At 46.7% G+C, this 121,896-nt stretch overlaps 6 protein-coding genes across 11 annotated transcripts; 3 read left to right on the top strand and 3 right to left on the bottom strand.

Annotated features, from left to right (window-relative positions):
• The first annotated feature begins 245 nt into the window (after positions 1 to 245).
• On the top strand, positions 246 to 22,406 carry SCTR (secretin receptor). The gene is given in 15 exon segments (XM_064718732.1): positions 246 to 311; positions 313 to 366; positions 369 to 470; positions 3,959 to 4,085; positions 8,285 to 8,395; positions 12,285 to 12,388; positions 12,683 to 12,780; positions 13,756 to 13,888; positions 14,714 to 14,867; positions 14,956 to 15,016; positions 15,550 to 15,619; positions 18,273 to 18,364; positions 18,452 to 18,590; positions 18,768 to 18,809; positions 19,822 to 22,406. Coding segments are annotated over 15 exon segments (1,530 nt in total). The 3' UTR covers positions 19,999 to 22,406.
• Positions 22,407 to 24,382: 1,976 nt separating this feature from the next.
• Positions 24,383 to 28,628, bottom strand: TMEM37 (transmembrane protein 37). The gene is made up of 2 exons (XM_064718733.1): positions 28,565 to 28,628; positions 24,383 to 27,729 (listed from the first exon to the last, which is right to left on the bottom strand). Exons 1-2 carry the CDS (start codon positions 28,583 to 28,585, stop codon positions 27,157 to 27,159), a joined length of 594 nt encoding a protein of 197 aa, XP_064574803.1. The 5' UTR covers positions 28,586 to 28,628; the 3' UTR covers positions 24,383 to 27,156.
• Positions 28,629 to 37,170: 8,542 nt separating this feature from the next.
• Positions 37,171 to 40,036, bottom strand: DBI (diazepam binding inhibitor, acyl-CoA binding protein). Its single transcript, XM_064718731.1, has 3 exons — positions 39,925 to 40,036; positions 38,187 to 38,249; positions 37,171 to 37,463 (listed from the first exon to the last, which is right to left on the bottom strand). The coding sequence occupies exons 1-3, from the start codon at positions 39,977 to 39,979 to the stop codon at positions 37,390 to 37,392; spliced, it is 192 nt and encodes a 63-aa protein (XP_064574801.1). The 5' UTR covers positions 39,980 to 40,036; the 3' UTR covers positions 37,171 to 37,389.
• On the top strand, positions 39,825 to 54,556 carry C7H2orf76 (chromosome 7 C2orf76 homolog). 5 transcript variants are annotated; one of them, XM_064718725.1, is made up of 7 exons: positions 39,825 to 40,063; positions 40,724 to 40,749; positions 43,075 to 43,227; positions 45,942 to 45,992; positions 49,497 to 49,534; positions 49,658 to 49,739; positions 52,748 to 54,556. In XM_064718725.1, the coding sequence occupies exons 1-7, from the start codon at positions 39,969 to 39,971 to the stop codon at positions 52,822 to 52,824; spliced, it is 522 nt and encodes a 173-aa protein (XP_064574795.1). In that variant the 5' UTR covers positions 39,825 to 39,968; the 3' UTR covers positions 52,825 to 54,556. The 5 variants fall into 5 exon arrangements, with proteins under 5 accessions (XP_064574795.1, XP_064574798.1, XP_064574797.1 ...); XM_064718728.1 differs by having other exon boundaries at positions 40,724 to 40,860; XM_064718727.1 differs by lacking the exon at positions 39,825 to 40,063 and adding an exon at positions 40,443 to 40,472.
• A 6,264-nt stretch (positions 54,557 to 60,820) lies between these two features.
• On the bottom strand, positions 60,821 to 84,321 carry STEAP3 (STEAP3 metalloreductase). The gene is made up of 5 exons (XM_064718724.1): positions 84,285 to 84,321; positions 71,840 to 72,326; positions 70,849 to 71,376; positions 69,144 to 69,308; positions 60,821 to 64,140 (listed from the first exon to the last, which is right to left on the bottom strand). Exons 2-5 carry the CDS (start codon positions 72,323 to 72,325, stop codon positions 63,850 to 63,852), a joined length of 1,470 nt encoding a protein of 489 aa, XP_064574794.1. The 5' UTR covers position 72,326; positions 84,285 to 84,321; the 3' UTR covers positions 60,821 to 63,849.
• Positions 84,322 to 114,900: 30,579 nt separating this feature from the next.
• Positions 114,901 to 117,494, top strand: C1QL2 (complement C1q like 2). Of its 2 annotated transcripts, none has more exons than XM_064718853.1 (3): positions 114,901 to 114,968; positions 115,539 to 116,298; positions 116,705 to 117,494. In XM_064718853.1, exons 1-3 carry the CDS (start codon positions 114,916 to 114,918, stop codon positions 116,882 to 116,884), a joined length of 993 nt encoding a protein of 330 aa, XP_064574923.1. In that variant the 5' UTR covers positions 114,901 to 114,915; the 3' UTR covers positions 116,885 to 117,494. The 2 variants fall into 2 exon arrangements, with proteins under 2 accessions (XP_064574923.1, XP_064574924.1); XM_064718854.1 differs by lacking the exon at positions 114,901 to 114,968 and adding an exon at positions 115,158 to 115,286.
• The last annotated feature ends 4,402 nt before the right edge of the window (positions 117,495 to 121,896 follow it).

Raw genomic sequence — 121,896 nt, 5'->3', positions numbered from 1 at the left:
CCCCTGCCACTGTGGGGCTGACATCCTACAGGGGAGTGCTGCTTGGTCCCTCATTGTGGGAGCATGAGGAACGATCATTGCCCAGCGACACCCATCGATAACAGTGAATAATAGCCAGGAAGGGAGGCAGACAGCAGTAGGAACATGTGCTCAAGAGAAGTGCTGCAATTCTTGGGACAGGGCGCTTCTGCAGAGGAGGAGGAGAGTTGCAGGGTGGACGGGAGGGGGGGGTCCTGTCACTGCTGATGCTCTCTAGAGCTCAGCAGCTGGAGAGAAACATTGGCTAAGGATGGTCAAAGCTGGGAAGGGAAAAAGGCAAGGAGGGAAAAGGATGAAGTGAAAAGAGCTAGGAGCCACACTGGAGAGCGTACAAACAGCCTGCTGACCTCTGATGCATGAGGCATGAAGAAAACAGACTGTGATTGACTATGTGGACCATCTGGGTGATCATCTGGATTTCAACTGTCCCGGTAGGTGCTCAGATCTATTTATTCCCGTTTGCATGGAATCACAAGTTATCTGAGTAATGCTGAGCACCTCTATTTCATGAAGTTGTGGTGTCTCTGTTTAAAAAGATCTGTGTAGAACCTGGGATTTTTTAATTTTCTTCTTGCTTCTGCTGCTTCCTGCACTAACTGACAGTGGCCAGATGACTAGATGCTGGATGCCTCAGTTTCCTCACCTTTATAAAGACAGAAGTGTTACTAGCACACTTTGACAAACACAGCAGGTACTGTGTTGAAGGAGAAAAGATTTAACTCCATTCAGAGAAGCTTTACTGATTTACACCAGCAATCAACCGCTTAAGGGGCAATGCCCACATCTAGCAGTGCCTCCCTGTACTCAGATTGAAGGAATGTGAAGTGATGTTCATACCACAAAGTTTGTCTTCTTTTTTTTTAGCTTTATCATTTTACTGAGATTTATGTGGCAGATTGTCACTGCTGAGCTCCAGGTACTTGGACCAGTCAGAAAGGAGAGTGGAACCTGGCTGTGATCTCCAGGTGCTGCTCAGGTTATTCAGATTTTGAATGCACATAAAACAAGGGGTGAAATATGTCTAGCTTGGGTGTGAGAAGTTAGGACAGGATCAAATCACAGTTTCATTGCAACAAATGGAAAAATCAACTTATTTGTCCCAGTAGGGAATTTGGCTGCAACTGTGAGAAAACCTGAGCTCTGCCTAGACATTTTAATTGCAGAGTGGATGCAATCTTCAAACCTTTTGCCTTTTGATCATCTTCTGCAATAAAAATTGTGACTGTGATGGTTTTCTTGTAATTTTGGTTTCTTGTTCTTAGTGCTACCTAAAGGACTTTGTAAATAGATGTCATTGCTCGGAGTGTCCCCAAGAGCACCGGTTTCTATTGGTTCTTCTAGTGATTGAAAATACCTGTTTGGTTTTGCCAGGCATCTTTTGCTCCTTAAATCCTTTTATTGTACTAAATCCACTTATTTTAAAATGAAATGGCTGTGAATTCTGGATAATGTTTAGATTCACTCATTTCACACTTTAAAAACTGTGTTAGCCATTGCTGTCAATGTTGCAGAATTTTGCCTGTTCTAGAGATCTATTAATCACAGTTATCTCTGTTTGGAATGGGATTGGTATCTTGTCTTTTAACAAAATATGAAGAGGGTTTTCTCTCTGTCCTGGTTTCAGTTGGGATAGAGTTAATTTAGTAGCTGGTGAAGTGTCAAGGAGATCACAACTGTTTAAGGGAACTGTTTAGGAAGAGACATAGAAACAGCACGTAGAGGAGCCCCTTTTCCTCCTCGCTCTCCAGCAGCGGGGGCAGGCTGTTTGCTCCCACTTGTGGAGGGTAAACACGAGTGAGACTGAGCACAGCTGCTGGCAGAGTGGGGTTATCCGGCCGCGCCATGGGAAGCGGCTTTCGCATCGCTCCGCAAACATCCGAGCGCGCACCGCCTGCTCCCTCGGATGCCTGCGTTGGCACAGAGTGGCTCAGGGACAGGCCTGGTGGAAAACAAGGGCTTTAAACCCACAACTGCAAGCTCTCTGCTTTCCCTGGGTTAAAATCCTGTTAGTTGCACATCTATTCCCAGGAAGGGGTATCCAGCTGATTAAAGAATGGGGTGGACATCACTTTGTGCAGGCACTACCTATTGTAATTGTAAGGCACTACCTATGCTGTACTCCTGCTTGAACAACACATTTAGTGTAAGAAAGTAATGCTGTATTGTATCATCAGAGTGTTCTTCACAACTGTGTGTGCTAAGTGTGCGGCCTCACTCTAGTCATAAAGAAATAACACAGAATTTAAATTTTTGTAAAACAAAAACTTTCTTAGGACCCATATTTCTTAAAGGAAAACAGTGCCCACACAATGTAAAGGCTTTTTTAAGATGGAGTGTTCCCCTGTTTCTGAGATCATTGTTAATATGATTCCTAGCATTTAGTTTTACATATGTTCAGTATCATCTCAACAACCCAGACTGGTTCTGTTGGCCACTTCAAATGTTCAGCATTCAAATCCTGGCATCAGAAGATAGTTTGTTTCATATAAAGTCTTTGCATGTGTGATTCCAGAAAATTTATTACATTGTGCAAAACCGGGTGATTTCTAGTTCATTTATTTCATGACACACAAAGACAAGGGAGGAGGATACTGAAGTTAAACAAGTTTACACACCAGACCAATTAGGTGAGGTATGACAACACTGCTGAAAAGATCAATGTTGTTCAGAAATACAATACTCAAAAAATTTCCAGCCAATATAGTGGGAATATTGTCTCTAATGTCTGGTAGCTAAAATTTAATTGTAGAAAAGTAATAGTTCTCATTACAAGGTTTTCAGGGATTGTTCTTTCTCCAAAATCTAATCTGAAAGTGATCAGCAATACTACAAGATTTATTAGGTTGAGCAGTAATGTGATCCTGCAGGGCTGACTTTCTTGAACAAAGAACATAAACAAAGTCTATCTGATAATTTTCAAGTAATAGAGCCTGATGACTGGCTTCTAATTTCTTCATGGTGCATGTACATACATATGCATTTATGTATATGTACATAAAAGTTCCATAGTGAGAATTTATAGAGATTTTGGGCTTATCCATTAGAGAGAATTTATCTAATTCGTTATAATGGGCATCCACTTATATTCAGGTTTCTTGTGTCAAAAAGAACAGACACCGGTAAAAATAACTCTTACCCTGAAAAGGGTAAAAATACTTTTTTTTCTGAACAACATAACTGTTAAGACCTTGTCCTGCAAATAATTTTGTAATGATTTTCAATATTTGTCATTTTAATGGTCTGTAGCTGTTTGGTTTTTTCACTGATTTTGGTCCAGCTGCATAAAACATAAACACACAAAAATTGCTACATCAAGACTGAGTGAATATTAACATTCCCACATGGTTTTATGAGAAAGGAGCCTGGGAAGATATGAAAATGACCTTAGGACAAATTGCCATCTAGGTTCTCATGAAAATCTGGGTGAGATTCTGCTTTCAGGTGGGCTCCTGCAGCTACCAGATGGTAGCAGGGAAACCGGCTTGGGTGGTCTGCCACCAGTGGGCATATTTGGATCACTTGTGCCCAGGAAAATGACCTGCCAGGTGTATGGTTTAACACAGCCATGGGTGAGTGATTAATTCTCTGTTACTCTAGGAGACTCCAGCAGTGTCCTGGATGTTTCAGCAGTCTTTTGGAAGAGCATCCTGTTCATGTACTTAATTTAGCAGAATAACACATTTTTCTCAATGTCAGTAATGTCAGCAAAAGGGAGAAGACACAAACTCAGTCTGTGTTCGCCTGCTGCTACTACCAAAATGCAGACTGAACTGGGAAAATTGTCTGTATTTCAAGGAAATATTGCTCACAATCAAGTGATAAATTTGCATGGGGAATATGAGAATAAAAAGGATAGATTCTGTCGAGATTTTATAAGTTTTAAGAGGAAAAGTGATTCCACTGCTTTTAAAATTTGTAGATCAAAGCTATTCCACCTGTCTGTGACCTTCTGAGCGTCCTGAAAAGGGAGGAAGAAAAGTGTGTGGAGACTCTTTCTCTGGAGGCAAGGAACAGAACAACTGAGAATGATCTGCTCCTGAGCTCAGGTAAAGGTTGAAAAAATGCACATGAAAAAACCTGCTATCACATGAACTGGGTGCCTCAAACTCAGATACCCTGGCATCCCTTCCCATAGGTAATACATCTCTCCTTTAAGAGCAGAAAAACAGGTAAGATCTGTTACAAGGCTTGAGATTGGGATTTTGACCTTATTGTGACAGGAAGAATTGTGGGAACTTTCTAACCCAGTTGCTTGACTGCAATCCTCACAACTAGGGAACACACCAGCAACAAAATCTTGCAAATTGCAATCATGTCTTCTTGGAAAAGGATAATTTAAAAAGTCACCCTGGCAACTGCAAATTTACTTAACTATATTTACCTTAAAAATCAATGAAGACCAGCAGCAAACATTTCAATCACGTGGCTTGAAGGTCCTCATTGCTTCCTCCTTGTTCCAAGTTACTGTCGCCTAACAGAGTTCTTGAATTTCAGCGAGTATTTATCATCATACAAAGGAGATTTTTGGCTTGGGAAAGTTGTGGTACTGAGTCCTCATCATGTGGAGCTTTGCTTTCACAGCTGAGCAACAGGGGTCATGTGCAAGGGATTATTAAACCTTGCCTGTGAACTGCGTGTTATTTCCCCCAGGCAGCTGCTGGGTCAGCATCTCAGAGAGAACACTGAGTGTAGGCAACACATGTGACTATTTTTAGTGTGTGACCAGCCATCATCACTGAGGATGGGGGTGTGTCACTCACAGAATCCTGCACACTGAACTGATTCTGGGTGACTTTTGTGCACTGTAACATGGGCAAGGTTCTTACCAGCATGAGAAGGGAAGGAGCACCCATAGATGTGCTGTGTGCAGGCTGTCCTGCCCACAGATAGACTGCCACGTGGAGCTAGAGTTAGTTAAGGTGTTTTCTTTGTTTCAAAGCCACACTCTCTAACAGAGAGTGTTGGAGACACAGAACAGCCTCACTATGATGTGGCCCAAGGACAGAACCCAGAGGGAAGGTCCATTGCCTGGTTTCTTAGGATGCCTTGCATTTTTCTCTGTTACTGTTTGATGCCTGTCCCTTGCAGACTGATGGGTGTGAGCACAGCTTCAGGGCAGTACAGCCACATGGCAGTGACAGGATAACTTATGGCAGACTTCCAGGTACTCCATAAGGCAGATCTGTCCCATTGCATGTAAGAAGTTTGATGATATTAATAAATCAGTATAGTTTGTTTCCTTCAGTGAAGAGCAGGTTGGTTTGTCAGCCTATTTCTTTTTCTGCTTTGATCCTGTGATATGGCTCTAATGTTCAGCTCTGTGTTTCCTTGGCACCAAAGCTCCACAGCAGATGCAGACAAGTAAAACTCCACAGGACCTTGCCAGTGTGGACCTGCACTAGCATTAGCAGGCAGTAGCATTTTACAGATGGTCTTGTTTTATCTCAGGCAAATAGTAGCTTCTCAGCAGAGATTTAATCCAATTTTAAACTGGATCCACACCTTAAAATTCACCCAAGGCCTTTCATTATTGGAATTTTAAAATGTGGTAATTCTACCTAAAATTCTACCAAACTCTAAGAGAGGTTTGTTACCTTGGTAAATTAGGGAGTAATGCTTCTATTCTGGGAAAAAAACACACCTGAAAACACCTCCAGCCTTTAAGGTATCTGCATGCTTGAAGCCTATGAGGAGAAAACCCCATACAAGGATTTCAGTTTGAAGAAGAGAGAAACAAAGCTGAGGAATTCAGTGCATACCCTGCCTCTGTATGGTGGGTCATACAGAGGGGAATAAAGGTGGCTTTGCAGGATGTGGGGCACCTTCCACACCTCGCCCTTCCTGCAGCTGCCCCAGAAGCTTTGACTGGCACAGGCAGGAAAATGGACAAAGCAATGGACAAGCTCCCACCATGCCATCTCTGCTGCAGGGCTCACATCTCTGTGAAGATGGCACAAACAAAGGAATTCTTTGCTGAGGAATCAGGCACCAAGTACCTGAGCAGTGAGTGTTTCTTATCCTCCTGCAGTAAAAGGGAAAAGGGACTCTGCCCTTGTGATAACATTAGCTTGGGAAAGGAAGCAGTGTAATATTAACATAACTCAAGTCACAGTTATGCTCTTTTTAGTGCATGAGTGAGGACAAGGAAGTTCTCTTGGGAGCAAGGAGCAGGGCAGGGAAGCTGCTGGAGGCCTGGCACCCGTGATCATGGTGACACCGTGTATTGCTGCCGGGAGAAAGCTCCGAGTGCTGCTGGAGGCACATCCTAAAGAGCACAGGGCTCTGTGAGGGAGATGTTGCTGTGCTTTGTCTCCACCCTGAGGCTCTTTATCTAGCTGGGGGTGGGAGACTCCAGCGATTAGCTATGAGGAGTGGCAAGAAGCCCACCTGCCGAAGAAATAGCTTGGCTGGTTTTTGTTTTCTCTTCCTGAATGGAAACCACCAGCATCATAATTTTGCCAGGTTTTTCTGGAAATTTGGTCTGATTTTGGGGTTTTGTGCCTCCAGTGTTGGCATGAAGGTTGGATAAACCAAACAATGCAGCACGTTAAGTCATATATATCACCCAAAGTGAAGCTTTGCTTGCCTTTAAGCTTTTGCTTTGAAGTAAATCCTTTCCAAGACTTATAAACATTGGCACAGGGAGGACACCAGGGCTGAGGTGCTGCCCTGGCTGTGAACAGCTCTGTATTTTCAGGCACTAGGACTGTCGCACAAAAGCAAATCAATGCATTTCTAGAAATGTAAATATTTTTGTCAGGCTAATGGAGGCTGGCCTTATAAAGCATGAAGTGTTTGAGGAGAGTGCTTGGTCAGCACTTCCTCCCCTTGGCTTTCAGGGAGCACGCAGGGCAGACGGCACACGCCCGGATACAGCAGGCACAGCGTAGTCCTGACATGCCCCAGTGGCCTTTTTTCCCCTGTTTTGTTGCAGAAACCTCAAAAAAGGCTGCGCTAAAACCATTGACAGGGAGTGGAGGCAAAAGGGAATGAATTTGAATGAGTTCAGCCTGTACCTGGAGACGAGCAAAATAAGAAATGGTAGGATTGCAGTTTCCCTTTGGTACAAAGAGATCAAACGTAAGTCTTCTCCACTAACATTCTGCACCTCAGGCCAAAATTAATCCATGCCAGCATCCAGCACTTAAGCAAGATGTCTAAGTAGAGATCACCATCATACTCTGCTCCATTGGCCACCAGATGAGCTCCCTGCTGCATCTCTACCAGCCCTGCCAGAAGGCATTGCAGTCAAGCTGAGGGTGCAGCTGGAAAAGTCTCCCTCCCTCCCTCCCTCCCCGACTGTGAGAGAGGACCATGACAAGCCCATCCTTAAAACAAGCACCTAACTGAAATGGGGTGAGTCTGGGCAGCCAAGCTCAGTGAGTAGTCTGATGGGATTGCTCACTTCACTGCAGCCTGAGCACAGTGAAAGAGATGAGTGTTTCTGGCAACAAAAGGAAGACATTGATGCTGCTCCTCTCTATCCTTTCCCCAGTATGATGAGATTAGCTCAGCTGGTTAGGGCATAGTGCTAAAACATCTACATGGGTGTGATCCCCAAATGGGCATTCACTTAAGAGTTGTACTCTCTTTGTGGGTCCCTTGCAACTCAGAATAGTCTGTGATTTAAGTGATCTGTGGTTTAAGTATCAACCTGGATCTTTTTAGTCACAGAATCACTGAATGGGTGAGGCCGGAAGGCAGCAAATGGATCATGTGCTCCAACTTCCCTGCTCAAGCAGATCATCTAGTTGCATTTTTTCATATTTACAAAAATATTATGTAAGGAAAACATTAGGATGACTCAAAGTGAAAGCGTTAGAAAGAGTGAAAATAAGTTTAAAAATTCCCATCTGATTTCCTTCATCTTTCCAGGGCCATTCAGTAGTTACCAGCAAACAGTTAGGTAGCAAAAGGCCTGATGTGAAGTTCAGAAAGACTCTAATTGCTATTTGTGTGTCTAGTAGAGACCAGTGGGATCAATGACAAGACTGGAACAAGTCTGGGAGCTTGCTGGGGCTGGTTTGAAGCAATCAGGACCTGCTCTGTCCTATCCAGGTCTCGGCAAGACTTGCTCTGTCTCACCCAGCTTGCTTTTCAGAGCACTGAGCATCTTTGTTCCTGTAGCTGCCTTGGTCCGTGGGAGATGCTTGGAGATGTGTCCCAGTGTCTCATTGCTGGAAGAAGTTTCATGGTGTTGTGTCCCTGGGAGATGCTCTATGGTATTCCCTTGTTGTCCCCCCAGGCAGATGTGCTGGAATGTGGGACAACATGAGCTGCTGGCCTTCATCCTCTGTGGGACAGATTGTCAATGCTCACTGCCCTGAATTCTTTCAGATGCTGACTGGGAAAAAAGGTAATGCTAAAATGATGTTTTCTCACCCAGATATTTTTTATTAAACACTTATTTATTAAACACTTTATTTTTTATTTCTTTACAAAGATGCCCCACTCAGGTCTGAACTTGAAATGAATATTTTCCCCTCCTTCTTTTGAAGAACCATAGATACTTAGCAGATCTGTTTCCCCCTCTAAGGTGAACATGAAAAAGCCTGAATTAAAGTAACAAGATCTTTTTAAGTGTTTGTGTTTTCTAGCCAGATGGGAAAAAAGTGCAGGAATTAAATGATATCCTGAAAATCAGATTTTTAGCATGGTTTCTCAAGGAAAAGGGTTTTCTCCACTCAGGCTCTGTGTTTATTTCTGTCCTTCCCTTTTAATAACTCCTAGAGCCAGTGGCTGGTCCCAGAGGAGCTTGATGGGGACAAAACTTTACACAGCATTAGGTTCACATGAGTTTTGGCAAAACATCCAGCTAGGCAGGCAGAAAAGATCCCCTTTTTTTGCTTTCATTAAAAGGAAATCTGCTCTGGGGATTTCTCTCTTGCCTGTGACAGGATCCATACAAGTCACATAATCTCATGGAAATTCAGGTTTCATGGCTCACCAAACAGTTCACTCAAACAGAGGTGAGCTCTAGCAATGTTTTTTGTCCTTTTTTTTCTGGGATATCTAAGCTAGAAATAAAGTGAAATTTACTCCCTGTTGACTACACTAATCATGAGCTATTAAGTAAGCCTGCTTTCTGTTCATTTCTGCTTTTCAGTAATGCCTCAGAAATGTGTTTATGTTTCTCTTTCGGGAGTTAATGATTCAAATGAGAAGAGGGTTTTGCATTCTTCAGTTATAGGGCACAGATTAATGATGTCCAGTACTCACAGAAAAGCAGACAGATTCATTTTACGAAGGGAGGAACAGGAGACAAAGTATTAGATTGTCTAATAAAGATTATGTAACTCAAAGGAGAAGCACTTAGTGCTCTTTAAATGAAATCAGACATGAGCCACTCAGATTAAAATAAAAACCTTGCTACTTTCTGTACACACGAACATTATCTGCCCTTTGAGCCCTTTAAGCTGCTTTAAAGCCAAAGGATAAACTACACAAAGGCTTAGATCGCTGAGGAAACCATCCGTCTGGCATCCACATCAGCACAGCGGTCCCGGCCCTGAAATGCAGGAACTGAAATCCCCGCTGGTCCAGCCACTAGAGGGAACTGCTCCCTGCCTCTGGCTTCTCACGGCGGAAGAGAGCAGGAATTTGTACATCCAAAGGTCATAATTACATCTCAGATGTTCGCTCCCTTATCTTGGGGATAGTCAGCTTAAACTTGCCCTCTTTATCGAGGAGCTGATAAACAGTAGTCAGAATGACAGTGCTCAAAACAGAGCCCCAAGACCTGGTCCATCATCATTAGCATCTTATTTCAGTCTCTGCATCTGGCATTTTGGGTCAAAGTCAGCAATAGTTTAGCCTCATTCTCATGGCCACCTTCTTCTTTGGTTTTATACTGTGGTTGGCTTGTGACTCCAGAGTTTATTTACTGCTACAGTCATTGCCCTGTTTGGAGCAATTTTGAAAAAGAAAAACAAAGATCTGCTTGCTTCAAAAGAAAAGCAAAGGTTTCCTCTCCTCACCACTCACAAAGCAGATGGGCAGCCACAAATGCCAAAGGCCCATATGTTAAGCCATGTGGATGGCTCTGAGCTCTGCTCAAACCCTGGTCTCTGTGCTCACTTCTAGACTTGGATTTGCAGCCCAGACTGTCTGGTCCCTTTCTACATAGCAGACCAAAGAAACAAAATTGTCTGGAACAGAGTAACAGAACTGAGCATGGTGTCTTAGGCAAGGAATGAAGGAAGGTGTGACAATCGTGAGGATTCAGGGGCAAAGGCCACATCAGATAGCCCCAGTTCCACAGCCATCCCTTTAGCCAGAGTTCCTTCTTGCCTAGGCAATTCCAAAGTACCAGTAAACATCAAGCCAAATCCTTAGACAGACTGCAGATACCCAGTCTGCTCTGAGTGGGGCATGCTGCAGTTTCCCCAGTGTGTGTGTATAATCACATATAACTCAGGAGTATTGTAAAAATTTTCCTTGTCCCCATCCATATGATGTGCCTGGCACAATCTCTTGTGCAATAGCATGAGCACACCCACACAGAACTTCACCTTCTCTTGTCTGATCTGCTCTGACAGCCTCAAGCACCAAACAGTCACAGGCACGTTTACAAGCACAGTGCTTTGCTCCAAGTTAAGTAAGTGTGTCTTAATAGCTGATGCTGAAGTAGAGAATCTCCCACCACACCACCCTCTTGCTGGGTGCCAAGACAGGCTGGGGCGAACCTTTTGGGAGAACTGCTTCTTTTCCTGTTGTTGCTGCACTGCAGCAAAACATAGAAAACCTGGCTTATAAAGCAAGCCTGGCCCTTTCAAAGATGCAAAGTTGGAACAAGATGTTCAAAACAGCATCAGAATAATAGTCTGATAAGGACACACCCAGAGCTCTTTCCACTCAGGGTTCTAAGCCTGTTTGCTGTGCCTTGCAGGTTTACAGAGGTGAGTTCAAATCAAGTGCAGACATTCTGCCAGGTCACCAGCATTAGCCCAGAGGTAGCAGGAGCCCTGACTCTGTCCTGACAATTCCAGCAGGGCTCCAAAGAGGATTAACCGTGGCCAAACACTGCTGGATACGCATCTCCCTCAGTTTCCTCAGCACTGCAGGGGTGTTTTGCTAGAGCCAGACACCCTAAAGTCCTCATGGCTAAATGTGTGGGAAAAAAATGGACTTTTATGGTGCCCTCTGGCAAGGGTTGTACTAAGAACAACTGCTGGTTTCATGTCCCCTTTAAATACCTGCTAGCATTGCCATCACTGCAACAAAGCCAAGATTTCACTCCATGTTTCTGAAGTCTGATTCTTACCAGGCAGATCAATGTGATTAGGACAGTGGGAAGTTGTTTTACTTCTTTGTGAAAATTTCTCTTCAGCATGTAACAAACATGCCTGCTAGGGCCACTTGCTTCCAGGGACATTATAAGTGGTGTTGGGCAGGACTTCCCACTTCCACTTTAGAGCCAAACATTAATGTGAACAAGTTCAAAAGTATCCTGTTCAGCCATATGCAGCTTGCAGGGCGTTTGTCTCACTCAGCATTAGGAGTCTAAAAGTCAGACTTTTTTTAAAAGTCAGTTTGTCTGACTCAGCAGAAAAGGGTCAGACAAACTGCCTTTGTGGATACCAGTATGAAAAATTAGTTGAATTCTGCAAATGTCTATTTTTCTCTGAAGACAGCCCCAAGGGACACAGTTGGACTTGAGCACTCAGCTTTCCAGAAGCTGAGCTTAAGAGGGGAATTTCTTCCCAACCTTTAATTTGCAAGTAAGCAAGGAAATCAACTGTGTAAAATAATGCCCAGTGTGGGAAAAGACTTTTAGTATTCATTTAAATCTTACTGAAAATCTGTGACCATCTACAGTTTTGTGTTCTATTTGGAGCATGACAAACCACAGTAAGGAGGTGGGAGCATTCAGCAGAGTATCAGGTTTGCATGGAGCTCGAATCTGTGACTGAACAAGTCATGTGTTTGCTGATCTTGGAATAGTGGCCAAGAAACACCAGATGTACTGAGCAGTATTATTTATGTTGCAATTAATAAAAACACATCCATCACAGTCATCCCTGAGTGGGCAAACAATATTATGACCCACACAAGCACACTGGGCAAGCATCAACAGAATCAGCTCAGCTGCATTTTGCCTCCAGCTATGCAGAGAGCCCTGCCTGGGGCAACACACTCTCCTGGCTCTTGGAGCAACCCTACAAGGTGACTGAACCCTGAGGACAGCAAAGACAAAACCGGAAATGGTCATAACCCATTCTGTGTTTTTTATTGTTGCCACACAGGTTTTGTGTACCGAAACTGTACAAGTGAGGGCTGGTCAGAGCCGTACCCAAGACCTGACATTGCTTGTGGCTACAATGTCAACGACACCACCAACGAGGCCAGAGTGAGTTTGAGTGCCCATCAGCACGGATCTGCTGCTCTGGGGCCCTGGGGAGAAACACTTTTAGGAGAGACTGATTGATGTTGTGATTTAACCCAGGTGGGGTTATTACTACTGGTGGTTTTCAGCATGAATACTTCCTGCAAATGATTGGAAGTGGCTGCTCAGAGTGACATTTCAGTAGCTGATTTTACAAGAAAATTAATTCATTGAAAAGGAGGAAGGATCCTTCATTTGGTATGGGCTGATCTCTACCAGGCAAACAAAGTAAAGGTGTGATTACATGTTCCCCTGCAGCGTTCCTATTTCATGACCCTGAAGACCATGTACACCATTGGATACTGCACCTCCCTTGTGACATTGATGATAGCCTTGGCGGTCCTGGCCTCCTTTAGGTGAGGAGAAGCATCTCTGGTTTGTGTTTGGTTGGGGCTTCTGATCATCACAGCTGACAAAATCCTTCTATTGACTTTCTGGACAAGCTAAAAATTGAAGTATATCTGAAAACCTTTACAGAAATCAGTACAAAATTTATCTCTGAACCTGGTCTCCCAGAAAATGTCAGGACTGCTTATTATATTGTGCTTTCCTTTTCTTTCCAAATAATAGCTGGATGCATGTTGCAAATGGCATTTGCACCAACTCCCTGATGAGGTCTTCCCATGATTTCAGTGTCCTTTGGGCAGAGTTTCTTTCTCCCTGCTGCTCTTTTCCCCACTTGAGGCTGTGGCTAAAACTTTGTTCTAAGTGCCACTGCACGGACTTGTGGTAAAGTGTTTCAGGTTTCTATTAGCAATCTGACATGCAGCTTATCTTCACTCATCCCTGTAACCTGGAATTTGTACTGTGCTGCTTATTCAGTGAAATAATTTCCCTTACAGTAAATGTCAGGGCGGCACCTCTGGGCAAAGGAAACCCAACTACTTTGCAAATTTATGTTCAGGCTGCACAGCCTCTGGACACAGACTATGTGAAGATTTAATACAGAAAACACTGCAGGCACCAGTGCACTGTGCTGGCAGAATAAATAAATTCATCCAGGTGTGAATAAACACCTTGGGTTCATGTTGCTACAGAAAGGAGGGAGGGATGCTAGAACAAGCATATTGGCATGAAATCCCAATTTTCCTGGCAACATTCAGCTTGCTTTAGTACCTGAGTGGAGCAGATATGACTGTAGCTTTTTAAGGTCTTCTCTAGGATATCCCTCTTGGGAAATGCATTAGTCTTCCTTTCACAGACAGAACACCACTGTTCTTCATTTGTCAGTTTATCACTACTAAGGGTTGAAACCTGTTGTTTACAGCCACAGGTTCCTTACATTGGTGAGGAATGTCACTTCACTGGATCTCTCTCTCTTGTTTTTGCAGAAGGCTTCGCTGCACAAGGAACTACATCCACATGCATCTCTTCACCTCGTTCATTCTGAGAGCCTCATCCAACTTCATCAAGGATGCAGTCTTGTTTTCCTCTGAGGACACAAATTACTGTGGGGCATACACGGTAACCCTCTGCTCACCAGCTTGCTCCACCCCTCAATTTCCCAGCAGGATCCTAGCAGGGTTTAGTGTACAGGGAAGGAAATCTTCATCCCAACTTTATGTTCATCATGAGGGGTTAAGGGGGAAGAGAGCTATGCTCTGCCCCTTCTCTGAGAATACATTAAATATTGCTGACTTACACTGCAGTGTGAGGCCTGATAGTAAGATATGGCTTGCACTCAGACAGTCTGTGACCTCCCAAATTTTGAAATGTTTTTGCCTTTTTCTTTTTATTGGCAGCAAACTATTTCAAAAATTTGGGTGTGAGGAGGGGTGAGCAACACTGAAGGTGATGGTCAATGGTTTAAATGAAAAGATAAGCATAAGGGAGAGGAACAAAAATAGGTTTGTTCTGTTTTGTTTTATCCCACTGGTTTTTCTGGATATTTGTTGCAGAAAAACTACATTTTGAGAACATTTTAATTTGTCTTTATCAACTGCTTTTCTTGGGGGTAAAAAAAGGATTGACAATACATTCATACCCTTCTCGAAGGTGATGTTTGTGTTGCTGGTACTAGGAAGATAGTAATAGTGAAATTCCCCTGAGACAGTAACCTGAATCCAAGTGTCCATGACACGTTCAGTTCTTCTAGTGAGGCAGTTGATTAATGCATTTAGGAGTGCCAGCTCTGCTTTCTTGTCATGTGAACCCCTGTCTCGAGGACACCCATTTAGTCCCCTAATTGCTATAAAATCTCTGTTTGCCAAGACTAATTTACAGCTCTCTGTCTCTGCTAGAAGGTAGGAACAAACCCAGGCAGGAGCTAATTATGCTCTCTTTCCTCAGGCTGGCTGCAAGCTCACCATGGTCTTCTTTCAGTATTGCATCATGTCTAACTACAGCTGGCTCCTGGTGGAAGGACTGTACCTCCACACTCTCCTGGTGATCTCCTTCTTCTCGGAAAGGAAGTTCCTCTTGTGGTTCATCGCCCTTGGATGGGGTACTGGTTCTCCCTCAGTGAGGACAACTGGGTTTTTTCTGCCTTTGGCATGGACTTGTGAAGCAGTAACTGCTTTTTGCAATTGCAGGTGCCCCAGCAGTGTTTGTGGCTGCATGGGCGGCTGCTCGGCAGCTCCATGAAAATATTGGGTAAGTGGTGTGGAGTGGGGGAAGCTGGCATGCCAGGGGAGCATGCAGGCCATGTGCAGCCTGTTCCATGGGGTCCTGCTCATTTCTGATTGCTGGGAGCAAGTAAATCAATCAACACCCTGCTGTGGTGGGAGCCTGCATCCTAGTGTGGGTGTGAGTAGAGAGGTACAGCTGAGCAACATGAGGAAAATCTTCCAATTCCATTTGAGCATTTTCAAGGGTAGGAGGTAGCCTTCAGGTATGAATTGAGACCACATGTTTTCAGTATCTATATTTAACTTTCTGAACAGTGAAACTTTGTTTCTTTCTCTTCTCCCTTTCAAAATTTTGAACAGTGTTTGTGCTTTAAGGGAAGGACTTGTTTCTGTCCCGTGCAGGTGGGCAGTTTTCTGTCAGACACGTTGTACCACTCAGTGAGAACAAGAAATTTTGTAGAAAAGAGAATAGGGGCCTATCTAAGGTGCAAAACAGACTAAACCTGTTCGAAAAGATACCAATATTTTGATATCTGACTGCACCTTCTATTTTTACAGGTGTTGGGACATTAACACTGATGCCAATACCTGGTGGATCATTAGAGGCCCCATAGTTGTGTCTATATTTGTAAGTCTTTTCTGAGACATGCAGATTCAAACTGTGTTTTCAAATACTGTGAAGTCACAGCTCATCTACTCAACATGCTTTAGAAGTGTGTTAATGAACTGATCTTAGGCATGTGTCTGAACTGATGTGACCCATGAGTTACTGCTTAAGCAACTTCTGCTCAGCAGGACTTAGTCAGTAACTAATGCCCGAAAGCTAAATTCACAAAAAAAGCTAGATTGTCCTCCCAAGAAGCAAGTGCCTGAAGAAGATCAGGTTTCCACATCCTGTTGATTTCACATGAACTTGGCTGTTTTGTGGAAGCTTGTTTTGGACTGTTTCAAGGAAAACTCCGAAGGAGAAATGAGTGGCTGTACATTTCAGTTTCAATTACTTTTCTGTCTTCTGGTCAATGCCTCTCTCAGCAAAGCCAAAACCAACTTGCCTTACATGACCACTGGCTTTTGTTTTCAGGAATGAAAACAGTTCACAGGCTGCAAGCATCACATATTAGTGGACAGCACTGAGGCACTGCTCAGTGGATTAAGGCACAGGCATTGGAACTCGGAGTGAGCCTGCCCAGTGCTCAGACAAGAGCAGTTTGGTGTATATAATACTCAGCACCTGTGTTTTGAGCATTTGCTGGTACTCTCCTTTAGAGCCTTAGGTACCAGGGGGCTGGAGCTGCTGCGTGGGATAGTTCTGCCTGATGAAGATGCTGTGGGTCAGACCATGCTGCAATGACCTGTCTGAAACCCTAGCCCAGAAATTGGGTTTTCTCAAGTAACCTACTGACACCCCAAGCGAAATCCCAAGGGCTGGTTGAGGTTTTCATGTTTCCAGTAAGAAGCATTTTGTTTGCAAAACACAAACTGCAACACTTGCACACTTCTCAGAAACCCAGGCAGCAGAGATGGTGGGTTAAAGTTCTGCTCCTATTGACCAGTGAGCAGCCCTGCATCCCCACAAGACAAGCAGCAGACCACACAAGTAATTTGGGGTCATCGCATTTATTTTTCTTTATGAAACAACCCTCATGCTAGGAGCCACTGAGTTGTATATAAAAGCCAAGGAGACCCAGGCAAGACAAAAAGCACAGTCTTAGTTTATCTTTTGGCAGCCCCCACCCGCTATCACCTCCCAAGAGTCCTCAGGATGCTGATCCTGCCTTGTTTAGCTACTGAGGGCAGAAGCCGCCTGCATGACTCTGCAGGTTTTCCTCAAAAGAGGCTTTACTCAAGCCCATAAGCAAACAAACAGCCAGATCTCAAAAACCCAGATCTAATCTCTGTATTCCTCACAGCCTTCAGCAGTTGAAAGGGCAGAAAACCAGCACCGATAAACACCTTTGTGCTCCCAGACTTTTGCTCATTCCTGTGCTGCCCGCTGCCCGCGGACAATTCCTCCGGGCAGGGATCCCAACGCTCCCCCTTCCCCTGTGGTTTTATCAGTGAACAGCCCTGTTCAACCAACAGCTCTTCCCTGGCCTAATGGATTAAAAATCCCAGCATACCCTGACCTGAACCCCCTTTGCTCCCCACCACCGCTGAAGTATTTCCTTCCTTCATGCTCCCCACCTCTAGCTCTCCCCAGCTCTACTCCTTTCCTCCTCCCTCCCCAGCTTCCCCAAATTTCCATCCCTCTCCAGACACCCTCAGCGGCCACAGCTGCTCCCCTTCCATCCGGTAACTTTAAAGAACTCATGGACTTTCTGTGTCTGTCCCACCTCCAGCAGACCCGGTTTTTTAGGGAGACCCACGCCCCCGCGCGCTTCTGCCATGCCCCGAGCACGCTGGACCCGCCATGAAGAGGATGCACCTCTGCCATGGTGTTTGCCGGCCCAGGGAAGGGCTAAGGGCCAGCCACCAAGCAGGGTGCTGCAGAAAGGGTACAGCTCTACAAGGCGCTGCAGAAGGGCTACAGCTCTGCAGGCTGGGCAAGCCAAGGGCAGATCAGCCCCAGGTCGCTCCCCACCACGGGACAGACAGACAGACAGACACGCTCAGGCGGCTCTACCTCCCCTGCAACTCCCACTCTTTGCCTGAGGGTCCAACGAGCAGCAACAGCTATTGCCTCATCTGCACCCAAACTGAGCAGATCAGCATTTTTATCTGATATCCACCCTTCGAGAGGGGGAGAATGCAAAAGGAAGAGCTCCAGCGTCGACTCTCTCCTCTCCCCACTTTGAACTACTCTGCCTCGTGATCCCAAACCACACGGAATGTTTTGAGCAGGGAACAAAGAGCACTCACTCGTAGTCCCAGTTAGCAAGTGATAGTGACAGCTCCAGGGCTGCCCCTTTGCTGGCATCCAAGTGGGGCCAGATTGTGCAGAGGCTGTCAGAACCCCACAGTCAGAGGGGACCAAACCCATGCTCCTGGTTTTCCTGCCTTTTAGTGATTTGCCTGGATAACAAGCCCTGACCATCCCCATTACTAAAGCTGCAGCAAACCAGCAGGGAAAGCAGCCAGCATCCAAGCCCAGGGTGGAGAAGCAGGAACAGAGACTGGGATGGGAACATGGACTGAGGCAGGCCAGACCCAATCCTTCTATTCTTTGTCCCCAAAGTGGCTCTGCTGATACCTGCCAGTTACCTAGGTGGATAATGGGTTTGTTGTTTGGTGGGTTGCTTTTGTATTCTTACTTTGGTTTTGGTTTGTTTGGTTTTTTTCAGATTAATTTCATCCTCTTTGTCAACATTTTAAGAATCCTGATGAGGAAGCTCAGCTCCCCTGAAAAACGGAGCAGTGATTTCAACCAATACAAGTATGTCCCTTACATCCCTTATAAGATATTCAAGGCCACCTGAGCATTTCTTGCTCCTTCTACACCAGCTTTTCCCTCTGTTTTCAGGAGACTTGCAAAGTCAACACTTCTCCTCATCCCCCTCTTTGGGGTCCACTATATCATCTTTGCTTTTTTCCCTGAGGATGCAAGCAGTGGCACAATGGAAATTCAGCTGTTTTTTGAATTGGCTCTTGGATCATTCCAGGTAATATTTGACAAGCTATTATTTCTTTAAAATAAGAAAAAGAGGTAGAACATATAACTCTGTAACAGAGCTGAGTTTCCAATGGCAAAGCCAAGCTGTCTGATTTCCCTTGAGATGCCTCATCCCCATTCAAAAGCTGAAACTGCAATCTGTGACCACGGTTCTTTTATCTTTTAGGGCTTTGTTGTGGCTGTACTTTATTGTTTTCTTAATGGTGAGGTGAGTTTCATGTGTATAACATTCTTTTTTATTGCTGAAGCATGCCTCGTTAATCAGTGGGATACATCCCCCAATGAATTACATGTTTTTTCTGAGGGTTTTCTTCCCAGCTACCTAACATCACTCTTGAAATTCCTCCTAGACCAGGCAAGCCTAGGTAATTGTATGCCAGATGCAAACTTCACCTCTCAACTACTGCAACCCTTTCATAAATCAGATAACATTATTAGTGTCTGGGAACTGAGGGTGGGAGCCCCATCCCTCACACAGTCACACTGACAGCCGATGGTTCTGACGGATGACACCATTATCTGCCACCCCATCCATGGCTGCTTTATTTACTCAGTCCTTAGGAGGGAATTTATCAAAAGCTATGCCCAGTCCAAGTTTATTAGGAATCTTTAAAGGTAAAGCTTTCAGTAGAGGGATTGTTTCCATTGTAGTTGCATGACAACTCCCAGGCTTCTGGGCTAGAACTTGCACTCTGAAATGCTGCTGCTGGTAGAGGTGGGGGAAAACATACAAACATACAAACCTGAAAGATGTAGAGCTAATTGGAAGGGGAAAAAAAAGGAAGCCAGTGCCTAAGAAAAGGTCACTTTGAAATAAAGGAGGGTTTTGAAATACTCTGACTGATCTGTCAACAGGGTACAGAAAAAAGTGGTTTTGAAAAAAAAAATCGATGTGTTTTTTTTTTACTTTGGAGTGCCAAAATGTCCTGATTTTATATCTAAAATTAAAATTCTGGAAAAATCTAAACCAAACCCTTCCTAAGGCCAGCTAGATTCTGTGAACAGTTTCACCTGCAATTAAATAGAAAGTTGTATGGCTGCAACAACAGTATCACTAGAAGTGTCAAGAAACAGCCCTGCCTTAACCCTGGGGTTTAAATAACTAAGCCCAAACCTTGCCAAAGGTAACCCACTCTCATTTTCCTGTTCCACTGCTCTCTGCACTGCAGGGCTCCAACGTAAACTAGCTGAACTAAGTATTTTGTGGCCTTCCTGCCTAGGTTCAGCTGGAAGTTCAGAGAAAGTGGAGGCAGTGGCATTTAAGCAAGCACTGGCGGCAGCACCTCAGCACCTCGGCGAGTAACGGAGGCAGCGGCTTGACCCAGGAGATGCAGATGGTGAGGTCCAGCCCAGCAGAGCACAGGAGAGGAACCCTCCAAAGGTCAAGTGTGCTGTAACTCTGTGCACCTGAGGGTGCCCCCACGCTCAGATACACACGGCTGAGTCCCACGGGCCGAGCTGGGAGCCCTGTGTCCATGTCCAAAGCGGGACTTGGCTGTGGATCAGCGGTTCTTGGAGCACATCTCTTGTGTATATCCTGTGCAGCACCATGGTTATTCTGCAAAGCAAAATGGGCCCAAATATTCTGCTCTTCCTTGAGTTTCTGCCCACAGTAATTTGTGTTTCTTTCCACACCTGCTGCTAGTTCTACCTTAAATGTGACCTTCCATTTTTCGTGTGGCTCTCCAGCATGTTCCAGGCTAACTCAGGCTGGGTTTTTTTTTGATGTTCTTTATTTTTACTGCTGCAGAAGCTGGGAGGACATTGAATTTTGTATGATGAAAGTTACATGCCAGCTTCCATGGGTTTGAAATGCACAATTAATTAATCCCTAGCATTTATCAAGGTTCAAAGCCTCTCTGTTGTGGTGGTGGATGAATGGATGATGGACACTGAGAACATAAGGCACAGCTGAGCTCCAGTTTCCTCTCTGCATAACCATTGCTCCAGTGACAGGCTCAGACAGGTTTTTGCCTTTGCCTCTTTTAGCAGTGGAGACCTTGGGAACAACGGTGGTCCAGCTGGATGTTTGTATCATTTTGAAATGGTAACAAAGCTATTACAACATATTCCAAGGGTGACCAAAACTCTTCAGTAGAACAGCTCATCCCTATTGTGTCTGTACCTCTGAGACTTGACCAGCTTGTATTGGAAGGGAAGAAATGAAAGCTCTGAGACATCTAAAGGTCAATTGAACTGGACAGTAGAAGCTATCTGGCAAAAAACAACATCATAGTGGCTACCAAAAATCTCTTTAGAGTCTACAGTTCCTCTGTGTACTGAAATCTGCAAGGCTGTGCACTGTAATATGCTGTCAAAAAGTATCTGAGCTATCACAGCTTTATGCTCTTAAGGACATAATCAAGCAGATTTCCCTGTTTTGAGTGGGAAAAGGATAAAATAATTAATCTGACAAATGAAATCAAATCTCCTACTTGATTTTGTATCCACATTTCCCTAGTTGGGGTGATTCTTGGCTGGGTTTCTTCAAGGGCAAAGATGCTTGAACTGAAAGCAAATGGCGTTTATCACTTCTCCTTCCTTCTGATCACCTCCAAGACATTGGCAAAACATGCATGGCATGTCAAATGCTGCCTGGCAGCATTCCCCAACCCCCTCTGCCAAAACTGCTCCAACGAGCTTTTAATCACACCAAATGCCTACATGGCAGGCTTCTGCCATTTTGTCAGAAGACAAACATGCAGAGAAGTTCAAAGGATACATTCAAGCTTAAATTACCTGCACTGAAGCAGGTTTTTGAGCGATGTTAGTTCTCTTTGAAACTCTGAGAGTCAGGAAAAAAGTGGGTTTTTTTCATTGGCAGCACTGACAGCTATCCCACGGCCTCCATGGTGCAGCAGAGAGGGCAGCCAGGGGAGGAAGGGCACTCAGCAGCAGGGAGAGCTTGGCGGGTGCTCCTGCCTGCTTGGCTTTCTTGGCTCATGCAGGTCACCCAGCAGCAGCAGAGCTGAGCCTCTTTACAACCAGGTAAAACACAACGAGATGTAAAGCTGTAAACTGGCAAGGAATCACTTTAAACTTATATTTTTGGAAATAGCAGGGTTTCAAGTTGGCTTTGTCCTCTAAAAATCAGCCAGAACAAGTGGAAGGAAGAAACGGGAGCAGGATCAGTCCCATGACCAAAGGAGAAGTGAAAGCCCCTCCCTGAAGGTTGGAATTAAAGATCTCACTCTTTGCTGACTCACCAAGCCAAGCAGAGCCTCCAAACTTGTCAGGGGTTCACTCTGTCCCAGTGCATTTAGCAAGTCAGATACTTCCGAAAAAATGTAACCTTAAATTTTCTCTCTGGCCTAAGAATGAGACCGACGAGGGTGAAACAACTTGTATGTTCCCTCTCTGAGAATTAAACATTCATCCTTCAAGCCAAAGCAGCTGTTTGCTTTAAATGCAAGTGCCTCCATCCAGCATAAATGAAGAAATACAGATTCAGAGATACAATAACATGTAATTAATTAGATCTGATGCAATTATTGGCTCTCACACGAGCCAGTGTAGGAGCTCAGCCCTGCAGTGCATAGTTAGGACCAGCACAAGATTGGGAGGAGGCCAGGCTGAGCATGACACCTATTTGTACAGGGGCATGCCACATGCCACCTGCCCCAGAAAAAAATACTGCTGGTTTTTATATTTAAAACCCCCCAGTTCTAGTATAAATTATTGTTTTACATGGCCATTTTGGTTTCACATGGCCATTTTGGTTTTATTAATCTTGCCTGAAATTACCAAGAAAAGTGAATTATTCCCAGATTCTGTATAACATGTTCATTTTAGGCATCAAGCACAAGTTTGTTTGCATACAGAGCTAAACAACTCCATAAAAACTCCTGGATGTCAGCTGGATTTGGAGTCCTCAGCTCTTGGGGAAGAGCACCTCCACTTGGGAAGATCCCAGGAGCAGGCAGCCCCTGGAGTTAGGATGCTGTGACCTTGTCCTGGTTTCTGCTGGGAAGAAAACTTCTGTCCTGGAAGAAACGCTGCTGCCAACCAGCACCCCAGGGGAATGGGCTCCTACCTTCCCCATCCCCTGGGCAGGCACCACAAAGGCTCCCTGCCCTGCTGGGGATCTTGCTTGTTTAGCTGTGCTGAGGGATGCTGGAGGAAAGAGCTGCTTCCCTCTGGGGACACTGACATGTTTGTAAGCAGATGAAGAGGAACAGGAAAGCAGATCTCAGGGAGCAATGCAAAAGCAGATGAAGGCACAGAGGGCGAACACAAACTGCATATTCATAGAGGCCACCCACTTTCCTTTTATTGCACTTGCTCCTGGGTATTCAATGTAATAAGGTGGCTTTACCCGTAAACAGGGCCTGAGCACCACCTTTCACACAGGCAGTTGTCATTGTTCAGGGACACTGGTGACAGCCTCTGGCTATTCAGCCCAGATGCCCCGAGGAGCCAGTTGTCCTTCTGCCAGCCAGCAGGAGCATCAGCAGCCTAAGTGCTGATGAATTTAAGAGGAAGTCATTAATGGATTTTCTTTCCAACACTGGCAACAAGGAAGTTCCTAGCAAAACTGTCAGAAGCAAAAACCAATAGTTGTTCAGTGAATAATTACATTGTATAGTGCCAGGGGAGCTGAAATGGGCTGTTCCAGAAGGGTTGGTACTGGTTTTGTGGGGTTGCTCCAGTGAAGGTGAGAGGCTTCAGGAATTCGGGCAACACCCCTTCCAGGACACTGCCTGGGGCAGACCTTGTTTTACCCAGAAATGAGGCCCTTCTTGCATGTGCCAGCTGTCTCAGAAGGTTGAGAAGAAGGGCTATTATCAGCTTACCATAGGCCCCAGGAGAGGGAAAGAGAAAGCAGGTGAGGACAGTCATGTAATATATCTTTGTAATCCCCTTCCTGTGCCTTGCAAAACAAGCAAGGCTCAACCCCGTTCCTGGTGTCCCTACAAGCACTGATGATGAAGGTATTGGAGACTTACAATCAAAATAACATGATCTAGGTGACCTCCAGTGCACCCTTCCAACCTCAACCATTCTGTGATTCTGGAAAATCACAGTCCAGGCAGGAAATTTCCCTAGCTGGCATGCCCTGTATCAACATTTCCTTATTCCTGTCCACAGGCAATGGCTTGTGTACAAGAGTCCAATTAAAGTTAGTAGCTAAGTCTAAACGGCTCATTAACAAGAAGTGATGTTCATTACCCTGCTTTTAAGAGATGTTAAACTGAGACAGGCCAACGACCTCTCCTGTTGGAAAGAGAACACCAGGTGCTAATTAACTCGAGATTACATAAACTAATTCAGTGGTGTAGCTGGGAAGCTCTTTTCCTGACACTTAACCAAACCTGCTAATGCAGTGAGCTCTGAGAAAAACAAATACATTTGTACTCAGATACCACTCCTTGCAGGCCAAACAATCAGAGCTGAGGAAAAGAGCAAGGATGCTTCAGACACGGGGTGCAGTGTGGGAACAGGAAGGTGAAGGACACAGGAAAGAGCTCTTTAGCTGGTAAACAGAGCACATGCAACAGCAGGAAGTCATTAAAGCGCCTACAAGGTTATCTCAAATTCCCACGAAGAAACACAGCTGACTGCCCTTCTTGTTTTGCAAGACAAGAAAGCACTGCTGGCTTCTTGGGCTGGTGCAGACACTGGAGGGAAAAGGAGAGGGGAGTGTGCAGTGGCCTCAGTTCCCTTGGTCAGAGCTTGGCAGAGCACCAAGCACTCATTTCTTCATCAGTTTAGCTGGGTAAACACACGGAATGGTGCCTGGGAGATTATGTTAAACCTCCCTCATCCCCTTAAATCTGCACCCCAATATCAAAAGATAAGAAGAGTGAATTACAGCTCTTATTTCAAATCAATTTATTTAACAAACTTCAGGAATATTGCTTGACACCTCTAAACGTTTCAGAAAATGAACAGTGACCCACTGCTGCACAGGTTGCTCTATATAAGAATCTCCAAGACAATCAACTCTGTTTTCTAATATTCAGCTGTCAAAATGCATCTTTTCCCAGCATAATTGAGCAGTACTATACAAAAAAACAGTTGGAAAAAAAAGTTACTCTATTTTCCCCAGAGGATTCCCTACCCCCAACAAAAGGCCTCTTCTTCAGCTGGCAGAGGGCATCCTAAAAATCCTTCACAATTGCACCACGTCTAGGGTGAACTCAATGGCCAATTGTCCAGTGTCCCTCTAACCCGAGCAGGAGGCACCAGCCTGGAACCCAGTCTGGCTGTGGCTGCCTTCCAAGGAAAGGGATGGAGGCACAGCCTCCTGCTAGCATGAGGGAATGCACACTCAGAAGTGATTTCCAAGTCTGGATGTCACCATAGTGTCACTGTGAAGTTACACTCGTGTTTCTAGACAAGCCAAAAACACCCTTACATGCAGGGGAACTGCCCTGCCTGACACGGGCACCCCCAGGCACCACAGCTGAATCATTGCTCAGTTAAGGTACTCGTGGTACACCTGGGAACACCAAAGTGCAACAGTTTGGGACAAGAACTTGCAGGGAATCTTTGGCCTAAGTGGCTCTGCTGAAGCCAACAGCACCAGCTCACACAAGCAAGGTGCAAGTTCAGCCCAGCAGAATGTCTTCAACAGTGCCATGCAGCAAATCAAAGGCACCTTCACGCACAGACACAGTCACAGTGATGTTTTCCAGAGACACAGGCACAAGTCCTTGTCCATGAGAATGGGCCAAGGAACCCCATCAAAGCCCCAAACCTCACAAGAGCTTCAGAGCTGTCTGGGTGGCACAGCTCTGCATCATGCTGACAGAAAGATGGGCAGATTGGTGTGCAAAAGTACAATTGGCACTGGCCAGAGCAGGCCAAGTCTGAACCTGCATTGCAAAACGGGCTTAGGAGTGTTGTCTTAAGAAGTTACAGAAGTCCAAGGAGGAATGGAGACTGTCCTGAACACAAGCACAGAAGCACATTTATCAGTGTGATACATTCCAGCTCAGGCACAGCTTGAGAGTCTTACCTCTCAAAGACAAAGCTGTTTACTCATGGCTGACATACACAGGCTTTTTGACCTCTGTGCTATGATGCATTTGTTTCAGGTGAAAAACTGTGTCAAACTTGTTGCACAGGAAACTAAAGCCTTGCTCAACAGACAAGGTACAGGGATGAAACATGTAGAAACATTTGTTCTAAAACAAGGATATGAGCAGCTTTACCAGCGGATACAAAGCAAACAGTAAACCAGAAACCCTGAAATGCTCTGAAGACTTTTTTAACTGTGAGCAACTGAGTGCTGTGTGTTGGACAGGGAAAACACATATATGGCAATCTACTCTACAAATGAGGTCTTCTCTCCTTTTATGTAAGACACCATGGAGAACTTCAAAGCTGTAGCAATTTTAAGGATCTTGACTCAGACATTGGCAGGAGGAAGGCCAGCCTTAGTAAAATCATTTTGGCCATGTCTCTCAACGTTTCTACCAGTGGTGACAGATTAGAGCTGCACCCATCAGCCCCTCCTTAGGCAATCACGGCTGCTTCTCCTCCCAGGCTCACTGCTAGTCAGAGGAAGAAAGGGACCTGATCTGGTCAGGAGGATCTAGGGCTTTCTCCTCCCACAAGAAATGCTACAGGAGACAGCTACAGGATAAGCACTGGAAACCGTGATAACCAAAACACATCCCAGTAGCTGTGGTGGTCTCTGCATGGTGTGCCCAGCCACAACAGCACATGAAACCTCTGCAGAGCTTGTCCCTGTTGCCCCAAAAACCCAATAGCAATGCCCTGTTACCACAAACTGTGCAAGGGTTGCGAGACAGCCAGTTTGGTTGACCAGTTGACACATGTCCTTCAGGGGTGGCAAGAGAGAGGTGACACCGTGTTTGTGGAGAGAGGCCACAAACACAGGGACATGCACTGCTGCCTGAGGAAAGCAGCACATCCCTTCCCTCTACACCTGCATCACCCAACACCTACCCCGGCTCCAGGTCAGCAACTCTGCCTGAAGTGTCCCCAAAAAACTGACCAAGAACAGAACAGATAAAGGGAACGTGCCTGAAGGAAACAAAACGTGTGACCAGATCAAGTTCTGTGTGCCTTCTCTTTTGAAAAAAAAAATGAAGAAGTAAGATCCAGTGAAGAGTTTCAGTGCTCCACACCAGTGAGCACGGCCAGGCAGAAATCATCTGTCTCTGAGGCAAAACAAACCCATGAGACACACCAAAGCTGCATCACACTCTTCACAGGCTCCAGAGTATGAGGAAAAGCACAGCAACACCAAATCCACAGCAGTTGTGGGGTTGTGCAAGCCTCAGGTCAACATGTGGGATAGATTGCAGTCTTCCAGATCTCTGCATGTTTAGCAGGACACCCTCTGCTTTGATGCACTTCTCCAGAAAGCCATACTGCAGGAGCAGCCAGTCCCAGTCCCTGCTCAGCTCTCCAAGCTGACCAGTGGGTGGGTACAACTTCTACAGGCACCAAGACTGACTCACGCTTCCCCTCCTTGCACACAAATTAAGACAGGGCATCCGTTTCAAACTTCATTAGACTCTCTTTCTTCCAGTCTAATTGGCAAAGCTGATTACACAAAGGCAGAGGTACATCCTTTGTGCCTAGATTTTGCCTACCCCACTCCTGAGGAGCGTGAGGCTGTTGATGTGAAGTCCGCTGATTCCGTTAAGGAAGAAGAGGAAGGCAGCAATGAACTCACACCAGTATGTCAGCGTGAAGCCTGTGAAGGTGAGGTGATCCTTCACCAGGATGGAGAAGCTCAGAACACCGGTGGCTGACAGCAAAAAAGAGACGAGGATGAGAACGGAACCCATCGCCCATTTCCGCCTTGCGTTGGCATCATCGCACACTTGGGACACCATCAGCAGCTCCAGCCCAAATATGGCAACCACAACAGCGAAGGACACCATGCTCCTGATGGGAATCACCCCCACGCTCAGCCCCTCCACCTGGGCCAGCCTGAGGTCTGTGACACACCTCAGGACGCTGTCGTTGCCAAGGGTGCAGAAGTGCCACAGTCCGAAGAGCTGCCCCCTTGCAAAGAGCCAGCGGCCGTCGCAGATGGAGATGGACGACAAGACCACGGCTATGGCCACGCACAGGATGATCAGGCTCCTGATGAGCGTCTCAAAGAAGGATTTCTGTGGTCTCCGGTGTGCCAGCAGCTGCTGCACCTGAAAGGAGAGCGTGAAGAAAAAATGTAACAGAGTTAACAGTGCTACTTCGGGGTGAAATGAAGCCAGCGAGACAAAGCTGTGGGATTCAGTATTTGAAAATATCTACTTGTGCACATCAAACTCCTTCTCGCAGGGGAAGGCTGTACACAGGAGAAAGGAAGGGTGGGTGAAGCTCTCCCAGTTCCCTGGCTGCACAAACAATGCTCCCACGTCAAGGCTTGGGACCGGGATCACAAAAGCTCTTGGCTGAACCAGGTCCCTGCCCCAGGTCTTGCGGCACAGCCTCCTGCTGTGGCAGGGCTGGAGGAAGCCACCGGCCCCTGGGAGGATGGAGCCCGGTGGCTGGGACGGGGGAGGCGGCAGCAGCGGGCTGGGGGGGCTCCTGGATCGCAGCACTGCCCTCCTGAGCTGCAGCCAGCCGATCTCTCCTCCTCCCGCCGGCAGCAGCAGCGGCCCGGACCTCGGTCCTCACCCGGGGTCTCACGGCCCAGCTACCCCGGGGGGTGGGAGGGGAGAGCGGGGGGAAATCTTCGATTGCAGCCCCCGCGGAGCCGCCTGGGCAGCGCACTTGCCCTCCTCACCGACACCCTCCGAGTGACCCGAGATGCAATAGAAAGTCGCGCCAAGAGCCCCCAGCCCCCTCGGCGAGCCACGTGCGGCGGGGAGGGGGAGCCGCGGCCCCGCGGAGCTGCCGCCGGCCGGAGAAGGCGGGAAAGGGAACGGGGCCGGCTGCGCCCCGCTGCCCCGGGCAGGGAGGGAGCGACCCCGGCGCGCAGGGCCGGGCTGGGGCGGCTGGGGCAGCGGCCCCGCGGCGGGAGAGCGGCGGACGTACCTGCGCCCCGATGGCCGTCATGCTGCCGGCGGCGCCGAGAGGCGCGGGCGGGCTGCGGCCGCCGCTCTTTATCTCCCGGAGGGCGGAGGGAGGGCAGCCCCCCCGCCCGCCACGCCCGCGGGGCCGGGGCGCCCTCGGGGCCCCCCCGCGGCTGAGTCAGCAGCGCGGCCCCGACGGGCGGAGCTGGGCCGGGCCGGGCCGAACCGAGCCGGGTGAAGCGCAGCGGAGTGAGGGTGCTCCCCACAGCCGGCACGGCGGGGCCAGCGCTGCTCTGGCCGGGCACGGAGCTGCCCCAGCCCGCTGCAGAGCGCGGCTCCGGGCGGGCGGGAGGTGCGCCGGGGGTACCGGTGCCGCGCTGCAGCCTCGCCCCGGCCCGTGTCCCCCCGTGTCACCGGCGGCTCGCGGTGTGTGTGCCCTGCCGCCGGGAGCAGCCTGGGCTGCGGTGCCGGTGCTGAGCGCTGGGGCACGGGGAGGCTGCCCCGGCCCGGCCCGCTCGGCAGCGGCTCTGCAGCGATGGGCTGAGCGACACCGGCCCCGGAGTCCCCTGCGGGTACGGGAGCAGCCCGTGCTGCCCTCGCTGCCGGGCCCTGCCGGGGTTTGTTCCTGGAGCCATTCGGCGATGGCCTCGCACCTTGGGCAGTGTGCGGCTCTTATCGCTACCAGCCTGCTCTGCCTTACCTATCTCTACCTGTACTGTCAGCAAAAACTTCGCTGCTCATAAAGTTTTACGCCTTAGCTCTTTTTCTCACTCATGTTGTGCCATCCTCTAATGAATTACTGACTACTCTACTTTTTTTTTTTTTTTTTTTTTTTTTTTTTTCTGTCTGAAGCAGCTTTTAAGAAGCCCAAGAAAGCTGGGTGTTGCTGTGTCATCAGAAACTCGTGTTTTACTGCCAAAATCTGATTCTGACTCCAGCAGAGAGTCTGAGGTCCAGTGGACAGTCCCACGGGTCGTTGTTCTCCCTTATATTCACAGAGGTCAGAATTTGGCCATTCCCTTTCTAGCCAAAAGGCATTGGAAGGATCTCCTTCTCCAATACGGAGTGGTAGAAGTTATTGTTACTTTACCCTTCTTGCACTTCAATTTCTGAACTAATCATCTGTCTATATAGATTGTCTCATTATTTTAATGTCTATGCAATTTCATCAGGGCTTGCTGTGCTTCCTTTAAAACACCATTTATGTCGGCTGTGATCTGTTCTGGGGTGTTTTCTGTAACACTTTCTAGCAAGAGTGAGAGTTCTGAACAACATTTACTTTAGTTTTCATAATTTAAATTTTAAGGATAAATGCTGACCTTTTTATTTCTCTCCTCCTGCAGAATCTTTTGTTTGAATGTTTCTCTACAAAGTTGTATACAATGTTAGATTATATTTCTATCCGACACAGAATTCAGATTTTCTCCTTTTGCAACTCATGGCAAATCTTTACAAGGTCTGTTGTCAAAACATATTTTGTGGGTTTGTGGTCAACAACATATTTTGTTTTCTGAATGTGTTATCCAAGCTAGAAAACTTGATGTTTGCCACATCCCTTTCATCTTAGGTTCACCAGTTGATAGAAGATCTTTATGAACATCCTGAACTCTTTATTCCACATGTTAAACAGCATTTCTGCATTGCATGTGCAGACTGATTACATGCATTTGCTGTTATACCCTTCCACTTCAAAGTTCAAAATTCAACAATATATATGTATTTTTGGCACAAAAAGCACAAACAGGTCTTGTTGTCTCATTTGTTGCACGAGCTGAATAAAAGCTGCTTGCATGTAATCATGCTGAGCAAATGCAGACTTGGACCTGACAAAATATACCACCTCTTACCTGGCAAAAACCTCACTAACTTATGCTTTCTGTAACATTGGCTCGATGCTGCAAAGCATTACACAACTTGGCCCACAATTAGCAAAATCATTAAGCATAGATCTGCATTTAAAACATCTGAGTCATTCTAATGACTTCAGCAGTTAAAAATCTTAACTTTTAACGGTGAGGGGTATTCTGCTGGGCAAGATCTTTTTTTTTCCTGTAAAAGCCCATGGTAAGGCTCACATGACTAAACACGTGCATAAAAAGCTTAGATAAATGAGGAAATTAAACTGGTCGCTTTTGGAACCAAAATTGCTCCCCTGTCATATTTGGATTCTTCAGTAAATATAGAGTTATGTGGCAAGCCTGTTCTTCGAGGAAAAAGGGTGGTAGGGGATGGAACCTTTTCTACAAAAGAGAAATTGCTTTAATGTTTTGTATTTAATTTAATTTCCCCAAATATAAATGAGAATGAAACTGGATCTGGAATTTTAATGAGCATTGAACAGGCACTTTCAGAGTCACTTTCCTGAAGTCACCCGGGGAGGATGGTTGTAAGAGTGAGTGCTTCATTTCTGCACTTGCCTGGCTGGAGATACCTTCTGGTAAAGCTGTCTGGGTTTAGAAAGCCCAGGAGAACTCTGCACCTTTTTGAAATGTAATGAGTTTATCTTCATTTCTCATTACAAAACAAGCCAAGCATACTATGGCACTTTAAAAGACCAAAAAAAAAAAAAAAAAAGTGGGAAAATGTCTCTATGCTATTTTCGAAAATCATATGTGAAAATGGTATTTTGCAATAAAAAAGGCTCAGTGCTGTAAAAGAAAAACACATTTTTTTGTCTGAAAAATACATCACCTGTGTAATAACAACAGAAAAAATGACCTTTAAAGCACTTTAGAAGTATTTTTGGTTGTGTTAATGTAGAGTTCTTGGTATCTTGCCAGTTTCATTATTTTGTTTAGAAAGTCCCTTTTCTCTATTGTTTAAATAGGCATTTCACATCCTATCCCTGGAGAGAAAGTGTTCAGGGAAATGTGTTCATAAATAATGGAAATTACCAGAGACTGTTGTACCACGCAGAAATAGGTTCATCTGGCTCATTTAAAACTATGCCAAGTTTAACACTGAAGAATCTGTTCCAGCTTTACTCCTGCAGAAGGTTCAGGACCGAAATCTGAGTGTCACCAGGGGCTTAGGGAACAATTGCCCAATTAAGTGAAATCACTTAAAAGTGAAGCAGAACACAAGTGACCAGTCCAGCTTCATCTGACCTTGAAGCCAGTTACTTCTGTAAATGCATTTAACTATTTAATAAAATTCTTTCTGATCACATCTTTAATTCTTGGCATAGCAACTCACCTGATGAGGTATTTAAACCCTCATTTTTATCAGATCCCTAGTTCAAGGTATCTCTGCAGAGAGATGTGGACCTGATCTTTGAAACAAATAGATCTTGAGTATCTTGCAGAGTGAGACTTTGGGAGGTGTCCAAGGTCTGTATGGGGGGAAAATGTTACTTATTTTTTTGTATCTTCCCAAAGCAGTGAGCATGTAGAAAGTGTTACAAGAAGGAAGGAAGAGGCTAATTTTCTCCTGTCGCTGTTCTCTTGCCTTCTCTTTTTCCTGGTAGACTGAAAATCCAGGTTGAAGAAACTGCATTCAGCTCAGGCTGGGTTCAGCCTAGCTGGATGATCAGAGCTTCTGGAATAGGGCAAAAACTCAGCAAGTTGCTGGCAAGCTGCTCAAGCCCAGCAGCCTCTGGGAACTCAGGCAGTCATCCTAGGTGAATCGTGCCCCAGGCAGCAGCACATCTACCAAAAGGGGGTTTGGCTTGTGCCAAGGCCCATGGAGCTCAGACCAGCCCCTTATCACAACTACTTTACCTCAGGATTTCCCTCCCATCCCTGCAAGTTATTGCACCCAAGCGGACAAACTCATCCTGGCATGTAAAAGCACTAAAGAGGAGCAAGCTCCTGGGCCAGATGGTTTCACTTTGCCTCCTGCCTGGACACCTCTGCTGTGCCTCAGGAAGGCAGACTGGCCACCAGACAGGGGCTACCAGGTGTCCCTGCAGCCCCACTCACTGCTGGCTGTGCATGAGAGCCCATGGTGAAATACCCAGTTATACCCAGCAGCCAGCCCTAGATCCTGCTGCCCATGGTGAAATACCCAGTTATACCCAGCAGCCAGCCCTAGATCCTGCTGCCCATGGTGAAATACCCAGTTATACCCAGCAGCCAGCCCTAGGTCCTACTGCCCATGGTGAAATACCCAGTTATACCCAGCCTAGGTCCTGCTGCCCATGGTGATCACACCCAGTTGGACCCAGCAGCCAGCTCTGGGTCCTACTGACCACCCACATCAAACAGTGATTGCTGAAGGACTCAGAGCTGGTTTAGAAACATGCTGATAATATGGGACTCCATATATTATTACAGAGATTTTATCCCCCACCTCAGTTCAGTCTAAGAAGAAGAGAGACTTTAAGTGGAACAGGCTTGAAGGAATAGATGTATCCCAGCAAGAATTGTGTTTTCACCTCCGATCAGTTTTTGGACCTACCTCAGATCACATTGCTGAGATCCAGCACTGGGTGCTCACTCATTCTGCTTCAGAATCAGCCTTTTTCAGGGATGTCTGTTAATGTTACACTGGCTTAGGAAATACCACAAAATATTTGCATCTGACCATTCTGACAAATTTCCTTTGAAATATACAGTCAATACAAAACAAAAAACAAACAAACAAAAAAACCCCAAAAACCACCCAAAAAAACCACCAAAACAAAAAAAAACCCCAAAAAATCCAAAACTGAAAAAAAAGGCAACCCAATTTTAAGTCTTTAGCACTACTAGAAAAATTTGGGTCCATACTTCAATACTACATAAGTTGGGGGAAATAATTTAGTTTCTCAGCTGTCACAAACTTATTTTTTCTATCAGTAAAAAGTCATATCAGGAGATTTAAAAGTAGCGAGTACATTGAACTGGTTAGCCTGTCTCCCAAGTTCAGAACTTACTTAAAGGAGCAGTGTTTATTAGGAGGAGAGGACATAGCATTGCCTCAGCCTTTTGGGAAACACAAGTTGGTGCTTTGCACATTTGGTGGGGACAAACAAGGTGTCTGCCTGGCTGCACTGGCCCAGTAATGTAATTGTTTTTCTTTCCAGGGTGTAGAAAGAAAGTGGTGATGCTGCATTTGATGCAGCTCATAAAGGTACGTGTACTGGAGTAGCTGGGAATGAAAGTTAAAAGATCACTGCAGAAAAGCTCCCCGTGAATTCTGTATTCCAAAGATAACACAACTAAGCTGTGTGTAACTTTCACAGATACCCTGATTCTAGAAGAAATACACACTCGTTCTATAAATGATGAAGACCCATCTAAAATGGATTGATGGTATTTGCACTTTAAATGAGCAGCTGATTGGCTAATTCATAGATTGGAGGGTACTTCATAGACTTGTGAGGGGGAGAAAAAAAATTAGATTCTATTTTTGTTCCATTAACTTTTACCCTTCTGAGCTTATTACTGTGAATGGACTCAAATGTCTTCTATCAATGTAATATCAACTTGTTTTACTTCTACACAGCTTTGACAACTTGGAAGACTGTGTAACCTACTTCTAGGGTGACAGCTGTGGTATTTAGAAAACTGTCCCAACCAAAATACACTGTTTCCCTAATTTATAATCAATCTCACAAAATGGCTTAGATGATGGTCAGTCACCCCAAAGTAGTATTGCCCAATATTGTTTGCTCTGAACACTCGGGGGAAGAGCAAATATTTTGAACGGCAGCAAATACAATTGTCATTTATTTTTAGCAGTATCAGCAGGGTCATATAAGTTCAAAGGTTAAAATGCTTCCATAATGAAACAGGATCACTCCAGATGAGTACTGAAGAATTTTGAGTCACTTGCACACTGCAGCCAGCCTTGGAGGGCCTTTTAACCAAAGTGAAAAATTTACCTCACAGGGTTGAAAAGTCTGTTATGGGCCTTAAGCAACACACCAATATTGACTTGTTAAATCTGTGCTATGAGTGTTACACCTCCACGTGTTTGTTAAAAGCAAGCAAAACCCATCAGAAAGAGATTTCCAAGGAAAACATCATCCCCTTTCTTATCTCTACCTGCAGTGGGTGCCATTCAGCTCTGTGGTGCTCTGTGCAAGAGCTAATCATGGAAGCGTGATAGAAGGAACACTGCCTTATCACACACAGAGTTAACATTTATTATTGCCACATCCAAAGTCCAGGTTCTGTCCTGCACACTGCAGACTCAGCAGAGCAGGGCTGAGTGTGTGTGTGCCAGCTGGCCTCTGACCTCCTGCCTGCTGGGCTGCCTTCAGAGCACGTCTCCTTCCCTCCTCCTTCCCCAGCTCTGCAAGCATCAGGATGTAGCTGGCCTTTCTTTGATCTAACCAAGAGGAAACAGCAGCAACTCCCTGAGCGGGTGTCAGAACAATCCCCTGTTTTGCAGCACTGCCCAGCCATCAAAAGCATCTGATCCTCCACAAGTACCTTAAGCAATGGCTCTGGATTATATTTTGTTTTGAGGCTTGCTGCTTCTGTTTCTGATCTCAAGGCTGTATATGATAATGGTTGTCTATTTTTACCACCTTATTAGTTTAATAAAAGCAATCACCTCTACCTACAAATCTGTTTGTAGATGCCCACAAACCACCACTGCTCTGGTGTTATTTATGCAGCCCAGGTGCCTCACACACCTCACCTGCAAGCACTAGGTGGTCACTAGGTCAGCAACATTTTCAGGCAGCCCAGCACCCTTACACATTTACAGACATTCATCCTGCTGCTAGACAACCACAATGAGCCCCTTAGCTCAGCTCAGCCTATTTCAACTCTCAGTCTATTTCAACCATTACTACCTGTCCAGCCAAATTTTGTGTTGCTGCTTCTTGTCACAAACACTGTGCACAGCCACCACCAGGTACCTTTGCTTCTGCCTTCGTGCCTTTTGTAGCCACTTATTGCAGAGCTATTGCCATATCTTGAAGTTTTCAGCTTGCTCCTGAGAGACACAGTTGATTGCCAAAAGGCAAGCTAAATAGTAAGACCACTGATGTTACTTTCTCAAGGATGGTGAAGCTGCGAGCAGAAAGGTGACATTACAGTAAAAAATAAGTTTCCAAATAAAGACAAAATTCTGTCACTTGTATTCCTTGGCAAATAGCATTATTTGTAAGCCTGGCTAAGAGCAAACCCTCTCTGGGATCAGCACTGTGTACAAAGCGAGGCTTTCCTAATGCTAGAGGTATAAGAAAGGAGAGCAGCACTGTAACAATGAATTGTCACAAGGGAAATGAATCCAAATTAGGACTGGGATATAGAATTTGCTACCCCCAGGCCATCCTTTAGACCCAGCTCCACTACTTTAGCAGTCAAAAACTCTGAGTACACCTGTTTTGACAGAAACATGCTGGCAAAGCACAGGGTGCCCACAGTGCTCCCAGCAAACGAGCAATGTGGGAGCATTTGCTGTGTGAGCTCTGTTCTGGTAAAGGCTGGCAGAATCCTTCCAAGGTAACCAGCTTCACAAAATACAGCTGCCAAGATGGAGCTGTAGAAGATGTGGAATTTTGGGCTAGAGAAGAGGTAAGAGCATTTCTCATGGTGAACATCTGCTCTTACCCCTCTCTTGCAAAGTGAATTTAATTAAGACAATCTCAAGTAACAGAGGATACAAGAGCAGGTAAAAAACCTCCAAATGCTTATTTTACTTACCCAGAAGAACAAGGAGGAACAAAAATAAACTGCCTTTTTTTTTTTGCTCATTATCCTAACACATTTTAAAGGACAAAAAGGAGGTCTAAGAGCATTTCCCACTAAAAGTAGTAAAGGGGAAAGTAAAATTTTTGAAAGCATGTGAAGTAATCACTAAATCTACTACTCACCATGCATAACTAGCTACAAAACTGTATTTACCTAGACAGATACATGATAGTTTTCATCCTTATGTAGTTCCACAAATCAATTGCTTATCTGAAGAGTGCTTGAAGTCCTCACCTATTCAGATGCTAACCAAAATTACAATTCCTTATTCCTGCATAAGATTGTGATTTCATTCTTAAATGCTCTATGCTGGAATAGTTCAATGTCACATTTTTAAAGCAAAATCTTCCCTTTCCATCATCAGCAGCTCCAAGAGACTACAGTAGGCAGACCAAAACAATGAGCTACTAGAGACAGTGACAACTCTGTGTTTTGTAATTGAACTTCTGCTGATGATCACTAAGTCTTTCTCTTTGAGCAGTCTTGCCAAAGTCTATAGGGACTCACCCCTCACTGAAGCCAACTGCGTGGCAACATCAAATTGATTCTCTTGCTTTTACAGCACCAAGAGGATCAACTCCACTGCCTCTGGGATCTCTCCTTGCCCAGGGAAGGCTTTGTGCTCAGCATTTGCCTTTACCCTAGAAGCCCAACATCGTTGTTGGGAAATAACATGTCCCAGAAGTGTTTTATGAAAGATGATTTGGCAGTTGTTGACGAAGTCTCCGAAGGCTCCAGGCAATAAGTACCAAGCACCTTGCTCCTAGCACACACAGCATTAGAGATAACCTTTTCCAGATAAGCACTGGGATGCTCCAGCTGCCGTGGGCTGTCACTCAGGGCTGAGAGGAGGGGTTTGGTTCGCCGGGAGCCGGCGGTGCCGAGCGCAGGGGACCGTCCCCCTCTAGCGGCACATGGACGGACGGGACGCGGCTCCGCCCGGCGGCGCTCGGGGCTGAGCTCACCGGGAGCGCCGAAGGACCACCAGAACAACAGCTAAAGTACCAAATGCACTTTAATGAGTTCCAGATTCTGTTCCCAGAAGGAATTTATACCGTGTCAGTACATTAGCCAGGTACATGATTTCTCCTGAACTACAGGCATGAGGAGAACCGACTATGACATACTAGGAATCTAAGGTTACTCTTAGAAACCAGTTTCCCACATTAGAAATAAGGCAGGTTTCAGGCATGCATGCAGCTGACTTATCCAGTCCTCAGATGCCATATTTGCCCTTTAGTTCTTCCACTTTTGCTATGTAAGCTTTCATTGCATCTTCTTTGGACGTTCCTGAAGGACAGAACACAGGAAGCAGTCAGATTCCTTTCACAGATCAAGAATTACCTCAAGAATTTACAAGTTACAATTCCTTGCTCTAGTTTGTGCCACTGGAGAGCAAAGGAGCCAGGAAGGTCACCTGGCTGTGAATCCACTGCTAAAGCTTTAAACAAATGTGTTTTATCAGTCATGAAAACACAGTGCTTCCAAGCAAAGTTGTTTTTGCACAGACAGCAACTTACCAGTGCATTAGTTCTATTAATGCCATTGACAATTACTGCAGGAAAGCTATTCCTTAAAACACCAGAAAAAAAGCCCCCATTGTCACAGATCAGACCACTTGTTTGGATCCTCATTTAGGGCTGGGAGCTCAATTGTGTCTTCCAAAGCTTTTCTAACTGGAAGATGCATAACAGCTGGAGGGAGAGCTCAGTTTTTGGGATACTAGACTGAAACCAGGAACACAACTTTAGATTTCTCCTGCTGTTATTCTTCTTTATTTAACATCTTAGGCCAGCTGGGCATTCTGCACCCTAATTCCCTTTCACACAGGCCATATTCTTCAGGATTACTTCTGCCTTGCAGAGGTAATTAAAATTTATTATCATGGCATTCTGAACTTCTAGAACTCTTGCATTAAAAGGCAACACAATTGTGCTTCCTACTGAACTACACGTGTCTTTCTGACTAATTTGCCAGGCGTAATTTCATTAATTCCTTTAATCAGACACTTACCTTTCAACGCACTCCAGGCATCCCACTTTGCTTTGCCTTTGAAGTCCAGCATACCAGGGCGCTCTGAGAAAGGCAGGATGAGCAGCAGCATTAGTCTGTGTGATCTGGCTGTGGGTAATACCCTCTTGAAGGCTTAGCTGGCTCTTAGCTGTGATTAAATACAATGGCTCATCTCGGCAGCTGCTGCTTGCTAACCTGTAGCCAGGAGATCACCTCAGGGGAATATGTTACAACATCGTTGGTGACGACAGAAATAGGCTCTTCCAAAGTCCCTTGAGACAGCAGCATTTGAGCAGAAGAGCACCAACTGCTGTCATTTGGTTTAGCTGTACTTTCTGAAGAGCTTGCCGTCACACAAGAGCTGTCCAATTAAAGAACACCAGCTCTAAAGTAAAGCAGAAACACCCTGAGGTCCATTACAGGCAGAGACACAGAAACAGGCAGCTGTTTATAGTGACACACATCTTGGAACTCATTATCATCAAGTTAGTGGTGTATTTCTAAGCTATAGTTCTGCGTTTGAAAACCTTAGAAATTTAACTCACTTCATTGCAGGCTGTGGTGTGGCCAAGCAGAAAGTGAATGACGTGTATATGGTTAATCTTGGTGTAAAGTCCCTTTTGTGGCTTTACTTCCTCCCTCTCTCTCTCTCTCTCTCCTTAAAGATAATTCTTAGAACTCACAAATGGCACTGGGCAGCGCTCACAAAGAGCCTTGTGCAGCTCCCATGGCACAGTGACCTGTGGCTCCAGTTGGCAGCTCCCCTTGTCGGCAGCACAAACCCCAGCAGCCACCCTCCCACAGGCTCCTGCTGGCTGCTGCTCCACAGGCGTGCAGACACTCGCAGGAACGGGGGCACGTCCCCAGCACTGCTTCACCCTGGCAAGCACTAACAGTGCAGGTGTCCAGCCACACCGAAATGACCACATCTTAAACCCAAAGAAAATCATTTTCTCCCTCACGCTGCCAGCTTTGGAAAAAGGAGATTAAATTACTTACCATTTCCTGTACACTTTGCTGCCAGATTTTAAATCAATGGACACTCAATAAACTTTGCCAGCTACTGGGTTAGGAGGCCAGCACTCCAAAGAAATGACCTTTTCCCTTTCTAATTCTAGCTACTCCAGCCTTACACAAGGTCGATAGAGACACGCTCCACTTTAAATGTAATTCCAAAAGCTGAGCTGCCATGGACAGCATTGTAGCAAGAGAAGTAGGCAGAAACATTCTGCACTGTGTACCTAAAGACAAAATTTTGGTACAATCTTTCGGAAGTATATTTAATTGCGGCTCGCATAAAAGTTTTCTCCTATTCTTCTGGTTTTGCTTTCCAGTGCTATTTTCAGCAGCCAATCCAGTCTGAATAAACTCAAATGTGTCATCCCTTCCAGTATTGCAATTCCACCCTTGTATCTCTCGCCTTGCTGTTTAAGTCTGTATTACCGAGAAGTGTCTACATTAAAGCAACACCCTCGGCCTGAGCAGCTACACACTGACAGAGCTCTCCAAAAAATCCAATGCCAATATTTGCACAAAGCATCCTCAGGCCCTCACTGCACGGAGCAGGCGGCGGTAGCCGGGTTAATCTAAAAACCCCGAATTGCACAAAGCCTTATCGGGTCAGCCCGTGCCCTCCGCACACAATCCCTGCCAAGGCGGCTCCCAGGCACTTTCGCTGCGCCGCGGGACTGAGGGAAGCGCAGACAGGGAGAGGTTTTGCCTCCCGGTCGGTGCCTACCGGTGTTCACGTCGCCCACCGTGGCCTGTTTGTAGTGGCTGTAGATGTCCAGCATCTCCTGGTCCGTGGGCTGCGACTTCAGCTGCTTCACCTCCTCGGCAGCCTTCTGGAATGCGGCCTGGGGAGAAGGCGGCAGGGGGTGAGTGAGGGGAAGGTTCGCGGAGCCCCCCAGCCGCCCCCGGTTCCCCCCGGCCCCGGCGCCCCCCGCACCTCGCTCATCGCGCCCAACCCGCCCGGCCCCAGTCCCGCGGCGTCTGCCCCGCCACCCCCGCCGCGCGCCCGCCTCACCCCTCGCCAGACCGGCCGCCGGCCAATCGCAGCGCCGCGGGCCCCGCGAGCACCAATCAGCGCGAGCCGGGGACGGGCAAGGAGCCAATGCGGAGGCGGCACGGGTGCCTCCCGTTCAGCAGCGCGTGAGAGGACAACGGCGGCGCGAGGGGCGGGACAGAGCCCTCTCAGCCAATCGCGCGTCCCGAGGGTGCAGCCGAAAGGACGCGATTGGCGGAGCGGGTGGGCGGGGCGGTACCCGGAAGTGGCGGCGGAGAGCGGTAATGGGCCCGCTGGGGCGGGTGGTGCCGGTGCGGCCGGGCCGCGCTGGGACGGGCGGCGGTGCCGGGGTTGCTGCGGGTCCGGGAGGTCCCTCTGTTCCAGAGGAATGCGCCACCAGCGCCTCCCACCTGCCTGCTTGTCCCCTGAGGCGCGGGGTAGTGCACGGTCCCAGCTCTCCGTGCGATCGGTTTGAGTAGAAATGAGAAAATTGACGATTTGTGATCGAGCTCCCCATTCCGTGTTCCCACAGGGTTCCTGCATGCTGCTTAGGAGCAAGTGAGTTGAATGCTGTGCCCTTTACTGCACCCTGCAAATCACCAGCCCATGTGGAGTAGCACTAAGAAAACCTCCATCTTTGCTGTTTAGTATAAATCGAGTTATTTCCAGGTGCAAAGTACACTTTTTTTATAATTTGTGTGGTGTGTGACGCACACTCATTTAAAATGGGTTTGGAACTCGGGGTTATTAGCCAAGGTGATGCAAAAGCAAGTTGCCCTGTGTGGTGGAAGGTCTTTGTCCCCGTTGTGCAGATAGTGATTGATGAAAATATTGCTTTGCCCGGCTACGGCTGGGACATAATAGCCAAGGTTGGGATGCACCTGCAGGATGGTGGAGCACTTAAATAACCCCACAGCAAAAAAAGCGGGAAAAAACCAAAAAGACGCACAAAAAAGATCATTTGGGGATGAATGGGTGAAAGGTTCCCCGTCAGGGCTGGAGGTGGACTGTGAGATCCTGCTCGGGATGGGAGGTGCAAAGGTCGCGCTGATGTTGGAGCGCACGGGCTCAGTCCCTGCTCGTGGCTGTAGCAGCTCTGGCACTGCTGCCCGTGGCCAGGAAGCTGAGGATGCCCAGCGCCAAAAATAGAGAAGCTTGTCAGGGCAGAAAAGAGCTTATCTTCCTGTGGAGGGAAAAAACCCAATGGAACAATACATGGGCTTGTTTGAAGAGGGTTTTGAGTTGCCAAGGCTGCTCTGTTTTAGGCTCTGTTCTCTAGTATAAGCCCACAGAGCCGTTCTAGAGATTGACTATTATAAATTAAATCCCTTAATTATGCTGTAGTACACCAGGAAAATGATTTGCCTGTGTATGTGGGGTGGTTTTTCACTTTCCCTGGGGAGGTGAAAATGAGCATTGTGTAACAGCTTAGACATTTTTCAGAGTATTACACTCTTTCCAACACAAGTATGTTAAAAAAGTCTTTGGGTTTGTTTGTATTAGGACATTGTCCTACAGCCCAGCAGGTGAAGTCTTCAGTCACTTAAAATCCGCACAACACTCTTGCATTTATCTATTGAAACAGGATGACCCGTGTGGCAGGGAGGAATGATGAGGAGGACTCCATCTTATCAGAAAGCTAATTAATTCCTTTATTATACTATATTATTCTATATTATATTACACTGTGTTACGTTACATCTAAACTGAATCTGCCAAGCTTTCAACCGTACACAACTGCAGAGAATTTTGTGACTGTCAGCTGGCAGTCCTGACACAAACACACACACACACACTTGGGCTTGATAGGCTAAGGAAACAAAACACCATCACTTTGGGTAAACAGTCTCCATGTTGCATTCTACTTTTGCACAAACACAGGTACAGCAAATAATAAGAATTGCTTTTCCTTTCTCTGAGGTTCAGAGAATGTGAAACCCAGAAATATTCTCGGGAAGAATTGTGCCTTGCTTTTCTCTGTGAGGAGAAATGTCGCTACATTTATCCACGGCACTTTTGCATGTTCAGTGGGGAGTCTGGTGTGGCATTGCGCAGCACAGGTGCTGGAGTGTGTGGTGTGCAGGATCTGTTTGTTCCCTGTGGGAATCACAGCAGTGAAATCCTGAAGGGCCCAATGCTGTTGGATTTCTCTCATGTTTTATTCTGTACACGAGGCCTGCCTGCACCTCCTTCTCCAGTTGTGCTCATAGACAGAGGAAAGGCAGTAATCTTGGAATCTCTGCTGCTCACAGTGACCCCAAGATATATTAGAAAGTCTCTTTTCCCAGCCTGGCAGTCAAAGAAGAAGTCAGAGCTCTTCATTTCTCATTCTCAATGCTGTTTATTGTATCTTATTTATAAAATTCTTTCTCCTGTCCTGCTGAGGTCTGCTCAGCAAGACAGACAGAGGCACTCTGCCTGCTCCCAGGGCTGTGTTATCTTTTTATACTAAAAAACTACGTGTGCAATATTTGCAATAATTTCCCAATGCCTATCACCTATGTTAGACAGTGAGCTTCTACTGTAAACCAATCTGTAAGTGCCAACATCAGAGCAGAAGATGGAGGCCAGGAAGAAGGAGGAGAAAGGCTGGACATGCCCAGATTCCTCCATCTTTCCCCCTGAATGCCCATTCTAAAACCCCCAAAAATTTATTTTTCACCCTGTGATAAATTCACTATCATTCTACTTAAACTTTTGTGGCTTGTAATTCTTCATATAAGGTTGGTAATTGTTTTTTCCAAGGGCTGAATGAAAGGCACAGGGTCTTGGGCTCTGTGCCAAGGTCTCTGAGCCCCCTGGGCAGGGGCTGGAGCCCTCCAGGGCAGCCAGAGGAATGTCCTGGGTTCCCACACAGTAATTCCTCCCTTTGGTGTTTCCCAGGTCGCTCAGAGCTGGTTCTGATGTCAGCAGAAGGCTGCACCATCACGGTTCGCCTGGTGCGCTCCTTCCAGCACCGCAATTTCCGGCCCCTGGTGTTCCACGGCGTGCCCTTGGAGCAGACGGTGCGGGAGTTCATGGCCTTTGTGCGCCAGGGTGAGCCCTGCCTGCTCCTCTGCCTGCTCCAGCCCCAAGTGCTGCTGTCCCTCCACCTCCTTGTGGAGCAAATGAGTGGGAATGGCTCTGGTGGAGATGCCAAATTTGTGTTTGCGTCCCCCCGTGTGCTTTCCTTCCCTAGATGAAAGGTCTGGAGTTAAGGAGAGCTTCCGTGGTCGGTGTGCCATGTTTGAGTTTGGCTGGACTGCTCCCCCTTGCCCAAATCCCCACTGTAGGAGCCTCAGAGGGTGGGACAGACAGAGATGAGAGATCTCTGCAGCCAGGTGGTGGAACTTGGAGTTTATTGCAAAGGGCCTGGGAGCAGGGCCCTGCTGGGAGCTGCCAGCCACAGCTGGAGCAGGCACGAGAGAAGTGTGACAGTGTTCACAGGGGTCTGAGGATGAGGGAACAGATGAGGATCTGACTCCATGTTTCAGAAGGCTTGATTTATTATTTTATGATATATATTATATTAAAACTATATTAAAAGAATAGAAGAAAGGATTTCACCAGAAGACTAGCTAAGAATAGAAAAGGAAAGAATGATAACAAAGGCTTGTGGCTCGGACTCTCTCTCTGAGCCAGCTGGGCTGTGACTGGCCATTAATTATAAACATTCAACATGGGCCAATCACAGATGCACCTGTTGCATTCCACAGCAGCAGATAATCAATGTTTACATTTTGTTCCTGAGGCCTCTCAGCTTCTCAGGAGGAAAAATCCTAAGGAAAGGATTTTTCATAAAAGATGTCTGTGACAGAGAAGAGAGGGGTAGAGAGGATGAGAGAGAGAAAGGATGAGAGGCTAAGAGGGTAAGAGAGCGAGGTTCCTGTTATAATACAATGAATCTTTTGTGTTGAATATTCTAATTCTCACTAACCAATGTAGTACAACATACAAATCCTATAGCATTTCCATACAGCCTATAAGAATCATTACATCACCATACTGTGCTACATTTTAAACCCTAAAAACTAATCTTTGGACCCCATCTGCCAAGCTGTAGGATCTGCTCTGACCCTTGGACCTGTCTGCAAGCAGAGGGAATTGTTTGATCAAAAGGGAATTACCTTCAGCTGGCCATACCATTGTTTTCCAGTTGTTCAGTAACTAAGGGATCTCAAAGCTTGCTTTCATTTCAATCTCACTTATAGTTTCTATATTCTCAAAATCTTTTGCCAGGCAGTCATATTTATAAGGCTTTCCTGTTTCATCTTCCCCAACACCCACATTTAGTCTAAAAGAAACAAGAGCATTGCTGCATTTGGCTCAGTGCCTCAGGCTCCTTGAGGGGTGCTGTCAGGCAAATATTCATCAATTAATAGGAATAAATTAAAAGAATTTAGAAAGTCTTTGATCCTAACTACGCAAATATGTGGAATGTGAGAATGCAAGTCTGTTTGCTATTTGTGAGAAAAAAGAATCTTGAAAATTTGTTTTTGACACTGTGTGGTCTCAGAGTGCATGTTTGTTTCTGAGTTTCTGTCTCCATCCTGAGCTTTGTGGTGCAGATTTACTCATCTGTGGGCTTTCTCTTTTATAAGCCTGGTTGAAAGTGACAGTGAATCTAAAAGTTAAGTACTGCAGACCAGCCCACACAGTGACTTGATCATTAGGGTGTTACCCTTAATCCTGCAGGTGTATTTCCCCACACCTCAATGGAGACATTCAAAGGGTACAAAATAACATAATTTGTTTGTTTTATTTTGTTGTTTGGTTTTTTTTTTGCATGAAGTCAGCTTAAACAAGTCTTGAACTGTTATATTAGGTAACATTTGAGCAACTCCTAGGACATTGCCCTGGGACAATGGGTGTCTTGTGTTTGGCAATTTCCATACTTCTAGACAGTGATAGGCATGGCAAGGTCTTGGGATGCTGTTGGAACACTGCAAACACTTTCAGAACATATGGCACAGCTGCTGGTATGGACAAGAAAATAAAAAACAATGCTAGGAAACTTGATTTTGATGTGTGCAATATTGCAAGTCACTGTTATTTGAGACAAAGCCAATGTTTGTTTTAAACAAGACTTAGAACCCTGTTTCCACAGGGGTGCAAAAGCCCTGTTCCTTCCTTTACAGTAATCTGTTTTGAAGAGGCAGTTTAAGATAAATGGATAAACTACTGAAGAAATCAAGGCTTCAGCCACCTTGCTGCTGGCACCCCACAGGTGGCTGGGCCTTCTGAGTCCTGGTTGTCACAGGGAGCACTGGCACCAGGGCAGGTGTCAATGTCCCTGCAGTTACCTATGGGCTGTGTCCTGCAAGCAGCTAAAGAGTTCATTTTCTACAGCTTGGCTTCCTTTTGTGGTGTGTTTACCTGAGGATTCAGTTCTGGGTGACAGTTGGCAGCTGTTTGTATAAGGCAAAGAGAGATGCTGGGCAAACCATTGAAAGGATGTTGCTGGCAGATTTCTGAAGGATCAGGCTCCTGTGGTCACACCCTAATTGCACTGACTCACTGTCCTCGTGGGGTGTTTTGTTCAGAGAGACTTCATGCTCAAAGGAACTTGTTCACATATAGAGTCACTATAGAATCTGGGCCAAAGGCTGTGTTTTAGCATTTGATGCTCAAACAAGTCTCCTATGTTGCAGATTTATTTTGACTTAAAGGCTGCCCAGGGGATGCATACATTGCACAATAATGGAGAATGAAGGATTGGAAATAATTAAAAAAGGGAACTTTGTTTTAACTTTGTGCTTTTATTTCAATAGATGTGTCTTCAAGATCAGGACTTCCTCCTCCTTTTAAAAATTACAAGTATGGTAGGTGGTTTTTATTTTTCTTGTTGTAATTGCCATCAAATGACCACATGATATTTTACACCAGCATTTATACAACATAAAAGATAATTGCTGTACAATACTAATGTTGGTGCCAGTGCCTGCCTACATTTGCAACTCTGTCGGCTCTTGTAGCTGGAGTTATGCCACTGGGATCTTGTCTGCAGAACTTGACCATTATTGTGAAAATCTGTTTGAATCTTTGAATCAGGCTGCATGGTTTACATTATTTGCTATTGGGAACTGATGGGTTTTGATTTTAATTTTTTATTACTTTTTTAAAGTGCCTTTTAACTCTGTCTTTACCCTAATGAGCAGCTTGTGGTCTCAAAACACTTTGAAATTGTAGTTCTCTGTCTGCTCATGTACTTCAGTATCTATTTACTGATGGTGAGGCAGAAGCTGAAGGCAAAAAAGTAGAAAATGCTCAAGTCTTATATACTTAAATAGCTTACACAATATGAGAGAAACAGGGGAACTTTGCTCCAAATAGTTATGAAAGCTCTTAAATACAAGCTGGTGGTATGAAATAGCATGATGTGAAATTTAAGCTGACTTTATCAAAGCTATATTTATATTTCCTTTTTGTGCAGATTGTTGTGAACATATCCAATTCATCTGCTTGGGATAGAGAAAACTTTTTAGACAGACTGAGTTACTTCCTTTCTTGGAGTTTGTAAACTTGGGTGTCAGTCACGTATCTTCTCCTAAACTTGGCAATTCTCAAAGTTCCCATGGAGTTTTCCTACAAGTGATCCTCTGTGTGCCATGTTCTTGGAGTTGGCAAACTCCTTCCTCTATGGTCATTCAAAGAACTGAGTGAAAAATCTACTTAATACATGTGAAGGGTAATGAACTCTATTTGCCTATTAAAACAAACAAACAAAGGATTTCATTTTGTGCTCTTGCTGATGGTGAAACACAGAGTGCAAATGGAAACTAGAAAAAGAGTTAGGGATTAAGACTGATGATACATCAGTGGCAGGTATTTGAATGTTTTTATCATTTTTAATGTGTTACTTAAGGTCATAACATCTGGAAGTGTAAGTTTGAATTTGGAGGTGCCCTTCACCCCATTTGTGACTTTGGCTGTTCAAGGGGTTCCTGTCTAGAACTGCTCTCTCAGTTGTATCCCTGGTGCTGCCTATCCCAGCTGCTTCTTTCATCACTTGGAGATCAGTTTAGCTTTTCCCAAGACATTTCTGGTGGCTCAGGGCTGGTTGTGCCCTGTAGGACTGAGCATAACTTTAAAACCTGTTGCACCAGTTAGTGGGAGCCTGCTCTTTCTGTGCTGGTGCTAACTGCAGGAAAATTTTCACACAGGAAAATCAAAGCCAGGTTCCTCACCTTCCCCTCAGGCTGTGAATCATCCAGGTTCCTGTTTTTGGCATTTCTGCTATCTCTACAGTGCTCTGCTGTCTTTCCTGTGTTTTTGTGAGGGAAGGGCAGTGACACTTCTGTAGCAAAACCCAGAGTTTTTCTCCTGTTTTGTTTGGCAGTGCCAGAAATCTCAGTTGGATCTGGTTGTCTCTCACCGTGCCTGTTTCAGCTTCCTTCCCTGCAGAATTCAGCACCACTTTGTTTTAACATCATACATAATGCCATCACATTTCTGCTCTTGGATTAGTGCTCCAACTCACATCTCAAATCTTCTGACTTCCATTTTCTCTTCATTTCTTTGTATGGATTTTTCTGGTTCTTGGTCTAGAACGTTTTCTGAGTCAGTCTTATCTTAGCACCTTGTCACCTTTTTACATCACAGTACCTTTTCACTGATGCTGGCAGTCTGGGTGCCAGCTTGTTCCATAAGCTGCTTCTCAGTTTTATTTCTTTCATCCATGAATGTGGAGCAGTATGGCAGGTAGTTCATAAAATCACTTAGAAAGTGGTATCTTATCAATTGCCATGATAGACCTGTCATCAGAAAAGGCAAGATAAAAACTTGGCAGTTTTCAAGTCCCTGCCACTGATTGCGTGGGGATGAAGTAGCGAAGGCCAGTCAGAGGATTTAGCTTGTGGGAAGGGATTATGGTTTAATCTCTGTAACAGAGTTAAAGAAGCCATTTAATAGCTCAGATGAGCTCGTGGTAAACTGCTGGGTGCCAGTGGTGGAGCTCTGAGCCAGTAGAACTGAGACAATGCTCCAGGGTATGACTGGACAAGGACTAGAGAAAAGGGAAAGTATCAAAGTAGACAGAGGAGCTTAAAACTAAAGCACAGGCTGGGTTTATTTGCTGTAGTAGAAAGGTTTCATGATTGCAATATATTTTTTCTGTGATTGCTTGGTCTTTTTGTAATGTTTCTATGCAAGATGGCTCCTGGTAATTGCAATTTAATGTCTGTCTTGCTTCTAATACCACAGTTATTACAACATGCCAGGGCTGCCTTCTCCGCAGTGAGAATACAGAGTACTTCTCACCTTATGTAATGTTTTAGATAGTGTTCAAACTGGGCCAGAATTGTATGGAAGCAGACTTCTGAGTGGGAATGTGATCTCTGTTATTCTGAGCATTTGAATACTTACTCCTGGTGATTTGAAAGTTGGTTTAGCCAATAGTTCATTTTGCTGCATCCTTCTCTTACCAGACTATTGCAACATGTAGTGTTCACTCAATGCACAAAACTAAATTAGAGCAGAAAATGAGCAGACAAGCAGAACTGGTTTTTCTTCTTTGCTGGGAAGGTATTGATGGGTTACTCCAGATTTGTTCAAACACAGTCTTCAATTATTTTTTTTTATTAGTGTTGCATGGCTTTAAGCTGTTCCCTCTGGATCTTTGCACTCATGCAGTTGCTTTGGTGACTGTGTTATTTTCCCCTGTGTTTCCCTTCTGTTAACAAAGCCCTGCCCTTGTTTGCCAGGAGAAAGTGGTACCTTTTTTTAATTTCTAAAAGCACTACACAGACGTAAAATAAAAATTATTGAAGAGGGTGTAGCATTACAGAGAAGAGGCTGTAGATGTTCATGTAAAATGAACTTGCTTAATGAAATTTCTTCTGTGGATGGTGGGTGTTGTATACATGAGAAGGAAAATTTCAAGGGATGATCTGAAGTGATCAGGTTACCGTGTCTTAATTACTTGCTGCCTATCAACTTAGCTGTAGCAGTTGACAGTGCATAAATGCTGTTGGTCCTGCCCCAATTGCATGTGTAAAACCTATTAAGTTAAAACACCCTAAGTGGCATTTAAATTGATGTGTTTTGACTGGCAATTGAGATGGTCATTAGTTGGTTATTGTAATTCAGCCAGCAGGCAGAAGCCCAGTCGGATGTGGTACCTTAATGTTGCATTGACTGCTTGAGGCTGTGGCCACAGAACTGTGAGATTAAGATGTTTTCTCCTCTTTCAGGTTGAGTACACAAAATTGTAAATAACAAAAGATTTTGAAGCTTCCCCCTTTGTTTGTTTGTCTTTCTCCAGTACAACTTTCAGTGTTGTGTGCTTATTAAGCCTTGTTTTAGGAAAACACTGTTTTTTCTTTCAGATACAATGAAGATTATTCACCAAGCACACAAATCTAAGGTAAGATTATTAGCTGTGTTCCCCTTTTGCATGCTTTGATGCAGGCAGATCTCTGCACTGTCAAACAAGACTGGAGCAGAGGAAATTCTTCTTATTTTTGTATTCTGGTTCTCTGATTTATAGACTGGTGAGCTTGTAGTGAGTTTGGAAGATGATGACAAACTGATTTTGAAGGAAGACAGCACGCTGAAAGCAGCTGGAGTAGGTAGGAGTGCATTTGTATTGACTGAAGATGCTGTTCCTTGTGGTAGCATTAAATTGATAGCTGGCTGATTATGTTTGGACAGGCTGCTGAAAAGTAAATGCTATTTCTGATGCTCTTTACGCGACTTGATAATTATTCAGGGAAGCATTATTCAAATCACTGGTCTGAGGGCAGCAGGTATCTGCACTCCAAATGTTCAGAATGCAAATTGTGATTTTTAGAGGGTATGCTTATAATTCTGCTGAGAGTAATTTTAAATGATTGACAGATAGGTTATTAGTACCGTGCCTGCTTGGTCTTATCAGTAACATTTAAACTGATGTTTTGGTTAGAAATGTAAGTAGTGGAACCAGCATGGAATAATGAAATAAGATTAGATTTGTTTAATGTGCAGCATACAGTGTCTGATAGCCAGATTGCTCAGGCAAGCTGGAGCATTATCACTTAGAGAATGTGCTGAACATAGCAAAGAGTTGAAACTTGACCTGATTTCTCACATTTTGACAAGAGACTACATATAGGGCATGTCTTTTGGTAATAATGTAAAGAAATGTCTGTCATGATAAAACTGATGGTCCCTGGATGTCCTTTGGGCTTCTCATAAAAGTGGCTGAGTGACTTTGTGGCAGCAGGGTGCTTGGGGGATGTGGTTGCATTCCACCTTGATATGGACATTTGCTCATTTGAACCTGATTTGCCTGCCTGGGAAGCTCGAACTGCCTGAGCTCTGAGTGCAGGGGCTTCACAGAGGAGGCTCCCTCCTGCTCCTGCTGCTCACTGATTGCTCCCCAGCTGCTCAATGGGATTTCTTTCTCTAGGTTACTTGGCTCTCCTGTTTCCTGTGATTTATTTTCTGGTTTTAAGTGACTTGGGATGTCTCTTCAGTGTTTTTCTCTGGTTCCAATATACCTTTCCTAAAGGTCTTTGAGTATTGCTGTAATATGAGTCATAGTTTTTACTACACACCAGGTCTTTTTGTCTGCAGGAAGGGAAAAAGAAAAAAAATCAAAAAGAGGATTACTGGCACCCAAGCCTTGCAGATTTGTAATTTAGTTAGCAAAATATTCATTTAATCATGATCTTTATCTGTGTAAGGCATAAGAGACAGTGCAGTTCAGGAGAGGGACTGATGACAGTGCCAAATGTTGAATTAGAAATAACAAAGCTGTCTTCTTTCAAAAAGGTATGGATGAGTATTTGTATATATTATCTGCCTTTGAAACTGGGTTTGTAACTACAGCAGTGAAACAGTTGGGTCTCAAAAAGGTGTCAAAACATCAGACTAAATGTTACACTGAAAGGAAATAGGAATGCAGCAGCCTGTTCTGTGTCTCTGTACAAAGGGAGGGGTGGTTCATCTGGGCAGAAAATTATTTAAAGCTTTTTTTGTTTATTTTTTTCTGAATAACAGCAGTTATTAGTCATTAGAATATAGAGGGTATTTGTGATAGAAGAGGAAAACCCATTCTTTGGAAAATGCAATGTGCCATTATGCCATTTTGAATTTGGATATGTTCCAGTGTATCTTGACATGAAAACTAGCTAAGTTAGGAGTGAAGTTTTTGTAGTAAATTCTTGAAGATTTTACTTTGCTCCTTCAACAATAAGTAGAAAAGACTAAGGAAGTGATATCATGAATCATGTACCAATGGTCCTCATTTTGTACGAAACAATAAATTTTGTACATTTTCTTTAAACCAGTAAGAAGATTTGAAATCTCCTATTGAGATATTTTTTTTCAACATCTAATCTGTTCAAGACTTACTAGAATAAAACAATCAGAATCAGAATCACCATTAGAAATTCTGGGAAATTCTGATACATGCAGAACAGTTTTCCCAGGCTGCAGTTGATTGCCCTTGGCACTTTACAGGGCTGGGCTAGAGAGTTATAAATGATGAGGACATTAGATAAGTATCCTCAGGAAAGCCTCTGTAGTAGTGATTATTATTACAGTTATTATCCAGTCAGCAAAGTTAATGCTTGCAGTTTTTTTTAAAGCAGGGTGTATGTTAATAAAGTGTTCAGTATTCATTACAAATAGTCTTGTCTGTTTTCTAGTTGAGATTCTAAAATCCCTTCTACTCTTTTTTGTTTCTTTTTTTTTTCTTTTTACAAGACAGGCGGACTTCATTAACTTGAGGTTTAATTTAAAAAACGAATGTGGAATTTATTGGCTCAGCACCTTAAAGAATTTCATGTTTAATAATTGTGAAGGCATTCCATCAGATTTGTCTCTGTTCTGAATTAGTAATGTTGCTGACTTACTGTTTTAGAAGAGGAAGTCCTTGACCTACTGGGCTGAAAGAATTGTGACTGTTCTGAACCTTTGTGGGTCCTTTAGCTCTGCCATATCCCCTGTGAATAATTAGAGGTATTTGAAGGTATTGCTGGAGAAGCCAATTTGTGTCTTTCACTTTGCATATTGTCGAAGCCTCATGAATTAATCATCAGCAGGGCAAAAAATTAACTTCTTCAGACACATATTTTGATGGGTCATGAGGGAGAATGTAAAGTGATCTGTAAAATATTCTACTGATCCTCTAAGTATTAAATTATTATACCTACAGGCTAATTTAATGGGAAAAGAAGTTTCTTTCTCCCTTTCCGAACAGAAAAATGCACAAAAAAGAATGTATCACGCTTCATTACTTTCCTAGCATTTGAGGGTGTTAGAAATGCCATCACTTAATTTGCTGAATGTTTTTACAAACAATTCTGAAGACTGTGTTAAACAAATCTTGAGAGGTCTTGTGTACATATTTCCTTCTGTACATTCATGTTCTTGGTGGTTTTGTTTGTTTGGGGTGTTTTATAATGAGATTTAACAATCTCTTTAATACTAGCAACATTTTTCAAAAATATTACAAGGAAGAAAGAAAAGTGGGTGGTGATTTATAATTGTCTTTGACCATAAAGTTGCTAATTGTCTTCTAAAATTCTAAATAGCTGGCTGTTGGTTGTTCATTTACTGGTGTGCTAAATATTTAATTTTTTATTTCTTCTAGAAAATGAGACGGAATTAGCATTCTTCTGTGAGGAAGATTACAGAAACTACAGAGCTAATCCTGTTTCGGCCTGGTGAAGATCCCAAGAGATTGTTTTGTTTTCCCATACCTGTTGTAAATTTTCCTTATTCTGCTTAATGAGATTTTTCTTAAAGATCAATAAATCCTAGAGGATTTCTTTGCAAACAGTGCAATTCCCTTCCTGTAGAAATTAATTTCTGTCAATATGCTAAGGCTGGGAGAGGAAAAACTGGGGGACATAAATGACTTTTTTCTTCCTCCCTTTTCTGTTTGCTGTGCTTGGCTCTTGAGCCTCAGGCAATGCCATCCCTGGATGTGACACAGGTTCTTGGTGTGATCCCACAGCACACAGTAGCTGCATGTGGAGATTATAGAATGCACAGGATGATCCCATCACAGTACTAATGAAAATGAAGTGAAACCTCCTGCAAATGAAATGAAATGTTTTATGACCAGATCACTGGGTATTTTAAAGAACTTGAGAAGAGAATCTCTCTGTTTCAAGTCACAGCTTTACTTCTCTCATTTTATTTGGTCTCTTTTGTTTAAATAGTGCAGACTGGCCGGTGTTTCATGCTTTTCAGCGGTGAATGCTCTCCATTATCCTCTCTTCCAGCCCTCTTTAGCATGCTGAAAGGGACAAATGTCTGCTGGGAGGCTTTTGTGTGCACAGACCAGCTCGCCTGTTTCTAGCTTCACTTCATGGAGCCACCTCCACACGGGGCTAGCAGCTCCAGTTCTGCCAGGACATCACTGTGCCTAAGTAGGGATTGGGCATTTTTCCAAGTGGAGTGAAAGCTCATGGTTCAGTTTTAAGAATAAAACCTGAATGATTGCATTTTTTGCAAGGAGAGGCCCAGCCTGTGAGCCACATGTCTTCAAGACTGGAATTTATTCCTTTGTGCTTTCCATGAGCCAAATACTCTGTTGCAATGTGTTTGTTCTTGGTGATGCTGGCCTTTCCTACTACATGGACCAATTTAAGAATAATAGAAAACAATCCTGCATCCCATAAGGTAGACATCACTTATGAAATGCTTTAAGGGGGTACCTATATGGGACACTGTGCCTTTAAGCCTCCCCTCACTGAAAGAGGAGTGATGCTGGCTCTGTGCCTTAGCAGGATTTTTGGGCTCTGCTGAATTGAACAGGACCTCACATGCAATTGCTTTAGACCCACACATCTATGCTGAGCTCTGGGTGAGGGCTGACAATGCTATAGCCATGAGAACTTCCTGGAGGAGTAACCCTGCCATTTCCTAGAGCTTTGATTATTGTTTTTATTGACATGTGTGGCTTCCAAAGTGTCTAAGTAGAATTTCCCTTTGTTTTAGATGTAGGGCCAAAGAACCCTCTGTGTATTGTTCCCACCTCATTTTCTTCATCCTTACTGACAACTCCCTGGTTTAGGCTGTAAGAAAATTGGGAAATTTAGTGACTACAAGAAAATGGTCTGGGATTATATCAGGTGCAGTGCAAAGGACCAAAACATGCCAAAACTAAGCTCACAGATGTTGCAAAAGCAGGGGAAAAAGTCAAGGAGGAAGACACAACTTGGAGGGGAAGATATGAGGGACATGGCATGGATACTTTAAAAAAAAAAGAAAAAAAATCTTGCCCAAAGTCAAAGCCATTCAAAGGCCGGCCATATGCCATCCAGTGCAGGCACATGCACCAAAGCTTGCCCAAATTGATCCCTGCTGAAGGCCAAAACAGAAAAGACTTAGAAGCACTCTGGAATGGAGATACCATCAAAGGAATTGCTATTGGAGGAGAAAAAAAAGAAAATTTTGCATTATGTATGCCCTGATCAATTTATGCCTTCTCTTGTGTTCTCTTTCTGTCCAGGCAGCTTCTCTGTTTGTGGTTCCTGCTCCCCAAACATGGGCCCACGTTCAACGCTCTTACAGTCTGTCATGTTTGCAGATTTATGTGATTGATACAAGTTTGTACAATTCAGGCTGATGCATTGCACCCCAGACTATCTCATCTTTGTTCAGCCAAATTTACAACAAGGAAGGAAACTTTGTTAGAACAGATAGTGTACCAGAGACATCAGAGTGTCAGGCTGGCCTGCCAAGGCCTCTAAATGGTGTCTGTCAGCACACACAGGCTCTCACACTGAGCATGACTGAATTTGGTCTCCAGCCCTTCCAGACAGACTTGGATTAGTTTTGTGATCCCTTTTCTTTAAAGCATTTGTGTTTGAAAGAATCACTACATTTTAACAATTGTCCTTTCTGGGCTTGTACAGTTCCAAACCTGCAGTGTCACATCAAGTGTGGTGCAGTGGAAGAGCAATTCTACAGCATCAGGGAGGAAAACTGTAAATGTTCTACTGCAAATAGTCAAGAATGGATGTGACTGGAACTCCAGGTTAACTTCTGTCTCCAAGGGAAGAGTTAAACTACTGCTTTGTGAGCTCCGTTCACTCTGGCAATGGCACTTCATTGGCTTCTTTCTCCAGCAGCACAGTGGAGCCTTTTGTAATGCTCTCAATGGCTATACTTGTAAACTTGTTTTTTCCTGAAGTGTTTCTCTACTGTGTTTATTTATTTATTTATTTTAGAGGCTTTTTTGTGACTTTCAGTAATACTTCTTTCTAGTAAATCCCACAAAACCACAGATAATAATTGACAACTTGTTAGGAAAGATGCTGTTCCAACTCTTTTTTTGGTGGGATAGGCTACAGCCTTGTATCAAAGTATGTTTGGTTCCAGGATTGAGTACTGAATGAAATCTCTGAACACTGGCTAATAAATTACTAAAGACTGAGATGTCTTTGCCCATGTTGTTTTAAAATCCTCTTTCTGTTGAAGGAAACCACAGAGCCAGTACTGTGGTTTGTTATCCTGGCAGAAATCATGAGCTGCATTGGTTTTCAGCTGCTTTTAATCAGAGCTGCAGTGGGGTAAGTCATACTGCTTTGCCAGTGGTCTTAGGCATCGTGGGGTTAATGAGGATTCCTGTTACAGTGGGATGTTCTTGGAACCATTCACCACTTTTTTGTTAAACAAAAGAGCAATATCCAGAGAGGAGTCTGAAGTTAGATAAAATTTATCCTGGGTATTTACACTGCAGTAGGGAAAGGCAGTTAAACTGGAACCCTGGGGTGCTGTGTCAGGCTTGGCTGTTTCTTGGAGAAAAAAATCACTTCAGAGCGACTGGAGGTTTGATTAGGAGGTGTGAAAGCTGAAGAAGAACAGAGGAAATTTTGAAAGAAATTGCCATGAATAGGAAGAAGACATAACAGTGTAAGTAAATAAACAGCAAAATTTGCATGTGCAACACTCTTGGTGCAGAGACACGAGAGCAGTGCTGCTTTCTGTAGAACTAAAGGTATAAAAATGTTGCTTTTTCATAATTTTGGAACTGACTTAATGAACTGCTCCAATAGGCATTTGTTTTTTTCTGACTTTGTCACATTAAACTTTCTGCATCCAACAGTTTCAATGATTTTTTCTGCCCAGAGATAGTTCTGTTGCCTTTTGAAGAAGCAAGGGTTAAGAAAAAACTGCTGACGTGGACAGCTGAGTTGACCATAAGGAGAACTCAAAGATCTGATAAGCACCACTTTTACAGTTAGCTGCTTTATCTGATGTAAACCTTGCGGCTTAAAGGTGATCCAGAAATACATTGTAAGCTGTGGTGTTTCTCCTTCTCTCCCTGGCAGTATTTAACATCCCCTGACAGATCACTTACTTAAAAAAGAGCCTGCAAATAGCAGTCCAAGAGTTCCCACAGCCATGATGGGACATCCATGGCCTGTCCTTGGAAAATAACAACCACAGAAATCCAGAGTGTCCAAAGATCAGGAAGATAAAACCAGAGCATAGGATGCTCATTCTCGGTCTCCTGTGACTGATGGGATCCCAGATACACAGTGGGCAGATGACTGGAGGCATCACAAAAGCCTGAGGCAAATGCACACTTTTGTTTATTGAACAGCTTGGACTGAGCTCAGGCTTCCTGGCTGGCAACTGATCCCCCTTCCATTGCTTCCCTTCCATGGGACCGCTTGGCACAGATTTGCAAGTGATTAGTGAGCCAAGGAACGCCCAGCAGACAACTTTTGTTGCTTTTCTTTTTATCAGGATATTGACTTTTCTCTACTCCCCATTTCCTATTGAGTCAGAGACATAGACACAGCTTCGAACGTTTCCCCAACCACTTCCCTTTGCTTATTGCTGCCACTTGTGGTTTGCAGTGCCTTAGTGGTAAAGTTTGCACCTCATCTGAACCTCATCTGATATGCAATAGCAGCGTTTCCTGTGGCAGCGAAGGTACACTTTTTAAAATTTGTTCATGAAAAAATATGCTTTGATATGGAGACTTTTTCCACACTGTAGCTAATAGTGCACAACAAAGGCTCTTTTCTTGCTTTGCAGCAAGGCTTGCACTGCAGGACAGCACTGTCCCCCAGTCAGTGGAAACAAAAATGTTTTTATCATAACGGTTTGAATCTTGTAAGGAAATGAAGGAGTTATATCAGGAAAGAAAAAAAAAAAAAAAAAAAAAAAGGGCAGTGAAAAGCTAAGACCTATTGCCATGAACTCTGCCTGCAGAGAAAGCCACCAGATGTCAGCACAGCCTGTTCTTTGCTTCTCTAAAACCTCTGCAAGCCAAGAGAAGTGTCATGTTTATGAAAAGTGCTTATCTGTGAACTAGTTTAGCCTGTGAAGTCTGTGCTAGGGTTCTGGTGATGAAAGCTGAGTCTTTCCTTGCAGAAAGTATTTCTTTTCATATTAAAATCAAAAAGCGGCAAATTGAACTGGTCTCAGTGCTTAAATTCCTCTTGTTAGAGAGCATCCTTTGCAGAGCCGGTTCCCAGCGTATCTAAATCTTTGCATGCTGTGAAGAGGCATTTGCAGAACATTCATTTGAAGAATTGTCTGGAAAAGATCAGTGTTAATTTGCTGAGGTTTTGTAAAGTAGATTTTAAGTATGCCTATTTCTTTTAAACACAAGGAAAACCATCTGGAACAGGCACACATGCAAAGCAGAGCAAAACATCTTCGGCAACACAGCTTAAACACACAACAAATGTATCCTCCATGCTTCTGACCCTAAGCTCCCACTATTTCCTCCTTGTAGTGCAAGGGCTGAGGAGAAGCTGGTACTGCATTCTCCAGGCTGTGCCTCCTGAGCTGCGATGAGCTGAGGTGGGATGTGAGTTTTGGAGCCTAAATCCCAGCTCTGTGCACAGCTTTATGTGTCAGTGATTAGAGCATGCATAGATGCTGCCTGGTTAAAAGGCTAGATTTGAATTTTTGCAGAGGGACAAGGTGTGACAGAGCTTTCTGCTCAGATTCCCATCACTCTTCTTGCAGGTGCCAGGGAGGTGTCAAAGAGAGGGAAGTTAAAGTGGCAGCTAGAGCCTGGGTGGTGTAAATATTCCTTCCTCCTGTTTTGGGCTGCTTGTTTGCCTCCTTTCCTCTAGCCTCACACACTGGTGTCGTGTTAGGGGTTTGCCACAGCTGCTTCTCAATTCCAAACTAGGTGGTAACTAGGACCCTCAAACACTGCTCACATTCTGGAAGGGATGCAAAAGAAATTGCAGCTGTACAGTCTGGGGCTGTGTGCAGGGGAAGCCTGTGGTGTGCAGCTTGTCTGGGGGGTGTTATTCTTGCTTCTGTCCCTTCTGCACAGCACTGAGTTCTGCTTGGCTGGGGACCAGGACCTGCTGTGGAAGCTTGGCACACGCGGCAGATAGATGAGAGGAGAGCTGGGTGTTTAGGAGTTTTATGTCCCTGTATATGTGGTATTTTTGATCAGATATGGATTGTAACTTCTGTTTGTTATCATTCTCTCAATAGATTAATTCCTTTGTAGTGGGACAGGAGCAGCTGGCCAGAAGAGTGGGACTTCCAGCTGGTAGTGAATACATTAAAGGGCTCAGTGTAGCAGATTAATGTAAGAATTTACCTTTGTCTGTCCATTCCTGCTCTCTGGCAGGTGACTTACAGTGTTGTGTACCAGGAATGTCAGTGAGAACTGTAAGAACTGCTGCTGTCTGCCCTCTAATTAAATCTGAGAAGGTTTAATTCTGCTTTCTAACCAAAAGCCAATGGAACACATTCTTTAAGAACAGTTTGGGAGGCCCCTTTTCTTCAGTGAAGCATGATTTTTAAAATGGAAGGCATGGTGTTGGTCTGATTTCAACACAACTTTGAAGTCACATCTTTGTCTCCCCGCTTGTGTTTGGGTGTTGGTCTGTTCCTTCAAATTACCAGTGACAGGACAAGAGGAAATGTCCTCAAGTTGTGCCAGAGGAGGTTTAGACTGGATATTTGGAAAGATTTATTCACCATAAGGGTTGTGAAGCATTGGAACAGGCTGTCCTGGGAAATGGAGTCACCAGCTCTGGAGGGATTTACAGGACTTGTAGGTGTGGCACTCGGGGACATGAGGAATGGGCTTGGCACTGCTGGGATAACAGTTGGACTCAGTGATGTTAAAGGTGTTTTTCTGTGATTCTGTGATTATGCCCATCCAGTTAGAGGGCATCAGCTGGATTTAGAGTCAAAGAGCAATGTAGCTGTAGCCATGATAGCTTTATATCCCACCAGTTACCATCATGGCCATTTCTTCACAACTATTCCCCTGCCCCATGCCTCCCAAATCAATTACAACTGGTTTTGCAGAACACAGACTTGAATCTTGCACAGCAACTTTGTTTTCTAGAGTGCTGAACAAGACAGCTGCTTGAAGGCAGACATCTGGCTGCAGACAGCTCTTTAAGGCAGCATGCTGGCCTGCAGCAGCTGAAGGTAGCTAATTGCAGATCAGATATGGAAACAGGTAACAAGAGTAACTAACCAGCTGAACGACAGCTGTAGTGCATCCTCCAGTGCTGAGATTTCTAAATCTAAAGCAGATTATCTTTCTAGGAGGATGCACTCGAGCCACTTTAAGTCTTTGAAAGGTTTCAGTAATACTATGGCTCGTGGTATGTGATCCTCCTGACTGGCTCCAGACAATGCTTATTTTTAGTCTTTGATTATGAAGGTCCTGTACATGCTCTGCTAACAAGAGCTGTCCCTGATCATAGGTGGTATCTGTGTATTCTGTGCTCAGCTTTAAAATGTGTGTGGTTCTCACAAACACAAAAAAAACCCCAACTTGTGCAGAAATTCTGCAAAACTGATGCTGCTTATTAAGGCACAATAAATAGATCAAAGGAAACTGTCCTAGTGTAACAAATCTCATTCCTCAAACCCAAGGCACAGTCTACAAATCCTGCTAGCTCAGTGTGGGAAATTTAGAGCTCAAGAACAACACCAGGTTTTGTTGCTGATTGTAGCTGTGTTGGTCATATTGGAGAGACTGAAATATAGGAAATATATTGCACAGAGGTGCTGAAGCACGTGCATCCCCCTGAAGATTCAACTATAGTTTGATATATCACTTTGTGAGTAAATCCCTTAAGAGCAAGAAACCAACTGCACTGTTTAAAACTTTGTATTATAAATCTGAAGGAGTGAGAGAACTGTACCTGCAGAGGTTAATCTTCAGCTCAGGAATTTAAATGAACTCATTAAAATCAACTTACAAATTAGCTCATTAAAATGCAATGCTGCAGATCCAGAAGTTGGTTGATCTGGCATGCCACTTGTATGAAAAAGTGACTTAAGAAGCAGAGAACAAATTTATAGTACCAAAACTCCATCTTTCTTTGGAAATCCTTCTTCCTTGGACTCTGTATCAACAGCACTTTCTATTTAGTGAATTAAGCTTGTTTGATCCTATGCTACAAATGCTGTATAATATCAGTAACCCCCTGTAATGAAATATATGTCTGCACACACTTGTGCCCTCTCACATTCATAGGAACTCTGTAATTGAGCCCTGGCACCATGGGTCACAGTAATGATCATTTTATTACCTTGATAATGAGATTCTACAAGCTGCTGGCTGTAGTAGGTTTTATTTCTTAGTGGTTAAATTCTAGATAATCACACTACTCTACTACTGCCATTAAAGTAATGGTTTTGTTTGGGGAGAGGCAGGAAAAAAGACTCACACGAGCTCTGATATAATTATGTAGATCTGTTCAGAATATCTTTATATAACTACAGAGGCCAGAGATTAAAACTGGCCTCACTCTTACAGCTCTTCATTTGGTTCTTACATATCCCAGAGGCACATAGTAGGCAGTACAGAAAATAAAAATACAAAGATTTTTACATTCAAGCTATATATTCCGCAATAAGATACATATATTTTTATATGTGTGTGTGTGTACATATATACAGAAAGAGAGAAAAACTTCAAGTACAAAACCAGTTAAATGGTAAATTTTAAGCCAATCTCACTGAATGTCCTATGCACATCAAAAATGCTTAGGGAAAAGATAACTCAAAAATCCCTTACTTCATTCATTTTCAGCATTCCAGAACAGGAAGAAATTACTCAAACTGTTGTGTCCCATGTTTTAAGGACCAGATGCATACAGAGGGCATCATGTGAAATGCTATTCAGTGTTTTTAAGGATTGGTTTTGGTTTTCAAAAGGGATGGTGGCTGGCCAGTCTGTTGGCACAGGCATTACCTGGAGACCCTTGACCAGCTTTGTTCTTTAGTGCTGTAGAGCTGCAGTAGCTGTGGGGATTTTGAGCTGGCTTGTCTGTCCCTTTGGGCTTGTGTCCATCTGAAAAGCACCATGCTGACTCACTGGCTGCCCCTCTGCTCATGGGAACTGTCCCTTTGCCATGGGAAAGGGTTTGTAGGCAAGGAAGTCTTGTAAACAAAGCAAGGGTGCAAACCTTCTGCTGGGCAGAAAGGTGAGTCTTTAACCTTGCAGTGACTCAAAATAAACCATTCTTTTCCACTTGAAAACAATGCCTGCCAGCCTGTGTAATGCTCTTTTTCTGCCTCCTGATCTTTTCTGGCTACCAGACAATAGTCTTGCCTGACCTAAAGATGTGGAAAGAAATCTAGATGGGAAAAAAAGGCATTGAAATACACCATAAACTGTGTAAACTGGTGTTTTTATGTTGTCATTGCCTGATGATGAGATGGAAAAGATGACTAAAAAACCAGGCTTGCTCAATCCAGTCTTCCCTCAAGGATGAGTTAAATTAGAGTGGGTTGAATTATATTCAGGTGAAACTGTCTCAATTCCATGTGGAAACTTATCACCTAACCAGAAATAAATATTGCTGGGTCATCAGTCTGCTTGGAGAGTGATTCAGGTGCCAGTGTGGGCTAAGTTCTGGAGGTGGATGGGGAAACCTAACAAACTCAGCTTGCTGAGGGGGACAGTGGTAAAGAATGGTACTTTCACCACGTTGTCCAAACCCCATGAAAACAACAACAAAAAAGTCACCTTATTATGAAATCTAAGCTTTCCCCTCAGAAGCAGCACTTGGAGATTTTACTGTAAGTGTTAGGCAAGAACTAACAGTCAATATCATCACTGGCCACATGAGCAATATCTGGAGAATATTACTCACTGAAGTTGTTGAGGCTAAACAGGGAATTCTTATGAGTCTCTGTCTGTGTAGAACTCTTCAGGGTTATGGGGGCAATGGTGACTTGTAGCAGGGTTTATGTGCCCCAAAGCTGATAATTCCCCTTGCCCTTTTAGGGGGAACAACACTTCCTTGTCCCACAAGCTGTACCTCATTTGGTGCTGACAGCTCTTGTTTCTCAAAGCAACACTGAACACTGAGTGTCTTTTCTTCAACTGTAGGAAAATGAGGCCATTCCAGGCATGTCTTTGTACCTGACCTTACTGAGGTAGTCTTCTTGTGTCATCCCAATTGCTTGCTTCTAAATGAGCTTTAGTGAATGGCTGTCCATTCACTGCTTGGTGATTTGCATGTCCAAAACCTAAAAAATTATTCTGATAAAGAGTAAGAACTTCATAGAAAGCAACAGGTGAAACATGAAATTAGGACAGAAATTTTTGCCCTATGCCCTGTCCACAGTGGGTGTGAAGTCAGAAGAGCATTTCATACCTGCTTTGTATGAAAGGGACTTTTTAAGGTGTAAGGCAATGAAGGACTGTGCCCAAAATGTACAACATGTTTTCATCTTGTGGTCAAGACTTGATGATCCCTTTGCAGGACTGTTCAAAGATCTTATTATTGCTACTGAAACCAGTGGGTTTAGAAGTGCTGTTTTGTTTGCTTAAATGGGAATGTTCAGGTGACAGCCATTTCTAAAAGCTTCACCCTATTATTTGATGTAAGGCCAGCTGGAAGGCCTTGGTTTTCTCCATGTAATTTTGTGAAGCAGCAGGCCTTTCCAATAATTATCCTCGCTCTATTTCAATCAAATACTGCTTGAAACTTTGGCTCAGTGTAACAGAGAGCATGCAGCAGTAGCTGTCCTCTCAGAGCCAGCACTGCAGACCAGATGTCTGGTATTGGGGATGTCTTTCTCTCAAATGCTTTTATACTCCTGGAAAAGGTACTTTATTTCCTCAGCTTATAAACATGCATCAGGCACTGCTTCCAGAAGCAGAAGTGCTGTCTGTATCTGAGAGAACAGGGATACTGGGCTTGCTGTCAGATTTGATGATTTTAGTAAAATCTGCTGTCACAGTAACAGGAATATAGCTGTACTGACTTGTCCACAGAGTTCATTGAAGAGAACAAAACCAGAGGCAATTGATCTTTCTAAACCTCACTGCCTTGATTGATCCATACACTCAAGAAGCATGGTATCTTTGCTGTCATAAACTCCAAAAATCTGTGCAACCTTGTATTAAAAAATAAAGGCATTGAAATTTATGAGAGCAGCTGGAAAGCAACTGAGAAATACTGGTTTGGGGAGCTGCCAGGCAGGACCTCCAGTGACTGATCTGACTAACAGAGTCCATCAGTTCCCCATGTATATTAGTGCTGCTAGCTTGGCTCTCACAGTCACTTTTAAGGCAATAATTGTCCTAGCAAATCAGCAATATAATTCAACTGCAACTGTCTAACCTAAGTTTGATGGCCATCCATTTTCTAAAGTCAACAAATTTTATTATTTTATCAACAATACCATTATACCAAAACATACGTGTATTTAAGAAACACCTTTGAACCTAGAAATGTTGATAATGCTTCAAAATCCTCAAAGCTGGGGCTGTTAGACATTGCTGGAGGTCTCCCCACTTGAGAATTCCCCCGTTGCACTGGGCAGCACAAATTTGACGTATCTGCCCTTCTCCCAGCCCCTCCTGATCCTCAGAAGTCTGTGCTGGATGCAGGGCAAACTGAAGATGACTCTGGCTATGATCACAGTACATGGGACCAGCAGGGTGAGGGTGTAGGTTGGGGGCAGGTAGAATTTGTACTGGCTCTCATCGAAGGCCCTCGACCAGCCGTACGTGAGCGTGTGCAGGGTGCTGATCACCAAGGCAATAAATCCAAGGGAGGACTGAAAGGAAAAGAAACACACACCAGTTAGCAGAGTGTCTTGTGCCTGACTGTCTCCCTGTATTTCTGACATAATTTTCTAAGTGTACATGACAGAGAGGGAGCAACGGGTATTCCTGTGTTTCAATAAAACATGGCTGCAAACCTTTCCTGGGGAGTGTGCCAGACTGGGCTTTTCTTTGTCTAATCAGAGGTTAGGTGTGACATTGGAAGCTCAGCAGGAATTTCCCAGAAGGTGCTGCCAACTCAGCAAAGAGGCAGCACCTTTGAATGCTTGGTCTATCTAAGCTTGAAATAACAAATTTCAAGATGCCTAGAGAGGGAAAATTTTGCTAATTTTAGTTAGTCCCTAACTTAGGGAAGAAAGCCTTTCAAAGCCAAAATGTCTGTCTTGGTGCAGAGATCAGCAAGAAACCCAGTCTTCCTGAAGATATGTCCAGGAAAGAGGACATGGCAGGGAAATGAGGAACCGGGGCAAGATGGGAGGAAGGACTCACTGTCTTTTGAAAAAACAGTTTCATCCAAAGAACTACTCAAATCATAGATTCCCCTTCTATTTTTGATTGCTGTGAAACAATTTAAAAATCCAGACAACTTTATAAAATGTACCATGTTATTACCAAAAAAACAGACCAAGACTCCTCTAAACTTCAGAGCTAATCTTTTAAGCAGCTGAGGGGACTGGGCAAGGGAGGGAAGGAGACCTCTAAAATGTGCTACCAGATCTATGTACTCGACTTTTACAGTATCTATCTGGCAGTCATGTGGGTGTCACTGAGTCCTGCCAAGGCAGGGTAGGACTCCTCTCTGTGTTACAGCTGAGCATTTCTCAAGGTCATGCCAGGAATTGGGAACAGAGCTGGGAACTGAGCCTTAGTCCTGTGTGCAAGCCCACACTCACCCTTTTTTTCATGTCCTTCTTGCCAGAAGCTGTGTCCATGTCCTAAACCAAAGTGGAAACAAGCAGCAAACCCAACAGGGTCAAGACTAATTGCATTTGGAAAATTAAGGAGGAGTTTGCTGAAATATGCTGTGGTCCCAGTTGAACCTAACAGCAGGACCTGACCCATAGATCATCCATCATTTATAGTTCAAGATTCTCTCCAACAGGCAAAAAAACCCCAGGGTGGCAAAAGGTTTGAAGTATCAGATTAGGACTCATCTGGCAAAGCAGGGCAGGGAAAAGGGGACAGAGGGAACCCAAGAGCAGAAGCTTTCTGCCTTGGGCAGGGGGTGCATCCAGTCAGCCCAAGCATCTCTGTGCATGGCAGAGATGCCAGAGCTGGAGATAACTACCCTGTCCCTCTATAGTTTCTCTTTAAGCAGCTGCTGGGTCTGGGGGAGAGCAGGAGAGGAAATTGATAGGACAAAAGGTGACAAACCATCACAGGCACTGTGACTGATGCATCTTTGTGTGTGGATGGTGGGGATGAAACAAAAAGGCCACAAACACACGACAACAAACACATGGCTAAGGTGCTGTGGCTGCAGCAGGGCTGGCAGCTGCTCTGGCAGCAGGAATGGGTAAATCCACATTTACCACACATGAGGAGCTGACTGGGGTGAGCAGAGGGGCTCCCAGTGCTGATGCTGGCTGAAGCCATGGCTGCACCCCCCAGACAGCTGGATGCAGCTGGTCTGTAAGTGCACAGAACCCAAAAGCTTTGCTGATTGCAGCTGGCTCAGTGTTTACAGCTCAATATACACTCTGTAGCACAATGCAGAGCCTGCTGAGCAGCCCAGGGGGCTGATTTGCCAAAGTGCTCAGCCCTGATACCACTCTTGAGCTCTCATTGATCCTTTCTATGCAGTTCCTGGCTATGAAATCTTTCTGGGTTTTGTTTTCAACAGTAGCAGAGGCGATTTTTGTACTGTCACACATGGGGAGTGTGGGGCCAGCAGCCCTGTAGGGTGTTAAAGCTCTCTGAAAGATGCTGCATGAAGACAGTATTTTCCTGATGCAGGTTTTGCATGTATTTTCTATTCTGCATTAACTCTTCCACCTCTGCCACTTCCTCGGTGCCTGCAGGCTCCCTGTAACACCTCAGCAAAGGTGATCCAGTCACCTGTGGCTCCTTTAGAAATGCTTGGGCAGCACTGAAAGCAAAGAGCCCCTTCCTGACCCAGATAGGCTTCACCCTTGTGCAGCCATCAGTACTATGGAATTATCAGCTCAATGGCGCAGTTCTGACCCCTCACACTGCCTCGACAGGAGGGTTAGAAAAGGTCTGATTACAGATTCTTTACATCTTATGCTACATGAACTATGAAAGAAACCAGGTCAATTCAACCTTCAAATTCCAGGAGGGCTTCTCAGGATAGGAAGGTAAAGGCAATCATACACATTTTTACTTCTCAGGCAATTAGAGTTGATTTGTAAATCACTGGGGAATGTTAAAAATGTCTGCTATAAGCTGAATTACATACAAATCATTCCTGTTAGCCAGTGTTTCATTCCTGTACATTTTCTGTTAAAACTGGACACACGGGGGAACTGTGTATCCAATTTAACTATATTTAATTGAAATTTGAGTATGTCCAGGAGCTACTGTGAAAATTAACCTTTTTTCCTATAACTCTGGCAACAATACAAATGGGATTTTTGACCTGTCAGGCAACAGATGTGTATTTTAATACTGTGGCAGTATATGGCACTAATACAGGTGTACACACTGGCTGCTGGCAAATGTCAGACTTGGGAAGCTCTGGGTAAGGAGGGGACTAAAATCACTCCTGAATTTGCCTCACATGTGGCTTTTGGTACAGTGCCTTTCAAACACTGTCCAGTTCAACTGAGATGGGAACAAATTGCTGCATTTTCTGGAAGGCATCTGCCTGGGGCATCTGCACTCTGCATTTCACCTCTTTTATGCTGCAGAAGTGCCAGAAATCCCAAATATTTGAGAAAGCAGCCTCGTGCTTCACCCCTTTTATTTACACTGTGCCACTGCGCATTAATTCAGGAAGGCTCACTCTAAGCTATGTGAATGCAACCTCAGGAGCCTGGAAGCAGTAGCTGTAGCTGCTCCTTTAATTTCCTCAAGAAAGGCACCACCAACTTATTGAGGAGTAAATAATTTAAAGGATTCCTAATTAAAAAAAAAAAGTAATATGGAAGCCAACATGCCAGGAGATCTGTAACCTGCTCTTTTTACATGGTATTTCCACAAAGAGGCACAGTACCAGCCGTGCCTCTCCTGCCTGTGATCAGCTGGGAGCTCGTGTCACACTGTCACGCTTCATTCCATGCAGACAGAAATAGGTGTGAGTATCTTTCCATGAACCAAGCCAGCCAGTTCCCATGTGGGGCAGCCAAGAGCTATTTTGGAACTGACCATCTCGAATTTGTCTGGTCCCAGTGCTGACACAGCCTTGGAAAGGCTGGGAAGGGGTCCCAAAGGGCAGATGGGACAGTGGTGTTACACGCACGACCTGCCACGACAATGCTTGTGTTACATGACACAAGGCCAGCACCCTCCAGGACAGCTGCCAGGCTGCCTGGGGAGCCAAAGGGAAATGCAGGGGGGTTCAGAGCCTCCTTCCAGGCTGCAAGGAGATACTTCCCTTCGTTTGGGATTCCTGGTGTGAGATGTGCAAGTCAGGACTGATTTATCCGGTGTCCCAGCAGCTGCAGCCCTCCCCTGAGACGCGTGGTGAGAATTAATATGCTCCCATTGTCCAGTCTGAAACAGAGGCTTAGAGCCAGTCTCCCTTCTCCTCGAGGGATGATCTCTTGGGGTCAAGCTCCCCTGATGCAGCTCTTCTACTCAGTGTAAATAATTACTGGCTAGCCCACAGCAAGAGGGGAAAGAAGACAAACTGGATTGCTTGTGTGGTGATCGGGGCACTCGTGGGAGAAGCAGGGCAGCAGACTTCAAACTCCTGCTCTAATGAACATTGAATTATTTATATACCCCTGAAGAGCTTCAGCAGAGCTTAACAGAGGCTGGATGATAGATATTCACCTCTGCATCTCTGAGCCCTGCCCTCCCCTTTGGAAGGGTTACGTGGTGCAAAGGGAGGCTCCACAGGGGAAGGGGGTCCTGGGGGGGCTCACACACCTTGGGTGCCACAGGGGTTACAAAGCCTGCTGCATGCTAAGCAGCCCTGATGCAGGAGGCACAAGTGAAAAGGAGTTTTAGGGCTGTGGGGTATGGCTGTGGCACAGTGAGTGGAATCTGGCCTCAAAATCAGCTTTAATGTGCAGGGGATACTTGAAAGGTTCATTCTCTGCAATCTCCATTAATGAGCCCTAAGCCTGGCTCCAAATGCATCCCTGAAAAAGCTGCAGCCACTGAATACTGTGTCTGTGAAAATCCCAGGGGGTAGACTCAGGTCACCAAGGGAATTTGGCCCTTGAGAGCTTGGCCATCACTGCAAGTGGAGGAAGGCTCCTAAACCACTGGGGAAAAACTAAAGTTTTTTGCAGGTTTTAGAATCAGCCATGGCCTTTTCATTGAAATCATACCCAGTTCTCTGTGCTGTGTGGGCTCTGGCAGTTCACAGATCACTCTAAGCCTTTTTGAACTTGTCTATTGAACACCTGGGTGCATGCAAGCTCTGTCAAATCTGTCTTTCCCCTGCACTGTCCTCCCAGGCTCTCTCCTTTTCAGCAGCTCACTCTCCCTGAACAGCAAGGGCAGATCTGTGTGCTGTAGCCAGTTGGGCCCACAGTGAGTTCCTGCTTGCCCTCCAAGCCTGGTGCTGTATTCTTCCTTGTATTCTCCCTTCTCCAGAGAAAAGCACCTTCCCTAGACAGGACAAGCCCTGTGTGAGAGCAGCACAGCCCCAGGACACACCACAGCCCTCTGCCCCTCTCCTGCTCTGGGTCTCACCCCCTGGATGAGGGGTCTGTGGCTCTGGCGTGCATGGGGAGGTTTTGCTGCTGACTCCAATGCACAGCTGCCCTGCAGGGAAAGCAGGTCAAGTCCTGCCCTATCTGTGTGAGGGCCTGACTCTGATTCTGCAGAATCACCCTCTGGCATCAGCAAATATCAACTTTACCTGAATGAAACTGAATTCCCTCCAGTTGAGAGAGTTTGCGATGGATGGAAGTGAAGTGATGGCAAGTAACGACAGCAAGCCCAGGGCAATTATTCCAACAGAGATATAAATCTCCATCCTCCAGACTTCTTCCTCTACCCAGACTGTCATCTTCTTCTCCATAGCCTGGCATGACAATGAAGGTTTGTTAAAATGGGGCTCTTAGGGACAGAGGAACTGAGTTTTATCTGTTCTGGTTTTGGAAGCAAGTTTCCGGGATGAGCACTGGATCCTGTTCACACCTCCAGCACCCTTTGCCTGTTTGGGAAATGTGGAAATGCTTTCTCTTTGGGAAATCCCAAAGCCATTTGGCCAAAGCTAGACCTGATTTGAAGCCTGCTGGGAAGAACTGCTGAATGCTCTCAGCTCCCATGCCTGTAACCACAGCAGCAAGCCCCAAAGTCACATTTGGAAAGATAATTACAATGAGAACTCAGTTTCAAGCCATGAAAACAAATACAGATGCTTGAATATGCAGTAGTCTCCTAATAACCTTTGTTTTAAGTGCATTTAGGGGGGAAATTGTTCATGCTAATGGAAGGGAAGATGGGTTTTATACTGCATGGCAAAGAGGAACATTTAGAACTGTCCTCTTTAGCCCATTAAATGGGTTTAATTTACTAAACAAAGATGTTGCTAGAAAACAGGAGGTAGAGGGGAAATGAACACAGGATGCTTGCCTGAAATTAATGTGCAACTGTGGCACTTGAGAAGAACCTGCTCAAGGCTGGAGCTGAGAGGCTGGGAACGGTGTTTGATGGATGCTCTGAACAGCCACTGCTGCCCAAACCAGCTATCCTGCTCCCCTCTGCCCCCACAGCTCCTTCCCTCCTTTTTGGGACCAATACTTGGAATCACTCAGCCAAATACCCCAGCACAGAAAGCAGAGGGGTTATGGGGTAATTCCTTGATTGCATTCCCCCCTCAGCTGCACAAATCCTCTGCCATCCCAGGAGGGAGCAGGGAGTAGCAGAGACAAGCGAGGGGCAGGAAAGAGCAAATCCCATCTTCCCATGGTACTACAGAGCTGGCTGAACTGCCTGAAGGCAGCAATCTCACACTGGATAAACACTGCTGAGAGTGTCCATAAAGCAATAAAGTCCCTTTCCATTTCCTTGTTCTTATATAACTGGCTCGTCACCACCATTTTGTTAAACTCCTGCAGGCACAGGGTGATGAGGACACACAACCCTCTGTGGGATATGACTTGGTTACTCCAGCAGGCACAATTATGAACATCAATGTGAACAAACAGGGATCTCCCAAGATTTTGGGAGCTGAAGGGAACTCTACTCCTCCTACCATTGGATTTCCCCTGGCCTAGCATTTTTCCTGCATCAGAGACACCAGTGCCAGGCAAGGCTGGTTTCCAAGTCTTGTCAATGTTTCTGGGGAGCACTGGCATGGGGTGCTGACTCCAGCCCTGGCTAATAATGCAGAGGGAGCTGTGCATCCAGGGACATGGCAGCTCCTCAGCACAGACAGGCGAGTGCTCAGTCTGTGCCATGCGGATGATCTGCAGGGCAAGCGCTTCTAGAGAGCTTTTTCCCACTGCCCCACACCTCTGGAAAATGAATGAAAAATGCAAGATATTCGGCCCACCACCCAAGATGTGCATGAGTTCAGCAGATCTCTGCAGGTGCTACCTGAGGAGCACCCCCGTTACCTGCTTGACGGCCGTCTCGATTAACAGGTAGCGGTGGGAGCGGCGCATGGGCAGGCACAGGCTGTACACGGCGTGCAGGGCAGCACAGAAGAAGCTGAGGAGACCAATCTGCTTCCTGTGCTGCAGCCACTGGTCCAGCCAATCTGGGAAACGCCTGTACTTGGTGCCGTAGTAGAGCTGGGAGCAGGCTGCCAGCACCCCGGGCAGGTAGACCAGGGACAGCATGACGTAGGAGACGCACGGCAGCGTGGTGTTGACCACCTCGATGGGGATCTTGTACAGCTTGTTCTTCTGCTCCCTGATGTAAGGGTGGATGACCTGCCGGATCAGGTTGTAGGTGAAGAAGCAAAGAAAAAGCATCAGAGCCAAAAAGATGGGGATTTTCCAGGCTGGCAGGAGGCGCAGGGGAATGTTCTCGATCTCACAGGCTGATGACATGCAGCCCATGTCCACGGGGGTGAATCCCATGACCTGAGCAATTTCTGCTATGGTGCGCTTGGCTTCTTGGTTATTTGAGCAGATCAGAACCTGCAACGAACAGAAATACACACATAGGGCAAAGAAATCAGGCTGCTGGGATTGAGTGCATCCAGAGGGATTCTGTGTCACAGGGAGCCTATGTTATTCCACTGAGCATCATAATTCCTGGCAGGCTTTTGACAGGGATTTACCATGGCTGCCAAAGACCTCTCTCCTGGACAGGTTTCCTTTCATGCATGTACTGCCAGTTTGTCTCACTGGCTCTATTTAGATAAACAGAAAACTGAATAATACTTTTCACTCAGGCAGATGCTCCAAGGACTACACAGTGTGAACTGAATGAAGGTATTTAATTTCTGAACAAAGAAATGCAGAAGCTAAGGGGTGATCTCTGGATGCCCAGCCAGCACTCAAGACTCCTTCTCCTGGAGCCTAAGGCCATTTGCTGATGCTGCCAGACCTGAGCTGCTGAAACAGCTGGGATTTATCCCTTGCTGGAAGAAAACAATACCTGCTTATTTCCATCCCTGGCACCCGACTGCAGTGTCCACGCAGAAACCACATTAAAGGCCTTTACCACGGTGCAGGCCGGGAACAGGGAGGCCAAGTACTCGGCGTTGGATTCCTTGTGATGGTTGATCTCCGTGTTGTTGCTGACATCCACCAGGATCTTGCCCACCAGCACATCAGCCAGGTCACAGAGCGTGGAGTAATGCTCCCTGAAAATGGCCACGAAGATGACGTCGGCCTTCTTCGCGGCCTCGGCCTGGAAGGTGACCTCTGCTGCAGCAGGGAACAGGCTGGCTTTGCGCTTGGGGTTGCGGCTGCCCACCACCACCCTGAAGCCGGAGCGCACCAGGCGCACGGCCAAGGAGCGCGCGAAGTCCCCGCTGCCCAGCACGCCCACCGTGCGCCCGGCCGGCGCTGCCGGGGGGCTGCGCTCGCCTGCCGCGCCCCCCTGGCCCAGCAGAGGCTTGGCCATGTCTCCTCTGGACATCCTGGCAGGAAAAACAAGGAGAAACGCAAATTCAACGTGGAGCTCTAGCAGAGACCCAGACTATGTCTGGGGTCATGGGGAAAAATGCCACTTAGGCATTAGATTTTGGTCCCAGGATCTATTTGCCAAACCCACCAGGAAATGTGCAGTAATGTACAGGCACCACTGGAGGGGCACAAAACACCAGGCTGGGTTGGAAGGTGAAGATTTTATGGAGTTTTCCCAGAGATGTGTGGTCCAACACCTGCTGGATGCACTCATCCATCCTCTGCTGTCCTCCAGGCTGGCATCTCACACTGCAAAGCCAGGCCAGCACTGACAGCAATCAAGACCAGAAACTCTGAGATTCCCATGGAGCTACCAGATACCTCCTAAAGAAGGGGTCCATGAAGATCCCTGAGACTACATCTGGAAAAGCTGGAGGGGTGCTTCTGATTTGCCAGAGCAGAATCAAGGCAGAAAGTCAAATTGAAATGAAAGTGTCCTAAAAGTGTAAATGAAGAGAGTTTCAGCCCTTGCCTGTCCCAATATTTGGGTCTGGCAAGCACTGTTTGCTTCAGCTCTTTAATGAGTAATGAGAACTTACTCGTGACATTTAAAAAATATATTAAAACATGATGGGATTTGCTCATGAAAGATCTTGATGAGCTTTACAAACATTAATGAATTTTGCCCTGTAACAGATTAGATATTGAGGGCATGGAGAGGTTTTAAGCAGATCAATGAATTCACAGGCAGCACAGAAGCTGAACCTGGAGGTCAGAAGAAACTTGGGCAGGGAACTGCCAGACTGCTCATGGGCTGTGTCAGTGGCTCAAATGTGCCTCCCAACTTAAGGAACAGCAAATTTACCCTAAAGGAATGGCAAATTCCTCAGGGTGAGGTTTTAAGAGGGCTCAGAAGGCAAAGGCAGCCCATGGAACTTCCACACAAGGACATCTGGCTTTTGTATTGGCAGACTTCTAGAGAGTATAATAAAGACTGTAATTTACAGACTTGTGATATACTGGGGATGGAGAAAATTGGTTTTGGTGAGTGCAGTCTTGCCTTGTACCTGGTCAAGTTCTCTCAAAGTGAAGGTGACCATTAGGACGGGGTGACCTAGTCCCTGGCATAGGTGTGTTTTTGACAGGCTTTTGGAAATGTCCTTCACCCAAGGCTCTTCTGGGATTGGCACAGCAGTGGTGCAAAGGGGAAGGGCGCTTCTGCATGAATAGTTACCAATGGGAAACAAAGGGTGAGAAGAAATAAATTATTTTCATAATGGGAATAGGTTGCCAAGGGATTTCCCTGAGGATTTATGCTGTTCAATGTGCTTATAAGTGATCTGGGAAAGGGAGTGAATATTGACAACACGGAACTCGTGCATAGTAATCACAGAATCACAGAATGGTTCAGGTTGGAAGGGACTTAAACATCATCTACTTCCAACCCTTTGCCATGGGCAGGGACACCTTCCACTGGAGCAGGCTGCTCAAAGCCCCATCCAGCCTGGTCCTGAACACCTCCCAGGATGGGGCAAGAGATCCACCAGATCTCTTTGCAACCTGTTTCCATGCTTCACTACCCTTAGATTAAATATTTTCTTCCTAATATCTACTCAAAATCATTTAGGACAGTCAATCTTTCTTGTTAAGAATCTGCAAAAGGATCTCCCCAATCAAAGTGCCTGAGCACCAAAATTCACTACAGACACTAGAGAGACATGGCAAGAGCTGCCTGTGGGCATAAGCTCCCCTAACCCTATATATACTTTAAAGAGCTGTAAATTTGTTAAACTGTTCAGAAAAATTATCAAAGGGTCACATTACTATGAAAACACCAACTTGGAGGTCCCTGGCAGACAAACATCAAGCACAGACAAGTTACTGGAGGAGATCTCTCACACAGCAGCCAGGATCTCAATCCTGCTCCTCAATGAAAACCTGAAAAACACTTTCAGCAAGTGGACTTTGAAACTAAAATTCACTGTCCTGGGTACAAACCATCATGGTTTCAGTGACAATGCTGTTTCTGTGGCAGAGGTCTGTCTGCTCTCCTTGTCTCTCACCAAGCATCACCTTATCCCAGAGACCCAAGGGTGCTCATGGAAGAAGTGCCAGCACGGGAAAACAAGTTCCAAAGAAGTGTATGGCGACTTCTTCCCCTTCAAAACACATGTCCACTGTATAAATACAGAGATCAAACAGCCCACTGCAGTTCTGCTTACTCCATTGAAAAAAAAAAAAAAGGGGAGGGAGGGGAATAACCATAGAAAAGGGCCACAGGATGACTTTCAGATCTCTGTCTGCAAAGATACTGGGTTTTTTTTCCTGGTCCCTTATCTGAAGCTTTATCACACACTCACTGCTTTACTTTTTAGAAACCTTGCTTCACCTTAATGTACTCATGTCCAGAACTATTTGTTCTAGGGCCAACACAATTGTTCACAATAATTAGCGTGCTCACCCATAACCCCCCTCCCCTTTTCCACCACCTGTGCACACAAAATATTACCCCAAAATAAAGAAACACAACTCTGGCTCACAGCCATGGGGGGAGAAATTAGCATTCAGGGTGACAAGTGATTGTTACCCACAGACTCATTTCATAATCAATTTAAGGCACCTCAAAAGTTCTCTCTGTGGTCCCACTAGGATGTAAATGTTGCTGCAAGCAATTTTTCTTATACTGTGTTTCCTCTGTCCTATAGCTGCCACTGAACATGTAGAGAGATGTTGGCAATGTTTGGAGATAAACATCTTTGCTGTCTCCAGTTATTTTGATTAAAAGGGATGACAGCATTAAACAGCCTTTGAAGTCAGCAGGAGAGTTACAAAGTAAGAAGACTCAAAACGTTTTCTGTGAATTTTGGCGTGATTATTTCAGTCATGCTCTGGCTGGTGGGGCTTTGGAGCAGGACTCATCCCTGCTGCCAGCCCATGGTGGCAGGGTCCCTGGTGCTGGCTGCTGCCTGTGGGTTGCACTGCTGTCATTGCCATGCACTGAAATCCTCCTGAGGAAGGAGGGGAACATCCCTCTTTCACCATAAACACATCTCACTGAGACAAACACTGTGGTCTCTGCCTAACAGATGCCTGGCAATGGACTGTCTGATTAGGCAACAGCTTTTCTTCACTTCTCTATCTCTGGGGAGCACACAGACCCCCCCCTCCTGCCACTACCCTGACTTACCGTGCCCACACTGCTTTTTCTGCACCTATGGACAGGTCACCTGCTTGAAACTCTCCCTCCCAAAGCTAATTCACCACAGCAAGGCCAACCCATCCAGAGTGGGCGCACAGCACCATGGCCAGGATGCTGCAGAGGAGGCCATGAGTGAATATCATGGTGCTTAGATATCTTTAGCACCTTCAGACTTAGATAAACCCCGTTTATTGATCTTCCTTGTCAAGCAAAGTGCAAGTTTGCTTATATATCCCTGCTGAGTTATAGCACATGCAATTCAAGAGATCAGTTCCTTACCAGGGAAGCTACAAGATGATTTAAAGCACAGCCCAGTGGGAATAAACAAGCTCCAATTCTAAGTGGGCAGCAGTTCCTTAACTAAAATACTGAATGCAATGTACAGCTGCCCTTCAGCTCAGCTGCTAATGACACCCCTTACATCAGTGCTGTGTCCACTGCAGCACATGTGCAGTTCAATGACTGCACTGCCACTGCTGCTGTTAACTGCAGGGCAATGGCACTGATGGGCAGTGAGCAAGATGTATTTCTTTATTTTGGGGTAATATTTTGACTTTGCTGGGCACTCTACAAGAACTGTCCAAAAGGCAACTTCTGCCCCAAGGAGTGGGATCAGACAGACAGCAGCTGCAAGAAACAAAGCAGTCAAATCTCTGTTGCCCAGGCAGAGGGAGGGAGGGAGGGTTTCTCACAGAAGAAACACAGGGATAATGCTACATATTTTGCACCTGAGGCTTGGCAGAGGCTGTTAGCTTAGGCTCAGTGCCAGGCAAACAAGGTTTTTCTGCCTCTCTGCCCACACTGAGAGGCCTCACTCAGTTTTGCAGCAGGACGGCCATCCTGGACAGAGCTGGGCTGCAGGAGCCCACTCAGGTGTCCCTGGGCTCACAGCAGAGTCAATCTGCTGAGCAGATCATCCCCCACAGCCACTGGGGAGCAGGCACACTTGTTATCCTCTTTCAACAGATGTGGGGAAGGAGATACTAACGATGGGACTCCAGCAAGTTTGTCTGGGCTGACCCAGATATCTTTCACCAAGTCTATAACAATGAGACCATCTTTTGGGGCCCCTTTCACATCCTCTGGTGCAGGAGGATAGCCTAGCTGGTTCCTGTAATTAGCAGGTCAGAGGTGTTTGAGTTGTACACCCTGAAGAAGGATGGATCTGTGGTGGCAAGGCTTTGCTTCAGCTGTGGACCAAAAAAAAATCAAGATTCATTTCAATGCCCTGGTATTCAGATTTATCAGATAAAAGACAAGTTAGTTTTACCATAATTCTAATAAAAAGGCAGTGTTTTAAACATATCAAACTGTGCTAAAGAATATGGCAGCAATCTCATACAGAGCTCCAACAAATGTCCTGTCCAGTGAAACCAAACTGGCTCCTGTTTGCACAGAAACTCATCTTTGAGCTCAGCCTCACATACTTAGTCTGCACCACCTTGGCTAAAACCACTGCTTTTGTGTCTTCCCCCAAAGTCAGTGTTTGTTTACACTGACCACAACAGAGTTTCCATAAGCTGTGGATTCAACCCGTGCAGGTCATCAAAGAGCCTGCTCAGTGCTTCAGCTTCTGCTTGGGTGCCACTCGAGATAAAGCACATGATTATTACACACATTCCTTTATGAGCACATGGGTTGAAACACCAGCAAGGCTCATAAGGAATCAAAGGATGCAGCAGAGCCTTTGGTCAGGTCTCTGCAGAGGAGTGTCACGATTTCTGCACGGGGAAGGTCCCTTTGGGCCCTGCCAGCCATGGCTGGCACCAGCTCGGTCCCACAAACACACACTCCAGGGACAGGGGTGATCTCTGCCCCAGGGGACTTCCAGTCTGCATGGAGAGACCTTTGAACCATGAAGCCAAAGCCCTCCAGCCTCTGTTTGCAGAGCATCTCTTGCTGAGTTAACCCTCCAAAAGCCCCAGCTGGAGAGGAGCATTCGGCACCTGAAGTGTTCCACTCAGGTCTTCCTCTGAGCAGAAATACTCTTTTTTTTTCTTTTATTTTCTTTTTTTTTTTTATTATTATTTTATTGCTACCACCATTTTATTTCCAGGGAAAATCAAATGTTTAAGTCTCTTTCCCACACACACAGCATCCCTCCCAGGAGCAAGTGCCGTGAACCTGAACCTGTTGGAACTGGAACAGATTTAAGTAATAGAAGAGCTTATCCAAAGCTGCTTTAATCTCAGCTCTGGTGCACATTTCTGGAGAGCTTGCAGTCCTGCCCAGGCTGACTGGAAGTGACTTCCCCAGCTCTGCCCACAAGAGAAAGAGTCAGGGAAACCAAGCCTGCTGCCTTTTTGCTTGTCTCTTTTCTTCTTTCTCCTTCCAAAGCAGAGTTACCTCCCGAATGGTGAAAACCAGGAACTGGCAAAGGATGTAAATAGCCCTTCCAGAAAAGCCATACTGCAAACCCAGCCGGGCTGCCAGCCAGGACATGAGAATGAGGAAATGCTGGGAGCTGGGCTGTCCCCGCTGCTGTCCTTCAGCCCAGGGGCACACGGGACAGGGATGGGGGCTCTGCTCCCCGTGCCCCTGCTGCTGGGGTGGGGAGAAGGGACAGGGACCTGCGGCAGGGCAGCTGGTGCGGCCCCGAGACGGCATCACTGTGTGCTGAGCATGGCACTGAGGGGCAGGGGGACAGACTGCTGCTACCCCAGGCCTGCTGTGGGCTCAGGGGCTGCTGTGGGCTCAGGGGCTGCTGTGGGACACCCAGGGACTGCTGTGGGCTCAGGGGCTGCTGTGGGCTCAGGGACTGCTGTAAGCTCAGGGACTGCTGTGGGCTCAGGGACTGCTGTGGGCTCAGGGGCTGCTGTGGGCTCAGGGACTGCTATGACCCCACACCTGCTGTGAGCTCAAGGACTGCTGTGAGCCCAGGCCTGCTGTGGGCTCAGGGGCTGCTGTGGGCTCAGGGACTGCTATGACCCCACACCTGCTGTGAGCTCAAGGACTGCTGTGAGCCCAGGCCTGCTGTGGGCTCAGGGGCTGCTGTGGGACACCCAGGGACTGCTGTGGGCTCAGCGACTGCTGTGACCCCACACTTGCTGTGGGCTCAGGGCCTGTTGTAACCCCAGACCTGCTGTGGGCTCAGGGGCTGCTGTGACCCCACATCAGGGACTGCTGTGACCCCAGACCTGCTGTGGGCTCAGGGGCTGCTGTGACCCCACACATGCTGTGGGACACTCAAGGGCTGCTGTGACCCCACACCTGCAGTGGGCTCCAAGGACTGCGGTGACCCCAGGCCTGCTGTGGGTTTCCAGGAGTCGCCACACGGCCCCTACAATTGTTCTCCACCCCGATGCACTTTGCATTCACAAGTCGTCATCCCTTCTCCTGCCCCAGGGCAGCTTTATCTGATTACCTCATTATCAGGTATTTATCTGCTAAAACCACTTCCATAAGCTCCTGCAGAGCCCCACTTTCTCTCCTCTTTATCTCTCAAGCCAGTTAACCTTATCCCTTCCTCTTTTACCCCCAAAGGACATGGCAAATGATTTGCCTTCTCCTCTGCAGACAGACACATTCCGTATTTGGAGAACAGGTTTCACATCTTCCTTCGGTTTTTCCTGCACAAGTGAAACCCAACTCTTTCATCAGAGCTGTTATTTACCGAATGTCCAACAACTCAGCCTCTGTTCCTCGCTTTCATTTTTCCTGGAGGATGCCCAGAACTGCATTTTCCAACTGAGCCCCTAAAAGGCACCAACTGGAGCAGAGACGCCGCTTCCCCAATGCATCATTTCTCTTTATCCATCCCAAGAGGACTGTTTGCTTTTGCACAACTGTGTGTCCCTGTGAACCCATGGGGCACAGTGTCCCTGCCCTCTGGCTCCTGTGACCACTGCCTGGCTGGTCGCTCACCTGGTGTACGGCCGGTCAGTCAGTCCTACCACACAGGACAGAACGTGTGCCCTGTTTTTTTAAACCAGCTCTCCAGCTTGTCACAATCTTCAATTCTTAGTGTCTCTTCTAAAATGTTTCCAGTCCCCCCTAGCTCAGTGTCACCTACAAATTCAGTATCTGCCTCCTTACCCCATCACAGACTAATGAAAACACGGGCTGACAGGCACTGACCCTCCCAACTCCATACACCCTCTGGTTTATACACTGAAAAAAAAAATAGAATGTTGGTTTTGGAAGCCAGCAGTGAAGCCTGAGGCATGTCCATGTCCCTGACCACAAAATGTTCTTCACCAGGACCAAAATTCAAAAACAGCTTTCAGAACAGGGGAAAGTAGAGGAGAAAGGGCTAGCAGAATTTCACACAGGGGCAAAATAACCTCTTTTTCCCTCACAAGCCCAGACATCTTGGCTACAGTTCTCCTATAGAACTACACCAGCTTGTGATCACTTGGCAGGGACAGTTTCTCTCTCCAAGGATAAACTCTTCATTTCAATGCTGAGCAGGAAAACTACCCACCTATGATAAATAACTGGAAAAAACCCCTTTGCTCTGGTTTCATAAAAACGATATACTTTAAAGCAGTTACCAACAGGTTCTGCCCTAGAGATCTTCAAACTCTCCCCCAAATTTGCCTCCATTTGCAGTGCCACTTCTCTGCAGCAAAGTCCTTGTCTGAAGAAATTCCTCTGCTCTTCTGCAAGAACATCTTGCTGTCCGTGCCCACTGTGTTGACAGAGTAATGAGAAGCCTGAGAAAGACCTACCCTGTGATAAAACATAATGAAATGGGAATGTGAAAGTCTGGGAAATCCTGAGGTTTCACTGTAAGATGGTGGAGGCAGAGCTGAAGCAAGATGGAGTTTGCTAGAGCAGTGCTGATGCTGACACAGCACGCAGGAGCTTATCCGGCTGATGTGACTGTTCATGAGAAGGTTATTTCCTCAGCTTAGCATCTCACAGTTCTTAAGTGACATAAAAGGGTGATTTATAACAACTTCAGGTACTGTACTTAAGTCTTGTATGGCTTCTCTTGCTTTTTTGGGGGGGTTTTCATTCTCAAGTTGGCAACTCAGTGACTCACCCATTTCTGAGCCATCCCGTCCCCAAATGTGAGAAGAGCAAGAAAGCAACCCAAAGGTGAAAGCTTCTCAGGTAGATCTAACTCCCTGCAGCCAGACAAGATGGGTGGAGGTGTTCCTGCCTAAAATAACCTGGGGCTTCCACCCTTTTCCAGGCCTACAGAGATCAGGCAAGACCTGACTTCAGCAGTCACCACAGGGAGCTGGCAGGCTCCAGCTCCCTCTTTAAAATCTCTTTGTTTCTTTCCAGGAGAAGCATGGAGGAATTGTGCTGAGCATGCAGGGAAATATTTGTACTGGCTGTTTCCGTGCCACAGCGCCTGTCAGAAGGGTCTCCAAGATCAGCACTCTCCTGCCTTTCTGACTTTGCTTCACCCAGTCACTCAGAAGACGCACAGGACCACACGGGGAGAAGATGCCTGGGAGGCAGTGTGGGGTGGAAGGAAGACACAGCCTGTGGCAGAGGGCCAGCCCATCTCCTGCTGATCTGCTTTCCCCCTCCACAGAGCACAGGCATGACACACAGAGTAGAGGTAGCTCTGAGCCAGCCCTGAATAAGCACAGTGGTGAACACAGGAAAGGTAGCCAATGCAGGGCCATGTACTGCCTCTTCTGATTTTTCCAACAGCTCATGGGAGAGAGGCAAACGCAACTGGCTGACCAGGTAGTTATCTTTGGGGATCCAGATGGGTGGGAGAGAGATGCTTTTTGCTGGAAGTCAACTCATTGCCCTGCCTTCCCCTTCCTCTCACACCATTTGCCTTCAGTCCAGCATCCTGCACGGCAGATCCAGCTTGCTTCACCTTCACCCTGCACTGGCAGGGGTCTTGCAGGTGAGCCCAGAGAGACAAACACATGCAGTGTGAACAATATGCCTCCCACCAGGAACCCAATCCTCAGCGAGACCCACCTGTGCTGGACAGGTACAAACGCTATGCATTTCACCATGGTGCCAAGCTGCACTGGCACAGGTTCTGTCCTGTATCTGACCCCAGCATAAGAAGGATGTGGACCTGCTGCAGTGAGTCCAAAGAAGGGTCAAGAGATGCTCAGAAGGATGAAGCCTCTCTCTTATTAAGACAGACTGAGACAGTTGGGGTTGTTCAGCATGGAGAACAGAAGACACCAGGAAGAGCTCAGAGCAACCTCCAGTACCTGAAAAGAGCTGGAGAGGGACTTTTTACAAGGGCTGGAGTGGTAGGACAATGAGGAATTGTCCTTACAGCCACAGAGGGCAGGTTTATATCAGATATAAGGAGGAAATTCTTCACTATGAGGGTGGTGAGGCACTGGCACAGATTGCCCAGCAAACCTGTGGATGATCATCCCTGGAAGTGTTCAGGATCTTGTTGGACTAGATTTAGAGCAACGTGGTCAAGTGGAAGGTGCTCCTGACCATGGTGGGAGTTGGAATGAGATGATCTTTGAGGCCCCTTCCAACCCAAAGCACTCTGTAGCTCTATGAGCTATTAGTGCTTGCACATGATCTGCAGTTGGTATCAGGCGCCTTCAGTGGTGGCCATGTTATCTACAGACCCTGATTCTTGAAGCTGACATCCCATGGGGAGCTCTTAGGCTATTTTTTCCAATGACTACAGGGATGTATTCATACTAAAGGAAATGCACGTGTTGCCACAACCAAGGCTTTAGAGAGACTCACTGAAAATCTGAGAACCTGGAAAAAGGATGGGAGGAATTTCTGTGTCAGTACCTTAAATGCCAGGAAAAATTTCAAAATGTTTAGGCCCCAGAGTATGTAAAGACCTTTAAAAATGTGTTGGAAGCTCCCACGTCACTGACATACTTTCAGAAGCTTTTTACTTTCAGTTCAGTGACAGTTCACTTAAACTTAGATGAAGATGGGAAGCTGCTTAATGCACTGCAGGTCTGCATAGGAAACCTATGCAGTACCTAAGCAGTAAATTCAAATTTGAAAATAGCATTTTCTTCCATAACAATGTTGACAAAAGCTAACTCTAATCAGTGACGGTAAACTTACAGATAACAAATTGGTGTGTTTTAATTCCTGGTGTGTGACATTTCTTATCACAGCTGCCACTGCCTTTCCCACCTCTCAAGAGAGCTGGCATGGCTGGCCTACTTCTTCCATCATCGGAAAAAATGTGTTTCCCCTGAATCTAAACCTGCTTCTATTTATGGGTGTGATGTTACAAGGTCATAGTCAAAGCATAGTTCTTAACAATAAAAAGCAAAACAATCAAAAACAAAAATAAAAAGCAAAATAAACAACAAAAAATTATTATGCTGTCAAAGAGCATGTTTTCCTGGGGTTTGATGTGGTTTTGTTAAACACAGACTTGTTGAGTCATCAACATTTTCTCCTTTACAATCACAGAAGAAATCAAATATGTGCAGTGACTGCGGCATCTTATATTACTGTACATTTGCTTCATAGCAAATGTGATTTTAGAAGAAAACGAAAGCTTGATGCAGTATTTAAATCTTATTAGTCCTGCATCTCCTCAGCCCACAGGAGTATTGATGCTGTAGGCGACAGCCTTCCTCTCCTGCTGTCTCTCAGTTTTGGTTTCTTGCCACAGCAGGCAATTCTCTGTGTTAGTTTTATCTAGAATGCTCTGATTGAAATGATCTGGGGTTCTCTGTACCCCTCTGCCCAGCTCAAGCATTAGGAACACAAACACTGCCCCAAGCTCCCTGGTGTCCATCTGTCACGGGCAGATGTCAACCCTGAACAGGGCCACGGGACAGGGCCAGTCCACCCCAGCTTCCATCACCTGTGGGATGTTCCTACTACAAAGCCACCTCTACAATTCCTTCACAGCTTTCATCCCTCTTTACTCTTACATGGATCAAATGCTGAAGTCCCCCTCAAAAAGCATCCAACCTTTGCAGCTTTTACAAATTCCTACAGTGGTTCAGAAACCCCACAGCTGCTCTGTGCTTGCCTCCAAAGGATCCTGGGCCCTGGCCAAGATTGTCCCCAAGTTTTTTTCATATCTCGGTGCTGATTTCTCCGTGGCTGGAAAGAGCCACTCATCTCCTCAAAGCATTTAGCGAGCTGAGAATGAAGAGTGAAACCTAAGTGCCAAGTGCTGCTCCCTGAGGAGAACAGCGTGAATGTCCGTCCGTCCGTCCATCCATCCATCCATCCATCCATCCATCCATCCATCCATCCATCCATCCATCCATCCATCCATCCATCCATCCATCCATCCATGCCCACTGCGCTCACGAGGACCGCACCACTCGGAACCGGGAACCCGACCCGTTCGGGGGGCTCTGTGCCCGGTTTGTGCCAGGGACAGCGAGTTTCCCGCAGCCGCACGGACGTGTCTAGCAGCCCGGAAAGGACAGCGCTTCCCGCGGGCAGCCCGCACCGCAGCCCGGCGGACCTGCATCCCCCGAGCTCGGGGTGACCGCCCGGATCGAGACAGACATCTCCGCCCGGGACCGGCCCCAGCCCCAACACCAGCCCTCGCACCGAGGGCTCCGAGAGCGCCCTGGGACCCTGCCCGAGCCCGGGGCGGAGCGGGCCGCGGGCAGCCCCGCTCCCAGCCCCGCCGCGGGATCCCGGGCCGGGGTGCGGCGCAACGGGGCCGGCACCAGCGCTCCGCGGCGGGGGAGCCCCCGCTGGCCCGGGACATTCCCCCCGGGTAGAGCAACCCCGGCGGCGCCGAGCCGAGCCGAGCCGAGCCGAGCCTTCCCCGCCCTGCCCGCCCGGCGCGGGCGGTTCGAGCCCCGCTCCGGCTGCTCGCCGCGCTGGCGGTGCCCGAGCCCCGCCGTGCCCGTCCCCCCGCGCTCCTCACCTCAGCGCGGCGGCGGGAGGGCGAGCGGCGCCGTCCGGCAGCGCGGAGCCGAGCCGTGATGTCAGGCCGCGGGCTCCGCCCTCTGCCCATGTGCCCGCCGGGGCCGCGGGCACCGTTCGGCACAGCCCGGCTCGGCACAGCCCGGCTCGGCACGGCCCGGCTCGGCACGGCTCGGCTCGGCACGGTACGGCCCGGCTCGGCACAGCCCGGGTCAGCGCCCAGCCCGGCACAGCCCGCTCAGGGTGAGGGACCCCCAGCCCCGTCCCCTCACGGCTGCCCGGCCGTCACTGACGTGCCCGGGTTAAACACACGCGGGCAGGAGGGCATCGCTGCCGGGGCAGCCCGCCCGCGGTGCCCATTAAAGGCATGAGTCGAAGGCAGACCTGAATTCTCTATTTATAAACGCATTTCAGAGCCGGTCGGTGTCTCATTTTAATGGGCGGGTGCGGCTTGTTGCGCCTCTGCCCCTGCTATCAGGGGCCGCGCACTTGTTCTGGAAAGCTGTGCCGGCAGGCGTGGAGCAGATAATGAAAGGTTCTGCACCCAAAAAGCTGTCCTGCTGCGAACACCCCAACACTGCCGCACGGCCCCGCTCCCATGGAGAGTCTGCAGGCAAAAGCACTGGGGCAAACCCACGGGGACTTGAAAACAAATCACTGTGGAGCTTTGGTTTGGTCACTCAGTATAGAGGAGAGCGGGGAAGGGCCCTGAAGGGGTTGTCTCATCTGCCCCAGCCGTGGGGAGGCGGGTGCAGTCTGTGTTTGAAGCAGGATGTGCAGCCCCTCTGAACCCAGCCTGAAGTGTTTCACCGCCTTTGCAGTCAGGAGGGTTTAATCTTTGCCGACTGCCATCCCCTCTGTGTCCTCCTTGCACATGGGATATTCTTCCTGGGATGAAACAAGGCCCATTTTTTCCTCTCTCCCGGGCAGGCCGTGATTTTAACTATCTCAGCCCATTCTCACTGTTGTCCTGTGCAGATGTTCCCCCTCTCTGTGCTGCCTGCAAACGGGCCCAGATGCCAGCTACGACTGCCCCAGCTTGCAAGGGCACTCACCACCTCTCACATCCATGGGGTGGGAGATACAGAAACCTGCAGATATGGGGAGGCTTCAGCAAAAATGTGGGATTGCTGGGGAAGGTTCCCGTTGGTGACTCCCAGTGGCTGGACGCTGGATAAGACAGAGCTCCAGAGGCTCGGGATGCTCAAGCAGCAAACTTTGAGATGCTGTGAGTTCCCTGGGTGCTGGACAATACTGGAGAGGTGTGAAAACCTACTGGCATGGTTAGGAGAAGGAGGATCATTGGGATAGCTGTACTTCATCACCCCTCTGCAAAGGCCATCTGTGACAAAATGCATCTGGTAGAATGAGATTACTCCCTAGCCCCTTCCTGCCTATATGGCCCCTGCCTCCTTGTGCCTATCATGGTGATAATTTATATGCCACGATCAGCTCTTTGTGGAGACTGAAGGACAGAAATCATTGAACTCTCCTGCACCTGCTATATCTTGTTACCTGCTCTTCCACATTATGTAAAGGGCATATTTTGCCTTTGAATTTATTTACAGAATCCATAGTCATTGCCTTGTTTGCTTTGGTCATTGCAATTCATCTTACTGATTCCTCTTTGCTCTCTCAGATCTCTGCACCATGTGGGTCTCTCCCTGTTTCTGTTTCCCTGCATGGGGCAAGGCGGCTGCCAGGGCAGTGTGATCAGTTCCCTGAGTAATGACCAACTGACCAACCCTCTGGAAGTGCTGAAATCTGCTTCTCCTTTTTTTAGATTGCACTTCCTTTTTTGTAAATTAGCAAACTTTTCACCATAACACCTTCTGCTTTCCCACCTTTATGTCACAGAGAAGAATGAATACCAATTTTATACCTGTTTTCATCTTCTCAAGCCTCTGGCTAGTCCTGTCCACCTGTTTGCTGGACACTTTGAGTCCTGCAGCCCCATTTTTTCTGCAGCCATCTCAGTAGGCAGCTAAGACCTCCCGAGCTCCCAGACCCTGACTGGCTTTGTTGGTTGCTCAAAAGATTTCCTTGGTATCCATGTTTCTCATGAGAGATCTGATGTGGGCTTGCAAGTTGGCTTAATTTCTCTTCTACCCAGAGAGACCCATGAGCCAGGATTGTGCTGAACTTGGCCAGTGTTTCTGGGTGTATTTCTGGATTTTTTTCCCCTTTTTCCTTGCTGGTCCTGAGCAAGGACTTTTCTCTGTCATCTGGACTGTTCTTCTCCCAGCAATCCTCTTTCCTGACCCATCACTTGCTGGTCAGAGCTGCAGCTCTCTGGCAGCACCATCTGTGTCCCTGTGCCCAGCTGGCTGTGTCCTACTGTCCCCTTAGCCCTGATGCCACCTGCACCCCTCCTCCCTGTCTTTCCCCTCCATGGGGACAGGGAGTTGCCTTGGATCTGCTCAGAGCTGGGGCTGCCAGGCTGCCCCAGTGCCCGTGTGCTGGCACAGCATGGCACCGGTGAGCAGATGAACCTCGACAGATGATCCCTGCCCAGCCAGGGATCCATGGGGAGTCCCCACCTCCCACATTGTTTTGGGGGACAGTGTGGAGGGGTGCACCAGGCCAGCTCAGCTGCTGCCCCACACTCAGTCAATAAGGGTGTGACCCAAAGCTTTACTGCAGTAAGACACAAAGGCAGTGGTCCCTGAGCCTCCCTCCTGTGCCCCTTGTCCCCTGCCAGCTCCCTTGGGTTCATCATGTGCCAGCCCAAGGGCTGCTGTGCACCCAGAGACCACAGGGATGCAGCAGTGCTGGGCAGCAGCAGCTGCACCTGAGCAGGTGCTGTGACAAAAGCAAAGTTTGGGGACGCCGCCTCACCTGCCACTCGCAATGTCATAGCTAGGGAATGGCTCAGCCTCCCCCTGAAATCCAGGGGCAAAAATGGCAAACTTACCACTGGAAAACCAGACCTATTTGGTGGGGCAGTCAGTACACGTGGCTCCTTCTCTGGCCGTCCCAAAGCTCTGGTTTGGGCTGGAATCTGCTGTCCTGGTACCGTTTGGGTTGGGAAATTGGGTTATCGGCACAACAGGGTTCTGTCTGCTCTCGACTGGCACATGGCCCGACGTGCCCAAAGTGCCCAGCTCAGAAAGGAGCTGAGAGGCTGGAACACGTGCAGTGTACATGTACAACAGAGGTGCAGTGTGGAGATAACATAGTTAATTATTGCCAGAGAGTGAGTTTGGCATGGTTGTGAAACAGAGAGCTCGTGTAGGGGAATGATCTGGGGGCTGCAAAGGTGGCATGTGGGCAGCTCTGATGGCTCTGTGAAGTCAGAGCTGGGCACATGATGTCTTTGTTGGGTGAAGAAGTGGTAGCTCATGCTGTCACTCCACCTCTGTGGGGTTACCCAGAAGGACTGGGAGTGATGCTGACACCTGACAGCTCTGGCTGAATCCTCATGGAAGTGCCAGGAGGGAGCAGGCAGAGGGAAGCAGCTGGGGACATGACAAAGCACTGCTGTGTCCCTCCCAGACTATCCTAGGTGGGGAGTGATGGTCTGGACCCCCACAGCCCTTCTTCCAGCTGAGAGCTGTGTGAGGGCAAATGTCTGGTCTGTAGCACACCAGTAACACCGTCAGTTGCATGTCTCCTGCTGGTGATTCAGAAATGCCAGTTAAATGCCTGGGGTTTTTTTGGACTGGGCTTTTGAGATGAGCTGTGGCCGAGTGTGGGTGACTGCAGAGCCGTGCCACACACTTCAGCCCAGCATCCTCCCTGCCCCGGTGCTCAGCGGGATGTCCGGGCTGGGAGTGCCCATCCAGGGCTGGTGCACCCCTGGGCTACGCTGGATGCAGCTCCTGGATGGCCCCGTTATCCCCCTCCCTCCTGGGGTCTGGCAGCGCCCCTGGGGGAGCACAGTTAACGTGGCGCTACCAGAAAACAGCTTCCTGCTACTAATCAGCTCCCGGCAGGTTCTCGCCTTCTCAACTGCCTGGCTTTTCGGGGAAAAGTGTCATTTATCGGCCCTTCACGGAGGAAACCTGTTAGAGATGCTTCCCGCTGGGGCTCGTCTCCGCCTGTCATGCAGGCGCCACCTAGTAGGAAAAGGAAAAAACGGACCGAAAGTCGAGGATGTTGGACGTAGAAATTCAGTTTCTCTCTGGGAAAACTGTTGGTTAATCCAACAGAAAGCTGCTCTGGGGCTCGGCTCTAGGGCTGAGCCTGTGGTTTGGGTACTTGCAGCAGAATTCACTGCCAGGAAATGATGAAGTGTGGAGATGCCCCAAACTGGAGCACAGCTTGTCCAGCATGGGTCTGGATTTATTTGATCTAAAAATAGACTTTGACATATAGAATAATTTCCAGGCAGCTCCTTGATAACATTGTTGGGGCTGGATTTGATTAATTAGCTGTATGGGTTAATTGCATTATGCTGCCTTCTGCTCTGGTGGGTGACAGATGCTCCTGTTTTGAGCACTGAGGTCATCCCATCAGCTGGAGGCTTTACTTACAGCTGGAAACCTCTCTCTGCCATCCCTGCATGTACAGTTCACATTCATGGAGGCATTCATGGTTTTACCACAAATCCCATTCTGCTGCTGTCATCTTCTAAGAGTCACGTGGATTTTCAGTGTGATTTCCCAGCCCTAGAAAACCTCCCAAAATCAACCCATCCCAGGGTGGAATAAAAGGGACCTATAATAATATTTTCCTTTGTAGAGGGAAAAAAAAAATCATGATTTTGTACCAATCTTGCGATTTTTGCGCAGCTTGACTCCCCCTGTCCCATGTGGGGAGGTGATAAATGCTGGTGTCTGTTATCTGCTGAATTCCTGCAGGCAGGCAGTATGTCCCCTGCCAGGGATACACAGCTGCACACCCCTGTGCAGCAGCTCTCTCCTGATATGTGTGTGCTGTGGTGAGTCCTGCTTGAGGCATGTCACCCTCTGGTCTTTCCCTTTCATCCCCCAAAATATCAAGAACCAGAGGCCAGGGATGCTGCAGTGTCACCCAGGTCCTGGGGGTTCACCCTGCCAGGGACTGCACGAGCATCATTGCCCTTTGCCTAGAGCACAACCTTAATTCATCTCCACTTTCACAGATAAAAGCCTGGATTAATTAAAGAAGAGAATAGAAACCACTTTGATTTCCAGAACACCGGAAACTCCTAATTATCACGGCTCCCAAAGGCACTGCTATAATTAAGGGGCTCTCGCTGGTGCCACTGCAGACCCAGTTTTTGCAGGGATTTACAAGTGGCACCTACATTTTTTTTGCTTTTGGTGGAATACAGCAACTGAAGGCATGAATTCTGGCTCCAGGTGCATCCCTTAAATCAGCCAGAACACCACTGAAACAGCATCTAATTCCCTCATGGATTTCTTATTAGAAAACCAGAGTCCCCAAAGGCACTATGTTACAGACAGCGTCTGCTCTCCAATTATAGTCTGATTATACTAAATAATAAAACTGGGGGCCTTTTTTTCTTTGCCTGCTGTCTTTCTGTCTTCAAAATACACTTGGGGGCTGTTTCTGGCTTTTTTACCATAACCAGCATTTATTAATATTTTATTAATATTTAAAAAAGGCAGTGGAAACTGAATTTCTCACCTGATCTCTGGTCCTCTGGTTCCTGTAACCTTTCCAGAAGCACAGAAAGCATCATGATGACACTGATGGTGAAGCAGCCAGATTTTGCTATAGCATGAAAGCAGCAAAACACCCCTAAAGCAATAACTGAGTAAATCCCACAGGAGCATTTTCCCTGCAAATGCCAGGTCTCGTGCTGCTGGGCAGGACAGGAGTGCCTTTTGCCCTCTTGTGCCAGAGAGCTGGCCAGGTAAAGATGTAGCTGATAATACACATCACCTCCATGTGCAGGTTTTCCTTGGGCTGCTGCTGCTTTCCTGTCTTTATCCTGAAATGAGGTAGGTTTGGATTAGATATTAGGAAGGAATTCTTTTCTGTGAGGGTGTTGAGGCACTGGAACAGATTGCCTGGAGAAGCTGTAGCTGCTCCAGCACTGGGAGTGTTCAAGGCTGGCTGGCTGGGGCCCTGAGCCAGCTGGTCTAGTGGAAAGTGCCCCTGCCCATGGCAGGGGCGTTGGAACAATATGATCTTTAAAGTCCCATCCAACCCAAACCATTCTGTGCTTTTCTCTTCTATCACCTCTTCACTAAGTGTTGTCAGAACTCTGCCCACTGCCAACAGTTTCCTCGATGAGCGTCAGCTTCACCACCAGGGTGGTTCTCCTGCTCCCTGGGTGTTTCACAGATGTGCATGAAACTGTCCTAAAAATTCTCCATCCTTTTGTCAGCTGCATTCCCTGTCTGTTGAATGGCCCTGGTTTTGCCCAGGTCTCCTCCATCCTGTCCAGGAGGTGCTGTCTGACTGCAGGAGCCTCATGGCACTGCAGAGCTGGTGCATGGCTTACAGGAGGGGTGGGTTTGACTCCAGCATCAGGGCAGTGAGCTGTGCTGGGTGTCTGGGGTGCTGAGCTGCAATGCCCTGATTATCAGACATGAAATCAGCAGTCTGGCTTGCTCTGAGCTCTCCCAGGTACTTGTAACCCATGTTTAACACCATGCTTTCCATGGAACACTTCCTCTTCTCCTTTTGGAAGGGGTAAGTGCATAAAGGCTGTGTTTGAAGGCATACTTAAGATAACAGAGGGACGCTCCTGGACCTATAACAACAAGGTTTTCCACCTCCATCTGTTGATGCAGGAGCCTGTCCCAGGTTTGCTGCCCTGTGACTCTGAGTTTCCTCCCTGACCATGGGGAGCATGAGCATCCTGACATCAAGCAGAGGCAGGTGGCCTGTAAAAAACATGTTTTCCCTCCCAGCAGTGTTGTTTTAGTAGCCATCACTTGTGTATGGGCAATGCAAACATGGTCAGACCAAAACCATGGCTCTGCTCTGATCCCATTGCTGGAAATTGGTTTTGTTAAGCAAAATATTACCAGCTTGGGAAAAAAAAAAAAAAAAAGGAAAGTAAAAGGAACAAATGCAAAATTTGCCTGTATTAGAGATGCAGGGAAGCATTGGAAGTTAGGGAGATCACAGACAATTGAATTTAATTGAAAAATATGATTAACTAGAATGAGACTTGAATATGAAGATCTAATTTGAATTAAAGAAACAAGCTGATTGCCTGAAGAAAAAAGTTGGAGGAATAAAATTATTTTGTATAATATGGGTTCCAGTATAATGGGTTTCAGCACTGCTTATATAGGATAGCTCATAAAAAAAATCCCCAACTCCACCCTCAAAGTGGTTTTACCATCAAAATTACAGGGGTTTTTTTTGAGATGGTCACAGGGAAATGGGGCTCTTACTTGATCTCATGGGCCTAGGGGAGATTTGAGCTATGGATGGTAAATTTTGATCCAAGACTTATAGCTTGCCAGCATCATCTCAGGTCTGGTAGCAAGGCTTACAGCTCCCTCCTTACAGGGAGGGGAACAAAACACAAACCCTGGGAGCAAACCAGGGGCCAGTGACAGGTGCACCCTTTCCTCAGGAAGGGCAGTGAGAGGAACATTTCCAGGACTGTCAAAGCCTGGTGCAAGTGGCTCTGAGCAGAAACTCCAGGGGCAGGCAGTGCTGGCAGCTCATGCTCACTGCTCATGTCCAGGCTCTGCTCCCACACCAACTCCTGGAAGCAAAATCAGCGAGAAAATAGTTTTAGGGAAAATAAATAGTCTGTATTCACAGCACAAACAGGAAAATTATATACCAGCAACTAGCACAAATGGGAAAAATAAGAGCTTAATTTACAGTAATTTTGTGGAGTTATAAGCATCTTTATTCCAAGGGAGTTCTCCTCAAAGCAGCAAAATGGTTTAGTGCATCCCCCTGCAGCTTTTTAAATTTCCACTTGGCTGCTGCACCCTCTGCCACAGCATTTCCAGCCACCAGCATCCTCCTCCTCGCTGAGCAGTGCCACTGGCCACGGTGACATCGCTATGGCCGTGTCCCCCTTGTGCCCACAGGCAGGCAGGGTCTGTCCTCTGTGGGATGGGGCATCTGGGAGCCCATGGGAGGCCCCTGCCTCCTGCCTGGCTCTGTGCTGGGAGCAGCTGGGTGTGCTGGGCGCTGTGGATGAGCCAGCAAAGGTCACTCCCCTGTCACCCTGTGGCATGGCTGGCCAGGACAGAGCTGCGGGCACACTGGCTGGCACAGAGCCCATCCTAGGGGCTATCAGAGCCCTCATCCTGGGGGCGGGCATGGGGATGGGGGACAGGGAGAGGATTCAGGAGGATGGAGAATTTGTTGGACTCTTTCCAGATGATAATTTCGACATTTTGTTGTCTCTTGAGGATACTGAAGTAGGAATAAATGCAGCGTCAGTGCTCATTTGTACTGACTGTCACTGCCAGACTGGGGGCTGACCTGAGCGTGCTTTTAATGCATATTTAATGGGTACAGTGGTCTCTTGGCCCCATCTTTGGCTGCTGCACACCTGCACTTTGACACCACACACCTGAGCCCATCAGAGTGCACCCACTGCCTGCCCTTCCTCACCCATCCCTGCTGTGTGCCTCATTCCCAGCCTCCCTCACCTCCCCCAGTCCTGCCCCACAGCATCTGCTCCATCCCAAGGAAACACTGACAGGGATTTAATTCCTCCAGTGCTCCATGGAAGAACATGAGCAGAGTAGTGCACATCCTGCAGGCTGGTCTGGTAGCACACCCCAGAGCAGGTGAAAACCTGCCCACACCCCAGGGATTACCCCAGATATCCTCTGCCCTAATATTGTGTGAAGATCTCATTTCTGAGCAAAATCCAGCTGTGGTTTCATTAAATTAAAGAGGCTCTTGCTCCTTGTGCTGAATATTTAATTTAGCACAAGCGTGTGCGTGTTGAGTTCAGGGTGTTGATTAAGCATGACTTGAGATAGAGGGAAATTAGTAATATGGGAAAGTGCAGTCAGTATTTCATGGCAAAGAGTAATTGAGCTAACAGTTGACATATGGAGTTGTGTGGGCAAACTAATTAAATTTTACATCTTCCCAAGCATTTGTGAGTTTTATAAGTGTTTGATTTATATATTAATTAAACGTCAGAGTGAAATAAAGAGGACACAACTATTTATACTGCAAATGTGTCCATCAAGAGGAAGGGCTTTAATGTATTTTCAAGCAGATGCTGAAGTACCTCTGTGAGTCCCCAGCTCAGCTCAGTGGTGACATCCCCTATGGTGTCTCTTCCTCCTCTTCATTATCAGGAAAAAGCTCTCTGCTTCTTGGTATCTCCCTGATGGGCTGCAGACCACAGGTTTCCCACTGATCTGGATGCTATGCAAGTAGCTAGTGAGAAATCTAACACATGATTTAAATATTTTTCTGACCCATTAGTAAGGCACCAGAGGTAGTTATGGCATGTCCTGGGATGATCTTGCTGAGGTTTTTTGGAGTTGTCTTATTTGCATTATCTCATATTTAAAGGGAGCTTGCATTGTGTTTATTTGCAGGTGGACAGAAGAACATGTGGAGCATTCATGGTGGTCAGCATTGTTTTCAGCCTGATTGATGCTCTGTGGAAAATAGAGTTCCTGAAGTTATAGGATCAGTTGTGCTCCTGGGGTCTTGGGCATGGAGCTGGGAGAAGATGGTATTTGGGTTCAGTGACAGTGAGGAGCCCTAAAATGTGCAGCCCTGGCCCTGATTTTTCTTTTAGGCTGTAGTGTACTCCCCACCCTTGACACATCTCTGGAGGCCAGCACACATCTCCCAGGTCTGTTTGGGTGAGTGGGAGGCCAGTGCTGGGCTGGTTGGAGCAATCCTGGGAGGTGCAGGGCTGGCTGGGGGCTTCTGGCTGTGCTGGGCTGAGCTGAGAGCCTTTGTGGAGCAGTTTAGTTTATTTGAGTGACTTTGTGTGAGTTCCAGAGCTTGGGCTGCTCCTGCCCAGGGCAGGCTGCCTTATTGCTTCAGTGAGTGTCCCTGCTCCTCTCCAGAGCTGTTCCTGCTAAATTTACTTACTTACTGCCATGTGTATTTTATTACTGGGCTTTAATGTGCCTGTCAACCCCTCTGATTCCAAAATAAATAAAATAGGGAAGTGTTTCTATTCTGCTCTCCAGTGATGCTTCCCCAGCAGCACAGGTGATGGGGCTGTGCCAGAACACTTGCATCAATTTCTATATCCTGACTCTGAAATCCTGATCATGCTAAAAAATAAATTTACCTTTTATATTTGCTATTATTGGCTATTATTACATTGGCTATATAATTGGCTATTATTATATTGGCTATATAATTGGCCATTATTTTTGCCTCTTTTGAATGGAGAAACAGGAGCTGTTCATGTCAGCAGTAATAGAGGATTCAGAAAGCATTAGGTTTTGATGAGATAGTGGAATTACAGCTAAAACATGGGTATTAAAACTCCCTTAAATTTAGTAAATTATTCAGGTATATAGCATATTGTAATCTACAAAAGCTGTGGAATAGATGGCAGCTATGTTAGGAGTCATTCTGCGTGCCACCCGCTGTCCCACCTGGCCTCTGTGGACTCCATCAATCTTGAGATGGCCAACGATCCCTGTTCACAGTGTCAGTGATTAATATATTTGCCCATTGGAGGGGAGGAATTACAAAAACTTAGTGTTTGTGTGCAGTTAGAAGCTGTGGGGACAGGGGCAACTGGGACCAGGTTGGAATGAAAATGGGAGGAAGGGAAAGGCTGGTGCTCAGCATCAACTACTTCTAAGAATTGGTGCTTTGTAGAGCACCTTCCCCAGAAACCTTGAGGGAAGGGAGATGCAAAAATCTCCTGTGACATGGCACAGGGGGTCGTGGTGCCTCCTGCAATGCTGCATTGCAATATGTCAAACCCTGGAAAAATGCACTCCACTGCCAAATATAACCTGCAGGACTAAACAGGTGAAGCAGTGTAAAATCTAAGCAGCAGCCTCTGTCCTCTGCTGCCACTGATGTTGGACAGGCACATGCAAGGCTCCCCTTGGATGTCCTGCATGAGTGCTGTTTGTCCTGCTGGAGCAGGTGCCCAGGCCAGTGCTGCAGCCCTGCCAGGACTGTGCTCTGAAGGAGGTGGGGATGCCCATCCTGGGGCCTCTCTGCTCCTCAGCATCCCTCAGCATCCCTCAGCATCCCTCAGCATCCCTCAGACCTGGTGGCATTGCTTGGCTTTCTCTACATAGCCCCTGAGCCCCGAGCTGCTTTCAGAGCAGAGGGGACTGGAAGAGTTGCTCTGAAATAACATATAAATAGGAAGTGAGAGGTCAAGACTTCCCACAGAGTAATTCTGCTCAGAGCATCAGAAAACACAAGGGATGAGAAGGAATGAGGACTCGTGGTGATCAGCCACTGATGAACCCCAGGTAGCACAGCCCTGGCCCTGGGCAGCCTTCTGGTTTCTGTTTCCTCCCTGCTTTTTGCAAACTGCCCTATCAGACCTCACTTACTGGGAAGCCCCATGTGCAGTTTTTAAGATGCCGTTGGCTGCTCCCTGTTCCTCCTCCATCCTAATGTGAAATCTGTCACTGCACTCTATCAGGGTGCCTTTCTTCCTGCATCCTGTGTGAGCTCCAGATTCCTATTGATAGGTGGGAGAGCCATGACAATCTTGAGGAAATTTGTGATCTGGTCCTGGCATATTTGACAGATAACACTCCAAATACAAATGTCAAAACGCATTTAGGTTTTTTCCCTTTTCTAACTTGCCCTGAAGAAAATGCAAACACTTCTTGACAGAATCAGTTCAGGAGCCTCCTCTAAGCCAGGCCTTGAGTGTTAGAAGAATCTGCCTCTTAAAGCCATATAGATCCACTGCTGCTGTATAAAAAAATATTCTTTACCTTGAGGCAGAATTACTTAAGAAAATCCTGACGTGATTAGACACCACTCTCTTCTGAGAAAAGAGTAACTATACTATTAAAGGATAACTGAGATGCTGCATAAACTGACAGTATTTAAATTACTCAATGTCTCAGTTCTGAAACGTCATTTGGCATGAGGGCACAAGGAAGGACTTGAATATTTTCTGGCTACCACCATTCTGTAACCTGCATATGATCTGCTGGAAGCACTTGCAGGTGCTGTCACTGCCCTCCACCTGCTGACATGAGGTATATTTAGGCTCTGGGTTTGTAAAATTTATAAATGCAGGCTTGAACAATTTATACAATTAATAAATAAGTAGCTTGCAATTTTTGCATATGCTTTAGCATGCAGGAATTCCTCTTGCCTTAAATCAGTGTAACGATGTCAGTTAAACAATTATCTTACTTGTAGTGCCTTAGAGCCTGGTTCCACCACTCTGTTCAGTGACACACAGTTTAAACACAAAGCCAGGATCTATATTTATATGCAAATATCATCAAGTTCAGGCTTAAATCACAATATTTTTGAAGTTAAGATTGTGTGTTAAATAATACTCGATGCATGTATGCAATTATATATCAGTGATGTAAAACCCTTCAGACTTCAACTCTAAACCACAGCAGGCAGAAGGGCTGAGCCCAGAGCACGTGGATAACCACAAACCCCCTGGCTTGAGTAGATTTTGGGGGGCAGTATGACTATTTTGTGTTAGCTCAGAGCTCGGATCCAACCAGCTTTGATAGCTCTTGGGAATATGTGTGATTAACCAGCCCAGCCACAATATGTCACCAGCACTCCACACAAACAGCTCTGCTACTGCTGGAGAGCAGGCAGAGGGAAAACATCACATCCTGCAGCCAGGGGAGGGAAAATAGCACGAAAGGACAGGGAAGAAACTTAGAGGAAAGTGATAAGGGACAAAATGGAGATTCCTGGAAAAATTATCATAGGAAAGGTGAGGTCAGCGGCAGGTTAGGTGGAGCTGCATGAGTCCTGGTCCCTGGGATGCTGTCAGCCCAGCATTGGGGTTTACAGGCTGTAACTTTAAAGCACTCATTCCTTCAACTTTGCTTTCCATTTTGAAGGATTGTTTTTCCTCCTGATTGTATTAAGCCTTGCCTGTTGCGAACTGAAACTACTCAGTACACTAATTCCCATTCCTCCTCTCCTCTCCTCTCCTCTCCTCTCCTCTCCTCTCCTCTCCTCTCCTCTCCTCTCCTCTCCTCTCCTCTCCTCTCCTCTCCTCTCCTCTCCTCTCCTCTCCTCTCCTCTCCTCTCCTCTCTCCTCTCCTCTCCTCTCCTCTCCTCTCCTCTCCTCTCCTCTCCTCTCCTCTCCTCTCCTCTCCTCTCCTCTCCTCTCCTCTCCTCTCCAGCACCCAGCACTGGGTATTACCAACAAAAAAGCTGTGTCAGAAATAAAATGCATGAAAATAATGGAGCTTCAGCAGCTCCATGCAAGTGTAAAGAAAACACATCCCGATGCAATGAGCGTAGAGCCCGGATAGAGCATGACCTTTGTCAGGGGCTAGTAATCATTCCTGGCAGTGTTTGCTCATGAGGATTGGGAAATGCGGGCAGCCCATTAACCTGTGCCACTCAGGATCCCCGTGGCTGAGCATCAGGAGCAGGGAGTGACTGAAGCAGCCCTTGCAGGTCTCTGCTCCCTGTGCTGGGTCTCACAGCACAGATGGGGAGCAGGGGATTCACTCGAGGTCTTGTGCGTTTGGAATGGAAGGGATGCAGTGCAGCCCTATCCAAGGCTGTAGTGCAGCTCTTTCCTTCCCTTCACGGCTGTGGCAAACTCATCAGGCCATGCTGCTGCTTGGACAAGTGGCAGGGGAGTCAGTCAGTCCTTCTGCAGACACCTGGAGCTCTGGGGAGTCCAGCTCTGTGTTTTTGCTTGAGCACTGTACATGCTGATACCACTGGAAACACAGCTGGGGTGATTACCATAATATATTCAGAAACAGAAAAGAGGATGCATCTCTTCATGGATTTGCTGTCTTTTTGCTATTGGGTTAGAATTTAAGAATCTTTAATTCCCAGTTTATAGGGTAATATGCAGTTCACCTATAGATGTGCTTTAGTGTGTTTCAAATATACCACTTTGTGCCTTTATATGGAGAGCAAAGCTGCCTCCTCCAGGGAGGGAGGAGAAACCATTTCAGTCAGACACTTAAAAGCTTAAATCAGCTTACCTGGCACTATATGAGTTTGGGGATGCTGAGGAAGTGGAGGTGTGATGTCAAAGTATGGTATTCAGCACGTGTAATACCAGGAGAGTCTCACTGGGGAGTGACAACCCTGTCAGCCCACCCCAGCTGGGATGCAGTTCCTCTGGTCAAACCCCAGGAGACCCAGCAGTAAGTGTGGGGTCTCTGTAGGTGGAGGCGAAGGCTCAGCCAACCAAATTTATCATGTAGTATAGCCTGAGATGTGTAAAGATGTGTTCTGCCTCTATTTTTCTATAAAACTTTTTTTCTTTAGTATGAGCTACATAGTAAAATTATTTACTGGCTAACAAAGCAGAGGACACAGGAAATAAAACCATACAGAATATTCATGTGTGTGATGCTAAGCACCTGATTTAAAGGCTTGGTGTCTGAGTCTCTCTACAAGTGACTGAGAAAGCTGTTCCCCCAGAGCACAGCAGTGTTGTGGGTGCTCTGAATGATCCTCCTTTTCTCTCTCACTCTGCAGAGACACTGGTTGCATGTGATCCCTGGAGGGAGGAAGGTCGCTTCCTTGGTATCCAGGTGGATGCCCTGGTTTCACTGTTTCTGGACTATTTTTAGTTGTGTGCACTCATGCTGATACCCAGCCCTGCAGGCTGCCTGCTGTGCTGGCTGGGTTGGTGGCACTGTGATGGGGTGTCTGACACGGGCTGGGGGGACTCTGTGCTGTGGAGGGGGATGTCAGCCCGGGAGCAAAGCCAGCCTCTGGCTGACCCTGCCAGAGAGGTAAAACCAGAGCTTTATGCAATGGTGTGTGCAGCACACTCAGGCCAATTAACTTGGAAAAGGATTACTGGTATGCCACTGGGATGCATCTGTGACAAGTTCAACCTCCAATGGCCACTGTGTAAGGCAGTGCTGATGCTAATACGCAAAGAGTCCCAAATTGTCATGAATTAGTAAAACTAGGAGCAGGAACTCCCTAAGGGTGATTAAAACACTAAAGTCAGCATTTATTTAAGGCTGACAACTCTTATGGGCACTAGGGAGAAGGAGAGGAGGATTTGGGGCCAGGATCCCTGCACTGGGGACATGGAGTGGGAACGGGAGGCACAGCTTCCCAGGGAGGTTTATCAGGAGACCCTGGAGGATATTGCTGTGCTACAGAAAGTGCAAGGAAGAGAAGAAGAAAAGGCAATGACAAATGTGAAGTGCTTTGTTTTTGTTTCTGTGTCTGTGTTGAGGAGGGCTGTGCAGCCCAGCTCTCAGTGCAGAGCTGTCGCTCAGAGGGAGCCTGGAGCGGCTCCGTGTTGGGAGTGACGTGCGGCCGGTGCTGCTGCCAGCCTTCGGACACGTCACGCTCTCCTGAGCAGCCATACAGGCTGTGGCTTGCTTAAAACCCTGTTCAAGTCTAGCAGAGCTTCTCCAGCGCTGGGTCCACAGCAGGATTCTGTCTTTCTGTGGTATCTTGCAAGCGCTGCTGGTGGATTGTGTTTACCTGTGCCCAGCTCCCTCCCACCTGCGGCAGCATTTTGTGTGCTCCTTGCCCCTCTGTCCCCTCACTGACAGCCAGTGTGCCAGGAGGCAAAAATATCATAAATTTGGACCATAAACTTCTGGACCTTTCCTCCTGAGGGTCCTCCTGTCAGTTTTGTCCCAGCTCTGTCTTGTGTCTGCCTGACTGTGGGGCTGAGCCTGACCTCATGGAACTAGAGGGGCCAATGAAGTGTCGCTGTCACAGACATCTTTTTATGAAAAAATTCTTTCTTAGGATTTTTCCTTCTGAGAAGCTGAGAGGCCTCAGAAGCAAAAAGTAAACAATGGTTGTCTGCTGCTCTGGAATGCAACAGGTGGATCCGTGATTAGTCTTGTGTGGATGTTTGGAATTAATGACCAGTCACGGCAGAGCTGGCTCTCTCTCTGTCCAAGCCACAGACCTTTGTTTTCATTCTTTTCTATTCTTAGCTTAGCTAACCTTCTGAGATGAAACTTTTCCTTCTATTCTTTTTAGTATAGTTTTAATGTAATATATATCATAAAATAATAAATCATGCCTTCTGAACACGGAGTCAACATTCTCGTCTCTTCCCTCACCTGAAAACCCCTGTGAGCGCTGTCACAGTGTCACAGTCCCTGCCTTAACGGAAGCAGGTCCCTGCCTTGGTTTTGTGTCCTGCCAAACACTGCCTAAGTCTCAAACTCTGTGTGGTGAATAACAAGGATGGTACTGAAACCAGCAAAGAGGACTCCACACTCCACCTGGGTGTCAGCAAGTGAGCAAGATTCAAATGGGTCTGGGAGCAGAGCAGCAGGGACAAGATGGACTTGATGTGAGGACCTGATCTCACATCCTTGTAACAGCTGCACTTCAGTTTTACACTGTGTTGTACACAACTGCTCTGTCAGATCAACAAGAAAAGCCCACTATATCCTTTCAGCACCTTTGTTCTACATATTTTGCTGCTAATGGGGAGAGGAATTGAGGGGGGATTTTGTGGTGGCTCTGCAGGCTCAGCAATGCTGCACCTGCAGCAAAAAGCCCCTTCCATCCCCATGTGGGGCTATACCACCGTGCTAGCTGCAATCCACAAGCAATTAAAACTGCTTAGTAAGCAGAGAAATCACTTATTACATTTTCCACCTTCTTCTTTTCCATTTTTATGTCTGTTGAGCGGGCAAACACAGTTTTGCAGGAGTCCTGAAAGGGAATTTTAAAAGCCACCCTGCCCTCTCATTTGTTTAAATGTGTTTGTAGTGAGATTCTGCCAGTGCTGGCAGATAGAGAGGATGAGAATCCTCCTGGAATTTTCCCTAAATGACACTTTCAAAGTCAGATCTGCATATGCACTGCATCAGACACCATTTAGAGAGCACATGTAAGATCCCAGTTAAAATAATCACATTTGCTAATATTTTCCTTCTGTTTATTCTGGGTCAGTGTGCATTACAGAAGAGGCAGAGAGGACCATGTTGCTGAATTTGATGGGATAATGGCAAAGGGAAAACAGACAAGTTCAGAGAGATAGGAGATGCTGATGCAGTTTTGTAGGGCAAGGTAGGATTTGCAGGGCGTCATTCAAAATAATTGTGAAAAGTAGAACTGAAATGGTGGAAGCAGAACAAATCTGAATGTGCCTTTTTTTGTGGCAAAGCACTATTTTCAGCTAACATTGATTTGATTTGAAAGGGAGTTTCAGTGGAGTGAAGAATAAATGAAATTGAACATTGTTTTCAGATTTTTCTGTGATACAGAGTGATGTAGAAATTAACCTTACCCTGTTCTAAGTAATACAGACTGTGATGTCTAGTTAAAATGTTTAAACATGATAAGATTAAGGTTTATAACTTTACTAAACATTAGCTCTTTCAATGGAAGTTTTTTAGCCTGGAGTTGGTACAAACATGGTAATTCTATATTTGTTTACAGGTATCAATGCAAATTTTCAGCTCAGAGAATATAGTTATTCTTGGGAATAAATTTAGAGAAATGCAGGTAATTAATCCACATTTTGGAAGTTGCTATGGATGTTTTACCTAGAAGAAACTCCATGCTTTGGAGGGGAAGCTCCAGGTTTGACAGCAGGGATGCTGTCCAGGTGGTATCACCCTTATTTACAACCCCAGACTGGGTGAAGTGATAAACCTGAAAAATCTCAGTCACATGAATATCACAGAGAGACAGGATCCCAGTGTTCCCTTCTCAAGGGCTTCTGGCAGCCCCCAGCAGAGCCTCTGAGTGCTGGGGGTGACGGGAGACACCTTCACTGACCAGGCTTTCCCTGTCCCTGCCCATCCCACTGGGATGCTGGGCACAGCCTGGGCAGTGTCTCCTGGGGCCCTTCATGTTCCCAGGGTGAGGGCTGGACCTTGCTGGGCTGCTGCTGTAGGGAGCTGGGTGGAGGGCAGAGTTTAAGGTGTTAAATGAGAGATGGGGGTTAGATTGGTGCAGGTGACAATCTTAAGGTGTTAAATGAGAGATGGGGGTTAGATTGGTGCAGGTGACAATTTTAAGGTGTTAAATGAGAGATGAGGGTTAGATTTCGTGTAGGTGACAATTTTAAGGTGTTAAATGAGAGATGGGGGTTAGAATTGTCTAGGTGACAATTTTAAGGTGTTAAATGAGAGATGGGGGTTAGATTTGGTGTAGGTGACAATTTTAAGGTGTTAAATGAGAGATGGGGGTTAGATTGGTGTAGGTGACAATCTTAAGGTGTTAAATGAGAGATGGGGGTTAGATTGGTGTAGGTGACAATTTTAAGGTGTTAAAGGAGAAATGGGGGTTAGATTGGTGTAGGTGACAATTTTAAGGTGTTAAATGAGAGATGGGGGTTAGATTGGTGCAGGTGACAGACCTCAGAGAGAGGCAGAAGCACTGACAAAGCCTGAACCAGGCTCCTCCAGGGCTGGTTCTCCAGCAGGATGCACTGCATTTATCTCATCCTCATCCAGAGTGGCAAATTCTGGGCTCAAGAACTCCAATTCCCCTGCCTGTGATCTGCCCCCATCCTGAACTTTCCCTGACCCATGGAACTAGGACAGTTCCTCATCAGGATGATTTAAAAACCCTTGGCTTTTAAAAACCAGAGGAAAAGACACAGTGCTTCACTTCAAACTCATTTCCAGGGGCAAGGTCTCCAAAGGCCAGAGACTTTCTGCCTGGTGCCATCTGATTTCCTCCTGCATTAGCATTACACGCTGGGATTTGGGCTGATGCACAAGTTTCTTTTCCAAGATGCCAGCCTTGCTTGGTGCTGTTTTGCCTGGTTTTGGGATGCAGGCTGGGATGCCAGGGGCACTTCAGCCAGCCCCAGCTCTTCTCTGCCAGCCTTGCAGCAGTGACTTTGGGGAGAGGTTGAAGCAGATTGAGGTGGTGCTGGAAACACCAGAGCAAGGTTTGCTAGAGCTCATTTATTGTCACCTCCAGTTCATAGCCCCAGCTGACCTCAGGGGGTGTTCTGAGGTTGCATTCATTTGTGTCTGTAAGAAATTAAGATGCTTCAGTGCTACAGCTGTGGAAAAGTACAGGATGAAATTTGTGCAGGATTTAGATGCACTCAGTAAGATGTGTAGACTGATGAAGAACAGAAACCTGTTTTCCAGTGGATTTGCACATTTTTCTCCCTCCATCCACCTCCTCCCCTGCGTGTGACACTCCTGGTGGCTGGAAGTGGCCTCCTTGGTTGGCTTGTCCTGCCAGAGGTGGTGTAACCCTTGGGGACATTGTCTCCTCTCACCAGAGCACTGATTTGTGCCTCTCTGATTTTCATACACTTGTAGGAAGGTAATTTTTGAAAGGCATTGCCACAGTTTGGTTCAAGCTGTGCCATGGGCCTTACCCACTGATGGAGAGAAAGCGTGGTTACTCAAGTGTCATTTCTTTTTTAGTAACCTGGATAAAGATCCTTCTCACCACCAAGGAGTAAAACCATCCTTGTCCTGGGGGGCTCAGGGAGGCCTCAGGGAGCTCTGCAAAGAGTGTTACTTTGATGTATATTTAATGTAACATATACAACAAGGGTAAGCAGGAAAATTGCAAATTTTTAAATGTCCTTAATCGTATTTTTAGCTTCACTTTGGGGTCAGCTGATACCACCACAGAGCTGGTGCCCATTCAACAAAGTCATGCAGATGATTTGGGATTGGGCCCAGTGACTTAAAATAATTTTACTCCTGATGTAAACAAGAGCAGAATAGAGCTGTGAAAGTTTATAAATAACAAGAGCTGGGTTTTGACTAAATCTATAGTATTTTTTTCTGGCATTCACCTTGCATATATTAAGACATTTCCATAAATAAGGAAACTTAATAAGCCTCAGAAAGGTTAGACTGTTTCCATTGGATTTTATGCCTGTTGCATAAATCCTACCCAAGTAATTCCATACTTTGTGTGGATATAATTTTTTTACATATAAATTCCATTAACACATTCATGCCATATGTGCCATATATTAAAACAAGCAGCCTCCTGCACTCCCAGTAAATCACTAGCATCCATGCCTGCTTCCCAATTCCATCAGCATGAATCTGCTTGGGCAGTGTGGTAGGGAGAGATCCTGTATGGAGCCTCAGGGCTGCAAAACCAGCCTGTCTGAGCTACATCCCTGGCTGTAGTGAGGCTCTTCCATGATAAAAGATGAGATCCTTGCTGTGATCCCATGATAAAGAGGATAAGCCCATTCTCTTCTCTTCTCTTCTCTTCTCTTCTCTTCTCTTCTCTTCTCTTCTCTTCTCTTCTCTTCTCTTCTCTTCTCTTCTCTTCTCTTCTCTTCTCTTCTCTTCTCTTCTCTTCTCTTCTCTTCTCTTCTCTTCTCTTCTCTTCTCTTCTCCTTCTCCTTCTCCTTCTCCTTCTCCTTCTCCTTCTCCTTCTCCTTCTCCTTCTTCTTCTTCTTCTTCTTCTTCTTTTTTCTCTGTTGAAGTTGACACTAATAACCTGGGATGCAAAGAATTTCTTTAATTTCTAGACGTTCTGAATATCCTGAGAATTTGTAAAAGAAAATTATCCTCTTTATCCTAATCAAAAGCAATTAAAAATACACTTAAATAGAGCACAGATCTGTGCTTAATTCCAAATGTTTTGCACGTACAAACAACAGGAGTTGTTACTAACTCCTCAGCTCCACAAGCAACAGCAGAGCCCCCATTTTGCTGTCACAGGCGCTTTGCAAATTCAGATTTTTTCTGGCTGGAATACTTTACCTTGCTAATGGCCTGTGCAGATCAAAACTCCATCAAATAAGATGAAGTTTCATTGCTTGCCACAACCAGTGCCATGATTTAGCACTTCTAAAAGTTGTTTTACTCTGCACAACCGGAGCGGTGCAAAATGCCACGTTCTCCGTTACTTTGCCTTGCAGCCTTGGAGTTGATGCATTTTACTCATTCATTTCACATAACTATGTCCTTGCCATTTCCCCTTCCTTTGGCCAGAGCTCTTGGCTTTCAGACAATTCCTGCAGACCCTGCAGCAGTTGTGTCACCATAAGATGTGTCACTCAGACTGGAGCAGTCAGGTCTGAAAACCCACGAGCTGCCTGACTCGCATCTGAGGTGCAGCAGGCAGTGAGTGAGCAGACAGCAAGAGGGATGCAGACAAAGTCTTTCAGGCTTAAGCAAGGCTTAATGCAGTTAAAACCAAGGCTTAGATGTGGCTCTTGATAATGCTGGTAATAACTGCCTTTTTGGGACTTCTAGAAAGAAGTGGTCATCTCATTTTGAATGGTCTAATTTCCCCTGAAGCAAAGTGTGATAAGGAAGGAGTTGGCATATCCTTTTGGATAAAAAAACCCCTAAAATTAAATTGTTAATTTCTTGGGACAGGATCCATCTTTCATTTCTGATTTTGCCCAGCACTCTGCACAAAAGGGTGTCCATGCATCACAAGCTTCCTGGCAGCTACCAAACCATGCAACACTCCTGTGATACAGGGGTAAGTGACAGCCAGAACAGGCATCTGGGTCTGGTACTACTTAGACCACTAGTAAAGGCACTGATGATGGGATAGGGAACACTAATTAAACTTACAAGCACATGGTGACAGCTGGCAGGCTGGAGGAGAGGCTGAGAAGTTCAAATAGTGGCAAATCATGAATTGCATGAGTAGACCAGAATGTCATTCAGATCAGAAAAGATGTGAACCATCAGAGAAAGTCGAGGGGGAGAAGTGGGAATGGACAAAACTCTAGGAATAAAAAGCGATGAAGAAATGTGGAATAGACTGAGCATCTGAAGTGTGGACTGACCAGGGAAGCAAGGTGGCAACTATGCCAAGTGTATGAAATATAGAAAGGGAAGGAATCACTTGCTTTCTCTGTCCATGGTGGATAAGACAAGGAATTGGAGGCTTAAACTGCAGCAGAGAAATTAAGGTCAGATTGTTAAGATTTTTTTTTTTTTGTGTGTGTGTATGGGAGAGATTATGAAGAACTGCAACAGATTTCTTGAGGAGGTTTAGATGTTTCTATCCCTGGAGAGATTTCCATGCGTTAAACATTGATCATACCCAAAGGCAGAGAAAGTGGTGGAGTACCCAACCCACCTTCTGGAGATGCCACTGACCTTCTGCTACTGGAAATTGCAAGAAGCTGACCTTGCAATCAAGGCAGTGCAAGAAAAAAAAAAAAAAAGAAATAAAAATTCAGGTTTAGATCTCAGATGTGGCAGGTTGCTTTTGTGAACCTACCCAGAGAGACAATAGTGTCTCAGGAGCTTCCTAAACCTAGGAGTGTGCTTTCAAGGTGGCTTGTTTCAGTATTCTAGGAACTCTTGGATTTTCAGAGAAATTAGTGTTTGCTGTCACTGTTTGAGGTCACCATTGAGGACCCATTCTCAGAGCAGAATTTTGGGTGTCACATGGAATCAGATCCATATCAGTAAACTTCGTATTGATGACAGTACATGGCCAGACATCTGTGATATTCCCTTTTCTGTCTAGCAGGAACTGAAACAGATAGATTGAATATTTCCTCCATCTACGGCTTTGTCTACACAACACAGTTACAAGGGTCAGTGGGCTTCAGACCTACCACACAGGGTGGGCACTTCTGGCTTGCAGAAGTCCATTACCTCACCCCAGGCTTTTATTCCACACAATGTGAGATGTGGAGAAGGGTTTGCAACCCTGCTGCCCTTGGAGGGAGGTGACCAGCCGCTCCTTCTGTCACTGCCTCTCCTTCTCCTGTGTCCCTGTGGCCTGCAGTTGGCCCTGCTTGCTCGGGAAGAGATGGTGGAGGTGAGCACTTGGGGAGGGCTCTCCTCCTCCTTCCACCTGTTTTTCATTCCTTGACTCACTGGCTCTCAGCCGTAAGCAGTGACGTGACAGCTGAGTCACGGACACACCACCTGGATGCTGTCAGCATCAATCTCTCTTATAAGGATCATAGAAGAACAAACAGAGAAGACTCTTAGGGCTCCTCATTCGTCTTCCTGCCAGCGGGGCACCGAGCCCTGCAGTGCAGTCTCTGGCTTTGCCCAACTTCGCTCTCAAAATCCCAAGCCATGGGATTCCACTGCCCTTCCCCAGGAGCTGCTCTGCGATTCAATAAACATCATTACCAAGGAGAGCACTGCTTTTCCATTTTTATTACATACCCTAAGTATTCCTAATGTGAGCAAATAGCTTCTTACTGATATCTGCACTGGAGGGTATTTTTGTTTTCTTGTGAAGAAATTCAGTAAAGTTGCAAAATTGGAGATGAAATGTTTTATTTGTGCTCTGTTTAACAGTTTTAAGGATGTCCCTGCTGTATGCATTGTTGTACACAGCGGATGAGAAAGCCCAGAGATGCAGTCCTATGCCCTGAAGAGCTTACACTTTTCATTTAAGCAAGATACAGTGACTGAGAATGACAAGTAACGAGAAGGCAGGACAAGAGTCATACGAGAAAGGTCAGGATGTTTCTAAATAAATCCTATTGTCATGTTTTTAATTGGGTTTATATTGAAGACATCATACATGGCTACATATTTTTGAGAAAATTTCACTGCATTTTAATCAAACTTTTTTAATCTCAGAAAGTCATCTTGCCTACTTTGGTTTGGTGCTTATTTAAAGCTTCATTTCTATATAAATTTATGTTTTTCTCTCACAGTTACTCTTTCAGCTTGGCTAACTTGTCACAGTTAGCCTGGTTATTAATTCCCTGGGTGTCTCAGAGGTACAGGAGGTTTCCTGGCTGATCCATGCCACTGGACTGCTTCTCCTTGACCTTTGTCTCCAGCTCTCTGCCTCCGCTCTGCAACTCCCCACATTGCCCTTACTCCAGAGGTGGCAGTCAAACCTCTTCACCTGAGAGCAACAAAGCCCCTTCTCTCTGCAAAGACCTCACAGCTCCTCAGAGCAGCAGTGACTCCTCTCCTGGGCACCAATAAACCAGAGCAGAGCATCACAGAGCCAAAGCACCTGCCCCACCTCCTCCATATGCCCTCTCCAGCTTTTACACCCCCCTCACTGTGTGTCTCCTACAGCTGATGGAGGTGTAAAGCCAATTTCTGCCATCCTGAGCTTTGGCTTTCCAACCCACACATCTTCCTCTTCACGCTACTCGATTAGCAGAGGAGCACATTTAATTTTGGGGGATGCAGGGTAAAAGTCTATCATGGTAACTCAGTGTTATTCCAACAGATGTCCATTCAATGCCATCTGTCCCACCTGTGGCTTTGGCTATTATTTCTTACTAATTTTAATCTTGTCTTCGCCTTAAGGGGACAAATTCTTTCTGGTACCTGACTGCAGGTTTAGCAAACTCCCCGAGGGAAGCCCAAATGCATTTCAAAAGCATTTTTAATGTATGCCTTTCATCCTGGTAAAACCAGCTGTCCATGCACATCAATTCCCTGCAGCAATTTTTCCTTTCATGGAATGGAAATATTCAGCCTCATGGTTGGGTATGGAAATTTTGCTGATTTGAGACAAAGGGTCTGTTTAAATGGACTGAATTTAGTACTCTGACTTTCCAGCCTTCCTCTTAACTCTTCTGGAGGAAGTTATGAAGGCTTGAGAGCTGAGTCCTGCTGGGAATTTCAGAGAGCTTGGAGCAGAGATGGGTGATTTTCAGCTGGAGAACCTGCCAGGGGTTTGGTTTTATGCACACACACTTTGCTGAGCATCTTAGCCAAGTGCACACCTTGTACTCAGAAGGCAAGGGGAGGATCTCTTTCTTCTACTAGACTTCCCAAGTCAAGTTAAAAATATATGCTTAACTGTGACTTAATTATTTGTATTTTGTGTAGAAGGCCCTAGCTCAATTAAAAAAGCAGATGCTTATTTGTATAGATAGTGCAGAGTTATTGCAGCAGTCACACTGGAAAAGCATTAGTTATCTAAGGAGACAAATTGAACAAGACAAATCTAGGGCCAACCTGTTTCTCCCCAAGCAGTTTGTAAACACATGCTGAGAAGCAGAGAATTAGGAAAGGAGAGTTGAACTTGCTCTTGCTCTGACCCAAATGCAGCTGGTTAAGGGCAAGCTTCATTTTAATTTACTGTTTCTAAGCAAGACATCATTCAAAGCTGATGTTTTGACAGGTGGTGATGCTCATATCCTGCTGTTTCTTCAGGTCAGTTTTGTTTCTCTCTAAACCTTCTCTACATCTATCTGAAGTCCTGCTCTGGGAGCAGGGAGCTCCCAAACACCTTGGAGCTCCTTTGGTGTTTCTTCCACCACTTTGGCTGCTGCTCCCAATACAGTTCCTAACAATTTCCTGGGCACAGGAACAGCCATGGATGCTTGGACCAGGCATCTTCAGCACCAGCTTTAGTTATTGCCTGAGGTTGCTCTGTTCTCACAGAATTCATCTAATCTTTGATGCATTAACTTCAGAGTGTGACCCTGCAGTGAGAGAAGGCAAGGGCAAAAGTCCCAGTGGGGCAAAAGTGGGAAGCAAGGTTCAGTTGCTCAGATTGATTATTTTTTTCAAGAAAATACAGGCTGATTTCTTCTGAGTTTGGTGAACAGTACCTATTTTGGCACTATGAAGGCATTTGGCTCTCACTGATCCTCTCCACACTTTTTGGTATTTCTCCAAGCAGTGCCCTGAAGGCAGCTCTGGGGTTTGTAAGCTGCTCTCCTGTAAACACTCCAAGGTATTTGTCCAACAGAGGGAGAGCCAGCTTCCCTGCACAGCAAGTGGATGTGGCAAAATGCAAATAGCAGCAGTTCACAGGGATCGATTCGCCCAGCACAGCCAGGAGCTGCAGGGTCTGTTTGGATGGTGTGCAGGCTTCTCCTTGAGCAGGATCTCTAATGGACACTGAGCTGCTACAGGGGGTGATTCTGGCTGTATGGACAGAAATTTATGCATTGCTACAGCAGCTCAAGTGCCTGTGGGCTACTGCAACTCTGCCTCACAGACAGTCAGATAAGAGCCAGCTCCCCTCCTTGTTCTGTGTCATAAAATGCTTTTGCTGCTGTGCAGGACCTCATGTACTCATGGGGTCCATCAAATGGGAGTAAATGGAGCTTTGTGCTCTTAAGACAAGTCCTGTTGGAAACCCTGGCATAGGTCATAAAGAAGTGCACAATTTTTGTGGGGAATGATGGCTGCTAGTACAATAAACCTAACCATTTCTATACTTCTCCCTCCATTAAGCAAAAATAATCAGTGTCATTACATTTTATATTTTGTGAATGAAAAGAATAGTACATGAATTCTGAACATTAACAGATCTGAATGTGCTTTTAGCAAGACATGTGAACATTTTAATATAAGGGCTATATGTATTATGTTTTACTAGCTGTTGAATACACCAAGTTCCAGATAGCTAATTTTGGAAATGAGAAATAGCTCATGATGTGATAAAGGCAATGAATGAAGCACTTCAGAGGATCAAAATGTAATGTTACCCATAACTTCCATCAATTAGGACAAAAGACAGCAAAACAAAGCTACACACTGGGACGGATGAAGTACTAATCTAAGGGTACTGTGCCTTTACTCAAAGTAATCTTGATTTCAGCTTCTTAAAAGTATTTTACCATGGCTCAGGAAGTCCTTAAAGCCATGGATTGATGGAGATTAAGAGAAAATACCAGGAAACTATGAACATAGACTTACTTTGATCTTGACATTTTTGCTAAATAGGGTATCTGAGCTGGTATGGCTCTTACATTTTCAAGTTAATGGCCAAATCCAAAAAGTTGCTAAAAGAAGGAACTAAAGCAGAATATAAATATCTAAATCCAGCATTGAAATCAAAAGGCTCTTCCAGCTCCAGTCCAATCCTAGAAGCACCTAACTCAGGAGGTACCTACCTTCAGTCTCCAAGAACTTCAAGTGTACAAGAGTCACCTTGCACCTGTGCCTGGAACCTTCCCCTCCTCTCTGGGTCTGCATCCTGCTGCATCCTGCCAGGGTTACAGATGGTTCAGCTCTGGTTGGACTTGGAACAAACCACAGGCTTGAGTTCATGAGCTCAGTTTGTGCTAAGGATGTGCAGCTGAGAAGGTGAAAAAAGAAAAGTAAACCTTCTGAGAGAAAAGAGAGCAAGTGCAGAGAGGTCTTTAGTTCAGCAGCTGGATTTGGTCTTTCATGGACAGGAATTGTGTCCTCCTGGCTGGAATGCACAATCAGCTTCTGGAGGAAGACTGAAACTCCAGCTCAGGTAGGTGCTTTCACCTCTGAACTAAAAATTATACTCACCTTTGATCTTCCCCTTATAGCCCAATGAATCTTTAATTCTTTTTATGCAAAGAAGAACAGGTTCAGCATAGGGGCATACAGTGCTCTCTTGTGCTCTCCCCATCTTCCCTGGATATCTTGCATCCTGAAAGATTTCTGTAGCTTTCCAGAACACAGGTTGGTATTTCTCAGGCAGCAAATCAAACTGAACCCAGATCTCCTCCTTGTCACCCTGCTGACAACCTCCCTGAGAAATAAAAAGGCCAGTTGGGGCTGCAGGAGTGTCCTGTGTTTGCCCCCAGAGGGACAGACTGCCCGTGTCCTGAAAGGTGGCTCAGCCCCAGTGACAGGCATGGTCTGAAAGCTCATCCCTGAGCTCCTTCAGCCATCAGGTTGTTTTCTTTCTGTCTCTTGGGAGAGGGAATTTTACAGCAGAATAGATCCTAGAGAACAAGCTGGAGAAAACCCAACTCACAACACCCAGCATCTGGAAGTCTGAGACTACTCTCCTGGAAGATGGGAAAGAGTTTTAAAAACATGTTCCAAATCTGGTAAATGGGGAGACACTGGAAGAAACATCCAACCTCCCAGGCTGGTGTCCTCGCCACTGCCTTGTAGGGATGTAAGTGCATACACTAGTTGTGGGATCCCAATCCAGCAGACACCTGGGATGACTGTGGAAAGTGGATCTGATGGAGCACAGCATCTCTTGAAGGGTACTAGCAACCTGAGGTGAGTGGGTGACTGCCCCTTGAAGCAGAAATTAAGGAATGGAAATTCTTGTGCTCATGGAATTTTGGAGCTTCAATGCAGTGTCTGTGTTCTTTGCTCGTCCAAATTTGGGAACTGTGTCTGAACTGCCAAGTGCTTCCCTGATCAGTCAGGCTCCCATGTCCTTACAAGATCTGAAAAAGAAGTTTCAAGTTAGATCCACACAAGCTTTCAGGGGCTTAACAATTGCTTTGGCCAACACCAGCAATCACCAAAGCCCCTGCTCAGCCACTGCCTAATGCCGAGGTCTGTCAGCCTTTGTGTTTCACCAGGGATGCCCTGTGGGTGTTTTATCCCTCTGGGCTCACCCAGAGGCTCCTGAATCTTGCCAGCCCTCAGCAGCCAGCACGGGAGCACCAGCCTGAGTCACTTTTTGGAAGTGCCTGACTCTAAGAGGGGCCCTGGTACTTGTCACCCCAGCTGCAGACAGATACCTCCCTGCAGGGCTGGCAGTGCCTCAGACGCTACCTCAGGAGCTGATTTGGTAATTCCCTGCTCCTTGTACTGCTGTGGTGCATCCCATTGCACACGGAAAGCAGGCTCCCAGCAGTGCAGCAACAGCCTATACCAAATTGTAACCTAAGTGTTCCCAGATACATTTTTGTGCCCATATTCCAAATTACCAGTGTAGGCTCAGTAAATGGCACCAGCTGCCTCAAGGATCAAGTGCTGCGTCTTGGGGCACAGGATGCATTGCATCAGCCAGGCAACAACTCCAGTTCTCCGGGAATATAGATCCTACTGGAATTATACATTAAAGTCACATTGTGTTTACCTTCAAGCAATCTGACGAGGGATTAACTAGGTGATCAGTCCATCTCACCATATCACAGAGGAGTAATTAAATTATTCCCAAACAAAATTGCTAGAATTTGACACCTAATCTAACTTCTGATATCTCTGTAATCTTTTCTCCTTACTTGTTCAAATGTTCAACCCTCCTTTTTAAGATCAGTGCCGATTTTGTCCTGCAGAAAGTTGGAATATATTTCTTCTTCTTCTTCACCTGTCCTTGTTGATCTATGGGAATAAAAGACCCCATCACATAAAATTATTCTGGCTTTGCAGAAGGGGCTGGTGAGCCTCTATTTGGAATATTTGACCAGTACCGGTCACCTCATTAGAGAAGTGACTTGCTACAAATTGGGACGTTGCAACAGAGCCCAAACGATGCAAGAACTTAATTATTCAGAAAAGGTTTAGAAAAGCTACGGCGTGGCTTGCTGCCTTTGGAAAACAGGAGATTAAAAAGCCACTTTAGGGGGGTTTGCAGAGCTCCGGGGGAATAGCAAGGATTCACATACACGGGAAGAACAGAGCGAGTGACAAATACCAGAACAAAAGGGAAATTAACAGAAGCTTAAGTAGGGATGAGCAGCAAAGCAGTGTAATTTATTTGTGAATTTATTTGTATTTAGCACAGTTAATATATGGAAAATTATACTAAAGCTGAAACAGAAACAACTATTAGAAATCATTTTACAAGGCTTTAGACACGTGTGGGAGCTTAAAATAACTCTGTGGGGTGCAACTCATAATTCAGAGGAGAGGAAAAGGACTTACGTCTTCCTCACAATCTCGTCTCTTAAAACATTTAGCTCTGTTGTGCTAAGAAATAGACATAGTTACTTTAATCTGACTATCCATACAATTCTCAGGGAAAGATTTTCATTTATAAAATTAATTTTCCTTCCAGCTTCAAGTATCTAAGTGTGGGTGAAAATAATCAGAGACAATTGAAAGGACAAGGCTGAACCCTGATCTCAGCAACAGCAGAGCAAAAATTCCAAGAAAAATTCTGGATGCACGCAGGGATGTAACTGAGATGAGATCTGGTCCTGAAGTGCTGCACTCCAGACAGAAAAACCTCGATGTCCCCTCCTTAAATTTCAAGAAGAACTATCAAAAGAGTCCCAAGTCCTTTTGGGGCATTTCCTCAGTTCTTGGAAGAAGCCTGCACGTCCCTATTTGCATAGGATGCCTCCAGGCCATCCGCTCCAGCAGGCGTTGGATCAGACTGGGCGGCTCGCTCCCTCGACCTGCGGCTGTAAGAGCGAACGCACTGCCTTCAGCTCGGCGAGCCCGCTGGGAATCCACCCTTCCAAGGCACCGGGAGAGCGTGCGGCACCGGGATGTCGCCCTGAGGCGATGTGTGTAATCCCTGCATCGCCCTTTCCTTTCCTGCTAGGTCGGGTGCTGAGCCCGCAGCTCCGGGACACATGGGTGAGATCCCAACTTTCCCTCCAGGGGAGATCTCCGCAGGCAGTTTGCGGTGCCAGAGCTCCCGCTGTGCTACCGGCGTTTACTCGGAAAATCACAGGCAATTAATCACAGTTTTCTCGGGGGAAAACCCACTTGATTTGGACCCGTCATTACGCAGGGAAACTACAGAACACCGTGCTGTAACCTAACCTGAACTCTGCTAAAGGCGTTTCTTCCTAGGGCTCCCTTTTCACTTGGCAAGCGCTGCCTGCCTTAGGAAAACCGGGACGGGTGTAGCGGACCCTGGTTACATTGGATGTGTTGAGGAGCAGGATGCACTCACGATGCTGTTCCGCTCGTCTTTGGGCCGCCGAGGCAGGACGCGGGGAGCCTGAGGAAGCCGCGGGGAACGCTCTGAGGTGACCTGGGGGGCTGTCCCCGGCCCCCTCCCGCACAAAGCTGTGCGTGTCGGCGGCGGCGGCAGGGCGCTCACCCCGGCGGCACCGGGGCTCCGCCGTCCGGGCATCGCGCAGGGGCCGTCCCGCCGCGGACAGGGGGATGGAGGGACAAAGGGATGGAGAGATGCAGGGAGGAAGCACTCCAGGCGGCAGGTAACGGGACAAGGCGACGCGTCCCCGACCGTCCCGGTCTCAGCGGGGGCACTTTGGGCGGCACCCGCAGCGATTCGCCGGTGACGGCGGGGCGGGCGCGCTCTCCCCCCGCAGCCGGAGCGCCCGGGGCCGCGCGGGACGCCCCGCCGCCTCTCCCCTCCCCTCCCTCCGCCCGCCCTGCCCGGGGGCCGCGCCGCCACCGGCGCTCGGCGCGGCGAGAGAGCGGGCGGGCGGGCGGTGCCAGACGGGCGCCCCGCGGACCGCAACGACGGCGGCGCCCCGGAGCCCCCCGGGCGGCTCCGCCCCGGCCCCCCGCAGGTGGGTCCGCCCTGCCCGCGCCCCCCACGTCGGGGCGGGACCGAGGGCTGGAGTCGGGCGCCCGCTCGCCGAGGCGACGCCCCCCGCGCCCGCCCAGCCCCGCCGGGCTCTCGGGGCGCCGCGTCCCCTCGGAGCGGAGCGGCTCTCGGCATGGCGGGACTCCCGGCCGGCCGGCGGGCGGGCTGAGGCGGGGGCCGGGCGGGGAGGCGCCGGCGGCGGGGTCTCACCGCCTCTTCTTGCCGTCCCCCGCAGGGAGCGGCCGGCCCCCCGCGCCACCATTGCCTCGCACGGCAAGGAAGACCTGCTCGCCGCCGCCGCCCGGCTCTGGCAGCGGAGGAGGCGGCTGCTGGCCGCCGCCGGGCTCGCCCTGGCCATGGCCGTCGCGCTGCTGGTCGCCGTGCCCCTGCTGCTGCTGCAAGCGCCCGCCGACACCGGCGCCCACTACGAGATGATGGGCACCTGCCGCATGATCTGCGACCCGTACAGCGGCGGGCGGCCGCCCGGGCCCGGCAGTACCGCCGCCGTGGAGGCCCTGCAGGACCTGGGCGCCAACCCCCCGCCGCCCTTCGTGCAGGGACCCAAGGGGGAGCCGGGCCGACCGGGCAAGCCGGGCCCCCGCGGGCCGCCCGGGGAGCCGGGCCCGCCGGGGCCGCGGGGCCCGCCGGGGGAGCGGGGCGACGCGGGGAAGCCGGGGCTGCCCGGGCTGGCGCTGGCGGGCGCGGGTGGCGGCGGGAGCGGCGGCGGGGCGGCGGCGGGCGGCGAGGCGGCGGGCGGGCTGAGCGCCGCCTTCAGCGGGCCGCGCATCGCCTTCTATGTGGGGCTCAAGAGCCCCCACGAGGGCTACGAGGTCCTCAAGTTCGACGACGTGGTGACCAACCTGGGCAACCACTACGACCCGGCCAGCGGCAAGTTCACCTGCCAGGTGCGCGGCATCTACTTCTTCACCTACCACATCCTCATGCGCGGCGGCGACGGCACCAGCATGTGGGCCGACCTCTGCAAGAACGGCCAGGTGGGTTCCGCGCGTCCTCCCCGCCCGGGGTTCCCCGGTTGTCCCCCTGCCACCGTCCCCGTCCCGCGGGCGCGACACCGGCCGCCGCCAATCCCGGGAACAGAGCCGGCGGCAGCATCCTGCGCGCCGTCGGGGCGGGGGTGCACCTCTAGAGCCGCGACGAATTCCGAACTCCCGGCTTGCAAACTTTTCTGCCGGGCTGGGGAGAAGGAGAAGGGAGGACAGAGGCGGGAGGGAGAACACAGGGTAGTGGAGGGGTTGGGAAAGAGGGACTCGGGGCATTGATGGTGCGGGCTGGGGGGCTGATGGAGGGGCTGGAAAAGAGGTACGTGGAGGACTGATGGGGAAGATGCAGAATGACTCAGAGGGGCAGGGGGGCTGATGTGCCCAGCGGCTGTGTTGGCAGGTGCGGGCCAGTGCCATCGCCCAGGACGCAGACCAGAATTACGACTATGCCAGCAACAGCGTGGTGCTGCACCTGGACTCCGGCGACGAGGTGTATGTCAAGCTGGATGGAGGCAAAGCACACGGAGGCAACAACAATAAGTACAGCACTTTCTCTGGCTTTCTTTTATACCCCGATTAACACACAAGTGACACGACACAACTGGCCCCGCCACTGGTGCACATGGGGCTGTTTGGCAATTCCATACCCCATCGTGCTGCTGTTCCTGCTGGTGTCCACTGTCTCCGCAGGTCATTTAGCTTCATTATCAGTTTGTATGTTTTTATTTTCACCCCTGTGGAAACGAAATAGAAATGAAACAAAGTGAACCCCTTCCTTACTCTCCCCCGTTTCTTCTGACCCCCACTCTCCCTTTGTCTGCCTGAGTGTTTCGTGTGTCACATGAGGAACTTGGCAGCTTGAAACTCTGAATGGTTCCAGGAGGGTTTGAAAGAGCCCAGAGTTTGGACTGTGTCACACACGGGATTTGAACAGGTCGCAATTTTTCATCAATAAGTATTAATGGCGATGATGAATTTTCAGATCGACTATTCACGAAGTGGGACTGGATCATAATTGTTTTTTCCTCTGCTGCTTTGTATGGGGTCAAGTGTAAAACTTTTCTTTCTGTGCAATGCAATGCTCGTGTGAATGATGGTGTCATTAACGTCAAACCTGTTTCTGTCTGCAAAAGAATTTGGTCACTGACCACAGCCACCCAAATACCATATTAAATTATGTTTTTAGACAATGCCTTCTTGCTTTTTGTCTCTTCCAGTGCTACAAAGCAGCACTGTGGTGGTGCCACAGGAGGGGGGGAAGTAAAGGAGGGGGTCACTTAGTCCCTTATGTTTATAGTCATATTTAAAGTTAGGATGGGGTTCCTTGCCTAGGTCTTGATATGGTGCAAGGGGGATGGGAAGAAGTAGAGAGAGAGGAAAAAAGCTTCACAGTTATGCAGTTTTGTGAAAAGAAGGCACACAGTTATCAGGAGGTGAAAGTCAGGGTGTGGAGTGAATCTTCTAAACAGATTTACTGGGTTAAAACCTGATCCAGAGGTTAGCAAAGTACAGGAAAAGGAGATTAATCAGTTATTATGGAAAGCCATGTTTCTGTAACATGATGACAAATGTTAAGGCAGCAGGGGACAGAGCGGCTAAACTCAAGAGTTTATCTAAACCCTTGCACTTGCAGTATGTGTATGGGTTGGAAACCACACCTGACTGGGCAGTGCCTGAGAAGGGCTGGGTGAGAAAATTCTCTCAGGACTGATGGATTCAGACCATTTAGAAGGGTTTTCTCCTAGTGGTCCTGTGTAAATCCCAGCCACCCTTGTTTTTTTTTCAAAATGCACAGGTGTGGTGCATTGGTATGCATCAGTAGTGCACGTGGTTCTGAGCCTTTGGTGGAGGAGGTGCATTTGTCATCATCACCCCAGTGGGTAACCTCCTCAGTGTGGGTAAATTGGGACTGCTCTGCTGAAGCTAGGAGAGATAAATTGATTTACGAAAGCACTTACTTTCATTGTACTGTCTTGTCATTTCATTTTTCCCTCCTGAAAGTCTTACCTCCGTATCAGCTCTCTGCCCTTGCCAGTGTTAGTGCAGTTTCACAGACCAGAGAGGCAGGGGCTGGTTTGAAACAGCTCTGCCCAGGCTGGAGCTTTGCCCCTGCCCTGATGTTGCTGGAGGAAAGGGAGCCACAGTCAGATGGACTTGTTCAGCCCCACTTTGGGGCAGCCCCATGATGACCAAGTTCTCAGAGTCACTCCTGTCTCCTACCCAGTCGTCAGGGGGTTTTGTCTTCTCCTTGGCTGGAAGGGGAGGGTCAAAGGGAGAAGGCAATTCCTCCATCCTGTCCTCAAACATCCCCTGCTGGGGGAAGCAGAGTTCATAACCAGGTACACGTGTTAGACACTTATCAATCTCTTATGTCTTGTCGATTTGTACTATTTAGAATATGATTAAATCCAGTGTCTGAGACCATCCAAATGAAGTATAATTGCTATGGATCCTCAATTCCCACCGGATCCGTAATCCTTTTTGACTATTCCTCCTCCCTCCTTCAATGAAATGGGGCTTAGACACAAAGCCCTTGGTTTAAATTTCAAAAAATTAAAATTGACATGCAGCAGCATTAGCAGGAGCCAGGAGGAATTCTAAGGAGGTGCCTGGGCTCTGCTTTATCCTTTGCATTAAGAAGCAATTTGTACTTCTAACAAAGACCCAACTGTTCCCCCTTGGCAAAAGGGCAATGAAGATGCCTTGCAAGGGAATTACTGTTCACAATACTTAAACAAATTTGAATCTTAGATTTTTAAATCTGTATTCCCTGGTGGAGCCTGCTCCTCTCAATTCAAATGCAGGGCTGGTGGTGTGTGCCTGCCAAGGTGTCAGTAGCTAAGCGGATGATGGATTGATGAGGCAATGGGAAGACACAGGCTCACAGTGGCAGTTTGCCCCGACAGTGATCTATGTATCTGCACATTATCAATGTCATGAGGAGGCTTGAACCACCCTCGCTAGATGTCTCATTTTCCACTTATCTCTTATGTACTAATTATCAGGCTGGATTATTCCCCAGGACAGAAACAAAAAAAAAATTGCTCATCGTCCCTCCACTGACAGTTTACACAATCGATAGAATGAGCGTCTCCCTCAGCTGCTCACAGGCTTTTTTGTTTCCTCTCCTCATTGCAGGGTCTCCTGAGATTGCCTCTGTGGGGGGCTGATGGCTCTCACCCAGCATCTGCTTGGACAGGCTCCTCTGTCCCAGTCATCCTGGTGGGAGCTCAGTGTGTGGGTTGTGGGGTTTTTTTTATTTTTTCTGAAGCAGCACAGGGAAAAGCAATTGGGAGATGAAAAACTTCAGTTTTGCTCAGTGGTGCAGTTATCCAGAAAAGCAGAGGAGTGCTGTGGATGGGGATGGAGGTCCCTGTGCTGCCAGTGGCTGTGGGTGACAGCAGGGTCACACACAAACAGCAAACAGCCTGAGGGGGCCTTGGAACCCTCTGGGCTTCCACTTGGGCTTCAAGTGAGTCTTCCTGCCCTTGGGAATGGTGTGTGGGCCCTGCACGTTTCATGTCACAAAGATAAGGGCTTGTTTGAGAGGGGGATACCCTGGTCCCCTGGTTTGGGTGGGAAGAGGGGGATTAAAGGGTGCTCAAGGGGCTGGCTTCAGCTGTCCCTGGGACTGGCTTTCCCAAATGATACTGCATCTCACACATTAGCTAGTGTCTGCTCTGGAGGTCTGACCCCTCAGAGGTGTTTACTTGATGAGTTAAGCAAATGTGCTTTTAAGAATTGGGATGTGATCGGGTGTGATGTGAATAGGGAAATGCTCCAGGAAGGAGTGGAATATTGGAGTTTAAGACAAAAGGTGCTCTCTGTTTCTGAGCCCAGCCATGTGCTTAAGTTAAAATCAATACAAAAATAATAAAAAAAAAAATAAAGACAGGTGTTCATACTGTCAAAGTAGCTTAGATACTACACAAGTAAATCCTTGAACTCTGTGACCAATGTGAAACCTTAACCCTTACCCTGTGCCTGGTCAGCACTGGCTATGGAAGAGATCCCTGGAGGAAAGATGAGCAGGGAGATGTTGAAGCACACAAACCTCATGAGAGGGGAAATGGGGATGCTGCTGAGAGCCCTAGGGGTTGCCAGCCTGCCATGTCTGTGGCTGTCACCTGGAGGAAGGTGTTCAGCTTACTCTGCTCTACCGCAGGCGAGTGGATTTGTGGCTGGCCACTTGTTTTCTTCTTGACCTTCACTGGTTTGGGAAACTCCTGCAAGTCTCTAGGGAGGTGGGTGAGGAAATCCTGCTCTGTCTAGGGTGAAGAAGGTGAGCTGCTGAGTTTGAGGTGAGGTGCTGAGTTTTCTCCAGCCGGGGTACAGAGTTGAGGAATCCATGCTGTGAGAGCTGGTGTCGGGTGTCCTGTGCCAAGTCTGGTGCCTCTGTGCTTTCCAGGATCTCAGCTTGCACATTTCCTCCTTGATGCTCATTCCCTTGTGGAGCAGGGCCTGGGTCTGTGGGGCTCCCTGTCCTGCAGCAGCAACAACAGTCCCATGTTGGGTTCTCCTTTTTCCCTTTTGCTCTAAGAAAAACAAAGTGTTGTGTTTTGTGCCTCCTGTCTTTACACACGTGTGTTGAGCCATGCATTGGTCTTTGTCTTGCTGCTTTTGAAACTCACTCTGGGCATTTTTTCTTGGTGATTTAAAGCTTGTTTATCTCTTTGCTTGCCTTCCTCAGTGGCTCACAGTCCTGGACAGGTTTAATTTGTGAACTCAAAAAGTATGGAGGATGGGTTTTGGTGGATACTTATGGTCTTTTTCTGTTTATGCAACAGGCTAATTATATATTGTCTATGACAATCGAGGCAAAATAGCATATAAATATATTTTAAATCTGTGCTAAATACTTTGTTTTTGTAACATGCTATTTTTTCCCTTTTTTGATTGGAATGAACTGTGGGAAAAAAATCCTGGTAAAGTCATGTGTCTTAGTATTGTGTCTGGGATAAAGAAGCCTGTCAGAATAAAATAAAGACCAACTGAATCTTCACTGACTTTGAGACTGCAAGAAGTTTGGTCCTTTTTACTGTGAAAGCCTACCTGATGCAGAGACCTGGAAGATTAATTACAGACAAGAGAGGTAAATTGTTACTGTGTGCAGACCCTGTCAGTTTTGGGTGAGAGCCTGCTCTCAGCTGGTTTCACATTTAATGGCAGAAAGAGGTTCAGCTTGTCCATAACTGCAGGTAACATGCACATGGGACCCATTTCTCTAGACCAGGCCTGTGCCATTTCAGGAATGAATCCCTTGGTCACAGAGCAGGTGCCCCAGCAGCAGTGCAGGAGATACTTCACTATTTCTTGAGCCCACTTGCTCTTGAATGAGCTTCAATTTTGAAGGTCGTGGGGGCATTGCAGCAGGGGCATTAAAGAATAAAGGGGCTGAGCTGCTGGTTCCTCTCTGTTTAGGGCCAGTTTGTTAATTGCCTCAATGGTGAGTTACAAAGAGGCCAGCAAAGGGCAAGGCTTGTTCCCTGGATCAGCCAGGGGCACAGGGGCATTCCCTCCTGAGTGACAGGCTGAGGCTGGGGTAGGATTTGGTATTCTAGGCTTGGATATACATTGGAATTCCCCTTCTTT

This window comes from Zonotrichia leucophrys, chromosome 7 (genome assembly GCF_028769735.1).
Source record: "Zonotrichia leucophrys gambelii isolate GWCS_2022_RI chromosome 7, RI_Zleu_2.0, whole genome shotgun sequence".
NCBI lineage: Eukaryota > Metazoa > Chordata > Aves > Passeriformes > Passerellidae > Zonotrichia > Zonotrichia leucophrys.
This window is presented reverse-complemented; position numbering and strand designations above follow the sequence as displayed.

Bases quoted from the DNA above. Each gene is read 5' to 3' on its own strand.
- TMEM37 (XM_064718733.1), bottom strand. From the start codon at position 28,585: ATGACGGCCATCGGGGCGCAG. The intron at 27,730-28,564 runs GTACGTCCGCCG...CTCTCCTTTCAG, and splicing joins TGACGGCCATCGGGGCGCAG to GTGCAGCAGCTGCTGGCACA.
- C7H2orf76 (XM_064718725.1), top strand. From the start codon at position 39,969: ATGTCCAGCATCTCCTGGTCCGTGGGCTGCGACTTCAGCTGCTTCACC. The intron at 40,750-43,074 runs GTGAGTTGAATG...GGTGTTTCCCAG, and splicing joins TGCATGCTGCTTAGGAGCAA to GTCGCTCAGAGCTGGTTCTG. The intron at 49,535-49,657 runs GTAAGATTATTA...TCTGATTTATAG, and splicing joins ACCAAGCACACAAATCTAAG to ACTGGTGAGCTTGTAGTGAG.
- DBI (XM_064718731.1), bottom strand. From the start codon at position 39,979: ATGCTGGACATCTACAGCCACTACAAACAGGCCACGGTGGGCGACGTG. The intron at 38,250-39,924 runs GTAGGCACCGAC...TGCCTTTCTCAG, and splicing joins GGTGGGCGACGTGAACACCG to AGCGCCCTGGTATGCTGGAC. The intron at 37,464-38,186 runs GTAAGTGTCTGA...TCTGTCCTTCAG, and splicing joins TGCCTGGAGTGCGTTGAAAG to GAACGTCCAAAGAAGATGCA.
- STEAP3 (XM_064718724.1), bottom strand. From the start codon at position 72,325: ATGTCCAGAGGAGACATGGCCAAGCCTCTGCTGGGCCAGGGGGGCGCG. The intron at 71,377-71,839 runs GTATTGTTTTCT...TGTTCGTTGCAG, and splicing joins CCAGGGATGGAAATAAGCAG to GTTCTGATCTGCTCAAATAA. The intron at 64,141-69,143 runs GTAAAGTTGATA...TTTTCCTTTCAG, and splicing joins GGGAATTCAGTTTCATTCAG to TCCTCCCTTGGATTTATTGC.
- C1QL2 (XM_064718853.1), top strand. From the start codon at position 114,916: ATGGAGGGACAAAGGGATGGAGAGATGCAGGGAGGAAGCACTCCAGGC. The intron at 114,969-115,538 runs GTAACGGGACAA...CGTCCCCCGCAG, and splicing joins GGAAGCACTCCAGGCGGCAG to GGAGCGGCCGGCCCCCCGCG. The intron at 116,299-116,704 runs GTGGGTTCCGCG...CTGTGTTGGCAG, and splicing joins ACCTCTGCAAGAACGGCCAG to GTGCGGGCCAGTGCCATCGC.